Here is a 122,620-nt window from a genome sequence, read left to right on the forward strand (position 1 = left end):
CTCAGCTACTGTTCCAGTGCCATGTCTACCTTCCCTGTTCCCTGCCATAATGATCATGGACTAAACTGTAATCAAGCTCCCAATTTAATGTTGTCTTTTATAAGTTGCTTTGGTCATGTTTCATCACCGCAGTAGACAGTAACTAAGACAACAGCGCTTGAGGAAGGACACCTGAGGTTGTTTTGTGGCCTCCACATGTATACACATACATACCACACATACACACCCACATGACACACACACACACATACACCACACACAAACACACAGGCACACACACCCCACACACACATACACACACACACACGAGCTTGTACTCATGAGCACAAATAATGCTGGGAGAAAGGCCTAGAAGGACATTGTCAGGCATGGGGAGTTGTGAGAAAACACTTCAGGATGGGCCTGCAGGAAGTAGGTAGGAGTTGACTGTAGAGAAGGGCACATAGAATGGAGCTGATGAGTGCCTCTGCTTTCTGACAAGGTCACAGATTTAGCTGAATTCATTTCATCTCATGTTTCAGCTCTCTGCTTGGATTTATCACCCTTCTGTATGAACTCTTTCTAGAATGGACTTTGGGGAAAGCTGGTCTGAATTAACCTACCTCCCCTGGCTCTTAGCTAGGAGCCCTTTGTTGGGAAGAGGAGTGTGGATCTTATTTTCTCAAAGAAGCCTCTCTGGGCTGAGTATTAAGGTTTGGGTTTGCCAAGGTCTTCTGAAACCAGGACTAGCCAGGAAGTAGGAACGGGCCAAAGAGGAGACTTAGAAATAGTCAATAAAGAATATTAAAAATGAATCAGTCAGCTGGACAGTGGTGGCGCACGCCTTTAATCCCAGCACTGGGGAGGCAGAGGCAGGTGGATTTCTGTGAGTTCAAGGCCAGTCTGGTCTACAGAGCAAGTTCCAAGACTGGCTCCATAGCTACTGAGAAACCCTGTCTTGAAACACCAAAACCAAATAAACAAACAAACAAAAACAACAATAACAACAACAAAAAGCATCAGCAAATAAACTACCCTCAGCAGGCATGGTTACCAAGAAGTACCTGCAATTTTCCTTCACTTTACCACCTGCTCTTTAGCTGCGCCTGGGAGTGGGGCCATGTCTCCTTCCTGGAGTAGGTGATGCTCTCATACAAGCTTTTCTTTAAAAAAATGTTTTTTATTTATGTGCTCGTATCTCTTTGAGCATATGCTACATGTATGTTGGTGCCCAGAGAAGCCAGAAGAGCGTGTAACTCCCTGGAACTGGAATGCCAGGAGATTACGAGCCTCCTTAGCTGAGTGCAGGAAACCGAATTTCATTCTTCTGGAAGAGCAAAAGTTGCTCTTAAGTCTTAACTGCTGAGCCAGCTCTCTTTTCTGCAGAAGCTGTTCTTATTCAATTCAGTCTTTTGCCCCAGGGAATTCTTTGTGGGTGCCAGTCAGACCCTGCTAAAACTGAGACCAGCTCTTCTTTGTCCAGTGAGCTTGGCTGTCTCATACCCAGCTGCCTTTTGTGTTTCCAGCCAGGGTTTCTCTGTGTAGCCCAGCTTGTCCTGCAACTCATTTTTGTAGGCCAGGCTGGCCTTCAAACTCAGATCCAGCTGCCTCTGCCTCCTGAGTGCTGTGATTAAGGGCATGCACCACCATGTCCAGCTTGCAAGCTCCTATTTACCTTCTTCAATGTTCCTGTCCTCAGCATTCTAACACTAACATTTAACATTTATTTTAACTGACACACTGTTTTTAATCATGTTGGAACAAGGAATTTGGGGTAACCTAGGTCTGTGTTTCCTGGCTCTAGTTCCTTATATTTGGCTAGAATAAACCCTCTTATTCTCTTTAAGATAATAGCTGTAGTGTGTGTGTGTGTGCGTGTGCGTGTGTGTGTGCGTGTGTGTTTCACGGCAGGTATTCTTTTTTTTTAATTGATATTTATTGAGCTCTACATTTTTCTCTGCTCCCCTCCCCATGGCAGGTATTCTTACCTTAGTTTTTAAGACTGTGTCTCTCATTGAACCAGGGACTGTGCAAATGGGGGTAGGTATCCAAGCAGCTCAGGTTGTCCATTGCTCAGGTTATAGATGCTTGCCCTCATACCTGGCTCTCTATGTGGGTGTCAGGTATTGAATTTAGGTCCTTATGCTTTTGAAACAAGCACCTAACCTACTGTGCCATCCCCCCAGCCCAAGAGCTGTGTTTTCTGAACTGGCACTATGCAAGTTTACATTTACTAAAAACTTAAAACTGTACATTTACATCGACTACTTTTAAAGATCTATTTATTTTATACATATAAGTGTTTTGTCTGCATTTAGGTGTGTATACCACATTGGTACCTGGTACCCAGGGAGGCCAGAAGAGGGTGCTGGATCCCCTAAACCTGGAGTTACAGATGGTTGTAAGCCATCATGTGGGTGCTGGAAACCGAACCTGTGTCCTTTGTAAAAACAACAATGCTCTTAACCTCTGAGCAACATGGAGTACCTTTTATATTTAAAGTATATTTCAGTAAAGCTATTAAAAAACAAAAATCAAGAGCCGGGCGATGGTGGCGCACGCCTTTAATCCCAGCACTCGGGAGGCAGAGGCAGGTGGATCTCTGTGAGTTCGAGACCAGCCTGGTCTACAAGAGCTAGTTCCAGGACAGGCTCCAAAGCCACAGAGAAACCCTGTCTCAAAAAAACCAAAAACAAAACAAAACAAAAAAAAAAAACAAAAATCAAGTTAGCGTGGTGGTGCATGCCTGTAGTCCCTGCACTTGGGAGGCAGAGGCAAGAAAAGAGGATCAGGAATTCAAACCCAGCCTCAGCTACATAGAGAGTTTGAGGATTTATAGGACTGTCTCTAAGAAACAAACCAAACCAAACCAACGTTTGGGGAATAAGTAAAATACCTGTTGCCGTGGGATTGCAAAGGGGGCCCATTACCCTCCAAATGTAGAAAGCTCATTAGATCCCTAATAGGTGGCAAACAAACACCTCATCCATACAGCTACTCAATGAATGAAGCAGGCGCGGGGGGGGGGGGGGGGGTCTTCCGGGTCGCAGCTAGGCCTGCTCAGCAGCACGTCATCGAAAGATTAAGACAGTGATTGGCCAGCTAGTGGCAGCTGTGCAGAGAGGGGTCGGGTCCGTAGGCGAACGACGCGAAAATCCGAGCTAGGGGTGGGGCCACGCGGGGCCTCGGGGCGGGGCCTGGCGGGGCGGGCTTCGGGAGCGCCGGCTACGCGCATGCGCCCTGGTGTTGCCGCTGTCGCCGCGGTGAGGGAAGTGGACGCGATGGCTGGGTCCGCGTGGGTGTCCAAGGTGAGCACCACAGGGCATCAGGCTCGCGGGCGGCCCGGGGGGGGGGGGGGGGCAGACTGTGATCTCTCCTCATGCCTGGTGGAGGCGAGCGCGCGGGGGCCGGTGGAGGCGGCGCACGGCCCGCGGGGAGAGTTTCGGGGAGTGTGGCCAGCACGCCGAGCGTGGCTAGCCCTGAGCCGGGACAGCCGCGCCCTCGGCGGGGACGGCCTCAAGGTCAAGGCGGCCGGCTCTGCTCCGGGTGTCCCTACCAGGCTCCTCCGGTACTGGAGCCCAGGCCTCGCGCGGAGCCCCGGAAGGTCACGGAACGGCCGCCCAGGCCCCGCGGCCCTGTTACCTGCCGGTTTCGGGGCACCCAGCGGCACGGCCCAGGTCGCCCCTCCCAAGTCCCTCTGAGCCTTTGAGCCGCTAAACTATGGGAGTGAGAGGTTTTCCCAGGTGAGGGAATCCCGGGGCGGTCCTGCCGGTCAGATTTTTCTCCCTCTTGGAACTCTTCTAGCCTGATGCCTCGGTAGCTATTTCCCCTTCAGAGGACACAGGGCATCATGCTCCTTGGAATTACACTCTGAACACTCAGAGAGGAAGACCACAGCATCATCCCGTTGTTGGGAACCCTGCTCTAGCTCTCTTTGATATGATGGCCCAGGTACAAGCTGGAAGGCACTTGAGGTTACATATGCAATCTTTTGGTTTCCCCGTGGGGCTAACCTGTCCCCAAAGACAGCCTTACTCAAGGTCATACCGGATGTCTTTGTCATCTGGGAGAGGAACCCAAGTATTTTGATTTTTCAGTGTCCTTCTGCTTGTCCAGTGGCCAAGGTCACTTAGCCAGTTATGGATATAGTACTGACCAGGCCTTAGGTCATCTGATGCTAGAGCGAGTGGTCACTGAAATCTGCTCTAAGCAATGCGGTTTTTAACATAAAATTTAGTGTTTCCCCCTCCCCCCTTTCTAAGTTTAAAGAGAGTTTTGGAGATGCACTATCATGTACTGCTAATTCAATGTAGGGGGTCTTAGTTTTAAATCCTGATGATGCCATCAACCAACCTGTGTGCCCTGAGTAAATTACTTAATGTCTGTAGCCCACCTGTAAGATGGGCTGTGTCAGAGTTGTTTGTGCTTGAAAGCAAGCACCTAGCCCATGCAGGACAGGAAAGCCTGAAGCTTTCTTAGTTATCAATATATCTATTTTGGCAATTGCCAAAGCAGACAGCAGTTCTTGGGCCTTAGTAACTAGGCTTTTTCACTCATTAGTTTGCCACGTTCTTCAGACCCACACATCAGGTCACATTCACTGTTAAAGGTGTAACAAGTTTGTCTTTTAATGTCTGGGCTTATGCCCCCTGCCTGATCCACCCTTAGTAGGTATAGTCAGCCTTCAGGGCTACACTGGGGAAGAGTGTGCTGGGAAGTTGGTTTTGCCTTTAGCTCTGTAAGAAAATCCCAAAAGTTCAGAAATTATCGGCTGTAGGGTAGGAAGATGTCCCCTAGGACATGATTCCCTGTGTGACCTTTGGCAGGGTGGCCCAGCCTTGGGGTCAGTCTCTCTAGGGATTAGGGCTCAGGAGAGGCTCCTGGGGCTAACTCATCAGGTGAAGTGCTAAATGGCATTTGGGGTTTCCTTCAGGAAGGCTATTTCTGGCTTTCCATTTAAGGGTTTTGCTTTGGTCTCAAGTATAGCTAAGGCTGTAGCTCAGGCTGACCTTGAACTCCTGGTCCTTTTTCTACTTCCCAACTGTTGGCAAGATTATAGGTGTGAGCCATCACACCCAGTTTCCATTTAAGGTTTTATTTGTTTCTTTAAAAAAAAAAAGTCATTTGTAGATCAAAGATTTCCCACTGAGAAAAAGTGGGTTTTAAAGGCTTTTCCGGCTCCAAGGACTATGAGAGCCAGCTCCAGCCCCTCCTTTCCATAGTACCTCTTGTTTTTAGGTGGAATATGAAAGTAAAAGGAAGTGAAGAGCTGCAGGGTTCAGGTGTTCTGGGGCCTGAAATCAAGTTCAGGAAGCTAGGTTTTATAGAGGAAATATTATTTTATTTTAGTCCAAGATCATAGAGGAGAAATGGAAAAACGGGAAATATCGGCAGTTAGAGCAAAGTCAGTACAGGCATGGAAGCTGGGATGGGAGCCCTCAGCTGCACATAGTATTTTTCTGAGTGGCCTGGGTTGTTGTAGAAGGGTTTGTTGAGCATCAAGCACGAGGCAGGAGGTGTCCCAGGCACTGTAAATATAGTAACAGACAAAGCATAAGAATGGCTTGCGTGTCTTGGGATATTGGTTATTGCTGTGGCGCTGGAGACTGAGCCTGGTGCCAGGAAGCACTGTCCCACTGAGCTGCGCCCTCAGCAATGTTCTTTCCCTCCAGTTTTAAAGTCAGGTCTCAGTAAACCACTCATGCTGACCTTAAACTCACTCTGTAGCCTAGCACAGACTGGCAGGCATTGAACTTTCAATCCTCCTGAGGGCCTGGGAAAAATAAGACAGGGTGTAACAATGTCTCTCTGCTCATGTATCTAACATGAAAAAGTTACATTAAAAATTTTTTTAGCAGATTTGAATGACTTTGGTCTGTATTCAATTATTTGCTTTGATTTTATTGTAATAAGACTGTACCATTTCTGAAGGAGTCAGCTATTATTATATTTGAAAGCTTTTTTTCTTGAGACAGGGTCTCACTGTAGCCTAGCACTCACTGTTTAGACCAGGCTAGCCTTCAAACTCAGAGAAATCCACCTACTTCTGCTTCCCAAGTGCTAGGTTTAAAGGTGTACGCTAGAGTTTGAAATACCTTTTTAAACGTGTACATATGCTATTGGTTATCAGGAAAAAAATGTATTAATACTAATGTCTTAGAGTGGTAGACTTGTTTTGTTTGTGTTTTTGTTTTTATTTTTTGAGACAGGGTTTCTCTGTAGCTTTGGAGCCTGTCTCAGAACTAGCTCTTGTTGACCAGGCTGGCCTCGAACTCACAGAGATCCACCTCCCTCTGCCTCCTGAGTGCTGGGATTAAAGGCGAGCACCACCACCACCCGGCTGAGTGTTAGGTTTGTTGAGTGACTTTTATTTTCCTTTTTTATATCTTTCTGTAGTCTCCAAATTAACAAATAACAATAATAACTATTTCCTGTACTCCTAGAAGAACTAAACAATTAAAATATTCTGTGTGGCATTGGCATCAAATAGTGCTAAGTAAACTAGTTTAGGTTTACTATAAACTGTTAATAATATTTTCAAAAGAATTGGCCTATGACGGACACAGAAGACCTGGTTGTGTTTTCCCCTTTGGTGGTGTCGGGGCTGGCATATGCTAGGCAGGTAGCCCTCCTTAGTTTTTGAGATGGGGTCTTGCTGAGTTGTCTTTTTTTTTTTAATTTTTTTTGAAGTTTTTTTTTTTTTTCTTTTTGAGACAGGGTTTCTCCGTAGCTTTTTTGGTTCCTGTCCTGGAACTAGCTCTTGTAGACCAGGCTGGCCTCGAACTCACAGAGATCCGCCTGCCTCTGCCTCCCGAGTGCTGGGATTAAAGGTGTGCACCACCACCGCCCAGGTGCAAATCCCGGTCTTTGACCTTCTATCCACAGAATTAGTTCAGAGAGCAGCCGTGCTCTGGCTCCTTAAGGACCCCGCTGGCTTTAAATCTGGTGATAATTTTCTTAGAGCATATGGCTTTCTCTGGTGGTCAGGAGGATTGACAAAACTAACCAGAACATTAGAGAAAACTAAGATTTGAGGCAAAAAAGAGTAGTTCCATTTTGTCTTCAAAAGTTTTTGACAGTTTACACTTATAAACTCAGACTTCAAAAAACAGTTCAGTGCTGAGCTTGGCAGAGGGGTGGGGGGCAGGGGGGAAGGGGAGGGGTTTGGCTCAGTCTGTAAAGCGCCCACCCTGCAAGCACGATGACCTGAGTTCAGATTTCCTGCACCTACATTAAAAAGGCTGGGCAGAGACCTGCCCTTTCCTAAACAGAAATGGAGGGGGACTGGTTGGGAGGGGGAGTAAGAGTGGGGGAGTTGGGGGAGAGGAGGGAGGGGAAACTGTGGTCAGGATGTAAAATACATAAATTTATTTAAAAACAAAAAAGGCTGGATGGCGGCACATGACTAATTCCAGCGTTAAGGAGGCTGAGACAGGAGGGTCCCCTGGAGCTCACTGCCAGCTCTTCCTAAATTGGTGAGCTGTGGGTTCAGTGCGCTCACCCTTCTCAAAAACCAAGATAGGAGGACACCTGGTGTGGCCTCTGGCTTTCACACGCATGTACACACGTGCATATATACACTAATATACCACACATGCATACATAAACCCCAAAGAAAGAAAAAGTACAGAACTGTAGTTCTACCGTTTCAACTCAGTAACATTGAGCTAGTAATATTTGAGAAAATTATTCCTGAAAAGTCTCTAAGTTAAAAAAAAGAAAAAGACTTGAGTTCTTCCAAGGAAACCTATCAAAAATGACTTCTCCTCCAGTATTTGTGTTTAATTCTGTGCATGGCATTTCTGTTGTGTTGACGTAGGTCTCTCGGCTGCTGGGTGCGTTCCACAATACAAAACAGGTGACAAGAGGTTTGGCCGGTGGTGTGAGTATAATTATGTCTTTACTTCTCCTTTTAGAAGTTTCTCAAGAAAGATGCTCAAATACATTTATTATTTAGCATTCCGTCTTCATTTATTTAATGCTAAAGGGAATTGGCCATACTTCTAATGTATGTTAAAATTATTGGCTGACAATTAATTACACAGATCTCATGTCGTTTTCCTATTGAAGAGAAGTCTGTTACATCCTGCTATGTAAGCCTGTCCCAGTGATATCTTCAAGGAGCCAGGACAAAAATAGAAGTTACCCTGAAGCTGGTACTTTATTTTGTAATCTCATTAGTGTCTTAAGACACTTAGGGTTTATGATTTTTTTAGAAACATACAAATTGAGAGAAAATTGTTGAGAAGCTTCAAAAACTTTTGCTTTGCATTTTTGTTTTCTGAGCTTCCCTAAAAGCAGTAGATTGGTTATCATCTATGATTGTCTTGTGTTTCTCTGGGCCCTGCAGACCTACACTCTCTGTATGCAGTCTGTAGATCCAGTATTAGTGGATCACCTAGTGCCCATTAAATCTGCTGTTTTTGGAACTCCTAGCTTTAGAGTTCTGTGCTTGAAAAGCTGATGGCACATTTTTGGAGCATTCCAAGACTGTGTCAGTGACTTCCTATTTATTATTTTTTCCCTTTTTATAGAACCTGATTTGATTTTGTAATTCCTTCATTCTTATACTCCCACAGCACATTTCATGCCATGAGGAATTGATGAGACCATAGTACATTTCTTCCTCTGTTTGCTGGATGTACTGGAGAAGAAAAGTAGCTTCTTAGATGGCATTACCTGTGGGAGACCAGGAAGAAGGAGCCTCTGACCCTGCTTATGTCAAAAATGCAGAAATGAGCTCACAGCAGCTGAATGCATGCACAAGACCAGTGCAAGCCCAAAGCAGACCAGATTCCAGCATGGGAGGGGTGTGGGGCACACAATCCTACCTCTAGCTATGGAGTGATTGGTGGTTATTCTGCTGGGAGAGAGAGTCAGTTTTCTCTGATTAGATTATAGGCCTCGGACAGATGACCATGCTCCGTTTGAAGTCCACAAATCCTAGAATATTTGAGCATTACAAATTGGTCTTGATGGGTCAAAAGAAGAAAAAGGACACAAAGTTGGATGGGTGGGGAAGGCAGGGAGAGATGGGGAAGGGAGGTGAATATGAGCAAAACACATTGTATGGAATTCTCAAAAAACTGATAAAAGTTTTTAAAAATAAAGAATAAGACTTTGATTTCAAGCTCAAGAATAACCAAGTCAGTATTTCAAAGCCATTCTGAAGCGGGACTTGATAGTATAGGTCTGTGATCCTAGCTGCTCAGGAGGGTCAGGAAAAAATACAGGGCCTGTGTTCCAGAGAGAGTTGAAAGCCAGCTTGGGAAACTTAAACCTGTCTCAAAATACAAAGGGAAAAGGGCTAAAGTTCTGTGGCAGAGCACTTGCCTGCATGCACATGGCCGTGAGTTCCATCCTCAACACCAAAGCGAACAGAAGGAAAAACCCAGCACACTTGGAAATGGGCAAGACGATCATGGTTCTCTACTGTTATTTAATCTCTAGGATATATTAGCCTGGTTGGTCGATGAGGTTATTTTTAATCGATCAAGAGGATCGATTTTAAAAATGATTTTAAAAATGATTGATTCAGCTCTATGTAAAACTTGAAATAATTAGTCAACCTGTCCAGATGTCATTGTAAGGGAAAGCTGAAATAGTGATTTTAAACAAATTTATGATATATATATATATATATATATATATATATATATATATATATATAATGTTTTCATTAATTCTTTGAGGATGTCATACATGTGTACAGTGTATTTTATATTTGTCTCATTCTTCTTCCTTAATTAGTGATTTTTTTAAAACTATGTAGTTGAAAAACTAGACCTGTAGGAAGCAGTGTAGAATGTAGTTCCCAATGAAGAGGGGTCTGAACAAGTCTCAGATCCTCCCATCTTTCCTTCTGACACATTTCACTCATGGTTAGATGCTCGCTTGCTGTTGTCCAGAGCCTTTGGAGTTGACATAACTGATGTCACACCACACACACTCATGTTGTTCTAGCTGGGCCTTAGGGTCTGATGACGGTATGGGTTCCTATGACATCCCATGCTCACTGAGACCATACGAAGGAGCCAGTGTTATAGAGGAGCAAGGAAAGTAGAAGCTTCTAGAGATGAAGTCTGATTTTCTCGGGGGGTTCAAACAGACCTCTGGAGTTCTGGAAACACGTTGTAGTTTTATGAGCCTGACTGTTTCCTGAGAACTTACCAGCATTCCGCAGACTGAAGCTGGGCTTTCGTGAGGAGCAGCGAGTTGGCAATGCTGAAATGGTTGCTCTCTTGGGATTTACAGACCTGAATTAGTCAGTCATTGGAGCTTGTCTGAAAAGAAGTACAAGTCAGGAAGTATGCTTGGTAGTTTATTTTTGTTTTATTTTTTTTAATATATTTATTTATTTATTATGTATACAATATTCTGTCTGTGTGTATGCCTGCAGGCCAGAAGAGGGCACCAGACCTCATTACAGATGGTTGTGAGCCACCATGTGGTTGCTGGGAATTGAACTCAGGACCTTTGGAAGAGCAGGCAATGCTCTTAACCTCTGAGCCATCTCACCAGCCCTATTTTTGTTTTATTGAAGAGCATAATTTGCATTACTATTTAAACTTCCAAACTCATTTGAGAGCAGAGACATGGAGTATCATAGAGTTGGTTTCTCCTCCACTGTCGTGATCGCAGTGGGAGGTTTTGTCTGTTTCTTTAAAGCATTTAGGTCTTTCCAACATACCTGGGAAAGTGAGTTTCTCTGTGAGTGATACTCTTTCTTAAAAATTTAAAAACCAATCCTTACTATTTTCTCAATGATTTTTCCTATTCAGGTTCAGACAGTAACTTTAATTCCAGGAGATGGAATTGGCCCAGAAATCTCAGCCTCAGTTATGAAGATTTTTGATGCTGCCAAAGTAAGTGCTTTTAAAATTCTCTTAAAGGTACACCACAGAGGCTCTCTTAGCCAAGATAAATTGTTTTAGGTTTCTATATAGATTGTGGGGTCTGTTGTTAAATAGTCTTCACAAATTTTCTACTAAAAAAAAAAAAAAATTAGGACTATGAGATGACTCAGTGAGTAAAGGCACTCACAGCCCAGCCTGGTGACCTGAGCCCAGTCGCCAGCTCCCGCATGGGGGAAGAGAAAACCTACTCTCGATAGTTGTCCTCTGACCTCCACCCATACTGTGGCATGCACAAACTCCCCACATGAACATACATAAGTGTACCCGAGTAAATAAATGAATAAAATTATTTTAAAGCTGAATGTGGTTGTCCAGGCCTTAATACCAACATTTAGGAAGCAGAGAAAGGCAAATTTCTGCATTTAAGGCCAGCTTTGGCTATGTAGCAAGTTCCAGACCAGCCAGGGCTACCTAGTGAGACCTTCTCCAAAAAGGTTGTCTTAATTATTTACCTTTTTTAAAGATTTAGTTTGTTTTGTACATAAGAGTGTTTAACCTGTAAGTATGTATGTATACCACATGCTTGCCTGGTTTCTGTGGAAGCCAGAAGAAATTGTTGGATCCCTAGAACTGAAGTTGTGCATGGATGGTTGTGAGCCATCATGTGAATATGGGAAGTTAAACCCTGGGTCCTCTGCAAGAGCAACAGATGATCTGAGCTGCTGAACTGTTTCTCCAGCTCCTGTTTACTTTTGAGACAGTCCCGCTTTCAAGCCTAGACTAGTTTAGAGCTCACTGTGCAGCCTAGGCTGACCTTGAATTTGTAGTGTTCAAGCCTCAGCCTCCTGAGAGCTGGATGATTGTCCCTTTAATCATGCCTGTCTCGGTGCTGCCACTGTCATGGATAGTTGTAATCGGATAGCACTGCAGTATTCGTGACTCTTTAAACCCTGCTTGGGACTAAGGTGTTTAAATCTTGCCCACTCACTTGCCTGCCTTACTGCATCTAACAGAAAATGCTTTAGAAGTTATATAGGCGATTTTCGAAAGAAGCTTTTTCATGTATTATAGTTTTGGTGTGTTGGAGATTAAACTTGGCTTTGCACATGCTAAACAGGAATCCTTGTTGTTAGTATTCAGGCATCTGTACTGGCCCGTCCTTGGGGTCCTTACAGGATGTGTCCTCAGCTGTAGCCACTAAGAGCACCTCCTGTTCACGTTTGCTACATTCCCTTTTAAAAGGGGCCTTGTCGACTTCTTGTCTCTTTCTTTCTCTCTCTCTCTCTTTCTCTTCTGTTACTCTTATCCCAGGGACCAGTCACTGCCCCCCTCTCTGTCCCCTTCTCTATCCTTCTTTCTGTCTTCTCTCTCCTTTTCCAACTAACCTCTTATGTGAGTCCTGTTGCATGGTGTGACTTCTCTTCATGGGGTTTTTAAATAAATTACAACATTGGTTCCCTGACCAGGAAAGACTTTCCTGTGCTTCCTCCTGCCCACCGGCAGCCTGAGGCATGCTGGGACTCTGGAACCCTCTCCTCATAGGACAGCCTTATTTCTCCAACTAATGCATCACTGGGTTCCTCCATCCAATACTGGCATGATTGGTGGGCCCCCTTTTCTCCACCTCTGGCCATTTCCCACAAGTTAGGACTCATCTCCTTAGCCTTTTGTTAAACCCTGGTACCAGGCAACCACAGCTCTCTTGGGCTTAGAGCCCTTGGCCCCTGCTCTGTGTTTGATGAATTACTGAGCAGCCTGTGACTTCTCAAAATCAACCCCCTCTGAATTCCTAGGAAGATAGGAATTACAGACCCTTGGGTCTCACTTATCTGCCCCATTCATGGGAACTTTGGCACCGCCTATACCTCCAACTTTTGCACTTAGTGCCCGATTTAAGGGCACTAAACTCATCTGCCTTTGTGGTCAGATCTCGTCCAAATACCCCTTAGATACTGCTTTCTGTTCTTGTCTTTTCCACCTCCAACAAATTTGCTTTCTGATTTGCTCTCTTTCACCTACAACAAATCTCGTTCACTGGCAGCTTTGCCTTCTATTCACTATTGGCAGTTGGGTCTCTGGTGGGGCTACCTGCCTCTGACCATTCCCCTGGATGTGAGGTTTCATTTGTCAAGCACAGTCCTCACCTCGCCTTCTGGCTTTTCTCAAAGTCCTGGTACCAGGTGACTGTGTCTCTCTTGGGCTCAGAGCCCTTGGCCCCTTTTCTTGTGTGACAACACATGGGACAGCCTGAGCCTCTCTGAATTCCTGGGATGCTAGGAATTGCAGACCCTTGGGTCTGACTTCTCTACCTCACTCAAGGGAACTGTGTCATACTTTCTCATTCCCATTGAGATGTCCTTTGGAGACCTACTGACCATTCCTTTCAGATCATCTGGCCTCAGTATTTCTCGAACCAGACAGTAGGGAAATCGAGAAAGAATTCTTCACTTTCTTTTTCTTTGTTCTAAGACCTGCTAGTGTCTGTCTGGTCTCCCTTTCCAAATGTCCCGTCTGTTTGCTGCATCGTGCAGGTCAGATGGAGAAGCCAGCTTCCTCTTGCTCGGCACACACCGGCTTTCCCTTTCTTTTTATTTACTCAACTCCTGGTCCCATTTGGCCCTGGTGATTTTTCCCCATCATTTTTACGTGCCTTCTCAGGAGACAGCCTTACAAGTTGGGCACAAATTTGTTCTGCTTCACTTTTTACTCTTGCTGTCCTCAGTAGTCAACCACTGTGTCTTATGATAAATGAGATAGAAAGAGGGTGTCAAGGTGATGCTGTGGTGATGGGAAAGGATCAGCTGTTGAAGGAGCTGTGGGCTGTGTTCATGCCACCCCAGCTCCCGGTCGCATGGCTAGCTTATGCCCCAAAATAATGACACACAAACTGTATTCTTTTAAACACTGCTTGGCCCATTTCTATTCATGTGTGTAGCACCCCAAGGAGCGCTTACCGGGAAGATTCTAACCTACGTCCATCCTGGGTCGGAGCTTTATCGCGTCTGCCGGGGAGAGGGGAGCATGGCGTCTGCTCCAGAGAGCAGAGCTGTCGAGTCTGAGCTCACTTCCTCTTCCTCCCAGCATTCTATTCTGTTTACTCCACCTATCTAAATTCTGCCCTATCAGATGGGCCAGGGCAGTTTCTTTATTAGCCAATGGCCTTCCTCCATCAATCAGCTGCTTTCAGTTCTTGTGAGCTCCAGGGAGTCCACTTGGATCCACCTCGAAAAGTATTTTACCAAGTCCAAGAGGCACCAAACGGCCCCACAGGGCATGGACAGTGAAATGAAATAGCCATCTACCCTAGGATATGACGAACCCCAGATTTCTCAGGTCCCCCAAATATGGTCTACACTCCTTAGGTCAACAGGAAGCAGTCTCGAGAACACGGTGACCTCATCCCCGTCTCACCTGCTACCCCTTTCTAACTCCTCACCTTTTTGAGTTAAGAGGGAGGAATGTAAGCTGGGTGGTGGTGGTGCACGCCTTTAATCCCAGCACTTTGGAGGCAGACGCAGGCGGATCTCTGTGAGTTCGAGACCAGCCTGGTCTACAAGAGCTAGTTCCAGGACAGGCTCCAAAACCACAGAGAAACCCTGTCTCGAAAAACCAAAAAAAAAAAAAAAAAAAAAATGTTTGTTAGTATTCAGGCATCTGCACTGGCCCGCCCTTGGGATCCTTACAGGAAACAACCTCAGCTGCAGCCGCTAAGAGCACCTCTTGTGCATATCCACTAAGTTCCCCTTTAAAAGGTGGGCCTTGCCCATTACCCATTTCTCTCTCTCTCTCTCTTTCTCTCCCCCTCCCCTTCTCTTCTGCCACCCTTGTCCCCGGGAACCAGTCTCTGCTCCCCCTCACCCCCATCTCCTTCTCTGTCCCCTTTTCTGCCCCTTCTCTCTCTCTCTCTCTCTCTCATATTAAACCTCCTATGTGAGCCCTGTTACATGGTATGACTTCTCTTCACTGCATTTTTAAATAAATTATAACACTTACCACTGAATTATGCCTTTTTTTCTGTTCTGGTATTGCCGTCAAGCATGGAATATTATTCCTACAGCCCAACTTTCAGTTCTGGTAGATATCTTTTTTTTTTTTTTTTGTGGGGGGCGTTTCGAGATAGGGTTTCTCTGGCTTTGGAGCCTGTCCTGGAACTAGCTCAGTAGACCAGGCTGGTCTCGAACTCACAGAGATCCGCCTACCTCTGCCTCCCGAGTGCTGGGATTAAAGGCGTGCGCCACCATCGCCCGGCTTTCTGGTAGATATCTTAAGAAATTTTTGTTTGGGGTGAAAGACCCTGGTAGGGACCTTCCCTCAGGTGGAGACCCTCGGACCCAAAGACCAGGCCGAGACCACGGGTCGGATGCAAACTGCAAGAGATTTATTAGGTAGACACAGGTACCTGCGGGCGGCAAAGTCTTTCGGAGGACTTGCGCACCTGCAGACTGGGAGGAGGTCTTTTTATAGGAAAGAGGGCAGCAAAAGCAAGTTTTACAGAAGCAGAAGCGAGGTTATCGGAATGAGGCGGGGGGCATGAATGGTTTTCCTCTCCCAGCATGGATGCCTGGCAGCAGACATCCTGCTCTTATCTTATAGATATCCTACTTTACAGTCATCCTGCTTTGTAGATGTCCTATCTTATAGATATCCTGTTTTCCTCTCTCAAGAACAGGCTAGCTGCTGATCCTGAGAATCTTTCAAGCAAACAGGACGTTCTCCCGGGAGCCTGCTATCTGCAGGTTCTGAGGAGGGGGTCTGTAGGGTCTTTCAGGGGGACTTAAGACTGTAACTTGGCTTTTTATTGTTGTTAGAACTGTGTAGTGTAAAAAAAATAGCCATGAGTTGAAGAATGAAATTTATTGAAATTATATGAACTCTCTTTTTTCAAATGTGAGTTTCTAATGGAAATTCCTGCAAATGAGATAATGCTTATAAGCTCCTTCTGAACAAGGTCCACATCTTTTTCTATATTTCTCTGTTTGGCTGTGTGCAGACAGTGTGCCGGCTGGCAGATGTCAGCTCTCATATGACAGGTGGAGGGAGAAAGAAGGGAACATGAGTTTTTGTGCTTTAAACCAGGACTTTCATAGGTAGTTCCTGTTCTTTGGACAGTTTTATTAAGATATAATTCACATAAAATTCACATCACTCATTAAAATGGTACAGTGCAGGGCTGGGGAGTTGGCTCTGGATAAAGTGCTGTGCAAGCGTGAGGGCCTGAGTTCAGCTGGATGCTGTAGCATGTGTCTGCAGTCCCAGCCGTTCTGTTGTGAGGTGAGAGGACTGGCTAGCATGGCTTAAGCAGCAGTGAGCAGCAACAGACCCTGTCTCTAATACGGTGGAAGGTGAGAACCAACACCAGAGCTGATATCTGACCTTTCTATATTCACTGCAACAGTAAAAAAGCATCCACAAATAACTGTACCATCCACTCCAATGATTTTTAGTATATTTAGAGTTGTGCAGCCACACACAAAAGCCATCTAATTTAGAACAATTTTATCACCAAAAAAGATAACCCATAATGTGTAGCAGTCACTCTAGGTCTGCCTCAGCTCCAGGTAATCATTTGCTTTCTCTCTATAGATTTGATAACCTATTCATATCAATAGACTCATACATAGTCTTTTCTGGTGGACTTTTAGCTCTTAGCATTGTGGTTTCAAGGCTCATCCATCTGAAAGTGCTATGAATCATTTCTGTGAACCTTATACCCCCTTCTTATGTTAATCTAATTATAGTTACCTTAAGAGTCCTTGTGAAGAAAATAAGTGAGCAGGTGGCAGCTTAATGTGATGGCTGGGCCAGAGTAAAGCAGAGAATCCCTGGGGCACACTAGTGAATATCACACTAAGGGACTTTCAGGACCTTATGGTCCATGTGTTTACTAGTTGCATCCAGTCTTGATGCACCATCATTGTAGGCTGAATGCCAGAGTTGTTCAAGTGTGTTCAGTTCACTGTGCTATTCTGTGACTTGTAGGCCCCTATTCAATGGGAGGAGCGGAATGTCACTGCCATTCAAGGACCAGGAGGAAAGTGGATGATTCCTCCAGAAGCCAAAGAGTCCATGGATAAGAACAAGATGGGCTTGAAAGGTACAGTGGAGAGGAGGCTTTGGTTGTTCCCAGGCATTCTGTTTTGAGAGTACATGCATGTCAGCCAAGTACAGCCTGACAGTCTATCAAAAGTAAAGAGCTTCTTTTTGAAGTGTCTAAGGTACCTTATTTATTTATTGAATGTTTTATGTTTGTGAGACTGGGTCTCATGGTATAGCCCAGCTGACCTAGCACTTGTTTTATGTGCAAGGTTAGCTTTAAACTTGAGATTCTTCATATTTTAGCCTTCTGAGTGCTGGAATCACAGTTATGCATCTCTAGATTTTTTTTTTTTCTCTACCATGGAAGTATATTCTTGGCCTGAGATGATTATTTCTTATTTGGGACATTTGTTTTTCTTTTTGTTTTTGTTTGTTTGTTTGTTTGTTTTGTTTTTTCCAGACAGGGTTTCTCTGTGGTTTTGGAGCCTGTCCTGGAACTAGCTCTTGTAGACCAGGCTGGTCTGGAACTCACAGAGATCCGCCTGCCTCTGCCTCCCAAGTGCTGGGATTAAGGGACATTTGTTGTTGTTTGTTTGATTGATTTTTTGAGACAGGGTTTCTTTGTGTAGCTTTGGAGCCTGTCCTTGGAACTCCCTCTTTAGACTAGGCTGGCCTTGAACTCACAGAGATCTATCCGCCTCTGCCTCCCTAGTGCTGGGATTAAAGGTGTACACCATCACCACCTGGCAAAAGTTCATTCTCTCTCTCTCTCTCTCTCTCTCTCTCTCTCTCTCTCTCTCTCTCTTAAGATTTATTTATTTATTATGTATACAGTGTTCTGTCTCCTCCATATATGCCTATTAGCCAGAAGAGGGCACCAGATCTCATTACAGATGGTTGAGAGCCACCATGTGGTTGCTGGGAATTGAACTCAGAACCTCTGGAAGAGCAACCGGTGTTCTTTTTTTTTTTTTTTTTTTTTATATTTATTTATTTATTATGTATACAATATTCTGTCTTGTGTGTCTGCCTGAAGGCCAGAAGAAGGCATCAGATCTCATTTCAGATGGTTGTGAGCCACCATGTGGTTGCTGGGAATTGAACTCAGGACCTTTGGAAGAGCAGGCAGTGCTCTTAACCGCTGAGCCATCTCTCCAGCCCCCGCAACCGGTGTTCTTAATCTCTGAGCCATCTCTTCAGCCCTGGGACATTTAAGACTCTAGTAACAACATTAAAGTATTGCTGCCCAATACCAACTTTACTGTGTCTGTTATTTTTAACTCCATTTACCTCTAGTCAGACTTTTAATGCTTTTATTATCTTTATACATGCTTAAGGCCATGATTCAGAATAATTAGCACATGACAGTTTGAAATTTGACACAGGCTTTAAACCATGTTCAGGTCCATCTTTTGTGGGCCACTGGCTGGTAAGCTTAGACCAAGTTATTTCTCTGGGGTTGTTTGGGTTTTTTTCTTTTAATTGTAAGCATCCCTCCCTTTTGAGCACTGAGGCTCAGCAGATGCTAGGCTTCTGATGCAGTGATTGGTCCTCAGATGTTCTCAGAACAGGAAATGCAGGCCATATCTTAGAAACCTCCCTAGAGGATTTGTTCCTCCTCTTGAATCTTTTTCTTTCTTTGTTTGCTCTCCCATGGAACTGTTTTCTTGACCTGAGATGGTCTAAGGGAGGGGCGAAGTTGAAGACAGAACACATTTTACAAAAGCCAGGTGAGTTAGTGGGTTCCCTATGAGACCAAGTATATCCTATTGTCATGTGACTGTTCTTCCTTACAGGCCCACTAAAGACCCCAATAGCAGCTGGCCATCCATCTATGAATCTATTGCTCCGTAAGACATTTGACCTTTATGCCAATGTCCGGCCGTGTGTCTCCATTGAAGGTTATAAAACCCCTTATACGGATGTAAACATTGTCACCATCCGAGAGAACACAGAAGGAGAGTACAGTGGAATTGAGCATGTGGTACGTTCATCTCTTCATCTCAGAGTTTTGTTTTTGTTTGTTTGTTTTAGTTTATTTTTTGGGGGAGAAGGTTTTTTTTTTCCTCAGAGATGCTTTGCGTGTGTGTGTTTGTGTTTTGACACAGGGTCTCTTCATAGTCCAGGTTGTCCTGGACCTCACTGTGTAGACCAGGCTAGCCTCAAACTCACAGAGATCTACCTGCCTCTTTCTCCCTGTTGCTGGGATTAAAGGTGTGAGCCACTGCACCTGGCTCAGAGAGGTTTTTATTCCCTATGGGGTTTCCTTCTGTGCAATTGAGGCAGATCAAATGTTCAAATTCTCAGTTGAAAATATTTCTGAAAGACATTGCCTCTGGGAGGAGCAGAAGTTGGTGGGTGTTTTGGTGCTGTGGATCTCTGGCTGACTACTCAAACAAATGAGAGAGAGAACCTGACCTGGTTTGTAGTATAGACTTGTGAATCCCACTCCATGGCTCCATCATGTTGTCACTGTCCAGTAAGGCTTGTGATGCCTGTCCTGTGGGCTGGAGATAACATTGACTGCACAGCCTGCCACGATAATGTGGTCTGTACTTTGAAACTGGCGGTACCAAAGCGATGCCACAGCCCATCCAGTGAAGCATGGCTTCCTCTCTTTCAGATTGTTGATGGTGTCGTGCAGAGCATCAAGCTCATCACAGAAGAGGCGAGCAAGCGCATTGCAGAGTTTGCCTTTGAGTATGCTCGGAACAACCACCGGAGCAACGTCACAGCAGTGCACAAAGCCAACATCATGTGAGTCGTGGAGGGGCTGAACTTGCTTTGCTGTGGGGGTGGAGCTTACAGGACTTGATCCCCAGCTTGTTCTCTTTCTGTGCCCCAGAGTTTAGAAAAGAACATTGTACCAGTCAGAGTGGCGTTTTCTCCTTGGTCCCTCCTGGGAAAATGGGAGGAACAAATGAAGCGGGCCAGGAATTCATGTCCTGGAAGTTAAATGTGGCTGAGGTATCAAAAGGAAGCTGGAGAAGATGTTAAGTTAGCAGAGGCCATGCAGTTCATGTTTCCCAAGTGGGGGAGCAGGGGTGTTTCTGAAGTGCCATGTGCTCTGGGCTTAAAATAGGGCAGATCCTGTCAGAGGATTTCTCTGGCAGGTGAGGTCTCAAGCCCTGTCTGTTAAAGGCTCCTCTGACTGGACAAGGACTTGACTCCTAAGAAAGGACTGAACCTGCACAGCAGGAAACCGTTTAACCAACAGTTACCCTCCTAGAGCATTTTTCATACGAGCCAGGGCATGTTCCATGTGTACCTGTACTCTCAGCAGTGGGTATTTGAGGCCAGCCTTAGCTACATACCAAGTTCAAGGCTATCCTTAGCTGCTTGGGACCCTGTCTTTGATTTAAAAAAAAAAAAAAAAAAAAGGCAGGTAGTGGTGCATGCCTTTAATCCCCAGTACTCCTTTTTTTTTTTTTTGGGAGGCAGAGGTAGGTGGATCTCTGTGAGTTCGAGGCCAGCCTGGTCTACAAAGCAGTTCCAGGACAGGCTCCAAAGCTACAGAGATACCCTGTCTTGAAAAACAAACAAACAACAACAAAAAAAACCAACAAAAATAAGGGCCCTGCCAAATAAAAATAAAATTTGATTATTCTTGTTTTTACACTTTTGTGAACCCATATGGATCTGAAAACTTTCCAACTCACAACTTAATAACTGCCCAAGAAATAATTATACTGTAATTGAAATCAGATAATTTGAATTCTGGAACTTATTTGTTTGTTTATTTTGTTTTGTTTTTGAGTCAGGGTCTCATTGTGTAGCCCTGTCTGGCTTGGAACTCACAGATATCCACCACCTCTGCCCCCTAGTGCTGCAATTGAAGGCATGTGCTACCACACTGGGCTTTCTTTCCTGAGTGTGTGTGTATGGTGAACAACCACGGTGTCATCCTTAGGAGCAGTGTCTGCCTTCTGTGGGGCAGTGTATGTCACTGACCTGGAGCTCACTGCTTGGCTCTTGTTGTCTGCATCCCTAGCACTGGTATGACAGCTTTTCTGCGGGTGCATTTCAGTGACTGAGCCATCTTCCAGCCTCTTGGAACTTAACTTTCTTGAACTTTTCTTTGATTTGATTCGATTCTTTGCTTGCTACAAGTCTTCATTTTAAACAACTTATTATGTATTTTATTAAATACAGGCGGATGTCAGATGGGCTTTTTCTGCAGAAATGCAGGGAAGTTGCAGAGAACTGTAAAGATATTAAATTCAATGAGATGTATCTTGATACCGTATGTTTAAATGTAAGTACCTTTATACTGTATGTTTACATCTAAGTATACATCGATGCTTACTGGTTGCTTTTTATGGTGCATACTGTGTATTCATGGTGTGCAGATTATGATTGCTAAATGTACAACTTATTCTTTGTAGATGGTACAAGACCCATCCCAATTTGATGTTCTTGTCATGCCAAACTTATATGGAGACATCCTTAGGTAAGTCTGACTGCCCTTTTTATTTTTGACCTATAGTTTTTATATGAACATCCTAAAGTGAATCATGGTTTTCTGTTTTCAGTAATGTATTAAAAGCCATTTAATACGTTTCAGTGTATTTTGTTACTTGCACAGCTAGCTAGATTGGTGGTCATTATCACAAAGTCCCCTCTCTTTTTTCCGCTCCCTTGTGCTAAGCTATCATGGAGCTTCTCCTCCAGCCCCAGTCACTGTTGACATAATCTCAGACTGACGAAATCTTACTGTAATGGTAGAAGGAAGCTCCCTGTACTGAGTACTTAGATCTTTCAAGCTCTTTCTCTAGCATACCTTTCTTCTTTGGATTCTTCCCTCCTCCCCTTGGGATGCTGGGAGATGTTGACTTTTGAAGCCCATTCTTCTACACTTCTTATGAGGTGTTCTGTTGAGAGGCTACAGCTTGTCTTCTCTGAGTCTGCATATAGGCCGTCACCTCTGGAGCTTTGCATATGATCAGGAAATTATACTGTATTTCAAATTTTATTGTTTTAATTTTGAGGCGGGGTCTGAGCTGTGTAGCTAATTGTCTACATCAGCATGTGTACTCCTGGTTTCTCTTTTAGTCACTGGTGAGTTCCTCACTCGCTTAGGTTGTCTTGACTGTGCTCGGTGCCTCCTGTGCATGGATCCTGTGTCCTGGGCTGGGCCTGCCCTTTGAGCCTTGCCTTACCGGGGCACAGGAAGCTGCTCCAGGCTCATATGCATTTCTGACCTTGATGCCTGGAATGAGCCACCTCTCCAAGGACCTCTGCTTTCCTCTAGTGGATTATCATATCTAAACACTAAAATCTGGGTGCTAGGTGAATTGCTTTCTATTTCACAATGTCCTCTTCTGTCCCCAGTGATCTGTGTGCAGGTCTGATTGGAGGTCTTGGTGTGACTCCAAGTGGCAACATTGGAGCCAATGGTGTCGCCATCTTTGAATCGGTAAGGACCCTAGCACCTACACAGAATTCTTGTCTCATTTATAGCCCAGGCTGGCATCAAACTCATGAAAGTCCTAGCTGTCCTGGAACTAGCTCTTGTAGACCAGGCTGGCCTCGAACTCAAAGGGATTCACTTGCCTCTGGCTTGTGAGTGCTGGGATTAAAGGCGTGCGCCACCACTGCCCGGTCAAGCTTTCAGTTTTTCAAGACTTCCATCTCAGGCCACTGCTTCCTGTCAGTCTAATTTGTCTCTCTAGAGTCCTTATTGCTAGAGTTCATATCTAACTCGAACCTTCATCCACCTGATCCTGCCCCTTGTTCACTGTTCTGCACGTCCTTTCTTTCCTTAGCTAGCTTTTATCCTGCTCTGGGAAGCCCTTGGCTTCGCGGAGCACTCTGCCCATACATGCACCTGTGCAGCTGAGAATAGCGTTTGGCCCATTGTTGGGTTCATTGTAGTCTATACACAGGCTCTTAACTGCAGTTTTGCATGTTGTCTTAGAAATTAGACTTTGTTTTTTATTGTATTTGTCTTAAGTTTTGTGACAGGGTCTCAAAATATGCCTGGCATAGCATTTGCTATGTGGACTAGGCTGACTTCAAATTCAGAGCGCCACCTACCTGTTACCCTGAGTGCTGCCATTAAAGTCATGTGTCACCATGCCCAGTTTTTAATTTATCTATATGTACATCTATCTATAAATGATTATTTGTTGTTGTTTTTTCTTTCTTTTTTCCTTTTCTGTGTGTTGTTGTTGTGTCTGTGGGAGGGTGTCTGATCTCATGGAACTGGAGCTACAGACAGTTGTGAGCTGCCATGTAGATGCTGGGAATTGAACTCGGGTCTTCTGGATGAGCAGCCAGTGTTCTTAACCACTGAGCCATCTCTGCAATCCCACAGCTTTTATTTTTTATATAACACTGGTTTGTTTCTTTTTCTCCATATATTTCTGCTTATTTATGTATTTTGAGGGGTTTTGTTACTCAGACTAACCTCACACTGGAGACAGGAGGCTACCTCATGTCTGGCCAGACACTTTTTATGTGCCTCCTTCACTTTCAGATGTTACCAGAATCTACTAGAAAATATTATTGACCCACAATTTTTTTATATGTATGTGTATATAGTATGTGTGTGACAGAGAGAGAAACGGACTCTGTAGGCATGTGTGTGCTGCCATGCTTGTGTGTGTGGAGGTCAGAGTGTTGGTTCTTCCCACCTTGTTTGAGGCAGTATCTGTTTTTCTGCTGCGAACAGCAGGCTAGCTAGCCCACATGCGAACAGCAGGCTAGCTAGTCCACTGCTCCCCACGATTCCACCGTCTCCACCGCAGTCTCCCCCTGCTGCTCCACATCCTGCTTCTCTGTGGGCTTTGGAGATGTGAAATTGTTAGCAAGTGTTGGCGCCCATATTTTTGCCCTCAAAAATTAGCTCTTTGTTTCTTCATAGCTTTATTTTACTTCTAAGATGTGTCCGTGAATTGTCCACACCGTTTTTCACATGTGTCCGTGAATTGTCCACACCGTTTTTCACATGTGTCCGTGAATTGTCCACACCGTTTTTCACTTCTTCAAGAGTCTGCGCTGTCATTTCTTTTTTGTTGGTGCTGGGGATTGAGCTCAGAACTTGGTGCATGTTGGGTGCCTGCTCCGTCTCCCTCCTGCTGATGCTGTCTTCTCACACGGCCATAGGTTCATGGAACAGCCCCGGACATTGCAGGCAAGGACATGGCCAACCCCACCGCCCTTCTGCTGAGTGCCGTGATGATGCTGCGCCACATGGGACTCTTTGACCACGCGGCCAAAATCGAGGCTGCGTGTTTTGCTACTATTAAGGATGGAAAGGTATCTGTAATCTAGACCACTATAAACTGGGTAAATGGTGTTTCTTCCGTAGAAAGGAAATAGAGCCTTGAAAGATTTGATGTTAAACAGGGATTCTTAATGTGGACTCCCAGATTGAGCTTAAGTTAGGTATGTGTTCATGTATGCATTTTTCTGGGGGAGGATCTAAATATTTCCTCTGAAAGAGTAAAGAGGCACTGATGGGCAGCAGTCTGCAGTGGAAAACTTGAGAGCCGATAAAGGCACAAGCGCATCCCGCTGGCCTGGTGTGTTAGTGTGCAATCTGGTTTACTATGATCCTAACATGGTGCCTCAAAGCTGGCCCCCTCTGAAAGTTAGAGCTAGGAATTACTTCTTATGGCCAACACATAAGGAGTGCAAACATATTTTTAATAGCCTGACATCGTTTGGCGGATATGAGACCTTGTTCTTTTTACCAAGCCTGTGTTAGAGCCGAGCAGAAAGAGGCCTGATTACACAGGGTGTTCTGCAGCATGAAGCTAGGCCACGGGAGGGAACTCGACATGTTTGCAGCGAAGAGGAAATGAGTTGGTAGAAAACAGATTGGCTACAGTAGAGACTTCTCCTAAACTTAGGAGTTAGCTGTGTAAATGTTTTCATGCTATTTGCCTCCAAATACCAAAATAGATCAGAATGTGTCTTACAAATTTTTTTGAGCTTTAAAATTTCCCCTCAGATGTTTTGCTTAGATTTGCTTTCCTTTGACTTTCATAACCAACCAGTATTTTTCCAGTAATAGTTTGAGCAAAGGGTAAATTCTGGAATACTCCCTGCTCCTCAGAAAGGCCTTATCCTTGAGAGGTATCTGTTAGCTCTCAGGCAATATGCAGAAACGAACTCACACTGGACTACAATAGAACTTCTGGTGGTTAGATAAAAATCCAGTATTTCTTGGGAACTAGTGAAACTTCTTCTCTCTCCAGAAAGAGTCATTTCTCTTGCCTCTGGCAGGAAGGACATATGGCTCTCCATTGTGACATGCTTCTGTGGTTACATATCAGTCCATGCTGTACATTACAAAGCCCTCACAGTAGCGTCTGGGCCCTTCTCACCTCCCTATCGCATTCCGTCTCACGCTGCTCGCTGTTCTGTCTCTTGCTGTTCCTGCTGTTCTCTCCTGCTCTCCCATGTCTCTCAAAGATAGCCCTGGACATGTCCAGTATGTGTCTTTTTTTCTCTGCTCTGGAATCTTCCAGATACTTCTGGATCCTTTCCTCTTTGTTATTCACAATGAAAACATTCCCCTTAATGGAGCGGCCGTTTCTGTAGTTTCTTTGCTGCACCTTCTCAAATACAGTGCTGAGTTGTTTTGAGACACGGTCTTGCTGTCTAGTCCTGGATGGCCTGGAACTCGATGTATAGACTAGGCTGGCTTTGAACTTGCAAGAGTCTTCCTGCCTCAGCCTCTCAGTGCTGGGATTATAGCGGTGCACCATCATGCCTGACTTGGCAGTGTTTTGGGGTACACATCTCACAGGTTTTCCCCAGGCCTCCTATGGTAGGTAGTATGTAATGGGACCTCTCTTGGACATCAGTAGGCAGGTATCTTGCTCAGTTCCTATTTCACTGAGTGCTTTAAGTGAAATTATCTTTGCTTAATTTAGTGTGGTGGTGATGGATGTTTAATTTTGCTTTTTCCTTTTCCTCAGAGCTTAACAAAAGACCTGGGAGGCAACGCTAAGTGCTCTGACTTTACAGAAGAAATCTGTCGCCGAGTAAAGGACTTAGATTAGCACCTCTGCAGGTAGATTTACTGCTGTCAATCACTCCAGAAGGATACCCTGGAATCCTCCTCGAGAACGCCCGCCATTGGTTTGCTTGCTTTTTGACAGAGTACATTTTCAAATCCGGCCTTTTCTTAACAAAACCCTTGGAACAGATGCACATGAAGGCTCCGGCCTGCATTCAAAGGGTTTTCCCAAGTGCTTGTTGTATTTATTGTCTATCTGGTAAACCTTTTTTTGTAAACTGTAAGTGAACTGTATCATTTACCATTGTTACCCATTTTACACTTCAGGCAAAATAGTTTTTCCTCAACTGTAAATATTATGATACAGAATTAATAAGAGAAAATATTTAACTTTTTAACAAAAGCCCTGTACTGAGAATTAAACAGGGTTTTAACAATCGCACAAGATAACATTATTCTAGAACTAAATGGGCTCAAAAGGAATTTCTTGGGAAAGTTCACAGCAAAAATGGTATATTTCTTAGCAATATGGAAAATAAAAATATTTGTCCTGTACATGAATTATTAATAAAAATGTAAGCTCCAAGAAATATATAATGAACGATGTAATTTTGTTAATAACGTATAGGTAATCCTTGAGCCAAAGCCCCAGATGCCCTGTGTATTAGATTATTTTGTTACCTTGAAATTCACTATTTTTTTGGGAGAACTCTTAATTAAGGGAGATCATTCCTCTTCAGAAGACACATTGTAAGAAAGCATTTGAACCCCTGAACTCACCCCTCAGTTGGGGAGCCAGCCAATGCAAATGACTCCTGTGTGGCCCTGGAAGGAAGCCACACTTAGCTGGTGCTGCAGGTGACACTGGAAAGGCTTGGCCACCTCTCGCAGCTGTAGTCGAGGACCCTGGGATGCTGGCTATGATTTATATTTCATAGCTGCCCCTTCACTTCCCCCAGAACACCCAATCACTGCCATCTGCCCCAGTAGCACACACAAAAGACCCCACTGCAGAGGCGGAGCTGACTCAGCCCAGACTGGGGCTTGTGTTACCAGCTTCTGACCCTCAGGTTCCTATCCCCACCCTCCTCTCTGCACCACAGCATGAAGCTACTCTTTGGCCCACACCAAAGTTAAGCTGTCTTCCCTTAGCCCTTGTACCAGCTTGCAAACCCATGGCTTTGCATAATGTACCCAGGGCACAAGGGGATTTCCTAACAACAGATCTCCCCATCTGGGTCATTTTTAAAGCTTTTATTCAGATTTAAAATCTGTATTTTACTTTCAACTGCTGCTTTCTGTCTTACTGGATTGTTCTAGTTACCAGTGGCTTTGGGTTCACAGTAATAAAGAATTTAAAAACTGCTGAGATGTTTGCATTCTCTGCCTCTTTCCTGGTCAGGTAAGTGCCTTAAGGCATTTTGGCTTAGCTTGCTGTAATAGGTGGTAATAGAGTTGGCTGCTTTAACTGGAACGTTCCACCTGACCCCATCTTGCACCTTTGTGTATTGTAGGCCACTAATGATATACTAATGGTTAACTCTCACTTCCGTGGGTTAACTGTTCACGCTCTGTCCCACCTGCCCAGTCGACAAAAAACACCAGGTACTTGTTGCAGGTCTGTTAAAATGTTTAATACTCAAAATTACACATTAAATACAGCCACATAGGCAGGAGCAGTTTGTTAACCATCAAGCCTATTGTGTTTAAAGTGGAGGAGAGCCTGGTACTAGGGTCCAAGAAGATGCCAGAGTTAAGTGAGGCCATTAGGCAAGCTGCGACTGCTGTCTCTGCGGCACACATTAGTAATGGGGCTGTCACCTTTTCCCTTTCCAGCAGCCAGCCCTGGTAGACCTGTTCCGAGGACTAGAACCTTCTAAGTCTGCCTGGACTGAGGCTAAAATAACAGTCTTCTCTTCCAGAAGGAGAGCGATCTCTGACACCTGAGCAGGAGCAGTGGTTAAGGTATTGGAGATGTCAGTGCTGTGCCCTGAACTAGGGGTGAAACCCGCTTGTCAGAGGCTCCTGTGTCCAGGCAGGGAGACACCAGGCCATCCTCCCTCCAGCAGATTGCAAGAGCATGGCCCCCGACTACTGCTTTTGCTCTTGATAAAAGGAATCGATGATATCTTTGTACTTCTCCAGAACTGTGAGCCGTTTCAGTTTCATGGTGGGGCCTAAAACAAAAATTGAAAGAAACGAGTAAAGCCTATGATGACTTGAGAAGATATGGTTTGAATACTTAGTTCCCAGTTGGTGAACTGTTGGGGAAGGGTTAGGAGATCTTGGAGGAGGTGTGTCATGGGGTAGGCTCGAGGTTTCAAAGATTTGTGCTACCTTCAAGTTATCTCTCAGCTGTTTTTGCTGCCAGGCCTTTGCTCTGCTGTTGTGGACTCTTTTTTTTTTTTTTTTTTTTTTGGTTTTTCGAGACAGGGTTTCTCTGTGGTTTTGGAGCCTGTCCTGGAACTAGCTCTTGTAGACCAGGCTGGTCTCGAACTCACAGAGATCCGCCTGCCTCTGCCTCCCAAGTGCTGGGATTAAAGGCGTGCGCCACCACCGCCCGGCCTCTGTTGTGGACTCTTAACCCTCTAAAACTGTAAGCCCATTTAATGCTTTTCTATGTTACCTCGTCATGGTGTTTTATCACAGCAGTATAAAAGTGAGATCTCACAGGAGACCCAGGAGATAGGAAGTAAGTCAGAGAAGCAGGGTGTGGGGTCCAGCCAGCTTCTGAAGCAAGAGTCCCTCAGCATTATCCCCTGAGCCTTCCTGTGTCACAGTGAACTTGGGCTGGTCTGCAGCCAATAGGATACAGAGGAGGTGACAGAGTGCCACTTTCAGGAGCAGAAGTGACTTTTGTTCTTTTTTCCCCCCCATTACATAATGAAGTAGTGTCCCCAACATGATCCTCAACTGATTCTCCCTTGCATGAACATACCAATCTCTTAGACTATGGGTGAGTCCAGAAACCTTTTTCAGATACCTAAGCTAGAATATGCTCAAATCCTTTCTTTTGCACAAAGCCCATGCAAATGCATACACTCCAAGCCATCTCTAGACTGCTCAGAATACCAAATGCAGTATGAATGGCATATAAATAAACTAGTATTTATATAATGGGAAAAAATGTCTGCCTAGTCAGGCCTTTGTGACCTGTAATCCAAGCTACTCAGGAGGCTGAGACAGGATGATCACAAGTTCAAGGCCTGCCTGAGCTACAGTGAGTTCAGGACCTCCAGCAATTTAGTAAGACTTTGTCTCAAAATTGAAAAAGAACCAGGGAGACAGCTCAGCGGTAGGCTTTTGCCTGGCCTGTTGTAGGTCCTATCCCAGTACTGGGGGAAAGAATCAGGGAGGGGGTCTACATAGTAACATAATTTTTCTTAAAGTTTTTGATCTGATTAGATCCATAGATGGGGGACCTGTGCATGCAGAGCACCAGCTGCAAATGATGGTGCAATCACATGGCCTCTGTCTCAGGCACCCTCTCAGGTCATTCCTGGGTAAGCCAGCGGCTGTTCTAGGACATGCACGCAGCTTGTGCGGAGGTCTGCTGACCGAGAACTGAAGTCTTTCTTGCCCGCTGAGCTGGTTTGAGTGATCAGTTAATACAAGTGGGCAACAGGTACATCCTGAGCTCCAGTGTCCACTACTCAGCCCACTAGTATGGCGGAAAACTCCCAGACTGGCCACTCGGATCAGTCGCTCCCGATTCTTGGCCCACCAAAATGAAGACGGCTGTGGCACAATGATCTTGTACCCTGTAGAGATTTATCAGTTGCATTGCTTTAACAAAATGCTGGCCGGGCGGTGGTGGCGCACGCCTTTAATCCCAGCACTCGGGAGGCAGAGGCAGGTGAATCTCTGTGAGTTCGAGACCAGCCTGGTCTACAAGAGCTAGTTCCAGGACAGGCTCCAAAACCACAGAGAAACCCTGTCTCGAAAAACCAAAAAAAATAAATAAATAAATAAAATAAATAAAAAATAACAAAATGCTGATTGGCCAGTAGCCAAGTGGGAAGTATAGGCAGGGAGATCAGGCAGGAAGTAGAGGTGGGGTGACCAAAACAGAAGAATTCTGGGAAGAGGAAAGGCTCAGTCTGCAGTTGTCATCCAGACACAGAGGAAGCAAGATGAGATTGCCTCACTGATAAAAGGTACCAAGCCATGTGGCTAACATAGAAAAGAATTATGGGCTAATTTTAAGTTATAAGAGTTAATAGGAAGCCTGAGCTAATAGGCCAACCAGTTTATAATTAATGTAGACCTCTGTGTATTTCTTTGGGACTGAATGGCTGAAACCTCTGTCAACAGGAGATAATGTTTATCGTTTGCATATTTAATTATTTCAAATCAGTTTTCAACTTAAGGCATAACTCAACCCTCAACTAGAAACATCAAGGTTAGGGTTTTTATGAGCTGCCTGGAGAAGATACCTTCCATTCAGTTGCCCATGCATTTAGTGTGAACAAATCTGGTTCTATATTCCCAGCATCTCTGATACAGCAGAGCATTGCTGCAGACAGTGTGACTACTTTTAGTGTGTGTGAATTTGAGTCTCACCAAGGAGCCGTGCTCAGTGTCCTGTGCCATGAGCACCCCAAGATAGCTAGGAGAGACTCCTCTGGCCACGTGGGGCTGCACCATAGGCTCTTATGGGCTTGGGCTGTGACCCAGATAGTTCTATCCTTTTAGCAGCCATGTGGCTGATGTCACAGACTATAGTGGTCTCACTGCAGCCCTGGCGCCCATGGGGCTATGGTATGTACCCGATGGCTGCACTATCACTCAACAGAATAGAGTCTCATGGTTAAGGCAAAGCTAAGCATTTCCTGTTCATACTGATAAGTTCTGCCACATGTGTAATACACTCATCCTGTGCTCACAGGTTTTGGGAGTTCCCTACCCCAACACCAGAGTCCAGTGTTCTGGCCCCATGTGTGAAATGACAGGTATCTGCACAGGACCAACCTGTCTTCCTTTATGCTTCTAAGCTGTCTTTAGATGACTTTTGATACCTAAGACACCATAAGTATTTTGTGAGGATTATTATTTAAGGGATTAAAAAACTGCATATGTTCAGGGCAGATACATTTTTTCCTCTTGGTATTTCTAATCTAAGGTGGTTGCATCCAGTGGATTTGAAAGTGACATTTTCAGACGAACACAATCAGAGGCACCCAGCTCAGATGCTGTCCAAAGCCCTGTCTGACACCTTCTGCTGGCACGGCTACTTCCTAACAGGCTTCCCACTGCCACTGCCATGGGCGTTGCCCTCCCGCACAGCCTCAGGAACAGTGAAAAGAAAACTTTACCCAGTTCTCCACCAGAAATGGAGAAGTCACGTTTGAGAATGGCCCACTTCTGGATGTGGTAGGGCCGGGCTGCCGCATTCGCGTTCACCCTCTGGATCCCTTCCTGGATGGCCTGATACACAGCCTCATCTCTCTGCCCCACAATCTCGGATACGGTGCTGGCCCTGCTGCCCACCCTCTGGCAGAACTCCACAGCTTGCTCCGTCAGGTTGTCTGTTGGCTCAGATGTCTCTGGGTCCAGCGTGCACTGAAAAGAACACAGATGAGGGTCTCTCCCTCTCCACAGAACCACACTTTGGTTTGGGAGGATGTCACAGGAACAAGGTGGGAATTCCTGTGGACTCGGTTTTAGAGTGATGTGTCTAGGGTGGGCAAGGTGCTGTGCTTGTCCCGAGGAGTGGCAGAAAGAACCTTGGCTGGTGATGTCAGCACCTGTTCAGCAGGAGCCAGTCTTCCTCCCTGGCTGTGATGCTGAGGCCCTGAGCGTGTGGGTGGGCAGTCAGATCTTTGAAAACTAGAATGAGTAACTGGCGAGTGGAAGAATCGTCTCAGAGGTCCATGGGGCAGAGGAATCTCCACCCACCCTCATGGTGCACAGCAGTGGCTGAGTGACGCCAGGATAAAACTGAATGCCAGGAGCACCTTGGACTACACTGCAGATCACCCTCCTGCTACATACACCCCAGAGCGAGGGCCCTTGACACACCTTCAGAGTCAGCAGCATGGATAGGAACTTCCTCTGGTCCCCTATCAGCATGGCACTACTGATGATGGGCAGCTCCGTCTTCACGGCCTCCTCAATGGGCACCGGGGGCACATTCTCCCCACCCGCAGTGATGATTAATTCTGCAGAGGCAAGTCAGGTCCAGACTGAACCACACTCCCAGGTCACAGCTGGAGAGGCCTGAGCAGCGAGCGCAGTGCTGGAGATGCTCTTGTCGGAGCCATGAAGCAGGCCCCGACCCTCCAGCAGCCCTTAAGGACAAATGCTTACTATGTCACCCATTCCTCAGTTTATTGCCCAAGTCCCTCTCTGCTGGGCCAGCTTATCCCATGGTGCTTCTTAACCTCTTTCTCCACCCCTGCTCAGCCAGCGACATTTCCCCTCCCAGCCTCTGTTCGCTAACTGCCAGTCGATTATAAGACAGTCGTGCCCAGGTGCATGGTTTGGGGTACCCAGGCCGGAGCTTTACCCAGGGCACTTTATTCCGTTCCCACAGTCGGCCTCTAATGAGGGGCTCTCTCATTGCCGTCTGCAGAGAGGAAGCCGAGGCCAGAAGTAACTTGTCCATTGCCGCATGGTGCTGAGTAACAAACCTCAGGTTTACACCCAGTTTGGTTCTGAGACCCAGCACTTCGACATTCTCCCTCCCCCGCTGCTTGTCACCTTCCCTCCTGACAGACCTCTCCTTTCCGCACAGCCAGCTTCTACCTGCTGTTCTCCTACCTGTTGCTCAGCAGGCAGCCTTCATCAACAGGTTACCCCTCCCCTGCCCCCGCCTCCCGTCCCCGCCTCCCGTCCCGGTCTGCCCCGCCCCTTTCTCACTGCTCCCTTCTCTGAGCAGTCCTGCATCTCTCTCTCTCTCTACCTACCCCGGGCATGTGTTTCATTCATTATGTGTTTCATTCATTATTTATCGTGTCTATGGGAAAGGCCAAGATCACAGCCCACCATTCAAGGTTACGATCTTCTGTTCTGAGCCATGACAGATTTCCACGCTAGACAGCAATAAACTCAACAGAACCAAACACTGGAAATCTTCCCAGTGAACCCCATGCTGGGTGTGAGAGCAGCCAGAAACCCTAACTACCAGGGGAAGAACCATCTCCCAGGACAAGATTCTGACACCTTTTCTTTCCTTATACTCCCACACTCCCTGCATTTCTAGAAACTGAAGCAGCGCTGTGGGCAAGGCTGAGAGGAGCCTAAAAGTTCCTCTTTCCCTAGGTTCAGGGGAACAAACCCACTGCCTTTTAGAAAAAAAAAAAAGGATAAAATTATATAAAACAAATGCATGAAACACTTTGACTGGTGTGTGGGATTGTCTCCTGTCCTCCTATGTTATCTAATTCAAAAGCGGTCACTGGCCACAGTCTGTTCACAGGCCCAGCCTGACATTAGGCGCAGATCAGAACAAGACAGGGCCTGGCTGGGAGGAGATCACAGTTCACTGGAGCTAAAGGTCCCACAGATGAGACTCATGGAGAGAGGCTTGACAAGCAGAGCCCATAGAAGCACGTAGCCTTTAGGGACGGAGGCGGTGAGTCAACCAGGGCGAAGAGGGCTCAGGACCAATGGCCGCAAGGCCTCCCTGCAGACAGCAAGCACTGAGAACTCTCGGGCAATGTTTTTAGAATATTCCAGTGATGGAGGCCATGGGAGTTGTTGAGGGGATGAACTGGTCAGAGAGGAATCCACACGAGTTCAAATGATCAGCGTTTGCTGGAGCAGCAGGAGGCAGAGCAAAACAAACTCTGGAAACCTGGTGGACAGTTCTAGACTCGCTCATAGCTACTCCTGTGAGCCTCATTCCCGCCTTTCTCTGTCACTCCCACCCTCCCCACTCCTGCCGGCATTTTCACTAAGTGACTAAAACCCTCTAGAAAACTAACACGGAGTGGAATTTCCTAAATCTAGTGAAGAATATCTTCAACAGCTCTGTAGCAAACATACTGAGCACTAAGCTATAGAGGACAGGCCCTGGGGTAGGCATGGCAGGTGAAAGTACTAGCTGAGCAAGCCTGATGACCCAAGTTCGATTTCCCTGAACCCCTGAAAAATCAGGTAGTGTACATTTGTAATCCCAATGCTCCTACAGTAAGGTGGGAGGTGGCGATAAGAGAATTATCCCAGAAGTTCGTGGGCAGCTAGCCTAGAGTATGCAGGGCAGCAAAAATAAGAGAGGTCCCGCTTCAATATGGTGGAAGGGAAAAACTGATGGCTGAAAGTTGACCTCAGCCCTCCACACGTGAGCCATGGCATGTGTGCACCTGTGTGCACATGCAAAGAAAACATTAGAATTAGAAAACATCTTTTAAATGTTGAAGCTCTTCTGCTGACATCAGGAACAAATCAAGAATTGCCTCTATCACACAATATTCTTCTGTTCTTTTTATGGCTGGTGATCAGGGTCTAACCCAGCCCAACTACTGTCCTTTCTGTCCAACACTGTGATAGAAAAGGTTTTCCTAGCCTGGGTGAGAATGCAATAATAATAAAATAATAATAATAATAATAGTAATAGTGATGATGATGATGAGTGAAAAGGAAGAAATAAAATTGTCACTATGCACAGATGACATGATTTCGTCCATAGGAAATTCAAAAGGGCACACATGCCAGACCTGGCTTGAGGGTTGGAGAGGCCACTCGGTGGTGAGAGAGCTCTTGCCGGCTGCGGGCAATGTCCTGGTTTCATTCCCCAGAACTTCAAAAGAATAAATAGTGGTTATGCATGTGACATAAAATCCCTGCCCTCAGGAGGCTGAGGCAGAAGGATTGCTGTGAGTGCTAGGCCAGCTTGGACTACCTAGCAAAACCCTGTTTAATAAATGAGCCAACAAACGAGCAAATGGCAACAAAGCAAGCACAAGACTCCAGGACAACTACTCTGTGAACTCCTTAAGGTCATTTGAAGCAGGCCCGGCAACATTCGCAATCTCAGCCACTTGGCAAGCTTAAGGCACAAGGATTAAAAGTTCGAGGCCAGCCTAGGCATTAGCATGACCCTGTTCTCAGGCAAAAAAGTAAGAGTCTGGGTGGTAGGTAGGTCAATAGCAGGGTTCTTGCCTAGCCTGCTCAAGTACCTGTATTTAATCCCTAGAATAAGGAAAAGATCGTTTGATCCAAGACCAATATATAAAAAACAGGTAATTGCATTCTGTATCTCAGCAACAAACAAATTGAGACACAAAAAATGTTAAATGCCATTACTGACAATAGCATACAAATAAAATTCTCCAAGTGGATATTAGTAAAGGGATGAAAAACTCTGTACTGAACTCTAGAATATAATGTTGAGAGAAAGTCAAAAGACATTAGTAACTAGAGAGGGGAGAGACAGCAAGCATTTAGGGACCGGCAGACTCAACTCCGAAAGACGTACAACCTTACAAAACTAATCTACAACCCCAACGAGATGAAAGTCATCTTTTAAGCCAATCTACTGATACACTTGAGCAGTGAAATCAAAGGCAAATGTCCAGAGTCACCGTGGAGAGGAAGATCACAGCTGCAGAACCACAGAAGCAGACACCAGCCCTCGCCCCTAAAGCTACTCAAGGGAGATTGTGCCGAGAAACAGAACTGTCCCGACGCTGACTCATGGACTTGGCAGATGAGAAAGGTGACACTGAGGGACAGTAAGGGAAGGGCGGTTTTGATGGACAGTACTGGCCTAATTGTATGTTTTTGGAGAAAAGTTATCTGTATTCTTATCGAAAACCATGTTCACCACACTGTCTAAAATCATGGCTGTTCCTCCCAGGGCTGGAATGCGGGTTTCCTCATTTATCATTACAAAAGTGAACACTAGGTGGCAGAAGTGAGCACAGTCCCCATTGCAGCTACCTGCTGTTCCAGGGCCAGGGTTTTATCGCTGAGGCTCACTGGCCAGTACAGCTCAACCCGTGCCACCTCCAGCATCCACAAAGGACCAGAGCCTCCTTGGAACCCAGGTTGAGCTGCACCTCTGCCCGTGTAAGCTCCGGAAAGAGTGGGCTTGCCACCTGGGGGCTATGGCACTACACAAACGTCTTTCCATGGAGGAGTTTCTATAACTTCCCTTTCTCTGCCTTTGAAGTTTCACCTTTTATTTCAAATTTTGTATCCATTCTACCCTACTCTCTGTCATGTTCTGTGTTTCTACATAAAAATGCATAATCCTTATGCTTTGGAGTCTCCTGGAGGCTTGTCTTGTTTCCTCTGGGGAAGTGAACCCCAGGACCCCCTTCACTCTAGGTGATCCTGAAGTAGCTACATAACTTCTCTGGATGTTCTTATTCATTGTGAAAGTACTCGCCCCAGAGCTGACACTGGTAGAGGCACGTAACACTCATGGAGGGTTCAGGGCTGGCAATGGCAACAAAGGGAGTTGGGGTAGACTTATTTCTGCCCTTGTTGTACCCCAGAGCAGGGCTGCTCACCTTTGAGGCGCCCAGTGATGTAGAGGAAGCCATCAGAATCCAGACGGCCCATGTCACCCGTGTGTAGCCAGCCTTCCGAGTCAATGGCCTCACACGTTTTGTCTTCCATGTTCAGATAGCCCATGAAGATGGTGCGGCCCCACAGGCAGATCTCACCAATGCCATCGGCATCCTGATTCACGAGCTTCACCCGGCAGCCAGGGATCAGCTTCCCAGAACTGGTGATGAGAGAGACAAGGGTGGAGAAAGGTCTGGGTCAGCCCCTGCTGGGGCTCTTGGGATCTACAACTTCTTGGTCTTCTCTGGTGGCAGGGGTCCCCTCTCAGGATTGCTTTTTAAAACTTAAGAGTAATTGTGTGTGAGTGGGTGTGTGTGTGTGTCTGTAAGCCAGAGGTCAATGTTGGATATATTCCTCTATCACAGTTGACTTGAATTTTTTAAATTTATTAATTATGTATATCATATTCTGCCTGCATGTATGCTGCAGGCCAGAAGAGGGCACCAGATCTCATTACAGATAGTTGTGAGTCACCATGTGGTTACTGGGAATTGAACTCAGAACCTCTGGAAGAACAGTCAGTGCTCTTAACCTCTGAGCCATCTCTCCAGCCCTTGATTTTTATTTTATTTTATTTTATTTTATTTTATTTATTTTTTTTTTTTACATGACTGTTGGTTGAAACTGGGACTCAGCAATTTGAGAGGGGCCAGCCAGGGGACTTTAGAGTCTTTCTGTCTCCATATCCCAGGCATTAGGATTAGGCATGCGCCATGACACTAAAGACAGGTTCTCACTATGTATTTCTGCCTTAACGGAAACTTATTACACAGACCAGGTTGGTCTTGAACTCACGGTGGACCACTTGCTTCTGCCTCCCACCTGGCTTTCTACAAGGATGTAGGGGATATGAACTCGGATTCTCATTGTGTGAGTTACCTATTGAGCCATCTTAAAAGCAGAGGAGTTTTGTATTTTAATTAGTACCTTAGGGTTTTCATCAAATAAATGAGTGAATGAATGAATGAATGAATGGCCAAAACGCTAATCGTAGAAACTGGAGCACTATCATACCAGATGCAGAGGGAGTTGCCAACGACAACAGACCACTCTTAAATCCCTCCCCAGAGCTGACTGCCCTCCCTGCCTGTCAGAAGCCTGCCCTGACTCCCAGTCCCACCCTAGCGGGAGCCCCATCAGCTCTCCTGGGACAGTCTAGCATTCCCTACCCTACTGGGAGAAATGGAAGGAGGTTTCTTCACGTGGGACTCCTGGTCTCAGAAGCTAAGGTGTCTTCAGCCACAGGACACACATCACAGTGACAAAGACTGCCCATCTAGATGAAGGAGGGCAAACAAGGGACTTGGCCCAAGATGGCCCTGTTGGCACTTGAGGCCAAGGCTCCAGTGTGGAAGGGGGAGTAAGAGGGACAGTCCCCAAGGCACCAAAGGGTGTCAGCAAGGACACCTGAGCTCTCAATGTGTCCCACGTTCAGACCTTACCTGTACAGTCGGTAGTTGTAGGGGCTGGACATGAAGTGGGGGCCTGTGCTCTCACTGAGGCCATAGCCTGCATACAGGCGGATGTTAAGGCCCAGAAAGAAGCGCTGTGTCTCTGCAGTCATGGGGGCTGCTCCGTAGAAGTTCTTCTGACACTTGGCAAAGCCCAGAGCCTGACGGACCTTGGCTAATACTAGGTAATCCGCCAGTCTGCTTGTGAAGGGCTTCAGGTCACTGTGAGGGGGTGGAGGAAAGAACGGTCCACAGAAAGAAACACAAAGACCCTCATGGTAGCACACTCCAGCATGGCCACTGAAGCTGTGTGTTGTGATGAACTGCGAACAGTTTGGATACTGGCCTGCTACGCAACATGAATTTGTGTGTGACTATAAGCGTGACTCCTCCAGGTAGCATGCAAACATGTCATGGAGTCAAACAAGCTGAGCCGTCTCTCCAGCCCCTTCTTTTTGATTTGATTTTCTTTTGAGACAGTCTCATGGATTTACACAGGCCTTGAACTTACGCTGTGGCCAAGGCATACCTTAACTGCCCATTCTCCAGCCTTAGTCTCCTGAGTGCCGGGATCACAGACCTGCCCGTCCATCCTTCCCCCAGGCCTGGCTGCACAGCCACCATTTGTGAGTGTGAATGACGCTGTAGGTAAACAGGTGTGTCTGCATCTCTGCCACAAAGCTGATGCTGCTTCAGAAGACATACTTACAATGGAAGCTCCCTATGCCCCTCCCCTCCGTCTTTCAGGTCAAAGGACCTGAGCCCAGAGCTTTGTGCTTGCTTGATCAGCACTCTAACTAGCTGGACACTCAATCTGAAAAGCATTTTTATGTTGAAACAAGGCCATATGTCTACTGTGTGGGAATCTAAAAAGAAATCATGAGGCAGATGTGATGGTCTCCATCTATAACCCCAACACCTGGAAGGCCTAGGAAGGAGAAGGCTGAACTTTAGGCTAGCCCCGGCTACATATTAAGACTGCCTCCCTGGGCAGTGGTGGTGCACGCCTTTAATCCCAGCACTAGGGAGGCAGAGGCAGGCGGATCTCTGTAAATTCAAGGCCAGCCTGGTCTACAAGAGCTAGTTCCAGTACAGGCTCCAAAGTTACAGAGAGACCCTGTCTCAAAAACAAACAACAAACAAAAAACAAAAAACCAACCAAAAAAAAGACTTTGCCTCAGTAAACAAAAAATTATAATAATAAGCAAGCGGAAGGGATTTGGGAACGAGTTGAGTAGTCAAATGGACTGCTGGGAAAACTGGAGTGGTTAGGCCTATATAACGGAGCCAGCTACTGAGGGTGAGCAGTTGGCAAGAGCTAGCTCTCCCTAAGAGGGTGAGTTCTTAAGAAAAAAAGTCAAGCCAGTCTTCCAAGCTAACGCCCCCATCAGGTTTGCAATGGTATCAGAGTACAAGCCCAGATACAGAGACTACTACAATGTTTTCCCAAGTTGAAGGCCTCTGGAACCAGGACAGATTATTAGATTCTTGCTTGTTACTGTGTATGCTCTGGCCCTGCACCTCCCCAGGCCTCCTGCCCCCAACTTACTCGCTAGGGCAAGTGAGGTTCTGTTCCAAGGTCACGGACATGGCCCAAAGCAGCATCTTGCGCCGGATGAAGCCAGACTGCGCTGCCACCTCCTGGATCCCTTCCATGATCTTCTCCCACACACGAGGCACCCCCATGTGGGATGTGGGCTCCACCTCCCGCAGTGTGTTCACCAGGCTCCCCTGCTCAAGGCCAGAGAGAAGCAGAGGTGGTACCAGGCCTGCAGACACAAGCCTCACAGTATAAATGCTCCAAGCGGGCGCACCTGTGGATGCGCATGCGCTTGCACCCAGTTTGTGCGCATGCGGAGGCTGTAGTTCAACAGCTGCATCTCCTTGTCTGCTGCAGAACTTTGGTGTCCCTTGCAGATCACTGTATCCAGATGCCCGAGCAGCACCTGGATCCCTTAGATCTTTCTGCGTCTAATTCAAGCACGATAACCTCACTTTGTCACATACTGTGGCGAATATTTGTAATCCCAGCACTTAGGCTGAAGCAGGACTATGAGTTCGAGGCCCAGGCTGGGCACATAGCAAGTTAAAGCCAGCCTGAGCTACCTAATAAGAGCCTATCTCAAGACAAACAGACATATAAAACAAAACATAAGCAAATAGACAAAAACAAGGGCCAGCGGGGTGGTTCAGTGGATCAAGGGGTCTGTGGCTGAACCTAACTACATGGCTTCATTCTCAGAACCCACATGGTGGAAGGATGCAACTGGTCCCGAAAGTTGTCCTCTGATGTATACACACTGTACACTATAGACACATAAGACCCTGCAGTACTCTCTACAAATACAATAAATAAAAAATAAATAAATTTAAATAAATAAATGAAAATAGGATAGTGGCACTCGCCTTTAATCCCAGCACTCGGGAGGCAGAGGCAGCTGGATATCTGTGAGTTCAGGCCAACTTGATCTACATAGTGAGTTCCAGGACAGGCAGAGCTTCTCTCTCTCTCTCTCTCTCTCTCTCTCTCTCTCTCTCTCTCTCTCTCCCTCCCTCCCTCCCTCCCTCTCTCTCTCTCTCTCTCTCTCTCTCTCTCTCTCTCTCTCTCTCTCTCTCCCTCTCCATATGTGTGTGTATGTGTATCCCTGTCTCAAAGATAAATAAGCATAAGTTCAAAATTAATTAAAAACCAAACAAAGGAGCTAGGACAATGGCTCAGCTGTGAAAGCATGAGAACCTTGATTTAGGGCTCATCTAAAAAAGATGGCCACTGCACATGTGCCTGAAACCTCACGCTGGGAGAGTGGATCCCGGGGACTCTGCAATTGAAAGTTCTCGCCCAGATGGGGAACTCCAGGCTCAGTGAGAGGTCTTGTCTCACATCAGTGTCCGACATTGGATAATGAAAATGTGGTGTACAGATACATTATTATTCAGTCGTGAAGGAAAATAAAATCATCAACTTTGAAGGTAAATGGATGGAACTAGGAAAGATCATATCCAGTGAGGTAAGCCAGACTCAGAAAGACAGATGTTCTCTCCCATTGGAGGCACCTTGCTTCAGATGAGCACACAGCCTATAGTAACTGTAGAAGCCAGGAAAGTAACACAGGACCATTGCCAGGACAGAGGGACTGAGAGCGAGAGAGAGGTGAACAGCAGGGTACAAGTTACCGAATGGGGGAATGGGAAGGGATGGGCTCTCTAGGGGATATAGAAGATGAGGAACATGGCAACACGGATGCCTGGAAAATCCACAAGGAATCTTGCTGTGAACTGGTCATCCAAAATGCAATACACAGTTCCATGGATAAATAAACATATATAGTTTTAATAAACTTTTCTCATTTGGACTGACAATGTTCCCTCCAAGAGACAAAGACCATCCAACAAAAAACCCAAATACCAGACACAAGAAGCATTCTTTACAGTTGTTGGCCAGGGCTGTCCAAGAGACTCCCAAAATACAACCTATTGTAATTGCCCTCGGTTACCTACTCAGAGATGGAAAGTAAATCCCTGAACTGGAACTGACCTGAATGCCCCCTCCTGAGGACTGGCTTTCATGGTATCAAAAGGTGTCATGCAAGCTACTGAAGGAGGAAGGCAACCAACAATCCTACCCAGCTATGATGCCTATGGACCACATCAGCGACCAGCATGGCCTCATAACCCTAAAGGTACAGTAGCAGCGTGCATATTTTGATAGTAACCAACAGCAGCTCTTTAACTGTACTTAATAAGAGAGATGCCATGCCTGGTATCCCCGTTAACTGGAAGCCTTGTTATGGTTATTTGAGGAGATTCTGCAAGCCCTAATTCACTAAACCAGCATAATCCCTAACAACAATCTATAAGTATTTGTCCTTATACCCACAGAGAAGTCTTGCCTTCACTCCTTATCAAGGAAACTTCTCTTTGCAATAGACAGAACCACTTCAGAAAATCACAGCCCCAGTAGATACGTCTACAAAGCACGTTCACAGTCAAGGCTTAGGAAACATTGCAGAAGAGGGGGCGGACAGACTGTAGAGCTGGAGGGTCAGAGAGTTTTCTGTGAGACTGTGTCTCCTAGATGTGCCAGAAGCTCCATCCGTAAAGTCTCCCCAACAGGACCGCCCACATGAGAGCAGACCAAGGGGAACACCAACAGATACACTGTAGTGTACAGGAGAAAGCCCACAAGCCCACAATCCTACACAAGAAACTACAGACAACTGAGGAAAGCTGGGGAAGTAGTCTTCCCCAGGGAAGGACACACCAATTGTTTGCCAGGGCCAAATGTTCAGCCCCGAAAACACACACACAAAAGTAATATTATATGGACTGAGCAGGTTATATCTAGGAATACATTTATGTGCAAGCAATAACAATTAGTGGAAAAGAGGCCATGAATTTGAAAGAGAGCAGGGAGGGGTACAGAGAAGAATTTGGAGGGAAGGAAAGAAGAATGTTATAATTATACTATCGTCTCAAAATTAAAAAATAAGCCAGGTGTAGTGGCGCACGCTTTTAACCCCAGATCTTAGGAGGCAGAGACAGGCAGATCTCTGTGAATTTGAAGTCAGCCTGGTCTACACAGTTCCAGAACAACCAGAGGTATACAGTGAGACCCTGTCTCAAAATAGATAGATAGATAGATAGATAGATAGATAGATAGATAGATAGATGATAGATAGATAAATGTAAAAATAAAACTTATTTAAAAATACTAGTTGTACGGTCTGGCAAGGTGGCTCTGTGGTTCAGAGCCTTTGTCACTCTTGCAAAGGAGCTGGGTCCAGTTTTCAGCACCCACGTGATGCCTCACAAGCATCCACGACTCCAGTTCCAGCAGATTCAACGTCCTCTTCTGTCTTCTCACCTCTGAGGGTACCAGGGACACACACATGCATGCAGGCAAGGCATTCATACACATAAAGTAAGATAAATATTTTAAAAATATATCAAATATATAGGTTAAAATTCTGCATCTGTAGGGTTGAATTCAGCATTATTAAAACAATTTCACTTTCACTACACTGAGGGGGCAAGCCTGTCTCAAAAGAAAAAAAATAAGGTAGATGTGGTGGAAGAGATAGCTCAGCAGCTAAGAGTGCTTGGTGCGCTTCCAGAGGACCAGAGTTCAGTTCCCAGCACCCACATGAGGTAGCTCACAACTGCCTGAACCTCCAGCTCCATGGCTCTCTGCCTTCTTCTGGTCTCCATGGATGTGACACAATGCATACATTAAACAATTTTCAAAAATCTTAAATTTTATAATTTTAAAGATGGAGAATTAAAGAAGAAACCAGTCCATGTTGACTAGCCTTCAGAGGCATGTGCACAGATGAGAACAAGAGCATATCACGCACACATACACACGCACGCACGCACGTACGCACACACACACACACACCACCACCACCACCAACAACAACAGCAAGCATAGCCAAACAAGGACACACTGGTTGCTCCCCCCGCAGTGTTTGTTTTAGGACTAACCATGTGACCCTGTTGACGACACTAGGTCAGGGAAGCTGGCTAGGGGGTTTCTGGGAATGTTTCTTCATGGTTCAAATAAAGACGCAAAGACTAGGTCTATTTTATGAGACTGGGGTTCATCTCATGGTCATACTCTAGGAAACTGTGACTTCATGGAGTTTGAGACCGAAGGTGGTAGTTTATATGACTTAATATAATGTCATCAGCTTCCCTATTCATTTGGTTATTTGAGTCAGGCTGGACAAACAGTTGCTGAAAGAACTCTGAGTGCTATTTGCACCGGGAATCGGCAAGTACACAGGGCTTCTAGATTCAAGCACACACCTGGGTAGGCCCTGACTCACACACTGGACACACATGGGGCCGGAAGTCAGGAAGACAGACTGACCTTTAGGGCATCGGGATCTGCAAAGCAGACCTGGGCTCCCCATTGGATGCCGGTCCACAGGTCGTAGATCTGGGCAGCAATGTGGCTGAGGGGCAAGTAGCTGACGACTACCTCCTGCTGGACTTCTGCAGGCTGGATGTCTCCAGCCTGACTGCCGAACCGCGCTGTCCATGTGATCTGAGGGGAGGAAGCCACAGGGGCTTGGGCTACTTCCATAGAGATTCCCAGAGGATGGAGATGCCCTCTCGGCTATTCCTACAGGCTCCAGAGACCTCTAGGGACAGGCCTCCTCCCTGCTCCCTTCCCTCTCCCCTCTGCAGGGCTCTGTCTACACCACAAATGGGTGGGCATTCCTACATCTAGCTCCTTAGGCTGAGCAGTCCGAGAGGCTTCCCCAGAGGCTGTTGAGGCAGGACCGCAGCCCAGAGTCATCCCACCCACCCATCTGGGCAACTGTCCTACATTGTCTTGACTCAACATCACGCCCTTGGGGTTTCCGGTGGTGCCGGATGTGTAGACCAGCACGCAACACTGGTTGGGCTGCTGGGTGTCAATGATGGTGTCTAGGGCCTCCTCGGGCACTTCTTGTCCCAATTCTATGAGTTCTTCCATCTGTGGCAACACAGGGCAGAGGAGTTGGTCTGGGTCAACCGTGTAGGCACAGACAGGCCCACCAGTCACCCAGGGCTCGCTACTCATACCGTGTACACGCTGGCCATCTTCTTCGGAAGGGGTTCTTGGTATATCACTACTGCTTTTAGATGTGGCAAGTCTTTCCAGATCTGCATCGACAGGGAAACAAATTGGGTTTCAGCAAGAAAATGGCCACGTTGTAGAAACAGCCTCATCTGCATGTGTTGGGCTGTAGCAAAAGTCTCCTATTTTTGATCCTCGATGCCAGTGGGACACCTTTGTCCACAGCTCCCCATTGTGGAAACTTGGGTGCCGTGACAGTGGGGACCCAGGGCCCGATTGAACAAGTCACACAACAGAGTGTTAGGTTAGTGCAGATGACGGAGACAGAGGTGCAAAGGGAGTGTAAACTTCAATACGGAGTGTCTCCTAATTACGCGGTGGAAGGATGTGTGTCTAGAGCATGGCTTCATGGCCTGAGGAAGGAATGCGGTGTGAACATACGTGAATAACGGGCATGCATACAAGCAAGCATTTGTTTATGTTTGTCACAGGGGCTCTGGAAGCTTAGAACTCATTACCCTGACTTTCTACAGGCAGAGAGTGGGGGCAAGCACAAGACAAAAGGGGGAGGGAAAAAGTCTTTAAGTATAACAAATAATTTTGACTTTGGAATCATGTAAATATCATAATCATTTAACAAATACGTTTATATGTAAAAGATAAAAAATGATTCTCCAGTCTTGAGAGCAATCTGAAGGAAATAAACCCAGCAGTCAAGTGTGACAGTGTGTGCCTGTCATCTTAGCACTGGGGAGGCTGAGGCAGGAGGATCACAGGCTAACCTGAGCTATGTAGTAAGACTGTTTCAGACAAACAAATAAAAAAAAAAAACCAAAATACTTCAAGCCAATACAAATGAAGACTACACGTCAACCTGGTTAAACACACACACACACACACACACACAAATAAATACACATCACATAGACACAACGGCATCAAAAGTTTTTTGTTTTATTACTTGCTTGTATATTTTGATTTTTCCTAATGATAAGGTCTTATTATATAGCCCTGGATGTCCTGGAACTCAATCTGTAGACCAGGCTGGCCTTGAACTCACAGAGATCCACCTGCCTCCCCCCATCCCCCACCCCCACCCCCCCCACCCCCCGTGCTGGAATTCATGGTGTGTGGTGCTGGCCTCATCAAAGAATTTTATACCTGTATTTTGATTCTTTGTTCTTGGGAAAGAGTTAAAAGAAATTTCAAACTTCATCCAGCAGCCTGTCTGTCTTCCTTCCTTTCTTTTTTTTTTCCAACCTGCGTGTGTTGTATTCATGTGTATATACTTTGCCATGCCCAGGTTTTTATAAGGTCTGGGAGCACTTGGGTCCTCATGATTGTACACCAGGCAGTTCACTGGACGAGTCATTTTCCTAGCTCTCTCTCACTTTATTTTGCCTTTAAATGTTTTTATTTATTATTATTGTGTGTATATGATGGGTATAGTCATGCACATGTCACGGTATGCATGTGTGAAGGTCAGACAACCCTGTGGAGTTAACACCACATTCATGTGAGATCTAGGGATCAAACCTAGGTCATCAGACGTATACGAGTGCTTTATCTGCTGGTTCATCTAGTTAGCCCACTCCCCCTGTCTCTGTGTGTGTGTGTGTGTGTGTATGTGTACACGCTTGCATGTGTATTCGGGCATGCTTCTTGAGACAGAGTCTCATATAACTCAGGCTGGCTTCAAACTTGTAGCCTTGGCTAACTTTCTCCCCCCATTTCCTAAGTGTCAATGTCAGGATTACATGTATGTGCCACCATGTCTGGATTCATAGGTCTAATTCTTTTTTTTTTTTTCCCTTTAAGATAGGGTTTTTTTGTAGCTTTGGAGTCTGTCTTGGAACTTGCTTTGTAGACCAGGCTGGCCTTGAACTAACAGAGATACACCTGTCTCTGCCTCCTGAGAGCTGGGATTAAAGATATGTGCCACCACCACCCAGTCATAGTTCTTATTCTGGCAATAAACTGTTATTTTGAAATTATTTGATATGTGTTATAGGATTAGGTCAATGTTATTATCTGCTACTATTTTTAAGGCTAGATAAGAGAAATTCAAGAATAAAATCAAAATTTAATCCCCATCATGAAATGTTTGAATCAGAGCTATCTATCACTGTGAATTATGATTTAAAAGACATACAAGCACAAGTGTACACACACACACACACACACACACACACACTCCTGAGATTGAGATGAGCTTCTACGAACCCAGTGTTCTGTCTGAAGATGTGAGGGGAGAGGGAAAAAGAGCAGGGGGAAAGGTGAGGGAGGTATGAGGAGCTTGAGAAAAAGGGAGGGAGGTGAGGGCGACGGAGGGACAGCAGGAAGAGGAAGGATGGGGAGGAGAGGGAGGGGGGGCATGTCTGATGTCGTGCATATTGAATTGATGTGAGAGAATAATGAGTCAGGAGGGCAAGGTAGTTCAGAAGAACGGGTGGGAGAGCCACAGAAGGGAGAGTTCCAGGCATTTTCCTAGGGTCAGTGACTCACTGGCTGAACAGCCGTGCTGACAGACATCTCATTGATGAGAGCTCATGAAACTGGAGACAAAGTTGCTGTGAGATAATGATCTTGTATATTTGAAAGATTTGTCACTGGTATTGGTTTAATAATATGCTGGTTGGCCAGTAGCCAGGCAGGAAATACAGGTGAGGTGAACCAAGTAGGAAAACGTTGGGAGAAGGAAAGGCAGAGATGCAGTCGCCAGCCAGGCACAGAGGAAACAAGAAGAGAATGCTTTATTGAGAAAGGGCACCGAGCCATGTGCTTAAGCATAGATAAAAATTATGGGTTGCCAGGCAGTGCATACCTTTAATCCCAGCACTTGGGAGGCAGGGGCAGGTGGATCTCAGTGAGTTCAAGGCCAGTCTGGTCTACAAAACAAGTTCCAGGACAGCTGTGCTGTTACACAGAGAAACTCTGTCTCAAAATAAACCAATAAGTAAATAAATAAAAAATTATGGGTTAATTTAAATTGTAAGAGCTAGTTAGTAATAAACCTGAGCAATAGGCCAAACAGTTTATAATTAATAAAAGTCTCTGTGTGCTTATTTGGTACTGAATGGCTACAGGACCAGTCAGGACAGAAACTTCCATCTACAAATGGAACCCAACATTTGGCAACTATATCCACATACAACCTGAGAGAGCTTGGGAAAGGATTCTAGACACAAAAGAACAGAATCACACATGGATTCTTGGTAGCAGTATTTTCTTGGGTGGATTCTGTTTGTTAGATGCAAGCAGAGGTGTGGTTTCTTTAAGAGAGGCTTCCTTACTAGCATTAGTGGCAAAAATCATGTGGCTCTTTTGAAATACCCTGCTGCCAAATACTCAAATGGTGTTTATGAGCAGCTGAAGGTATGTTTCTTGCTGGTGGCATGGATCTAAAAACTCTGAAGAATTGTGGTAACAATCATGGCTCCCACCAGTAACTCCACCATGAAGTGAGACTCTCAGGAAGTCAAGGAATGGGGTGGAGCCAGGTGTCAAAGCCACCACTTTAGTCCTAGCCATTCTGCTTAGCAGGTTAAAGACTCATGTGATCAGAAAAAGACAGAAATATACAGTAAAGACAGATTCATATAAAAAACTCTAAATGGTTTACAGTATGCTAAAAAATATATGTAGGCTTGGAAGAGAAAAGAAAAAGAATAGAGAAAGTCCTGAAAAAATAGAGTAATTTTTAAAAAGCTATGTAAGATGGAAAATGCACAGAGAGTCTGGATACTATATGTTATTGTGTTGTCTTTGAATTATATAATTGTTGAGGAAGGAATAACAGTTGCTAAAAGACATTTGATTATAAATGATGCTGGATTAAACCAACCTATATTTTTAAAAATATCTCAATTTCAAAATTTAAGTCAAAAGATATGTTATTTTGGGGGAAAGGTTCTGATTTTATTTCCACAGGAAGTGAGAGGTTGTAGATTCACTCTGGATTAAGAAAATAGGTTTGATCAAGGAGGGTCCCCTGAAAAATCTCCAATAGGAGAGGATGGTCCAGACGATCCATCTCAGAGTACCTCTGTTGCAATTTCCTCCGAGTTCTATATCCAAAACAGCTTCAAGTGACTGGTGGAGGTGATCCAGATTCACAGAATACTCCAGTCAGGATTTAGCCATAATCCTAAATTTCTCAGGATACCCCAAAGATTATCAGTGCCCCCAATCAATAGGAAGTAGCCTAGAAAACTAAAACCACATTCCCAAAAAACAGATTATGGATGTTTGTCATTGTTGGCTAGAAGTTGTTATAAATAATGGTCAGGAAAAAGGCTAAACAAAGGAGATTAGATTCAGAGTTCTTGTTTTGAAAAGAAAAAAAGGGGAAGTGTGGTGAGATAATCATACACTGTAATGATTTGTCACTTGTAATGGTTTAGTAAAACACTGATTGGCCCATAGCCAGGCAGGAAGTATAGGTGGAGTGACCAGACTAGGAGAATGTTCAGAAGAGGGAAGGCAGAGATGTAGTCACAAGCCAGATATAGAGGACACAAGATGAAAATGCTGCACTGAGAAAAGGCACTAAGCCTAAGATAAGAATTAAGGATTAACTTCAGTTGTAAGAGCTAGTTAGTAATAAGCCTGACAATATGCTAAGCAGTTTTTAATTAATATAAGCCTCTGTGTGTTTATTTGGGACTGAACGGCTGCAGGACTGGGAGGGACAGAAGCTTCTGTCTACAGAGAGCAATGGTTAAGCCAGAGGAAACAGGTCTTACGCAGGTGTCTTGGAGGCCATAAAACATAGACCCAGAAAAGCCATGTCTTAAGGGGGCTTAATTTGAACTTGCCTTCAAAAATAGTTAGAGCAGAAAAAATTGTAGTTGTGGTATAATATAAAGAAATTTAATATATGTATAATTGAAATCCCTATGTTTAAAAAATAAAGTTGGGAAATTGCTGAGTTAAATTAAAACTATAAATCCACCAAATCAAGAATCTCAGTTAATTTAAAGGAAGATACACACACACACACACACACACACACAAATAAATAAATGAATGAAGTGATTAAAAAAGAAACCTCTCCAGATACTACAGCCTGAGGGAAGCTAGGGAACACATCTTGAGACAGGCATGGCAATGCAGGGCCTGGAGTGTGCAGAGGAGTTCAAAGCTAGCCCCAAAGGAGCAAACAAAACAAGTATTGAAAGTGGCCAGAAAAGTTGGGCGGTGGTGAGGCACATCTTAACCCCAGCACTCAGAAGGCAGAGACAGGTGGATCTCTGTGAGTTTGAGGCCAGCCTGGTTTACAGAGTGAATTCCAGGACAGCCAGGCTTATACAGAGAAATCCTGTCTTAAACAAACAAGCAAACAAAAAAAAAAAACCAAAAAACCCAAACAAACAAAACAAAACAAAAAAGCAGCCAGAGAAATATATCATAACGAGGAAGAAAGACATCACAGATTTCTATCAGGAAACACACAGAGAGAAAACATTGGGATGAATCTTTAAGGACAAAGGAAGGAAGGGTCAACCAAGAATGCAAAATCAGACAAAATTAATCTTTCAACAAATGAAGTCAAAAGTAATTTTTTTTTTCAGAAAAAGAGAAACTGAAAGAATGCATTGCTTTAGAAACCTCAAGAATGCTGAGGAATGAGGCAGCAAGAGAATTTCAAGGGTAATGAACACCTGCCACAAAGCCTGGCAATTTGAGTTCAGTTCCCAGGATCTATTTAGTGGAAGGAGTGAACCAATTTCTGAAAGTGGTCCTCTGATTTCCTCAGTTTGATGTTTCAAATATGGGACAAATGGCTGAAGTGTCCATATCAAAGCAGAATCCTCCCTGCATCCCTCAGTTCCCACCGGTTACAGGGTCCTCCTGACTGCCATACCCCACCGCACCCCAAACTTCTCCAGCCCAGGGGCTGAACTGCCCTTCCCCCAGCTTCCCTTCCCTATATAATCTAGCCATTTTGGCTATCTGATCCTTTTTGTCTGTTCTCCTTTGGGCCTCCTGGCTGCTGCACCTGGTTCCCCACCTTCCCCTCCCCCTCTCCTCACATGGTTCAGGGTCATGTCTACTCTGGACTCTCCCAGACATCCCTGCCTCTGATGATGCTCTCCCACGCATCTAGAATAAACTCCCCTCCACCATGCCTAGGAACAGTCGTGTCCTTCCCTCTTTCTTTCTTTCTTTCTTTCTTTCTTTCTTTCTTTCTTTCTTTCTTTCTTTCTTTCTCTCTCTCTCTCTCTCTCTCTCTCTCTCTCTCTCTCTCCCTCCCTCCCTCCCTCCCTCCCTCCCTCCTTCCTTCCTTCCTTCCTTCCTTTTCAGTCACTCACTACACAGTACACATGTGCCCTCCCCTCTGACACACACCCCTATACATGTTCAGCATGACTGCAAAGCCCTCACTATTCTCCTCTGATGTTGGTTGGTTTGCTTCTGTGAAACCCACTGTAGGGTTTGTAGGTCTGTCTGCATGCTCTGTGAGTTCCCGTCACACGTGGAGCTGTGCCCTGTCTGAAGGTGCACTGAGATTTGTTCAAGATGCACACCAGAAAGTCTAGAGCAAACCTTGAGGTGGGAACAGAGGTCGAGATAGACTGGGAAGCCAAACACAACACAAAACCAATGCAGAAGTCAGAAAGGCGCAAATAACAAGTAGCCACATGGTTGATTAGTGACCATTTTGTTTTCCAGACCCCAATAAATGCTAGGAACAGAAGAATCATTTAAAGACACAAAGTTATATTTACTTATGTATATCTGTCTGTTTGTGCATGGTTGCATATGTGTGTGGAAGGTTGTGAGGATGATTTGAGGGAGTTGGCTGTCTCCATTTACCCCGTGGATTCTGGAGATCAAATTCAGATCACCAGGCTTGGCAGCGAGCATCTTTCCTACTGAACCATCTTGCCAGCTGTTTTTCCTTTATCTTTTTCTTTGAGACAGGGTCTCATGTATCCCAGGCCGGCCTCTAACTTTCTATGTAATGAAAGAATAGTTTTGAGCTTCTGGTCTTCCTGTCTCCACCTCCTGAGTGCTAAGACTACAGCGGCGAACCTACACATCCAGTGATGTACGCTACGTTTATGTGGCCCTGGGAGTGGAGCCAAGGCTCTGGGTAAGCATTCTATTAATTGAGCAACACTCCCAGCCCTTGTTACCAGACATTATTTAAGAAAGACTCACACCGCTGATTGGGATGCACAGGGAAGTACTTGGAGAATGAAACAGCATGATGAGGAATATTTGCCTTTTAATTTAGCAAAAAGGCAAAGACGCACGTGAGAGCACCCTGATAAACACGAAACCTGATGATGCAGGGGCCTGTCTCTGTTTGAGAGCTTCCATAACACAGATTCTGTTTTAAACCTAAGGGACTCATTTAACTGAAGTCCTGGATCTGAGAGGCTGCATTTTAAACTATCCAACCCTCCCCAGCCCAGCATGGGAGGGTTCAAAAGAGGGCGTACCATTGGCTACAGGGCCTGTCGAGTTGGTTTTCCTTCTTCTAAGTGAGGGCTCAGTGAAACCACCGAACTAGGCCATTCCATGGGTGGGAAGGAGGTTTACTGTAACTATGAAACTGCCTCCTGGCTATCAGGTGGTAGAGAGCAGCCAGAGGCATCTGGGGAGTCCGAAGCTGCCGTGGCTACCTGGGGTGGGGGTGAGAGACAGATGTAGAGGGGCAGCTGAGGAAGGGAGGAGGTAGAACCTGGTGTGGCCTGAGATTTAGACAGGAGGGGAAGAGGAAGCGTGCAGGCCAGATCACTAGCTTTCACATATGTTACAGGGAGATGTTGATGTTAAGGAGGAGAAAAGAGCCTGGAGGTTAGCTCGGAGCTTTGAAATGCATTATGTGTGTGTGCTAATAGGGAGCTAGATGTACCAATTGCCAGAAGTGGAGAAGCGGCTCTTCCTGGCGGATAGAGGCCTATTTCACAGGTTCCTGAGCAGCGCTGTGGAAGTGTCTATCTTTCTGCCAGCAATCCTTCTGAGACACCCCAAGCTGAGGCCAGATTGTCAGTTCAGACATTGCCAGTGGTACTGTCATTTTGGGGATTGGGACCTAACAGCAGCCCCAACATGTGTGTATGTCCATGAGTGAATGAGTGAGTAAATGTGTGTGTGTGTGTGTGTGTGTGTGTGTGTGTAGGGGGGCACAGACTGACATCAGATGCTTTCCCTCACTCAATCACACTCAACCTTATTTTCTGAGGTCTTTTGGTGAGCCTAGCCATGGGCTTCCTCCACCATCACCTGTGCCGACAGGCACTTGCTATAACGTCTGGCTTTTCGTGTGTTTGCTGCTGATCCAAACTCAGGTTCTCATGCACACCTAGAAGGCACGCTCCTCACAGAGACACGCCTCCTCCAGCTAGACTGGTTCCTTTAAAAAAAACTTCCTTTTTTGAGATTATAATATAATTACATCATTCACCCCTTCCCTTTCCTCCCATCAAACCCTTCTACAGACCCTTCCCTGCTCTCTTTCAAATTCATGGCCTCTTTTTTCATTAATTATCACTACACACACATGCACACAGACACACAGACACACACAGACTCCTAAATACACACACACAGTCTGTTTTGTCCGTATAATGTTACTTTGTGTATATATGTTTTCAGAGCTGACCACTTGGTATTGGATAACCAGTTGGTGAGCTTGACCCTGGGGAGAATTGTTTCCCCTGCTCCCAGCATTCCCTAGTTGTCTGTAGCTCTTTGTACTGGAAAGATTTAAGAGCCACAGGATCAGGGAGTTTGCTGTGAGACTGTGTCTCATAGTAATGTCAGGAGCTATGCCAATAAAATCTCCCCAACATGTCTGCCTAAACACGAGCTGTACAAGGATAACAGACATGTTAACGTGGACGGTGAGGCAAGCTCATGAGGCCTCAACTCTGTTAGATTGGTTCCTAATCCATCAAGGTTTCAGACCTGGGAGAGCCTGGCCCTGTTCTGGGTTAGGCTGTGATGAGTCAGGCTCAGAAAATGACCCAATGACCTGGGTGTGTCTGAGACCATGGGGCTATCTGAGGACTTCTGGGTCATGCTAAGTCCAGGGTGCTTTGAAAAGGCCAGTAACATATATATCCCTGATGACTACTCTGGTAGAGACAAGGGAAGGCATTTTCCATGACCTCTCTGGAAACCCAGGCCCCATGGTTCTTGGAGGTTGACCACTTAGCATATCCCTCAGACCAAGAGTTTGAAGAAGAGAAGAAGGCTGCCTGAAGATAGCTCGGCCCTCCTTGTCTCAGAGTACGGTTGGGGCCACACACTCTGTCCCTATCTGTCTGTTCCCAATCCCACATGTCCATCCAACATAGACAGAGATGGTCAGTGAGATCCTGAAAGCAGGACTCAAAGAAAGGGCCCTGTAAGGAGGCAGGACAGTTCCTCACTAGCCAAGGAGCCACAGGAGAAACCCTTCACAGTAAAACAGAATGGCCGCAAAATAGAGTTTTCATAATCACCCTAAACTGGCCTAAAAGGCTGTGCTCACATGTCCGAGACTAGCGCACACTCCATGGAGTCTGAATCTAGCATAGGGTAGCCAAGCACAAGATACAAGGTACCTTATCCAGCCTCACTGACAAGTTCAGGAGGGTGTGTGTACTCACACCTGCCAGGCCATCTCTGCTGTTTGAGGAATTGTCTCTTAGGATGATGGCTCAGGCCCCTGCTTAGATCTTGTTTGGGGTTTGGGTCCTTCCCATCCCCTCCATCTCACAGCTTTCCTGGGCCCCAGCTCTGCATTTCCTCCTGGCCTGTCTTGGAGAGGAGGGACACTCAGATTGTTGCACTAGTGTTCCCTGAGCAGACCTGGGCTCTGGAGGCTTCTGGGGGGGTGTCTCCTCACTTTGCTGTAAGCTAGTTATTCTCAGTCAGGGCTCGCACAGCCTCACCTGAGGGGACCCTCTCCAGGAGCTGGGTCTGCCCCAAGGAGTATCTCCACAGCCAAGTGAGAACTACAAGTCCCAGTTTGCTTTTTTTTTTTCTTAAGAGACTTATGTAGCAGAGATGAAGGGAGGCAGGCACCTATTGTGTTCTCTGGAGACCCAGGTTGCAGGTTCTGGAAGGTTGACCCTCAGGAGCAGATGAGTGGCTAGAGCCCAAGGAACATCTCCAGAGCACAAACCAAGCCCCAGAGGAGTCCATGTCCACAGCTCTCCCTTTAGGTCAGACCCTGTCTAGAGGGAAGGCCATGACAGACAATGGCCTGGCCAGGAGTATGAGTGAAAGGCGATATTACCCACTCCCCAAGTGTGTGTGTGTGCCTGTGCGTGTGCGCGTGTGCGTGTGCGTGTGTGTCTGTGTATCTGTGTGCCTATTCACGTGTGCGTGTGTGTGTCTGTGTGTGTGCATGTGTGTGCCTGTGCGTGTGTGTGTGCCTGTGTGTGTGTGTCTGTGTGCCTGTGTGCCTGTGTATGTGTGTTGTACATGTGTATTGCATGTGCACATGGGCTGAGGGAGATAAGAACTCTTGATGAGTGAATAAAAGCACCCTTCATACACGAGTAGATGTCCAGCCTCTAACCACAACCCACTGCTCTTCCACCAAACCTTCAGTATCTTCTCCAGCTGCTTCTGTGTGTCAACCACAATGACGTTGGCACGGCAGTCGTGGGCGATGTACTGGCAGGCTTCAAGGGAGCTAGTGGTGTAGATGCCAGTGACAATGCCCCTGTTGGGGGCACAGGAAGATTCACATCGGGTGCAGAGAAACCATCCCCTCCTCACAGCCTCACAGCCTCTGTTCCCAGGGAGCTCCAACAGACAGGGATGGGAAAAGGTGGACCCAGAAGGCCGTGGGGGTGGGGGAGATAAGGGATGCTGCGGAGTGGTAGAGAGCCCGCTAAAGAAATAATAATCCTCTCTGTCCTTTCTGCCCACCACCAGCCCACAGGAGACCTTACCCCTGCCCAGTCACTCACCCTGCGAACACTGTGCCCACCGCAGAGAAGAACCACTCTGGGGAGTTGAAGCCGAGGATCCCCACACTGTGCGCTCGCTCCAGGCCGAGCTCCAGGCCAAAGACAGATAGGCAGGTCAACTACACAGAAAGGACCTCTCCCTCCCCTGCTGCCTCCCAGTAGACTGCAGAAACCCGTCCAGGCCCATCCCCAGTCAGAAAACGTCCTAGGGAATCAGCTTCTGGCAACCCTGTTGACTCTTCCTCTGACTTTCTGGGGAGACCAGTCTACTGGGTTTCCTTCCTTGAAGGTAGCCTGTGGAAAGGCTCCATAAATATAAAATCCTTAGCGTAGGGCCCAGAATATAGTTTTAGCCCAGCGGATGGTATCAGGTTTTACAGTGGTGGTTTCTGGAGACCTCGCCTGCTGGGGAGTTGGGGAGGAGGCCTATGAGCGCTCAAGCTAGAAAGCAGGTCTCGGGAAAGAAAGGGTTTGCAGTGAGGGGCTCCTACCTTCAGGAAGCCCTTGGCGACTTTGCGGGCAATCTCGTAGTATTGGTAGTAAGAGATGCGCTCCCACTTGTTTCTGCGCTTGAAGCCCAGAGCACTGAGGCTCCCGTACTTATCCAGGGCCTCGTAGAACATCCGGTGCACGGTATAGGGAGGCTGCGTGCAGAAGGGTTCCCGGCGCAGGCGCACTCTTCCATCTGCCCGAGCTGTCCAGAGTGTTTCCTCTGCAAGGGGGAAATGACTACAGTGTGGTCAAATCTACCTGGGTTGTCTGTAGGGGATCCAGTTCTAACCTGGGCAGGGCCTCCATGCCTGCTGCTGACAATACCTTCCGGACAGGACCTTGAGAGCGGGCAGGCAAGCCAGGCCTGTGGTGGGCTGGAAGGCGGTTTGGAGAAGGCAAATCTGGCTTGGCCTTGGAAGATGAGCAAAGTTTAGTGTAGAGATATTTCATTTGTATTTTAATAAATAAAGGTTGCCTGAAGATCAGAGAGTAAAACTGTCACACTGACCAGCCTTACAGACCAGGCAGTGGTGACAAACAACTTTAAACCCAGTAACCACACTAGTTTGCCATAGAAACTGGATGGTAGTTGTGTGCCTTTAATCCCGGCACTAGAGAGGAATAAAAGACAGGAGACAGCTCTCAGTCACAGTCTCATTCTGAGATTCCTGGAGGCAGGATCTGCATTTCGGATTAAGGTGTCTGTTTTATTTTTCTGACCTTCAGCTTGAACCCCAGTTTCTATCTCTAGGTTTTTATTAATCTTGCTACAGTTCAGGGAGACAGCAGGGAAGAAGAGAGGAAACGACTGGAGGAAAGTCCCAGAGACGGAGACCTCTGGGCCTTTCTCTGCGTTTACCCTTGCCGGCCAAGGTTGGGGTGGGCAGAGACGAGGCTCAGACCCACTTACAAGAGTAAAAATGTCTCTGGGCACAGAGCTTCTCAGGCTTCTGGAAGCAGGCGAGGCAGATCTAGCTGGACAGAAAGTCAGGGTTTTAGAGCGAAATTGGGGTTGAGGTGGTGGGCTGGAAACCAACAGGCCCGCATCCCTAGCCAGCAGAGCCTGCAGAGCAGAGGACAGACAGCAGAAATCTAGACAGTTATGTCTGGGTCTTCCTATTTCACCCTCATGGAGTAGATCCACACAGCCTTATGATGTCACACATGGGTACTGTGGCCCAGACAGGTTCACTCACTTTCCCCACATCACACAGGAAGAAAGTGGCAGAGTCAAGTCTTGAACTCACATATGCCTGATGTCTCATCCCACAGTTTGGGACACTGTGTGGGTGGGAACAGAGCCCAGAAGCAGGCATCTTCCTCTTGGCTGAACCATTTAACATGTTGGGTTGAGGCAAACCCAACAGCCCGAATCTGCTTCCTCAGAGGGAAGGTGGGGCATTTGTCGTCGAGTGTGGGGATCAGAAAAAAATGGCCAGAAGAAATGACGCATACAAAGGAGACTCAAGTGGTCAATAAAAGCTCATTCTCCTCCATTTTCCTGTTTATAAAGGAAGTTTGCATGGGTTCTCTAAACTCTTTTAGACCTTTTGGGCTTATTTGTTTGTTTGTTTTCAGGGTCTTGAAGGCTAGCCTCAAGTTTACAATCCTCCTGCCTCTGCCTGCTAAGCACCAGGATTATAGGTAGGTGCTGCCATATCTGGCTGGGCCTTCCTTCCCTGGGACAAAGATGATCATTCTAAAATCATGAGCACAATCTGGATAGAGAGTGAGCTGTCCAGGACCCACATGAGGCCTCACTGCTGCCTCCTGGCCAGGCACATCTTTGGAGGAAGCCAACGCCTTCACAGGGCTTGCCTCAAGGCTGGCACCAAAGGGGTATCTTGCCTCTGGTCCTACCTGAACTAGACAGAGAGATCAGATGCCCCTTTCCTCTGTAGATACATTCTTAGGCTGCAAAAAGACTTTGACATTGGCCTAAAGAAGTAAAGCTTGTGGGGCTGAGACAGGAGAACATAGCCAGACCCAGTCAAAAGGAAGGGGGCATGGCAAATACAGGCTGGGCCAAGGGAGGGCACCAGAGAGAAGGTTTTATTGTGACCCATATTGGCAGAAGGCAGAACAAGTTGACTGACTATCTCCCCATCTTTCCCAGACCAAGTCCCTGTTGTAGCCATTGCCGGAACCCATTGCCCCTAGGACGGAGGTGTAAGTCCTGACCCAAAGTCCAGCAGCCCCAGTCCCGTGCCCTACCCTCTGCAGATTCTGTCCACTATCCCATAAGCTGAAGAGGAGTCAGGGTAACTTGGATTCTAAACCTTGACTCTGTCATTCCCTGCTGTGACCCTAATATGTGATCTTCCTCTTAGCTGCACTGCAATCATGGAAGGCAAAGCGGGATTAGTGAGGACAGAGAAGCTGGATGCTCAGGCAGTGCTGGTGGAAATGAAGGCTAGGATATAGCTCTATCAGGAGACAGCTTAGCCATTTCTCAGAGAGTTACTATATCTCTCAGCATTGTGGCTCCTAGGTAGCTCAAGAAAAACAAGCATGTGCCCCCACAAACACTTGCATATGGACGTTCATACCAATATTACTTATCAACCTAAGAAGGGGAAGAACTCAGATGTCCACAGACAGGTGACCAAAGGCACAAGGTGCATGATCTGGTGCGGGGCAATTGTCTATATTCTGTCAATTATGTTATAAATAAACGCTGACTGACTAATAGTCAGGCAGGAAGTATAGGCGGGACAACCAGACAGGAAGGAGAGGCGGGTCAATGAGAACAGGAGAATTCTGGGAAGAGGGAAGCTCCTTCTGCAGTCCTGTCCAGACACCGAAGAAGCAAGATGTGACTACGCCACTAAAAAAGGTACTGAGCCATGTGGCTAACACAGATAAGAATAATGGGCTAGCCCGGCATTGGTGACGCACGCCTTTAATCCCAGCACTCGGGAGGCAGAGGCAGGCGAATCTCTGTGAGTTCAAGTCCAGCCTGGTCTACAAGAGCTAGTTCCAGGACAGGCTCCAAAACCACAGAGAAACCCTGTCTCGAAAAACCAAAAAAAAAAAAAAAAAAAGAATAATGGGCTAATATAAGTTATAAGAGTTAATAAGAAGCCTGAGCTAATGGGCCAATCAGTTTATAACTAATGTAGATCTCTGTGTGATTTTTTGGGGACTTAACGACTGCGGGAACTGGGCAGGACAGAAACCCTGACAACAATGATCCATACGATGGGATCCATTTCTATTCTAAGAAGGAGCCAAGTACCAATTGTAAGTCAAACATGGAAACAGCTCAAACCATGTTCAGTGAAAGAAGCCAGATGTAGAAGACCATGTACCTCGTGATTCCAATTGTAAGACGTATCCAGGAAAAGACTGGTTAGTTGCCTAAGGCTAGGGGTGGGAATGGAAATGACCACAAGAAGAGTACAGGTCATCTTTTGGGATTGATGGAAATATTCTAAAAGTAAATTGTGATGATTACAGAACTCTGTAAGTCTCTAAACTTGTTGAATTGGGCCTGGAAAGATGGCTCAGCAGGTAAAGACACTTGCCTACTTATCTGAGTTCAGTCCCTAGGACCTGTACGCTGGAAGGAAAGATTGACCTCCTGTCTGTTACCTGCACAGTATCGTACCTTCATATCCCCAACCTACATACCTATAATAAATAAGTAAATTGAAAAAACTTTGTATCGTACACTTACCATAGGTGGATTAAATGGTATATGAACTATACCTTAGTGAAATTGCTTCTAAAATAATGAGAGGAGGAAAATGAAAGGAAGAAGGGCTGAGGATGTAGCAAAGAGGTCAGTAAGCTTATTTAGCATGCAAAAAGCCCTGCATTCACTCTCCGGCACTACAGAAACCAAGTGTGGTAGTACACGCCTACAAAACCAGCACTTAAGAAGTGGAGACAGCAGGATCAGAAGTTGAAGATCATTGTTAGCTGCACAGCAAGTTTGAAGGCAGTTTGTGCTGCATGAGACCCTGTCTCAAAAAAAATGTTGATCTTCCAAACAGAGCAAGGACCCAGAAGTTGGTGTGTTTAGTGTATGTGAAGCTGGGTACCCAGTTGCTGTCTTCCTGTTAGTCCTTTTCCCTCCCCAGGGGAACAGAAACTTCTGTCTGCTTGGAGCAGAAAAAGCGTCTTCCTCCTATGGTCTAGTCCAGAAGCCCACGCCCCCCTGCACCTGTTCCCCTAGCTGCCAAGAGGAGCAGAGGTAAGCCTCAGTCTTATGATCATTGCTAAAGCCTCCCTCAAGCCAAGAACTGTCTTTCTTCTTTTTCTACATGGACTGGAGGTTGCAGCCAGGGCTCTGTGCATGCTAGGGCAGGTGCACTACTGCCGTACTGCATCCCTAGTCCAGACCAAGAGGCTTAACGTTAAGCAGTTATAATCTCTTGTTTCAATGACAAAAATGGAATGCATTCTCTAGGAAATACGAAACGGCTCAGAGGCCTGTGCTGCGCAGAAGTGGGTGGCCTCCTTATTCAGACATCAAAAAGGTTTCTTTCTGGCTGCTGCTGCAGTTGGGCTGGCTTTGGTTTGGTGTAGCTGCCGGGGCTCTGCCCTATGTGCTAGCCTACCACTGAGCTACAAACAGCCCAGCAGTGTAGCTGGGGTGGGGGAAGGAAAGATCATGCCATTGGAGTAATAACCGAGGAGGGGAAGCTCAAATGCCCATGAGACTTTGGGGCTCATGTGTCAGCATCATAATAAATAATGCATAGCAATAAATAATGCAGGAGTGAGCGCCCCAGCAATGAGGACTTGCCAGTGCAGTCCACAGGGCGGTCTTCGTTTGCACACAGAAAGAAACCCTCTTGCTTTTGTTGAGACTCGGGGCCTCCACTCACACCTTCAGTTTCCTGGCTTTGATGGAGGCCCTGAACAATGTGGTATGTCTCTAGTCTGAGGGAAGCCACAACGTTTGAGAAAGCACAATTAATAACAACATGTATTTTTGAAAATGAATCAGTAGATTCTGTGTTCTCAGCACAAAAAAATTTAGTCTGTGATGGAGTACATATGCTAACAGTCTCAATTTAGCCACCCCATACTATCTACGTGTTTTAAAACAGCCCACCATGAATATATGGTTTTTAATTTGCCGATTTAAAATTTTAAGGGGGGGAATCTATAATGCAAGGACAATAGTTGTGCCCCCAAGCCTCTATGTCAGAGAAGAAACAGGGATTGGTAAGGACTCCTAAGGAAATGGGAGAGGAAGTGTCACATTAACAGAGAGCCCTGCTCCTCAGTGGTGGGATTCGGTGCCAGGTACGAGTGGTGTCATGGTTTGAGTGAGATTGGTCCCCTTAGGCTCATAGGTTTGAATCCTTGACCCCCAGTTGGTGGAACTGTGTGGGAAGGAGTAGGGGCGTGGCCTTGTTGGAGGAGGCGTGCCACTGGGGTGGGGTTGGAGGTTTCACAAAGCCCTCACCATTTCCAGTTAGCGTTCTCTCTTCCTTGTGCTTGTGGATTGAGATGTGAGCTCTCAGCTGCTGCTCCAGCACCCTGCCTGCCTCGTGCACACACCCTGCTGATGGAGGAAGGTCATTGGCTAATAAAGAAACTGCCTTGGCCCATTTGATTGGCCAGCCTTTAGGTGGGTAGAGTAAACAGAATAGAATGCTGGGAGGAAGAGGAAGTGAGCTCAGATGCATGGCAGCTCCTCTCAGAGCCAGAAGCGATGAAGCAAGCCGCCAGGTCAGACATGCTGAATCTTTCCTGGTAAGACTGATGCTACACAGATTATTAGAGATGGGTTGATCGGGATATGAGAATTAGCCAGTAAGGGCTAGAGCTAATGGGCCAAGCAGTGTTTAAAAGAATACAGTTTGTGTGTCGTTATTTTTGGGCATAAGCTAGCCAGGCAGCCATGAGCCGGGCTGTGGGAAGAGGCCCGCAGCTCCCCACTACACCCTGCCATGATGATCACAGATTCTAACCCTCTGGAACCATGAGCCCCAAATTAAACACTCTCTTTTATAAATTACTTTGGTCATGGTGTCTTATCCCAGCAGCATAAAAGTAACTAAGACAAATGAAGACCAAGAGTTACAAGAAATCTTTGTGTGTGTGTGTGCACTCTTATTTGAACATTTAAATATTTAAAAAATTATGTAGGTCAGAACAAACAGTCATTAACTGTTAATCATTTATCCCAGGTCCTCTAGAGGATAGATATCTAGAGGTAGGATAAAAGGATCAGGGAAAAAAAAGTGTTTTTAAAATTTTGTTTGGGTACCTGGGAATTTGATGTTTGGGATGGAATACAGCACATTCTAAGCACAACACTCCTGCCCCTGGTCCCCAGTCCCAGTCCCAGCTACGTTCTCCTGCCCCTGGTCTTCAGCCCTAGCCCCAGCCCCAGCCCCAGCCTTGTTCTCCTGCCCCTGGTCTCCAGCCCCAGCCATGTTCTCCTGTTCCTGGTCTCCAGCCCCAGCCATGTTTATATTTTTGGTGCACATCTCTGGACAGAGTTATTCATCTAATTTCTTTTGTCTTGTTCCTGCTTTACATCCTGGAGCCAACGCTTTTGAGTGCTCAGCTTGCCCACGGCTTGAAAGGAAGAAAGAACAGGAAGAGAGGAGAAGCTGGCTGGTCTGTACTTCCGCTCCCTCTTAGTCCAGCTGTTTCATGAAACAGGACAGAGCCCTAGCCTTGGGGTCCATGCCACAAAGAGCAGGGTTTCCTAGCTAGCAGAATGAATCTTGCAGGCTCTCTTTGTTCACAGGCCCAGTTAGGCCAGTACACCCTTTAGACTAGCCAAAAGAGAAACCTGGGGGGGGGGGGAAGGGCCTGCCCCTCCCCTCCCTGAGGCCCAGTCATCCTTTTCCCAGGAAGAAGTCACCATGGTCACATGAATTGAGCGCTGTCTCATATGTCCACAATCTTCTGTCACCTAGCTAAAGCTTAGGTCTCAGGGAGCTAAGTGGTCGCAAAGCTGGGAGGCAGAACTGTGGCTCAGAGTCGCTCTGCCTGATGCTTTCACTGCCCTTCTCTGGTGTGCTGTCCCTCGAGTGGCCTTCACTACAAACCCTGTTTCCGTATCTCCTCTGGGAAAAAGATAGTGACTTGTCTTGTAACCTTGCACTTGTGGCTGATAAGTTGTCCTGCATTCCTCCGACTTCCAAAGTGTCCTTTCTAAACCCAGACCAGATCTGCTCAAAAGTCTTCCTTTGAGCTCATGGGCCACAGGGTGCTGGCCACCCCTCTTCTCCAGCAGGCCCTCTCTCACAGATGGCTATCCCTACATCCTGAGATGTGTCCAAGCCCCCTTGCCTCCTTTCTCGGTATCTTTGTGCATGTTGTGACTCTGGCTGGAAGACCCTTCACCCTGCGACAGGGACACATTCTGTGTCACTTCAGCATGTTGTGACTCTGGCTGGAAGACCCTTCACGATGTGTCCAAGCCCCCTGGCCTCCTTTCTCGGTATCTTTGTGCATGTTGTGACTCTAGCTGGAAGACCCTTCACCCTGCGACAGGAACATATTCCATGTCTAAGACTCTGGGCCCTAAAAGGAGGACGCCTGTGTGGATGCAGGAGAGGCAGGCGCAGCAATGGCTCAGCACCCAGTCAGCTTGACTGTGCTGATTTTCAGTATCTATAGAAGAACAACTTGGCCTCCTTCTCATCCTAGTAGAGGACTGGTCGGAGCGAGTGTGTGTCAAAGAGACTTCATCTTTCTACTTCACCTGGTCCCAGAGTACGGTATGATGGCAGGGCAGGGCATGATGCTCTCCAGATGCAGGTGGGGGGGGCGCAGACCCACGTCCAAAATTATAGGATCTGGTGGAATTTACAATGGCTAATATCCCTCTGGCTTGAGTCTACCACAGGTCTCTGGCCCCTGGGTTTCTGATGCCAGCTAAGAAGCCTGCCCTTGGACTTGGGAATGGAAAGAAGGCTAAACAGAGGTGTGGGGCACCTCCTCCCTTGATTCCTCCTACCTGTATTTCCTACTCCCAAGCCTGTCCTGACACTGCCTTCCTCCAACCTCCATCCCCATAGCCAAGGGAACACGTCCCGACAACAAGTTAAAAGGTCTGAGTCTGGGTTTAGTTACTGGTATGTGCTAAATGCAGGGCAGAGCAGTGAGAAGGGCCCCTGCCCATGGAGGCCGGGCCTTGGGCAGTAAATAGTCCAGCTACCTAGGCCACATGAGTGACAAAGGGCTTCAAGCTTGGCCATGTGCCCACGTATCAGTGTGCAGGCAGGCAGTCCAGTCGGACTATTCCAAGTAGGGGATGCCTGACACAACCAGAGTTCTTCGCCCCTTCCTCTCCCTTCCAGAAGTGACTGACTGAGATCAGGCAGGCGAGCTGAGATGGTGAGGCATTCGGAGCCACTCCATAGAAAGCGAAATACATAGAAGCAAAGAGCGGATAGAAGTAGCTGGAGTCTTTTCACGGGGGACCACAGGAGTCCATTCCCTCTCACTTCCTGCCAGCCTCTTCTTATGCCTCTTCTCTTCCCTGATCCTCTAGATAAACAGCATGTCATCTCCTGAAGCACCTCACCCACCTGCCACCTCCCACTTTTGACTCTCCTAGAAGGAAAGAACCCAAGCAGCATGGCCGCAGTCAGGCTCCATGGTCGGGAAAGGCGCCAGCCAATGTGGGACGCAAACAGATGATTTTCTGGAGGGTGGCTGACAATGCTGCCTTGCAGGAGGAGTGTTCCTGGAGTCAGCAGGGTTGCTCTTGAGAAACTGCTCAAGTGAAGCAGTGAGACAAATGACAAGCCAATGGCAATGGGCAACCTTGTGTTCTGTGGGACACAGACTCAGTGTCAAACAGGGATGCGTGAGATGCATCGTGGGAATCAGGGATTCCCAGACAGTCAAGAAAACAAGATATCAGAATACTTAGTGACACAAAGAAATGCTCACGGTTATAGCATCAAGCTGAAAAGGAAGCAAATGGGGGTGGGTGGGAAGATGCCATCTAAGCGTGAGGGTCTGAGTTCAAATTCCCACCACCCAAGTGAAAAAGCCAGACATGGTGGGAGGTATCTATAGCTCTGGTGCTGTGGGGCGGAGTCAGGTAGCTTTCCCAAGCTTACTAATAGCAGTGTATCTAATCTATGTACTCTGAGTTCAGTTAGAGACATCGTCTCAGAAAAAGTAAGGTAGAGAGCAGCAGAGAAAGACACTCAGTGTGGACTCTGGCTTCCATACACATGTACTCGCGTGCACACCTGTATACACATTACACATATACAGCAATACACACTTTTTTAATTTACAGGAGGAGAGAGAGAGAGAGAGAGAGAGAGAGAGAGAGAGAGAGAGAGAGAGAGAGAGAGAGAGAATTTGCTTCTGCAAGTCAAAGGCAGGGTTGGAACCCTATCTCCATTGGTCCTGGCATTGTCCTGTGTCCAGAAGCTAGAAAGATTGCCCAGTGGATGGAAGTAGGTAGGTCTGAGTTCACAGGCTGTGGTGCTGCTCAGAGCCATGCAGTAGGGAAAGGTCATACTTGCTGTGAGTGACTGTCTCCCCATCTGGGGTGTGCTGTAGGAAGTATTACAGCTTGTAATTACCCACCTACTGGGACGTGGCCTCTTATACTATAGACGCAAAAGCTGAACGCGCGTCTGTCCCTTTTTCTCCTTCCCCTTGCTCATTTTCCAATGGCTGCTCTTTTGGGTCATGTGATTCAACCGGTTAAGCAGAGGATTCTGATTTGTGAGTTTATCCCTAAATAAATAATTATTTCTCAATTGTGAGCTAGTGTGGGATTTCTTTTAAGCGTCCGTCCACCGTTTCAGGGGTGGCCTGCTAGGGACTGGAAAGACTTAGGGGATCAGGCGGGACTGCCAATACTCCTCAAAATTTAACAGGGGTACAACCTGCGGTTCTCTGCTATGCTTACATCAGTGCCGGGTCAATAGCCGCGATCCATGACTAGAAGCCCATTGAAATCTCCATCACCGAGCAAGGCGCCCGGATCCCCACTGGAAAAGATTCCCAGCAGCACCTCCCACGGCTTGATCTGCCATGCCAACCGTAGCCCAGTAGCCAGCGGGGCACTGCCTACGCCAGAGCCAGGCCTCGGGGCGCGTGGGGGGGGCTTTGTCCCCTCACACTGTCTGCAGCTCCCCTTTGACTCCTGTACCTTTCATGTTGCTCTCATCTTGGCCTGAGCCTGGCAGGGTGCTTTACAAGCCGCCCATTGTGCTAAAGGGTGCTGGGCAGGCAGGGAGGTGTGTGCTCTGGGGCTTTGGAACAAAGGCTTCTAAACAGCAGAGAAAAATCACTACATGTTCTGGGAAGGAGAAGAACTCCAGCATGGGGTGGAAGGTGAGGGGTGGAGAAGAGGGGACAGGGGGTGAGGGATGGGGGTGTTCCCTGTAGCCTGTGGGAATAGGCTCAGAAGCCAAGCGTATTTGCAGGGATGGGGTGGGGGTGACATACACTGGGCCTGAGGACAAGGGCAGAGCTCTCTGCAAGACCGCATGGATGGAATCAGAACAACTTCACAGCACTGCACAGCACCCACAGCCCCTCCCCCAATGACCTTGGAGACCCAACCCCAGGAGGTCTTCTCACACAGGGATTCCAGGATGAGAGCTTCTCAGTGGGTGCAGAGGTCACACTGGCCTTGAGACATGAGGAGGGATAAGGACGCGGCCCTTAGGTCTGAGAGGTCTGTGAAGACCGTGGTGGTGTGGTCTAGACTATTCTGCTGAATGTCCAATGACTTTGTTTCTCTGGACTTGGTGGGAGAGGCCCTGAAGCTGGGGGCTCTGGCTAGGTTTCCCTATGACTGATCAAGAGCAGAGTGACCCTAGGCAGACATCTGCCATCCCTGAGCCTTGGTTTCCTTGTCTGGATGATAACAAGGGAAAACATCCACCAGCTGTGAGTCCCTCCCAGTTATTGCTCTCGGGGTCTCAGTCAGCCTGGAAGGCACACGGGGACTGTGGACTGAGACCACTTCTGTAGAGGAATGAAGGCTGGAATTCTCCTACCTGCCCTGAAAGGAAAGTCTCCAGGAAAGGGGAGAGGGGCGGGACATCAAGCAGTGTCTGAAGAATGTCTAGGAGAAGCCATGCACCCTGACCCCTGGAAAGGTCTCCCCAGGGGCACCTCAGATGTGTCTTTGACTAACAGGCCTGGGATTACCTCCTGTTTCCATTTCATAGATGAGAAAACACCTCCACGGTTTCTCCAGATCTCGGGGAAGCCCTTCTCAGAGAGGCTAAAGTGAGAGCTGGACCCCTCCCTGGTCCCCAGCTTCAGGCTATGAGCTCCTAGACATAGGGTAGAACCCTGTTCCTTTCTGTCTCTTCTTTCTCTTGGCGCTCCACTCTAGGCCCGCACACGTGTCCCTGGGATGAGAGTAAGGGACAATGAAATGGTATAAATCCCTTGGGCCTAAGGTCCTCTTTGCCCTAGGGACCAAGTAGGGCTGCGTACCCCACCTTCCAATCCTCAGCTTAGAGCTCCCGGGTGGGACTGGCAATTTCCTGGGGGTGGGGGTGGAAAACTAGCCCCAGTCAGCACCTCTATCAACTTTGTCCCTGGCAGCTGCTCTTCCTGGGTCACCCCCCCTTCTTCAGCAGGGGTTCATAGTCAATCTAGAAAGGGCTAGAAAGAAATGTATCTCGGGCCCTGGCACAAGGCTGCCTTTGTGTGGAGGTCAGATTCCAGCATGACTCTCCCTGGGAGTCCAGCCTGGAGACTGGAGTATAGGACCCTCAAACCTCTTGGGAACTCAAGAAGAGCAAGGTGCCTCTGAGGGGCCCATGCTGAACCATGACTCCTGCAGGCAGGAATCCAGGAGCTCTGTGGCTAGGTGGTGGGGAGGCTGGGAGAGACGGGGCTGGTCTGACTCCTGTGTGCAACTGAGTCGAGGATCCAAAGAGACCAAACGGGCCGTTGGGAGGGCTACCTATAGACAGCTGTTGGATCAGAGAAAATCACTTCTGGCCGTGGAGACCCACATCGTTCACCCTAGCACTCAGGAGGCTGAGGCAGGAGAATAGCAAGTTCAAGGACTGCTGGGCTACAGAGTGAGTCAAGAAAGAGACAGAGAGACCCAGAGAGAAACAAAGAGAGACAGGCAGACAGGCACATACAGAGAGAGACAGGCAGAGAGAAGAAAATTAGGAAATCCCTAACCTTTTCTTCCCTTCCCTTCTTCCCCACCCCCCCCGCCCCTTTTTTTCTCAGCTAGAAGCAGGGTATGTGTCACCCTCTCCGCAGCCTCCCCCCCTCTCTGCGGCCGGGATGAAGAAAATGATAACGTATCTTCCTTCTGAGCCTGGCCACAGTAACTGCTCAACAAGGAGCAGCTGTATGGACGTGTTGCTAGCGAGGATTAGGGATTTTCTGTCCTGTTTGAATCCCATAAATGCCCACTTTCAATCTTCTGAAAAACATCATGCCACAGGGTGGATTCACAACCCACACACTCAACCTGCCACCCTTTCCTTCCCCTTCCTTCAATGGCCACCATAGCCCAGCCTCCCCACAACCCCCACCCCACCCCACAAGCTTCCTTGACTAGGGAGACAAAGGATGCCAGGCCGAAGCTCAAGGCCTAGCATGCTGATAGTAGACACTTAAGCCAGTAACACCTGGAGCTCCAGGCTGTTCTGCCAACATCCTCCCGACACCAGGGACATGACTTGTGTAAGTGGGGCCCGGAGGATCCATGCACCCTCTATTCTGGGTGTCTGCTGACAGCCATGGGGATAAGAGACTCCTCCGCCCACCCGCACCCCCCACCCCCACTCTGTCAGAGTAGGAGGGTGGGAGAACAGCACAAGATTCGCCACAACTAGAATATCCACAGTAGTCCCCGCCCTCCAGGAGCAGGCCTGCCTTTTTCTGTCCATGCTGTGCCTCAGAGTTTGTCTGCATCCGGGCTGGGAGTTTATGGAGGGCAGGAAGCAAGCTCATCAACTTCACCATCTCCAGAGCCCAGAACACAAGGCAAGGTCGAGAGTCTACACAGGGCCAGTTGGCCTACGTCTGACAGATGCCCACAGTCCCAGCACCCTGTAACCCCACCCTACATTAACTGCAGTGTTCTCTCTGCATCCCGCCTGTCCCCAGCTGCTCAGGTAGCACTGTAGATGTCACCTTCCTGGGATTCCATACCCAGCTTGTTCAGACCTGCTTTTTCCTGTGCCTGCAGCTGCTAAAGCAGCTGAGAGGCCCACAGGCTAGCGTCATTCACACCTCTCAAAGAAGCCAGGTGTCCCTCTGAGCTCACTCATATCAGCTCCCTTCCTCTCTTTCAGCTGCCAGGAATGCCAATGCGACCACCCACTCCCAGGACCTCTGAACCCTCGGGCTTCCCTGGCCTAAGCCACTGGGTCTGGCATCTGCCCTTCAATTGCCTCAGGAAGCAATTAAACATCTGCACAAGCAAGCTGGGTTCATGCAGGGAGAGGATACTGTGCCGGGGGAAGTGGGAGTAGGACACTGCCCTGGGAACCCGACAGATCAGTGAGGTGCCTGGGCTCTTAGGAGCATGGCAGTGAAGCCTGCCTGGGCCTCGTGTTGGCTCTGCTTATGCCTCTCTGGAGCCTAGCAAACTACTCTCTGAAACCAGGGACTGGCCTGGCTCCTTCTTTACCTCTGACGGGAGGGTATGTTAAAGACCCACAGAAGACACTCTCAGCCCTGAGGTGACACTCTTGCCAAGGCCACCAGGGGCAGCCTGTCAAGTGGCAGCAGCAAGCCAGTGATGGGACTGGAATGTCCAGAATTCTGGTTCAGGGCCTCTCTGCATTATACTTCTTTGATTGTTGTTTTTGGATATTTTATATTTATTAGAGAGACATGGCTGGCTGGGATTAGACAGACAACAATTACCCAGGTTCATCCTAAGTGTTGAGACCACAGGCATGTGTTATTATGCCTAAAAGAAATACTTTCTGCCTCAGTTTCCCTGCTGAAAATGGGTAGTGAATTCTCTCTAGCCTGGGACAATACTGTGGCACAGCAGAGAAGCCTGGAGCTTGTTGTTGTCTTTTAGCCACTCTGGGACCCCAGCAATATGTAATTGAGGAGAGAGGATTTGGGACAGAGGTCACAGGCCTCCTCCTCTTTCTCTAGTCCCCGGTTCTACCATCACTCTGTGGCTCAGGGACTTAGAAATGGCCCCTTCTTCCCCACCTTGCCTCATTGCACACACTGCCAGCCACACTCCCAGACTTGTAGACAATTTAACCACAAGGAAAACTTAGGCATACCCAAAGGGAAGGCCATACAACAAAATACACCGCCGCTTCAGACACAGCCACTGATAGCAACTCGCCTTCGACGCCAGCCATCTCCCACTTGGATGACCACCAGACTGTCTGCCTGCCTACTGGAGGAGCCTACAGCTAGCAGACTTCCTCCTGGGAAGACCAGCAACCCAATGCTCAGTCCTGAAAGGTGACCCAGGCCAGGGACAGTTAAAACTCAAGGACAACATAGCGAGTGGGAAGCTGGGAACCCCTGAGTGGGGTGCCTCTTGTTTCTCTTTTTATTTTGAAAAGCTGCTTCTGTTACAATCTTGTTCTGTGCATAAAAGTGAACAAGTGTTGTAATGATACAATTATCATCCAGATAAGTTTTCAGGGTGAATGATAACTGCCTTCCTTGAGGCCTGCTTATCTGAGGGGAAGGTCACCGAGGGAGCATGTGACGACCCAGCTTCCAAAACAAACTGTGCTAGCTTGCACCCGTCTGCTTGCCCCATGCTCCAGTTAACTAAGTACAAACTCCCAAAGGTGTTGTTTATCTGGCTGGCCCCCTTCCTGTCCATTGGCAGCCTAAGCCTGCAGGCCCTACCTGCTAGGGTCTTCCCATTGTTGCCCCTTCTTCCCAACCTTAGGGAGAAGGAATCAGCCCCCTGTGATCTTCCATCATGCCTGGCCCTGATGGCCATGTGGCAACCGTGAGTTAAGAGTTAGATGGGGTCCCCGAAATGTGGACATAACAAGATTTCCATGGATTCTCCCCGAGTTCTGCTCTGTGGCTCCCAGCAGTCCCCACGACTCCCTCCAGGAACACCCCATTACACGAGCTCACCTGCGGCATCTGACGGTGAGGCCTTCTCTGGAGCTGAGAACTCAAGGCCATGAGTTGAGGACTCTTTGGGGAGCGTTCGCCCATCAATTAAGGAGCTGGGGAGTGGGGGAGATGGGTAACATAGGTTAGAACATTTTGTGTCCTACCTCACTTCCTCCAGTCCCTTCCCTTTCCCTCTGTAGGAGAAATCAAGTCTTGCTATCTCCTGATTCGTTGTGTGTCACCGTGCAAGATCATATCTCCCCATGAGTCTCAGTGTCTCCATCCAGACAGGAAAAGGGTTGGACTCTGAGCCTTCATTCTAAGAGAGTATAGGCTTGAAGGTTTGGGGGAAGCCTCTGCCCCATCTCTCTTCGCTCCTACTAGTCCTGGGGCTCGCTGAGAGGCTCGGAGTGGAGCTGGGGATGTTCCTAGAACTCTTGGAATCCTAAGGGGCTCCCTCTTACATGGTGTCTGCCTGCAATCTTGACAGCCCCATGGAGAGGACAGGGGCCAGGGAGAGCTGGGGCTGTGCCTGTCCTAGCTCTTCCTGGCCTTCCAGGCTACGTGGCCCTGAGCAAGGGTCTCTTCTATCGGTCGGGACAGGCTGGCTCCTGGATTTCTGTTATCACCTCAGCCTCGCTGTCCCTCAGCACCAGTCCTTCCCAGAGTTTACCTGGTTACACTTCCCCTTCCTGGGTGGACAAGCAGAGGGATTTCAATACACACCCCTCAGGACTATACAGGGCTGCAAGACTGTACAACAGCAGGAATACAACACCGTCATAGCTATGTAAACAGAACCTACTGGAATTGTATAGTGGGTAACCAGTATGGCTGGTCACAGATGCCTTAAGGGTATGACCCTGGCTCCAGGGAGTCCCATTTGTTTGTCAGGGTGGGGTTACCCCCATCCCTGCCCAGTTCCCAGGAAGCCAGGTCAATTACCTGCTTTGTACATTCGGCCTTATTCCTTGCTGGTACTGCAGGTTCAAACTAAGTTTTCGAACACACCCAGGCCCACCTGGTAGCAGTCTGCTTAAGAACCTGAGATATGTGTTAAAGCAAAAGACACAGAAAGTTATGAAAGGAGAAGGATTAGAAGGGGAAGGAGAGGACTGAGATGGTCTTTTATATGTGCACACTGTGACTAAGGCATGGTCCACAGGACTGGAGCATCCCTTCTGTTGCTATGACGACCTGGCACAGAAGGGGAGGGCTGAGTGGGTCCTTTATATGAGCACATTATGAGTAAGGCATGGTCCACAGGGCTGGATCATCCCTTCTGTTGCTATGATGACCTGGCACAGAAGGGGAGGACTGAATTGGCTCCTTCTTGGGAACACTGTGAGAAAGGCATGGTCCATAGGGCTGGGGCATCTTCCCTGTTGCTATGGTGACCTGCTCCGGAGAGGACGGAAAGGATGACAAAGCCGAGCTTTCTGAGCATTCTGGATTTACTGACTTTGGGGCAGCTGTTACAGCACTGTTTTCTAGGGCTGCTGGGTGGAAGCTGCCTCATTTGGGGATGAAGACAGTAATGTTACCAAACAAGCCTGTGAGTTCCCTTAGTGAGGTGGGGCCTGGACAACAAGGCCAAACCCTTTAAAATCACTGACTGGAAAGCCACTACAAAATCAGCCTGTAATCGCCCACCATCTAGCTCAGCAGCCTCCTCTAAACAGGTCTGTTTGTAAGTCCCCACCATCAAAGGTACGGTGCTCTTCCACTCCTAATTAAATTTGGGCGAACTGGTTCTGGCTTCCCCAAAGCTAAACACAGGAAATAAAAAGACAGCCACCCGGCTAAGTTACTTATTCTGACGAGAGCCTTCTGGTTAGAGAGTGCGGGAAGCCGGTCTTCCCTGAACAGGCCTTTCCTGAGCTCCAGCACCCGGAGTGGGGGAGGGGGAGAAGACGTCTCTGTGATCCTAGTCTTCTTCCCGCCCTTCAGGTGGGCCCTGTTCTTCCACCAGGACCTGGTGGAAGGGGACACCTCACTTACCCTTGCAGTTGGCCCACAGAGGGTCAAATTCAACCCTCATGTCCTGGGCTTACAGAATTTGGGGTACCTAGGTTAAGAAAAAAAGTCAAAAAGGAGTTGTCCTTACAAACAGAGCTGATCTCCCCTTGCAAGGGCCTTGGAGGGACTGTCTATCAACTGAGGTCGAATGTGTTTAACGTCCTTCCTGCTCACTCAGGGCTCTAGCTAGTGGCAGAAGAGGGTTCAACTGCATGTGGGCCAGAGTCACCCACACAAATGACCAGCACGGGACCACCTCACACAGCTTGCCTGTTTTTAACCCTTTCCTGCACCCATTTTTGCCACTGTCAATGTTGGCGCCTAGCAAGGCATCATTTTTATAGCAGGATAGGAAAGAAGAGGTCTGAGTGAACCCACACTATAGGTTTTTGTCAGGAGAGAGACCTCGGGACGAAATGGCTCATGTTCCTCTCCAAAAGCCCTGGGAAGCCCTGGGTGGTGGAACACTCACCTAGTGAGCGTGAGGCCCCACGTTCGATCCCCAGCGCTAAGGGGGAAATATGGCAGCTCTCTGTTCTTCCCAGAAGGACAGGGGACCAGTGAGTGATCCCGGCAGGTGAGGACAACACAGCTAGTAACACGCCTGTTGACGGCGATCAGTGTTTTATACCTGTCATTCTGGAAAATTAGACTCCTCTTGAATGAGTGCTCTGGAAGCTGGCAGGTTTCCAGGAGGAAATCACCTCAAGTAATAAAATGACAGGGAGGTGGGAGGAGGGCCTGAGCTGACTTGCTTCTGTCTGTGTTTTGAATTCTGAGGAGGAGGAATTCCAAGATGGCGGGAGGCTGGTTCCCTTTCGCCTAGAGTTCTTCTCATATAAGCCTGCTGTTTGCTTCTCACAGACGCAAGCCAACGAAACTCGGTGTTTTCTGCCACCTCCCCAGGTATGCAGGGAACAAGAAGACCAAGGTATTGTTTGAGCAACTCCACGAGATGCGGACAGAGGCGTGCAGCAGGGCCTGCTCACTGGCTCTCTCCTAACCATCATTCCCCCTCATCTAGTCACCCAGGCTTGCCAGCAGACTGCAGAGCCTCCCTAGCCGCCTTAACTCTTCCTCCAGGAAGCCCTCCTAGATTCCCGCAATACCCTCCAGCTTGGTCTTTGAGGATCACACACAGGAAGTTCCTGGAAAGTAAGGGTTATCCCCATTTCAACTCTGTTCTCCAGCCATGAGTAATCATTGTCGAAGCCCGGCAAATGTTGGTTGGATATACCTATCATATCATCACGGCGTGACACATAAATTAAGGTGAGCCCCTGCTTCCCGTGTGACTCCCTCACAACGATCCATTTCCTATATATTCTTATCATCCAATCTTCCCAGTTAGCCCTGAGCAGTAACGCAATTGCTGTCAAATCAATGTTCTCTTGAAACAGCCTAGCATGGAGTCTGCCCCTCTGTTAGGGTTCAACTAACGTCTCAAGCGATATGCTCTGGTCAAATCACCGTGTGTCTCTGAGCTGTTTTCTAACCCATATCCTATGCTACTGTGGGAAGATGATGTAGAAAAAGCGCTCAGTGCAGAATCATCTGCCTCCACCTCTGGGGACAGCAAGCGGGGGGAATGAACAGGGTGACAAGTCTTAAACCCAGGTCCAGGACTCAGGTACTGTGCTAAGTACTCCCCCATGGGAGATGGTGACAGGCAGGAGGCAGGAGGATGGTGGGACCCTGGTTCCTTACACAGTCCTCAGGATGGAGCTGGCAGACCTGAGAAGCAGCACCTCTGGCATGGTCCCTGTGGGGTGGCTGCACCCCTCGAGCTCACCAGGGAGAGAGCGAGAACCTCAGAGGGCGTGTCACAGCGTCCCCTGGGGAAAGCCACCGCAGCCCCAGAGAGGCCCAGCTCGACCGCCCTGCAACAGAGACACAGTGTGAGTCACTGCCCAGGCCTAGCAGGGCAGGGGCAGTTGTCCTTCTTTGAGGCATGACTCACCACTCCTGGGGCTGGGCACCTGACTGTAGTTTACTGCCTTCTAAACCCACACATCCCTTCAGTCTGGGAACAACACAAGCTCACAGTTGGTGGCTTCCTTGAGGCTCTGGGCTCAATATTCCCTAGAGCCAATTGCTCACCTGCAAGAGCCAATCTATCAGATTTCCAGGACTCCTACTTTGCAAAGACTCTGCCCACTGCCCAAGTTTCTGGCACTTGAAATGTTCGTCTCTGCTCAGAGACAAGGGGAAAACCAACTTCCAGACATCCTGAGAAAGTTCTCAATGGACCTGTTACCTCAGCACCACCCTGCACCTTAAAAACCCCAAAGACATGTTGGGGCTCCCTAAAGAAGGCCAAGTCCACACTTTGCCACCCTGTACACCAGACCTCACGTCCCAGCTTCCCTTTGGTCTATATGGACTGCCTTGTTTCAAAGATGAAACCTCTGACAGTTCTCTCCAGTCCTTACTCCCACCTTCCCAAGACCCCCACAGAATAGTCACAGCAGAGGACTTGCCTAGCAAGCTCGGCCCCAAACTCCCCGCTCACCTTCCTTTTCTTTGTGGCAGCAGGCTCAGGGCTAAACACCCCCTGCTCCTGCAGCTATGGCATGATGAATCTGAGAACTGACTGCCGCAGTGGCCCAGGTTCCGGGTGATGAGCCACAAGGGCTGGGCATGAGTGGGGACCCGCCCCAGCCCGCCTTGGGGCTCCTGGCAAGGTGTGGCCCCAGGTACCTCTGACCTACATGGCATAGGACCCAGGTTATGGCTCTTACATAAGCGGGGTGGGAAGCAGGACAGGGACTTGCCAGTGCAGTACTAGAGACGGCTTGTTGACTGCGATCCCTAACAGCCTTGGAGAAATTACTCCTACTACCGGGCCATGGCAGAGCCCACCCTGGGGGCCTCTGGGGCTGGGCCAGAAGATTGACTTGTTTGTTCAGTTTGGTTTTGTGGGGGTCCATTTTTATGGTTTCTAAGTACACATACCTTGTCAGATGGGCTGGGCTGGGCTGGGCTTCCTGTATCCACTGTCCCACCTTGTAATGTCAATGTTATTAATATCCCCATTTTCCAGATGAGCGAATGGGGGCCCAGAGAGTGCTAGACTTGCTCCACATTACACAGCCAGCAAGAGGCAGAGCCAGCGTGTTTAAACTGGCTCTCCACATCTGGCTCTGTAGCCAGGATGCCAGGACACAGGTTTATCTGGCATTGCAACACAAATTCAACCATTCCATCCAACCTATCTCAGACAACCCTCATCCACGGACCTTGCCTCGGGTTTCTAAAGCCACCCTCCACCCCACTCCCCACAACACTAGTGAGTTTGCAGCTGCCATGGCTTCTTTAGTACCCTCTAAAACTAGGAGAACCTCTGCCCACCTCTCCTTCCGGGTTCTTAGATTTCTCTGTTTCTTGTCCCTTTTGAGAAATTCACCCATATCTTCATCTTTAATTATCCCCTGGGAGCTAAACTCCAAACCCCAAACTGTTCCCAGGCCGAGACGAGAGGCTAGAGGCACCCCAGCCAGCATGAGGGGAGATTTCAAATCCTAGTTTAACTCACATGCAGGGCACAGAGACAGCAATGGGGACAGGGGCTTGTTGGGAGGTCCTCTACTGACTTGGGTGACAGAGAGCTACCAGCACCCCATCTTCTCCTGAGCAGCTTCTTTCCCAAGTGGCCCCTGCCCACTGCTCCACCCTGGGACACCCAGGCCATTTCACCCTTCACTCTGAAACCTGGTGATGAGCCATTTTGAGAGTCTTCTAGCCGGGCAGAGGTGGCGCACGCCATTAATCCCAGCACTTGGGGGGCAGAGGCAGGTGGATCTCTGTGACTGCGAGGCCAGCCTGGTCTACAAGAGCTAGTTTCAGAAGAGGCCTCAAAGCTACAGAGAAACCCTGTCTCGAAAAAAGAACCTTCTAGAAATCCACTGCTCATTCCATCTATTGGCTTCTGCAATCAGAAGCACTCTTCCTATTTGAGAAGCTGTGTGACCCCAGAAATCCAGGCCCAGTCATATGAAAGGCTTTCAGACTTTCCTCCCACCAGGAGAGGTGATGAGAGAGTTCCCCTCTTCTCCCCAGTGCTGGCTGAGTAGCGGCTTCATGCTTGGGATCGGCACTGGGAAGGGAAGAGGTGGTCGTACTGGCGGAGGGGGAGGGGTGGTAACATCTACACTTGAAGGCAAAGGTAGCCTCACCCCTAAGTATCCAGCCTCTCTGGATGGCTGGATATAGTTTCCAAATTGATGAGGTTCAGGGACTTGGGAAATATGTAAGCCCCTTTCCAATTCTTTGAAAAACCCATCAGCAGGCCTCCTCCTCCTGAGCCCTGCTCCTCCAAGAACTCCGAGAGGGACCCCCTCCTGTCACACTTCTTCCTGGAGCTGGCTAGCTAGTCCAGGCATTCAGTTAGCATTTGAGGGTTAGCAATCGCTAGGAAACTGAAATGTGAACTCAGTCCTTACTCCCAGAGTTGGAAATAATCTCTCCCTGTCCCAGTGATTGATAGCTTCTGCGGGGGGGTGGGGGAGGGTGTCCTTCTTCCTACCCCAGAGTTGATTTGATGCCTTCTGTGTCAGGTGGCACATGGGGTGGGCATGCATGTATTCAAGGCTACTGGTTGGTGAGGGGCATCATCAGTGCCGAGACCGTTGAGGAGGGCAAAGGTAAGATTATTTCATGTGAAGCCATGGGGATAGGGCAGGGGAAGCTACTATGGGTAATAGATATAGACTGTGGACCATCTGGTCTTAGCTCCCAGTTCATGGGTGGGGCCTTGGGCCAAAGTAAAGATCTGCCGGGTATATGAAGTCTCTAGAAAAGCATTAGGGTAAGGTATTCATGATCTAGCATATGCTCAGAGCCCCCAGAAGGAACAGATTGGAGCAGAGATCGTGGGGCCCTTGACTGACTGAATCCCAACAGGAGTGTGTTGTTTACTGAGGGACCTCACCCACAACAATTCCTCCTCCCTAAGTCTTGGCTCCCATCTTGATGGGTGGGGCAGCCATCTAGCCAGTTTACTCTTAACCCAGCTGGCAGTACCTAGACTGAGTGTTCAACCTTGGCAAACCAAATCCCATTGTCCGCATAAGGAAATAAATATACCAATCATCAAGTTCTATGACAGTCTCTCAAAGGAGTTGGCTAGCAAATTGGTCAAGCCCAAGGCAGAGTTCTCTGGACACTAATCTTTGAATTTTTGCCTTGAATGTGTGACTTCAGAAAACTCCTGGCTCTTCTCTGGTACTCCATATTCTGAGATGTCACAGATAAAGGACCTCCCAGTTTCAAGACTGTGTTTGACAATCAAGGGCCTGCGCTAGAAGTCTGCCATTCTAAAGAGATAAGGCTACGCGTTTGCATGTTGCCAGGATCCCATGCCTGAGAGTGCAGGGGAAAATATACAGGAATAAGAATGGTACATGCTCTTGACTTTCCTGTACAGGTACATACTGGATGTGGTGCAATGCTTTCCATGTTTCCCGTCTGTGTGGAAACGTCCATCCTCACAACAGCTCAGCGAAATACTGCTGCTGTCGGAATCTTACAGATGAAGAAACACACTCAGACATAGACTTCAGAGAGGTGGGCTCAGAGCACATGTCCTTAGTCAGCCAGATATCCTGGAAGTGCTGGGCCCTCCAGGTGATTGGAGTGGGACAGGGTAGGGACAAGAAGGCCAGTAGGGAATGGGACATCTCAGCATATTCTGTCCCCATCCCAACTGTGCATCAAATATCAGGGCTTTGACAAGTGTTGTGGACGATAAGAAAGGTCAGAATTCAAGTTCTGAAATCCTAATGAAGCCACCTTCTTTTTTCCTCAACTCCCAATTTTATTTATTTGTTTATTTATTTATTTATTTGTGTGTAGAGGTCAGAAAACAGGCTGAACGGGTTGTTTGAACATTTGCAGGGGTTGGTTCTCTTGTTCTACTATGTGGACTCAAGGGATCAAACTTAGGTTTTCAGGCATGGCTGCAAATGCCTCAGCCCTGAACCACCTCTTACGTGGCATCAAGGATACAACTGGTAGGTCTGATGATCACAGGGGAGGCAGTGTGAAGCTCAAAGTTGACAGAGTTCTAGCCCAAAAATGGCTTGAAAACCACTGACTGCCATTTTTATTTGAAGTGCTGCAGGCATGTTTCTGACTGTGTTCTTTTTCCCCTTGGGGCCTTGGCTGCCCCAGCTACAGAATAGGACTGGAGTAGATAGGTAGGTTGTAAATCCCAGCTCTGGTCAAAGAGGAGTCTCTGCTTCTCTCCCAGGGATATGAGAGGAGAGAAACACACTGCTTGGTCCTTCAGCCCTAGATCCTCACTGTGCAGAGAAGACTTCCACCAGGCCACCCAGGTGTGTGCCAATGACAGTGCTGCTCTGGGGACACACCGGCCAAAGAAGAGAGACGTGACACACGACCACAGTCTGTACTTCTTGGGCCTTGGCTGGCAAGGGGCTCTGCTGTGGGGTGGTTGGAGTGTCACAGCAGCAGAAGGGAATCTGGAAGATGCCAGATAATGTTCCAGCTACTTTACAGGACTTGCTCATTTTGCTGTCTTGACCGAATGTGGCCCCATCTTATGAGGAAATGGAAGTACAATAAGAGGAAGTGATGGAGGAAGGTCATTGGCTAATAAAGAAACTGCCTTGGCCCATTTGATAGGTCAGTCTTTAGGTGGGTGGAGTAAACAGAACAGAATGCTGGGAGGAAGAGGAAGTGAGCTTAGATGCCATGCAGCTGCTTCCCAGGGCAGATGCGATGAAGCTCCGACCCAGGATGGACGTAGGCTAGAATCTTCCCAGTAAGCGCACCTTGGGGTGCTACACACATTAATAGAAATGGGTAATCAAGATGTAAGAATTAGCCATTGAGAAACTGGAGCTAATGGGCCAGGCAGTGTTTAAATGAATACAATTTGTGTGTTGTTATTTCGGGGCATAAGCTAGCCAGGCAGCCGGGAGCCAGGCGGCAGGAATGCAGCCTGCTGCTCCTACTACAAGGAAGTAAATCCCTGAGAGTCATGCAGCTAGTGATGGGGTCATCTGGGACCCAGTTGAGCTGACTCCAGAGTTCACGTTTTTGTTTTTATTTTTATTTTGTTTTCTGGTGTTGGGAATAGAATAAAGCTGAATAATTCACTTGTGCATGCTGGGTAATCTCTGCCCTGAGCTATATACCCTGGCATCAACTCCACGAAGCCTCCAGTTCCATTCTATGTCTTAGTAACATGGGATTTCCTAGAAACAACTGACCCAGAACAGCAGACAGGGTGGCTAAGGAACGGGCTTATTGTGTTTGCATTTGTAGAGTCTTCAAGCTAACATAGTCTTAATCCTTCTAACATCATAAAATTGACCATTCAGCCAAGAAAGACTAGACATCTGAAAATATGCACAATCAAGGGGGAAGGACAGGGACAGAAACAACCCCTGGTCTGACACAGATATAGAAGTGAAGATACCAGGGCTTTGTAGCAGTTATTAAGACAAGCTGGAGAATTAAAGAGGGAAAAAAGTAGTCACCATTTATTGTGTGCATTTCTGTCTGTCTGTCTTTCTGTCTGTCCGTCAGTCAGTCTGTCTGGATATATGTATGATGTGTATACATTTTGTGCTGATCGCTGGGTGTCTGTATGTATGTGCTGGGATATTTGTGGGTACATGCTTGTGTGGGCCCATGTAGAGGGGTCTCCCCTTGTGCTGGTGCCTCACTGTTTTGTGGACACATTGACAAGTGTAGGGGAGTAAAACTCAGAAACGAGTTCCAGTTTCTTGTAAGTCCGCAGCGAACCAAGTTCTTTCCAGTAAGCTGAGGTGGCTGAGGAAGATGGAGGCAAAGCTCTTCCCCTGCCAGCCACAAAACAGAAGTTCAAAAGGAAGCAAACTAATATACATTATTTGACCTAATTCAATGTGAATTCAATTACTTAATGAAAAGCTAAGTCTGTAAAAACACTGGAAGAAGTAAATCTTATAACTGTGACATAGGCAAAGATTTCTCACACACGGCACTGAAGATATAAACAATGAAAGAAAAGGTAAGTTGGTTGTGAGCAAAATTAGAACTATATCTGAACTTCAGGGGACACAATCAAGAACCTGAAAAGTTAACCCAGAAAGTTAGAGGAACTACTTCTAAATCAGATGGTGGTAAAGAGAGTTGTGTTTAGAATATGTAAACGAACACTTATCACTCAATAATGGACAATATTGACAAAGGGGAATTGAAAAGACATCTCTCTGAAGAAGACAATAGGTTCTTTAGCGGTTACTCAACATCTCAGTCATCGGGACACACAAATAAAAACCATATGAAGTAACAGCTTACACCTGCCAGGGTTGTGGCAATCCCCAAAGTTAAGGAAGTTGGCAATGGTATGGAAACGCTGGAGCCCTTGCAACTGCTCAGAGGATAGTTTCTTCTAGCTTCTCGAAGATTATCTGTTGAGCTGGGTATGGGGTGCACTCCTTTAACCCCCAAATCTGGAAGACTGAGGCAGGCAGATCTCTGAATTTGAGAATAGCTTAGTCTACATAGAAAGTTCTAGGCTAGCCAAGGGTACATAATGACACCCTGTCTCAAACAGGAAAATAAAATTTTAAAAGGTTATGAAATGATTTCATATGACCTAACAACTCCCTCATAGGCATATACCCAGGAGAAATGAAAATAGATGTTGACACCAAAATTGAACATGGATATTCACAGCCTGACGAATATAACACCCACGTGCCCATCAATGGATGAGGGGTAAGCAAGTTGTGACATATAAAGAATTATTAATTAGGCATAAAAGAAATGAAAAGCTACCACACCTTTAATCTGACACTTGGGAGGCTGTGGTTAGAGAATTGCTTTGAGCTCAAAGCCAGCCTGGGTGGCACAGTGAGACCCTGTCTCAGCCCCCCTCACGCACAAACACACAGACAGAAGGAGACAATAATACACGCTACATGATGAGCGAGCCAGGAAAACACAACTGCTAAGAGATCTCTCACAATAGGCTGTACGTCAGGTTGTTTCAACAGGATGTCTCAGCAGACAAACCAGCGGTTTCCTCAGATTAAAGGCATCGGAATGCTGATGGGTGCAGGCAAAGACAATATTTTAAAAGAAATGGAGGGTTGAGGAGGAGGACGCACTAACAAAAGGAAGAAGGCAGAAGTGACTGGCCACTTGCCATGGAAGCCATAAAGATCAGAGATAGATGTCAGTATGGCTATAGCAAATCCTTGGATGCAAGCCAGAATTTTCTTCACCTTTAAAAGGAAGGTAAAATAATGGCATTTTTTTCTGCAAATGAAAGATGGAAGTATTTCTTACAAAAACTGCTGTAATAGGTTGAAATCATGTTTGCAAATTCTTTTTCGAGATTGGGTCTCCCTGTGTAGCCCAGCCTGGCTTGAACTCACAATCCTCACGCCTCATCCTCCTGAGTGCTGGAAGTATGAGCACGTGTCACCATGCTTGGCCATCCTGCACATTCTCAACACCGCTTCCATCAGCTGGTGAAGTCTGATTAATCCCACCCACACCCCTTAATAAGTGCTAGCCCAATGCCTGGCTCCTAACATTGTAGGGAAGTGCCTAGCTTCCAAGGCTGGGTCAGAAAAAGCAAAGTCTCCACCTGACTCTCAAAGTAGGTGATTGTGGATCCCTGACCCATCATGTCAGAAATCTACCTACCTCGAAGGCATGTTGATGACATCATTCAGGGAAGACACACAGAAATAGATATATCCTGTAGAGTCCTAGAACACTTGGCATACTGAGTGTCCCCAGTACAGGCTCCAGACATGTGAGCCATGACTCTCAAACATCCCTAGTAGCCCTGCTGACCCACCACCACGTTGTGAGGACACTCAAGTAGCTCACAGAGAGGGCCATTGGCAAAGACCTAAGGTCTCCAGCCAATGCCATATAATAACACACATCCTTATCACTGGAAATTTGTGAATATGGCTTTACTTTTACTTTACTTTTGGTAGGTGGGGTATGGATATGATTAAGGAGATCAGGACAGAGAGAATATCTTGCGTTACCAAGAGAACTCGAAATACAATCACATATGTTCTGAAGGAGGTTACAGCAGTTCAAGATATTGTTGATGGTAGTGTGACATACATCAAATAAAACAAGAACCCAAATGACCCTAGGCAGAATGGAGAATAAACACATTGTGGTAGCCACACAAGGAAGCAGAGATGTGCTTGACAATCTAAGAATAAACAATGTACTACAGAAACACTTAATGACATGGAAGGCCTCTCAGGCACAAAATGTGACAAGAGCCAGGCACAGAAGGGCACAATCTGTGTGAAGGGACTTACACACATGATGTTCAAGAATGGCTAGAGAAACGGGTGGACGTGAAGGATTTACTGGAATGATGAGTATTTTCCATATTCCAGTTGGGTTGTTGATCGTAAGGTGTGCACACTGAAGTCATCACCTATAGGTCAGTATGTTTCATGGTAGGAAACATTTGCCTCCATTAATAAAACCCCATCCACCTACTCAACTCTTCAGACGGACATTCTGCAAGTGGAAGCTTGGAGAGCCAGGCCTAGATGTCTCTCCTGTGATCGTGGCCTTTAGAGTTTCCCAGCTCTCTGTAAGCATCTTCCACACAAGCCTCTGTAGGAGCCACAACAAGGAATCCAGGAGACTATTCTTCTCTTTTAATTAACTACTTTAATTTGTTAATTTTTAAAATGAATTTATTCCTTGGTGATTTCATATATATAATACATTCTGGCCACAGTCACCACCTACCCTAGCTTATCCCCATTCCTTGCCCCAAGTCTCTCTTCTCATCAGGTGCTCCCCCCCCCCACTATCATTCTTTAGAGGTTTATGTTTATTACTTTTAATCAAGTGAGCATTGGAGTGGATCACACACGTACCAGTGCCGTGGAGGCCAGAAACTGCAGTTACGCTGTGGACAGGGAACTGAGCTAGAACCTCTGCAGGAACAGATGAGCTCTTAACCACTGAGCCATCACTCCAGCCCCGCACTGTCATGAATTTGGTTTTGTGGTCCACGGAGTTTAGGCAGGGCTGCATGCACGGACACGGACATGTCGCCACTAAAGACAGTGGAGGACCACTAAGGACAGTGACTCCCACTCCTGCAACAACAGTCAGCTGCCAATCACGCCTGGAGGAGGGGCCAGACCCCCCCATGGGCTCCTTTCTCATCATCAGGGCCATTAATACCTGGAGGAGGGGCCAGACCCCATGGGCCCCGCCCTCATCATCAGCTGCCAATAACACCTGGAGGAGGGGCCAGACCCCATAGGTACCGCCCTCATCATCAACTGCCAATAACACCTGGAGGAGGGGCCAGACCCCATGGGCCCCGCCCTCAGCCATGACTGCATGTTGATGGGTTCAGTCCTGTGCAGGTCCTCCCAGTTCATGAGCGTGGCAAGCACTCAATACCTAGAGGATAGCGTTCCACAGTCCCACAGCCTCACTGTCTGGTCCTTCCATCCTTTCTGCAACACGGGGGTCTCTTGAAGGATTGGGTGTGTAACAGAACTCTCTCTTTCCACCGCTGTCCTTTACAGAGGTGATGAAATTAAGTAACAAATCCTCCTTCCCCAGAGGGATTCAAGTTAGAGTAGACTGAAGTAAATTGATTCTGTGTTGGTGTAGTAACCGAATGGGTAAGACTATGACCTGAAAGAACACATCGGCCTGGGAGGGCATATGTCATTTAAAAGGGTTTACCTGGGGACACAGCAATTAACTTGGGTTCCAATCCTTGGCTCTGAGCCAGCTTGGCCTCTGCTGCTCCTGGCTAACAATCGACAGCACTGCAAGGACCCAGAGCTGACGTGGGCTAGTCTGGAGATACCCAGATTGGATTTCATATATCTGGGACCAGGCCCAGTTGGCCTCAGGGACTCTGAGTTTCCAGATAGGTCCTGCCCTTTGGATACTCTGACACCAACACCTTGACTTCCTGTGGCCATTATAGTCCCAACTCTGCCCTGTGCCCACTGGCCTTGAACACCAAGGTCCTTCCCATCCTTTCCTCTTTCCCCAATGAAATTCTGCTTACCTTTCAGGTCTCAGATTTTTGTTTGTTTGTTTGTTTGTTTGTTTGGTGTTTTTAGACAGGGTTTCTCTGTAGCTTTGGAGCTGTCCTAGAACTAGCTCTTGTAGATCAGGATGGCCTCGAACTTACAGAGAGCTGCCTGCCTCTGCCTCCCTAGTGCTGGGATTAAAGGCATGTGCCACCACCGCCAAGCTCAGGTCTCAGGTTTAAAGACTCCTTTAGTCCCCACGACAAAGTCAGATCTCTATTATATTACCTCTATTTCTTTTTTAATTACCAATTTTAAAAAACATTTTATTATGATAAAATAAATATAGCCTAACAGTTAACATTTTTACCATTTGAAGTGTATAATTCTCTGGCCCTGGATATATTTTCCTTTCTTTTCTTTCACTACATTAAAAAAAATATTTGTGTGTTTGGGGGGGTGTACATGTGCGGGTCAGAGGGTAACTTGCAGTAGTTGGTCTCTTGGGTTCTGGGGATTGAACTCAAATTGTTAGATTTGGTGGCAGGCAGCTCTTCTGGCTAAGCCATCTCACCAGCCCCCCTCCCCGCCACACACACACACACAGAGGCACACACACATGCACACACATATGCGCACACACATGCACATACACACACGTACACAAACAGATGCACACATGTACACACACATGCCCACGCACACATACAAACACATGCACACACATGCATGTACACAAACACACACATGTACACACACATGCACACATAAGCACACACATGCACGTATACACATGCACACATGCACATATGCACGTACATGCACACACACACACACTAGCATTTTTCTTCACACATTTTAAAATTCCTTTTTGATACCTATCATTAAACTGTAAGTTTAATGACTCATGGCATAATTATTTATTAATGTTTGCCTTCTTGGCTGGTGTGTAAACTCCTTAAGGCAGAGGCTTGCTTTGTAGTCTATGGCATTCTCTTGTGTTAAGTGCAATTCCTGGAGATCTGACAATAAGTAATGTTGAGTTATGAATGGACATATTATAGAACAGAGGAAAACAATTGAAATATCAAAGCACGAGGAAAAGAAAGAGCAGCCACACTTCTGTACTATGCGAAGTGGGCAGTGGGAGTCGGGAGAATCTCCAGAACTGGAAGGCTCTGTATGTTCCCAATGCCAAGGACACTTATGCCTTTGGTAACATTTCCCTGTGGTTGTTCCTCTTAGGCCATCATGCTACTGAGATAGATTGACCCCTCCCTGCCACCATTGGCAAGCTTTATCTGTGAGGACAGCATCTCTTGCCTAGCTTGCTGCAGTATCCTGGACTGTCTTCCATCATGGGCTCTCGGGGGTGGGAGGTGTTCCTCTCCATACCTGGCTTCTGTCAGGCAGAGCTAAGACAGTAGCAGGCCGCTCAGGGTGGGTGTGGGCAGTTCAGAGCCAGCAATCCTACGACCAATTTTCTGCTTCACTTCCCCTGGCTACCTCACATTTAGTCCCTTTGTGGCCACCACCAGAGCCATTCCTTACTTGCCATAGACTGCCAACCGCCACCAGTGGCTTTGGCTTGGAAGGATGAAGGGATGCAGCCACCTGTCTCCTCCTCCTCTCTGGTTGCCCTAGGCCTGCTCATCACAAGTAGAACACATCAGACTCTTTAAGACCATGAGTTAGCCTGGCCCCAGCCTGGTGGTCTGATGACCACTTCTGCACAAACACACTGCCTCTGCTACCACCCTGGGGCCATAGCCTTTCAAACCTGAGGCCAGTTGTCCCCTTCTCAAGGACTTCCTTCCATTGGGGTGTTTCTCCCAGACCTGGGACTTGATATGACTGAGACCTAATGGCTCAGGGCATGCTCAGTAAAGCCTCCGGTAGATGGCATACTCTACAGCCTCAGTCTCGAGAGGTACACCAGTTCTAGGCACCCCTTGGCTGCCTGATACCTGTTTCTCTACTGCCAGCCAACCCTTCTGCAGTATGAGGGAGGAAAGAGGAAGCAAGGGTCTCTCAACTTATGGGAGGTTTCTGGAACCACCCTTACCACAGGAGCAGCTGTCCCTGGCCACAGATATGGAGCTTTGGTGACTCCAGTAAGGAACCAATGATCTTTCCTCGTAGCTACACTGCAAGGCTGCTGGGGTACCTTGGCCTGCCCTGCCAGACAGATGGGAAAACTGAGGCTCAGAGAGGGTATGTCTTGCCTTGAGTCATAGAGTAAGTCAGGAGTAGAGCCTGACCAGAGCCCAAGCCATGAGTTTTGCAGCCTGCTGCTGAGATGCCCTGGCCACTGCCCTGGGGTTTGTGTGTCTGTGGTGTGTGAGCCTGCAGCCCTGAAGACGTTGTCAAACATGATCAAGGTCAAGGGAAGTCAGGCCGTTCATCTTCAGTTGCACAGAGGGAAACACTAAAAATCAGAGAAGTTCAACAACTTATCCCAAGTTGCTCAGTGAGAAAGCGGTGGAGTCCTTGTCTGTCCTGCAAGCCCTGAGCCTGTGCTCGCTCCCATAACAGAGTCCTTCCCTGCCAAGGCTGGAGACGGCCCCCAGGTTTGACCACCTCAGTATCATCAGTGGAGCAGACCCAAGGCCTATCAGCTCAGGTGCCCAACTTTCCCCCTGATGGCCAAGTCCCTGTCAATATGGACCTGACATACGGACTTCAGCAAAAACTGGGCTTACTGACCCTACTCACCCTTCATTTAGTGGGACAGGGGACTTTGAAAACCAGAAGACACTGTTCTTCATTTTTCAAGGTCTGAGCTTCCCAGGCATCTATGAGCATCACTTGGGATGCTGTGCTAGCTCCTGCTCTCTCGTACCCAGAGCCTCCAGGGCCCAGGCCTTTCTGTGCCAACAGCCCATGTCCAAGGCTACAACTGTTCCCCTATACTTGCATCCCCTACAGGGGGGAGGGTACTGCTTGTGGGTGATGAATTTGTTCCAAGTACCTTAAGGGACAGATTAACACATCCTCCCATCCACCCTACCTTTCTTTCTGCACAGCCCTTATGAGGACAGTGGCCATGTTCTTGGAACTCATATCCTTGCAGGATCTGCACTTACTACCAAGGGCTCAGACCTTGGCACTTAGCCTTGAGCTACCCTGTATACAATCCAGCCACTTAGCACACTGCTGGGCCTGAGCCCTTGTCTTCCTCTATTCTGTGTTCTGCCTATTTCTTTCCTTCATGGGGCATAGATGCAGTTCCTCCAAATCAGTGGCTTTGGACAACTTCAGCCACTGGTCATGTACTGACAAAGAGGGCCAGAGACTTGCCAAGGTCATTCAGCAGGCTGGGGCTGGGATCATGAGCACTTCCCTGAACTTATTGGTCATTGACCCCCATATGCTATGTGCCACTTCACCCACCAACCCGGAGAGACAGAGGGACATGCCTGTTGACTGAAACTGTTTTTAATGGCAGTGTAACTAGTTCCTCAATCAAGCCTCTATGGCTACCAGAAAAACAGACACATTAAATGGCATTCCAAAGGACAAGCGTCCCTAACTCGTTCCTTTTCCATCACAGAGATCTGGTAAAGAAACCAAGGCTCAGAAAGATAAATCGCTTGCCCGGGCCCTGTAACAGAATGAACTCGGCTGGGCCTCAAGCTCCATGTGCTGAGACCTGACTTGGACTCACCTGGTTTGGGAGTTGTTTTGGGTGGTCCCCACGGCACCTTGCTGCTGGGCATCTCTGCTGTCGGGCATGTTGGAGTCCCTGGTCAGGCAGCAGTATCCTGCTTCAGGACCGCGTGGCATCCGCTGTGGGCATTCACCAAAGACAGCGCTGTTCAGCGCCGGTCTCCCACAGTGAGAGGTTGGCCTTGAGTGGGGCAGTGGGGGCGGGCATGGGGCAGGGGTAGGCGGTGCCTGGATTGACCCAGAGGGCCCCATTTCCTCTCTTTTCTCAGAAGCTCAGGATGTCCCTAGACAGTGAAGTTGCTCAGGACGAAAACTTTCCTTTTCTTCCTGGTTTCGCTGTACTCAAGATGAGGAGAATTTCAATGAAGCCAGACTCCATTTTTATGCAAATCGACCCCGGTTCTTCCAGAAGGTCTAGCCAATGGGCTTAGGACTTCTAGGCCCCCAGAAAACCTCCTCACTGTCTTTAAAGGGACACTTTGGAGCAAATGAGTGTTCCCAGCACAAATCCAGACCCTGAACCGGAGATGACTGCTAGTCCCAATGCCCGTTCTGAAGCCTCAGCCTCAAGAGATGAATGTAACCCAAGTGGGTTTGCCGGGAGTCCCCTGGCTCCAGATCCGTACTGGACGCTGCAGGAAAGCCCTCCTGCTCTCAAGGAGTACAGTATTGGGGGAGGGTAATGGGGGGGGGGACTACTTCATAGCGCACAGAAGTATCTGCACTAAAGCAGGCATGAGTGGGAACCCCAAAATGGGGCCATTCAGGGACACCTAAACACAAGCAAGGATTTGCCCCTTTCGTTAAAGGAGGAAAAGCTAGTTGGCAGGCAGCCACAAGCAGGCATTTCTCCTAATACCAGAAAGCTTCCTATAAGGTGAACTGTATTGTTTATTACTACAGCTGCTATAACAAAAACCCTGTAATCCAGATGGCTTAGAGCAGCAGAAATGCATTCTCTCCTAGTTCAGGAAGTTGGGGCCTGAAATGCAGATGTGAAGGGACCACACCCCCTCCAAAGCTCACAGGAACACTGCTGGCTTCTGTGCTAGTTTCTGCAGCTCTCCGCTCCTGCTCATCTTCCTCGGCTTTGAGACGCAGCATCTGTAACCCCTCTACTTTCCCCGGGCTGTCTTGCCCTGTCTATCTATACCTCATTCCATATAAGAGCACCAAACAGCAGGCCAGGGCCCATCACAATCCTATCCGAGTTCATCTTAGCCGATTACACCTGCTTACACCCCATTTCCAAAGAAGCCTCCTCTTTGAAGCTCTGGCTGGACATTAATTTGGCAAACATAAAGTTTAACTCAGTGCAGATTGTATACAGGAGGTGTTGGCAGGCGTTCCTATTGTTACTGGGAGAAATCAGGGCTCCCTTTGTGGGTCTGTAGTTTGATAAGAGAATTTAGGAACAGACACAGAAAAAAAAGCTTGAGAACAATTTTCTTAAAATTTGAGAGAAAAACAACCTGGCAGGTGGTACACGGAACCTCTTTCAGAAGAATAGGCGATCCGGCTGAGGCTCGGCTCTACAGATAATAAAGGTTACAAGGTTATCAACATATCCACTCCCAGCCTTCGGGATGGAAAATAGGCATACACATCCCTCTTTTTGAAGAGAAAAGCCTGTGTGTTTAACAGTTCTGGATTCTTTATTGCTATCTGTGAGCCCATGGAGCTGGTGCCTTCTACAGGGTACCAGATTCCAGGCCCTTGTGTCCTGAGACAAAAGATTGCACCAGGGACATGTGGCTAGAAATAGCTATAGAAACCAATTACTAAGAAGAAAAAACTAAGTGGCACACGCCTTTAATCCCAGCACCCGGGAGGCAGAGACAGGCAGATCTCTGTGAATTCAAGGTCAACCTGGTCTACAGAGTGAGTTCCAGGACAGCAAGGCTACGCAGAGAAATCCTGTCTCAAAAAGTCAAAGAAGAAGGAAGAGGATAAGGAGAAGAAGAGAAAGAGGAGGAAGAGGAAGAAAAGGAGAAGGAAGAGGAGGAGGAGGAAGAGGAGGAGGAGGAGGAGGAGGAGGAGGAGGAGGAGGAGGAGGAGGAGGAGGAGGGAAATTGTCTCAAGAATAAGAGTGGACTAGTGAGCTGAAAGGAGAAGCTCCAAAAGCATTGGACCAGAAGGAATAGCCTTCATAATATGTTTATATAGCACCCAACTTTTTTGTGTTTGTGTATCATGGGTTTTTCTGGTGTGTGATGTGTGCATGTTTTATTAGATGAAGCCCAGGTATTTCCCTGTCAACTAGTTTTTTCCATATTGTAACCTTGGTGTAGCTTTTTGTGATCTTTACTCTGCTGTCACACTAAGAAATGTCCCTAAGAAGATCACTGAGTCTGCTAGTCATAGGTGGTGCTATCCTAACTGAGGAAGTCAGGTGACTAAGAAACACTGGACTGTCCCCCCAAACAATTCAGGGCATGGACCACATTCACCCAAAGCTGCTTCCATAGTAAAGTTGAGGGTAAAGTTGAGGGAGGGTATGTTGGGCAGGAGGCCCAAGTCTTTTTTTTATTATGTATTTATTTTTTTTATTTTTGAGACAGAGTTTCTCCGTAGCTTTTTTGGTTTCTGTCCTGGAACTAGCTTTTGTAGACCAGGTTGGCCTCGAACTCACAGAGATCCGCCTGCCTCTGCCTCCTGAGTGCTGGGATTAAAGGCGTGTGCCACCACCGCCCGGCGAGGCCCAAGTCTTTAACTCTGACCTGGTCCCTATATCTCCCTGGGCCTCAGTTTGAACTATTTAGATCATGAGGTGATAGTCTGGAGGCTGGCCATCAAAGACTGCCAGCTCCAAATGGGGAGAGCTTTGCCAGGGGCCTGATTGGCTGTGCTGAGGGGAGGGGTGGCGTCATAGTCAGTAATATCATTGTGCCCCCATTATGAGGGAACTGAACCAGAAGGGAGAAGAAGATAAGAAATTGTTGTTCAAGATGAAAGTTGGGAAAGGCTAGACATGAGTGACCTGGGGAAGGGGTAGCGGACCTGGGTGGATCTGGAAAAGAAACCTAAGGGTGGAAGGACCCTGGGAAGTGACACGGCCCTAAAATGCCTATCAAAGGCCACAGAGGAACACCAGGGGCAACAGGACCAGGCAGTCCTGTGTCCCAGAGAAGGCAGTGGCTTGTATCTTAGCCCCTGTGAAGGGAGGGTTGGTGGCCTGCCAACAGAAGCTGATAACTGGCTCTCAAAAGGGTAGATGTCTCCACACAAAGTCCATGCTGGGACACAGAGACGAGAACACCAGGGAGTGGGAGAGGCTGCTCTAGCCGCACTGGAAAATGGCAATTTAGTTTCCTCTTGCAAAATAAGTACAGCCCCCATGGTGGTTATTCTGTCTGGTCCCTCTGTCCACTTTCCTGGCTGCTGCCCAAGAGGAGGAGGGCTCATCCTGGGAGTCTCCACCAATGTCCTCTGGTCTCTAGGTAAACTCGGCCAATTCGGGGTGGCAACAGCAGAAGGGACAGTGGTCGGAAGAGTGTGTGTTATCAGTGGAGTATGAAGCTGTGCCTGTGGGGGGGTGTGCAGGAGTGGAGGGGTTTGAGAGGGTCAGGGGGTGTCTGGTATCTTCTATTTCTTTCTGCCGTATTCCTCTAAAGTTCACTGATGCAGCTAGGCTGGCTGGCCAGCAAGTCCCAGCCACCCTCTCCTTTCTGCTCTGCCCCCACATTACTGGGGTTACAGGATAGGCTTTTTCATCAGGTCTCGGGATTTGAACTCAGGACCTCATGCTTGTGCAGCAAGCACCCTTGCCCACTTAGTTGTTTCCTCAAGCCTGCCTTTGGAATTTTGATATCTCTCCCTCCTTCTCTCTCTCTCTCTTTCCTTCCTTCCCTCCCTCCCTCCCTCCCTCCCTCCCTCCCTCCCTCCCTCCCTCCCTCCCTCTCTCCCTCCCTGTGGCTACTCTTTTGGCTGCAGAGAAGTCCTTGTCCTTGTAGCTAGATACAACTCTCACTGTGTGTGAAGCTCCTCCCTGGCTCCGGGTAGGAGAGAGGTCCCCCAACCATAGGCCTTCACAGAGATCCGCATCTGAACCACAGGGACAGTTTGATGCTACCCAAACCTGAGCTCAACTCCTGGTTCTTCTACTTAGGAACTGACTGATCCTGACCAAGGTGTTCCATCACTCCTAGTCTAAGCAGCCGCTACGAAGGTGGGCTAGTACCACTATGTTGTGAATCTCTAGGTGAGGAATGAGTTGAGTGGTTGGGAAGACATCAGTGGGAAAGATGCTCTGAGGTTCTGTGTGCTGTAATTCATTTAAAAATGCCCCCGAAGGGAAGCCATGCCATGCAAAAAAGGCTCACATGGGAGGTTTGTTGGGAGAGAAGAGAGAAGGGGCAGAGAGGGGGGCAGAGACTGGTCCCTGGGGATTAGAGTGGCAGAAGAAAAAGAGGGGTAGGGGAAGAGACAGGAGGTGGGCAAGGCCCACCTTTTAAAAGGGAATGGAGCAAATGTGCACAGGGGTTACTCTTAAGGCTGCAGATGAGGACATATTCTGTAAGGACCCCAAGGGCAGGCCAGTACAAATGCCTGAATACTAACACCGTGACACACATAAAATAGAATAAATATTAAACTACACCAAAAAACTAAAAAAATATCTTTACTAAGCTGAGTTCTTATTTTTGGTTTAAAATCTTGCTTGACTAAATTCATCAGTTGTCATTCTAAAGTCAGCAGCGAGTGGATAACAGCCCGTGGACCCCGTCTGCTTTTAAAATATTTATTTTTATTTTATGTGTATGAGTGTTTGTCTGCATGTTAGAAGTATATGGATCTCCTGAATGCAGTGTCTGGCTACAGTCCATTGGGTGTACGAGTTAACCCCAAAAGCTTCTAAGTAAAAAAAAAAATCAAAGCAAAGGCTTCCTTCTAAAGTCCAGTTTCTGTAAATGAGTTCTCTGTGGTTCTCACCACCTACTTTTTGGTCCTTTACCCTCCATACTGGACCACACGTCGGGTTATTTTACCTGTGAAGTGTTTTCTAAATGTTGCCATGATTGTGTGTCTTGAATTCCTACTCAGTGTGTTTATGATTTAAGATCACAAGGCAACTGATCAATTTTACAAGTATTCATTTTACAAAGTACATGAAGATGGTCACTTAATCAACACCATCACCTGGCTATTGTTATAGAAGAAAGTACTGTAAAAAATTTTTGGTCTTTGTAAACATCTTTAAATGCACGTTAAAAATTGAGCATAATTCATCCTTTTGGAAACTTAGAATGTAAGTAATGGATACCCAGAGTGCATTTTTAATTCTTTTATTTGTGTGTGTGTGTGTGTGTATTTGAGTGCACACACACACATTGTGGTTTGAATGAGAATGGCCCCCATAGGCTTATATCTTTGAATGTCTGTTTTCTAGTTGGTGGACTGAATGCCTACGAGGTGTGGGCTTGGAGGAGGTGTGTCACTGGAGCGGGGAGACTTTGAGTTTCAAAAGCCCATGCCAGACATCTTAAATGGAATCACCAAAATTCCAAAAGCCCCAACAAAACTAGACATCTCTCACCACCAAACGAAACCTCCAGTGCCAGGAATGAGTTACCTCTAACTGACCTGTTGGCCGAAGGGGCCCCACGGAACCCCTAAACAGCCCTGGCTACTGCCGAGGCTACTGGTTACTCTCTACAAACTGTTGGCAAGTCCCTATTGCTGAAGACCTAACTCACTGAACATGGAGACGTCAAGCTGAAGCTTGCCTACCCCTACTGACGAGCATTTGTGATACTAGAAGGTCCTGTACACTACCAGAGGAGAAAGGGAAACACAAACCCTGTGAACTACAGTGGTGGCCAGTCTGCAAGACTTACTGGTGTAATAGTGGTGCAGTCGCTGTGAGAGCAACCACTGTCGGGTTGGCATTAAGGTTCACTCCATGAGAGGGAATCTACGCTTGACGCTGCTCTGGTGGCTGAAACTATTTAGACCTGAGACTAATTAGGGAAAACAAATACTGAAATTTGAAAAATGAATTGGAAGTTACGCCCTGGCAGTGCTGAAGCATGCATGGGCAGCTCGTATATGGCGGTTCTGTTGATCTGTCCATGTTGGGTCTCATGGTCTAAGTTGATGAGGACAACTGACTAGGTCTCTTCCTCAAGAGGGCACCAGATCTCATGACAGATGGTTGTGAGCCACCATGTAGTTGCTGGGAATTGAACTTAGAACCTCTGGAAGAGCAGGTGGTGCTCTTAACCACTGAGCCAAGGGATGTAGCAACAAAATGGCTCCTAATGACTTTCTGCTGTACTCATGGTTCTGTGTCTTGCTCAGCCACCGTCATGGAAGTTTTCTTCTGCACAGATGCGAAGTTACACAAATACCCACAACTGGACAGTGTACAGAGAGTGAGAGACCTGGAACACCACTCGGTCCTGAATAGGACGCCTCCATCAAAACCCTCCCATCAGGGCTCAGAGAACTCTGGAGAAGAGGAAGTAGAAAGACTGTTAAGAGCCTGTGGGGATGGACTTCGCCAAGGAAATGAGGCCTTCTAGACCCAACAGGACTGAAGCACACATGAACTCAGAAACCGGCAGCACACACGGGACCCCACAGGTCTCAGTAGGATTTTTTGGAGGGGTTTGTTTATTTGTTTGTTTCATAAAGCTTTGTCAGGGCTTTTTCTTTAACCTTACAGACCTTTTGTTTATATATTATGATTTCCAGGTTTGATTTTATAGGTTTTCTGTGTGTGCAAATGTGTGTGTATCTGAGTCTGTGTTTTCTGTATTTTTTTCTTTAGCTCATTTTCCCCCTCTGCTTTGCTCTATTCTGGTTTATTTTTATTTGCTCTTCTTTTACTTACTTATTTATTTATTTATTAGATTCCTGTTTGTTTTCTAATGAGAGAGAAAGAAAAGGTGTGGATTTGGGTGGATGGGGAAGTGAAGAAGGAGTTGGGGGAGGGGAACCATAATCAAAATATATTGTATGAAAAAGATTATTTCAACTAAGTGCTTTCTTTTGGAAGCTGCCTTGGTCAAGGTATCTCGTCGTGGCAACAGAACAGTTAGTGACACACACAGTGTGTGCGTGGAGACCAGAGGACAGCTTTTCAGGAATAGGCCCTCTCCGGCTAGCGTCTCCACATCCTAGGGAGTCTGACTCAGGTTGTCTGGCTTGGCAGCAAGCTTGTTTATCTGCTGAGCCGTCTTGCCTGCCCATAGAATACACTTAGAAATTAGGCTTTTCTTTCTCAACCACCTATTATCTATTTCGTAAACAGTGGAGAGTGGTGTGGAGGCAGAGAAGATAACTCTGCGGGTGCTTGGCTTGCTGCTGTTAGGGTTGGCTCCTTGAGAAATAATAGCTGTGTACTTTAAACTCCTGTTGGAGAACTGGGAACAATGAAAGGCAGTCTGTGTCTGGGAACAGCTGCCTGGAGTGTTCAGACCTTTTGAAACAAATATATCATGTAATGGACACTACTGGGTCTTTCTGTCCTTATTTGAAGAGTTTGGTCTGTCTAGACCACAGATTTAAACTAAGACAGAGAAGGGTACAACAGAGAAACTGATATCTTTCCCTTATCAAAAACAAACAGTAAAACTCCACAGTGTGACAGTTGATGAAATAAGATTCATATATTTAGAGAAATATCTGTGTCTAATGCAAAGGTACCAATGTTCAGCTAGAACCTAATTCTTGGGTCTAAAGAAATAAAATTTTCTTAAGAAAAATGGCTTTTTTTAAAAAAAAAATTTATTGTTGTTATGGGAGGATGGATCGGGCATGTGAAGGTCAGAGGACCTTTGTAGAGTTGGTTCTTCTTGTCCACCTTACTCAGATTGCCAGGTTTGCACGACAAGAACCTTTACTCAAGGGTCTCTCTCAAGCCCAGTGGTTCTCAGCCTTCGTAACACTGCGGCCCTCTAACACAGCTCCTCGTGACATGGTGACCTCCAACTGTAAAATTATTTTTGTTGCTACACCATAATTGTAATATTTTGTTGTTGTTGTTTCTTTGAGACAGGGTTTCTCTGTATCTTTGGAACCTGTCTTGGAATTAGCTCTTGTAGACCAGGCTGGCCTCGAACTCACAGAGATCTGCCAGCCTCTGCCTCCCGAGTGCTGGGATTAAAGGCATGCGCCATCACCACCCGGCAGAAAATGTTTTTTTAAATACAATATTCAGTACATATAAAATAGCTACTGAATTTTTTTGACATTTCTGCTAATTTTAATTAGTACCATTCAGATTCTTTTTAAAAAATCTGCCATTTTGGCCAATCCTGCTATTTGAAAGCCTGAGTGTGTCTATTTGCCTCAAGTATTTTGTTATTGTGGGATATGCACTTTGCCATCAGAAAATGAGTGTGTTTCTAGTTCCTAGCACAGTTCCCTAAATTTGTCAGGTCTAAACTGTTTATTTTTGTCATGCAGCCCAATTATCTTAGTGAGCCAAAAGCGCTACATTTTGTTGAGTAGGAGAATCGGAGTTGGTGATCAGAGAACTTGCTTTGTGTCTTTCTGTGCGGCGTTGACTGGTTGTTGCTGGGTACCGCAGAAGCTGTCAAAGAAGCAAAGCTCAGGATGACACTGTCACCGGTACCCTAAAAACCCTTCTTCTGGTTTGTGTTATTTTTAGTTGTATCCTGGGTATTTTCTTTCAGCAATAATAATTAAATACGCCCTAATACTATGCACTCCAAGCCATGCCTCCTAATAGTTAAAAGAGACATTGGTCACCAAAGACATACATCTGTAACCAAGTATTTAACCTTCAAACTCATTTTAAAAAAATGTTTGCTTTTGGTTGTGTTTTGTACAGCTTTATAAATGTTGTCTTTTAATACTCTAGGAGAAGTATTTGTTCTTGATACTTGTATTTGTGTGTGGGTGTATGTGGGTGTGTGTATATTGTAAGTAGATATGTGTTGATACAGGTGTGTGTGGTCAGAGGTTAACATCTGAAGCCTTTCTCTCTCATTGCTCTCCACCTTATTTTTCAAGACAGGGTCTCTCGTTGAACCTGGAACTCACCAATCTGACCAGGCTGAGTAAGCAATGAGCTCCAGGGTTCTGCCTGTCTTTGTTCCACTCAGCGCTGGGATTGCAGACGTGTTTCCCTGTACCTGGCTTTTGTGTGGGTGCTGGGAATATGACCTTGGATCCTCAAGCCTGGGCAGCAAGGGTTTTACAGACTAAACTATCTTCCCTAGCCAGGAATTGTGTTCTCATAAAGTTTTACAACTACATATTGTCTATTCACATTCTATAGGAGAATTTTTTTTTACAATAAAAAATTATTACATTTGTGTGTGTGTGTCTCTGTGTGTGTGTGTCTGTCTTTGTCTGTGTTTAAAGGTTAGAGGACAATTTGTGAGGGTTGGTTCCCTCCGTCCACCAGAGAGAGAACTCAAATTATCAGTCTTGTCAGAAAGATCCTTCACCCACTGAGCCTTCTCACTGGTCCCTAATTTGTCTCTTGACTTGACCTCTTGAGGCCATCTGGCTGAGTTTACCCTGTTAGGGCTCCCAGGGTCCAGACTCGGACCCTAACAACTCCCGTGACAGTTCAAAACAAAGCAGAAGCCATGATGCCCAGAAAGCACTGGCTAAACTGGGGTGGCGAAAATGAGCCGGCAAACCTGTCCCTCTCTCAGGTAACAAGGCCTGGGAGATGTGGGAGGCAGAAGGGAGGAAGAAGGAGCCACACAGATGACTGGGATGGAGAGGACTGGAGTAGGCACTGAGGGTAGAGGGCCTGCCTGCCCTCAGCTGTGGACAGCTGGCCTTGGTCATCCCGAGCCTCTGCAAACTTTCCACAGGCTGGAGTCATGACCCCTGTGTGGCAGGAAGGACCTGTTAGAACTCAGGTCTGACAATACACTGTTCCTTTGCCAGAAGCTTCCAGAAGCTTACCTTCTCACAATAAAAGTGAAAGTTCTTCCTTGGGACAGCCTTCTGTTCTCTGAACTTGGCTTCTACAGTTCAGTGCTTCTGGCAACATCCACACTGGCCTTTTGTTGCTATGCAAAAGTTACAGGCACACTCCTTCCTCTGGGCTTTTCCACCCCTCTGCCTGGAACAGTTTCCCTCTGTGCTTATCAGCTCACGTGCTCACCTGCTCTAATCCCTGCTCAGGGTTGCTGGCCTTTCTTGACCATCCAGTCTGAAACCCATGCCACCAGCAGCTCCTATTTCGTTGATTTTCCTCCTTCGCCCTGGACAACAGCTTTGTGACATACTTTCATAAGCTCCTTGGATGCAGGTGTTTCTGTGATTTCTACTCTAGCCTCAGTAGCTGGACCTTATCCTAGATTTCCCTGTCCATCGTTTCAGTTAGCCACAGTCAAGCACAGCCCAAACACAGGAAATGGAAAACTCTAGAACAAAAGGATTCATACATTTTGATGCGTCTTCTTTTCTGAGGGCAACTTGAATGTAAGTGCTCCAATGTGATCTTGATCTGATACTGAGACAGGGCTAAACTAAATCATTGGGCCGGACATGGGCATGGTGCTCATCTGGGTCAGAAGGGGGATGGATGGCACTGGGATTCTAACACACTTCCTCAGGATTAATGGAGGACGACAGTAATTAACCCCCCTTCACCACACAGGCTCCACATCACCTCAGATCTGCCCAAAAGCCATGCAGAATCGTGAGGTAGCTTGAGAACATTAGACTGTTCGTGTATACCATGAGGTTATACCATGAGGATATACTAGCATAATTAGTCTACTCTGTTATGATTAGTTATTCATCTTTTACTGTACCTAATTCATGAATTAGATTCAATTATGGGGACCAATACGTAGGGTATCTATAAGCCGACTACTTGGGGCCCGCCCTGGCTAGTTTCATGTCAATTTGGCATAAGCTAGAGATTTTTGGAGAAGGGACTCTCTATTGAGAAAATGCCCTGACTAGGTTGGTCTGTGGTACATTTTCTTGATTGATGATTCATGTGGGAGGGTTCAGTTCACTGTGAGCAACCAACCCCTGGACTGATTATCCTGGGTCTTGTATGATGGTCCTGGGTTCTATAGGAAAACAAGCTGAGCAAGCCATGAGAACAAGCCAGGAAGCAGCACCCCTCCACAGCCTCTGCATCAGCTCCTGCCTCCAGGTTCCTGTTTGAGCTCCTGCCTTAGCTTCCGTCAATGGACTTGACTCAGGATACGGAAGCCAAGCAAACCCTTTCCTCCCTGAGTTGTTTTGGTCATGGTCCTTTATCACAGCAATGGAAACATGCACGAAGGCCGGGCCGAGGTTTATCCAGTGAGTAAGTGAGGCAGGTTGCCGCACTTTGAACGAGTGCCTGGTGTAGAAAAGGTGCCCCATCAACATTTGCCAAATGAAGGAACTGTGCCCTGGGAGTGCCAAAGTGATGCGCTGTGGACCCTTGCTTACTGAGTTGTTCTGGGTAAAGGGGGAGGCCTGCATCAAAAGTGGAAAGACTGAGACGAAGCCTCAGCCGGAGGCATGGTCACAGATGAGGAAAACAAGATGATTGGAATTTTCAAGAAAAACCACTGGAAGGCAATGGAGTTCGCCTGTCTTCAGTATCAGGCACACTGTTGCTTGGGTAGCCCCGGATGTCCAATGCTGGACTCTGCTACCTCCTTGATTTTTCCTCTGCCACTGTATGTCACTGAAAAATTTTTCATGTGTGTATGTATACTTGTGTGGCATGAATGCACGTGAGTGTGTGCACACTCCCGTGTGTGTGCATGTGTGTGCAGTTGAATGTGCATGCATGTGGAAGCTAGAGGTTCAGTTTGGATATCTTCCTTGTTTGCTTTCTACCCCTGTACTGTGGTAGAGTCTCTCGCAGAACCCAAAGTTCACTGATCTGACGAGTCTTGCTAGGCAGTTTGCTCCAGAGATCCCTCATCTGTTCCTGAGTGCTGGGTTCACAGGCCCATCGCTATGCCTCTCGGGAAGTTACATAGGTTTAAGCCATCTTCCCTCCAAGCCATTCTCCCCCCATCATCTAATATTTTTATCCACCTAAACTCATTTTTAAAACTTGAAAATGGGCTTTAGTTTCACCCTAAGGAATTATACCTGTGAAAACACAACCCAAAGGATGTATATCTATGTGCACACACATATATTTTCTAATATACTGAAGTTAACATTAAACACATTTCCAAATGTGTGTTTACCTAGTGTGTAGCTTATTATAGAGTGCTTTCGGGATTTTCTGTGGGAAAAGTTGGGGAAATATTTTTTCAAGGATTTTAAAAGTTTATTCTTTCACAATTTCGTACCTGTATAGATCTCTACACACACACACACACACACACACACAACATTTTTTAATGATCCATGGAGTTCTATTAGTGATGCCCACATGCAGGTGGTGTGGGAACATCAACTGAGCATAGGCACCCTACCAGTGGCCAACCCCCAATGAAAAATTACTCCCCCACCCCGCAGCCATCAACTCCCAGTAGCTCCTCAGCTAGGGTTGGGGACTCATGAGTCCCTCCGCATCCATGCTGGACTGCTGTCCAGCTGGATCTTGTACAGGTGAGCACAGTGGCCCACGGTCAGTGAGTGAAGTGACCACTCCATGCCCAGGGACCGCATTTAATGGCTCTCTCCTCGCCCTCTCATCCTTGCATTCTTTCTACGCCCTTTTCCCGGCTCCGGGAAAACTTCCTCCCTGTTTAATGAAGGAGTGTGTTATTTCACCAATGGCAAAATAAAGGAATGGTTGAGGGGAGGAGGAGGTGGAGGACAGAGGGGATGCCCAGGTCCTCATTGTGCAAAAGCGCTGTTCAGAAATGGGGTCAAATGCCAGTGGGAAAATAGCACATTAAATTATTAAGTACTACACGGAGGTGGGAAGGAGCCGAACATAAATGATCTAGGTCATGGGGCAAGTGTCCTAGTAGGTGACGAAGCAAATAAGCCCAGGCTAAGGATGACCCTGAATTCTAGATTCCCCTGCTTCTGTCCTGTATTAGGATCATAAGCCTGTGCCATTAGCTCCGTTAATTTGGTGTTGGAAACCAAACCCAGGGAACCCAGGACCTCAAGGACTCTATCAGCAGAACTCCATCCCCAGTCTTTTGTCAGTACTTTAAAAACAGGCCTCTAGGTCTTGGGTAGGAAGGCCATCATTGCAGTGTGCCAGCCATACCCTCATGCACTCCGCTCTCTACCCGGTTCTCTCTCCCTCTCCTTCCCATTCCCCTCTCCTTCCTCCCTCTCTCTCCTCTTTCCCCTCTCCCCCCTCTCCTTTTTTTATTTTCAAATACTTCACATGGGGCCCCTGACCTGAAACCTTCTTGGCTTTGTCACGCAGAAGCAAGGGCATTTTGGGTCTCTACTGACCTCTGCTGGCTACAGCCCCTCCGTGCTCCAGCGATGGAGCAGCAAAACGGCTCCAGCAGTACCGGCCTTCAACTACCTGCAGGGATGCCTCTGCCTGCAGTATGCAGGGTCTCAGCTGGCCTTCAACTGCCTGCATGGACAGACGCCTCTGCCTGCAGTATGCAGGGTCTCAGCTCTACTCCAGAGCTGCGCATCCCTGGGCCGCATTCGTGTTCTCTGGGCCTGATCGACACGGACTGAGTGGAGCGGGTTCCAGCCAAAAACTCCGTCTGGAGTTTGTGGAGGCCCAAGGCCCTGGGGGTGTGGGGATGGCAAGTGTCTCCATCTGAGCTGGGCCCAAAAACTGTACAGCGGGGATTCGGGCTGCAAAGGCCGATCTGAACCACTGAAGTACGCTTTGGAGGAAGAAACTGGGACAGAAGAGGAAGGAAGAAAACACAGATACCTGCCTGACCTTGGCAGAAGGAAGAGGCAACTGCTTTCCTCACCTGGAAGGGCCTGGATGGAGGACCACACACGTTGTCCTCAGGAATATGGATGCCTGGCTTTGGCACATGACCAAGGCCAAGACACCTGCCTTCCCGCCGCTTTGTCTTTGACTGTGAAATGGGGACTCATGGTTGCGAGGTGCAGAAATCCTGTCGGAAACCAGCTTAAGCAGAAAGGACAGCGTGGCCCATAGATTCCAAACAGTGTGAACCATTAAGCAGGGTGGAGATATTTTGTCTGCTGCCCAACCCCCTTCACTCGGACCGCTTTTCTTCCCATCGCCTGTCCTGCACTTCAACACAGGAAATGGGGAGAAAACCCAGGAAATTCATATTTGATTATATTCTCTGCCCACCCAGCCACTCCCTTCTTTCAAAAGGATCGTCCAAGGTGCAGGTCCAGGACCTGTCTAGACGTCTCACTTGGCAGAGAGCTTTCTGTGTTTTTTTGGGGCAATGCCAGGGAGCTCCAAGCACGACTCACTGCCACCTATGATGCCCTGTGTTTCCCTCCCCACTTCCTTTCTTCTTCACTGGCCCACACCTTCTCCCGCTGTCTCTGGTCATGAGCTTTGTTTTCTAGGAAACCTAAGCCAGCTGTGTGAGATGGAGTCATAACTTATGAGGTCACACAAGCTAAATACACAGGAAACACTGAGAGCAGCCCGATATTTTTTCAACAAAAGTGAGCATTGCTGGGCCCAGAGGTATACCCTAGCCGCTCCTGAGGCTAAGATGGGAGGGTAGCTCGAGCCCAGGAGTTCCAGGTCAGCCTGGGCAATATAGAGAGAACTTGTTAAAATAAACGAACGAACGAACGAACGAATGAATGAATGAATGAATGAATGAATAACCAAAAGGGATGTAAGAAAACTGGCTGCTCTTGAAGAGAGCCTGGGTTCAGTTCCCAGCACCTACATGGCTGACAACTGTCTACAACTCCAGTTCCAGAGGATCTGGTCTTCTCTGGCACCAGACCTGCAAGTGGTACACAGACATACACATAGGCAAAACAGACATTTTAAAAGGTCAAATAAAAATAAATTTATATTTTTTAAAAAGAGTGTTTACTGTTCTTATAAAAGACATGGGTTCATTTCCCAGCACACACATGGCAGCTCACAACCATCTCTAGCTCCAGTGCAAGGGGATCTGGCCTCTCTTTTTAGCCTCCAAAGGCCCATGTACGTATGTGGCACATAGATATTTATGCAGGATCACAGGCACATATGTAAAAATAAAAAGCAACAGAGTTAGTATTTGTTCTAGCACTCTGTGGCTTGAGCTGGGGTTGAAACTGGTCATCAAGAGGAGCCTGGAGGTAGGGGAGACCTTCTTCAGAACCTGGCTCTCATAGTCAGGGTGCTCCCATAGGCTGTGTCCCACTAGGCTGGGGCTCAGGGTGCTCCCATAGGCTGTGTCCCACTAGGCTGGGGCTCAGGGTGCTCCCATAGGCTGTGTCCCACTAGGCTGGGGCTCAGGGTGCTCCCATAGGCTGTATCCCACTAGGCTGGGGCTCAGGGTGCTCCCATAGGCTGTATCCCACTAGGCTGGGGCTCAGGGTGCTCCCATAGGCTGTATCCCACTAGGCTAGTTGTGTCTGAAACTAAGAGAGTGTCCCGAGGCTGAGGAAGGAGCCTACCCACAGAGGCAGGGACTGGGGTCCAGCCATGATCCTGGGAGAGACTGCCACATCTCAAAACTGTTTCCTCCTCGGCCAAGTGGCTACACAGACTGAACAGAAGCCCAGTAGTCACTTACCTGTGGGCTCTGAGAGTGCCAGGCCTGGAAAGATTTGAAGAGAGTTCTTCCAACCCCGTGCATTCAAAACAGATGAGGAAACAGGGAGAGAGGAGAGAGGGGGCAGAATGGAGGTGGGAGGAAGAAGGGGAGAAGGATAGAGAAAGGGAGAGAGAACAGCACCTGTGATGCAGGCTCCCCAGATCTGGGAAGGGCATGTCCACCCTAAATCTGTGCCCTCTCTAGTCTCTGCCTAGGCTGTGGCTAAGAACGAGAGAAGGGGTGTACAGCAAGACCCAAGAGTCCTGGCAAGTGGCCTGGGAACCAGGGACCAGCCAAGGCTGGCAGAACAACGTTGCTCACCAAGGGCCTAGACACCTAAGCATGGAGAATTTACTTCCTCACTCAAGTCTCATGTCCCACTTAATGACAAACTTCTGAGACAGGCAAGAGGAGGCAGAGTGAGGGCCAGGGCCCCAGGTGTGCTACTTCACATGGAGGGGGAAAGAGATCAGTTAATACTCCACCCCGTCAGGACTGGCTGCTCCTTCTTGGTCTTCCCAAAGGAGGTAGCAAAGGACATTGATCACACTGGGGCCGACATGCCCAGACCCACACCAGACACTCACAGCCAAGGAAGGCTTCACGTGTGCCTTTGGCAACACTGGCAGAAAGCCTTAGAGGGGTTCAGCTTATGCTGGAGCTCCATGCAAGCCAGGCCTCGCTCTCTGAGACCAAGGCCTCTGTGTTGAGTGGTGGCGGTGAATAACTCTGCAGTCAGCTGTGGGTAAGCAGTTGCGGTGTTGACAGCAGCCCAGGCATGGAGCCTTAAGAAGTCCAGTGGAGCTTACGGAACAGTCACACATGAATGACTTGTTCTTTTCTCTAATGTTACTCAAGAGTCTAAAGGTCATTTTCTTTTCTTTTTTCCCCAAGTAGAATAGGATCCTTTATGAAGATGCTTTCTTTATGGGGACTCTCCAAGGCAAAATCCAGACAGACTCTGCCTGCTCGCTAAAAGGACAGAGCATCTGCTGTGGCTGGGTCAGGTGGAACCAGCCTTCATCGGCCTATTTGAGGAACTCTGGGACACAGAAAAGTCAATTCATCCCTAGGGACCTTCCCAACAAGTAGGAGTGACTTTACCACCATTTATACAGAAAGCCCACATTTGAGTCTGTTGAAGGAGGTGATACAGAAGGTCGGGGTCGGGGGAGCCTGGGAGCTGTCATCTTTAAGGAATGACAATACCTCGAGGTGTCTACTGCAGCATCTCACACTTACCTCCTCTAACAAGTCTTTCTGGAAGCCCCTACTTTGCTGGCCCCCTCATATGACCCCTAAAATACTTCCTTTTTTTTTTTTTTTTTTTTTTTTTTGGTTTTTCGAGACAGGGTTTCTCTGTGGTTTTGGAGCCTGTCCTGGAACTAGCTCTTGTAGACCAGGCTGGTCTCGAACTCACAGAAATTCACCTGCCTCTGCCTCCCGAGTGCTGGGATTAAAGGCGTGCGCCACCACCGCCCGGCTTAAAATACTTCCTTTTGCTACTGTCAGACAAATGGACATTTCTGATACTGCTTGACCTGGGGCATAAGAGACAGGCCTTGTTGCTGGTTCCATGAAGTGCCATCAGATGTGACAATGCCCGTGTGCCCTCATTAAAAACCAATGGTCACCTGTGATTACACCGTGATTCCTCCTCCTCGGAGGTCCAGGCGTGAGTGGCATCTCCCACTTGCAAAAGTTATGTATCAGCTGGGGCGCCTGTAAGGACCAGATCTGAGTGAGTGAAGTCCCGCGTGGATGTGTGTTCCTGACACGAAGGAAGTCACATCAAGGTCCCGGCCCCACAGGAGTGGCAACACCTTATAAATTTGGGGAACCAGAAATAACACAGTAGCTGCATTTCTGACGAGTCTATGTCATATTTGTGCAGATTAAGTCTTGTTAGAGGAGAGCATCCTGGACTTATGTCCTTTTGGTCCAGCGGCTTGGTCACATCCTTCAATACCTGTTTATACTAATAACTCCCTCCTTTGTGGGGAGGTGGGACAGTGTTCTCATCACCTGGAGTCCCATGGGCACTGTTCAAGCAGTCAGGGCAGGCTATAGCCTTTTGACTTAGACAAGACTTAATTGTCATACAAATTACCAACACACATGTATGGTGGCACCTCCTGAGAATTAGAACACATATAATTGGGAATTAATTGGGGTTGGCCTCTTTGGCATTTGGACCCAAAATAATAATGCCAAGAATGTGGCCCAATTATGTCAACACATTCCAGAATTTATAATCAGACTGTTTCTCTGCTAATGTTGCAAAAATGATCCTCAATGAGCTCCGAGGCTTTAACCCTTTACCCTGTTAGAACGTCCTTTTGTTTTCCTTGGGCATAGCAGCTGCTTTGTTCTTTCCTTGTCTCATGATTACAGTCTGGTGTGGAGCATTGCAGAGAGCCATCCCTAGACTAAGCATGAAGATTCATCCCGAGCATCTAGAAATAAGAAATAAGAAAGTGGGCATTGTAGGGAATGGAGGAAGCCCTGCCAGGGTTTATCTCCTAAAGGGACAGGACAGAACATTACATTCCCATCTCTTTTATATAATAAAAAGGCGGGAGGTTAGGCACCACAGGTTAAAGGAATTGGGGCAACGGATTCTCAAGACTGCTTCCTGCTTATTTGTAGGTGTTGTCTTTTTGGGGGGAACCTGAGAAAGCTGGGTGCTGGTCACATCCTGGAGTAGCTGGTCTCTTTGTTCCCGTCCGGTGTTTGTGGTATGGAAAAGTCTGGTGTCTCTTACACCATTTAAGGTATTGGCAGAACAGAGGACAAAGTTAAGGAGAAAAAAAATAGGACCAGGGAATTGAGGGGGATGTAGCTGACCTGTTAAAGGCGGATCCTTCAATTCTGCTCCCTGGAACTCACAAGAATTTTTGGGTTTGTGAAAACAGAAATTTTATACATATACATTGTAAAAATGGTAGCATATTTATGTCACAATGACTGTGACAGATATTTTTGCACAATGAAAAGTATCTTTAAGACTATGAAAGGCAGCATGAGAGAGAATATCTTACTGAAATTTGTTTGGTGAGGTTGTCCTTTTAAACTGACAAAACCTCTCAGCTGTTAAACTGCATCAGAGATCTTTGAGGAGGATAAAATTTTACTTGAATTATTGATTAAAAACGACAGAGAACTTACTTAGTTGGCACCTAGAGCTACTCCTCAGGATCCTCCATGGTCACTGAAGGTCATATTTGCCTTTTTCTGTTTAGCTCAGGGCCTGCCAGGCTCCAGATCTTGTGGGCTAAGAAATCTGTAGGAAGACAAGCCTACCTTGACCTGAGCAGCTAGGCTGTCAATTCTAGTGATCCTGTCCACATCTGGAGATCTTCAGTTTAGATGAAAGGAAGTTTTGCCCAGTGGTCAGCGCTTGGCAATTGAAGTGAATTGCAGATGAATGTTGTTCTGTGCCCATTTGTCTTCTGTCTTCTTTGGAGGAAGTAGAGTGCTGCTTCTAGGAGCCAACCTATCTCTTTGTGTTATGAAAAGTTTTTAATAATTAAATATTTAAATGCCATATTCCCCAGATCTCGGAACAGTTGAGGGCTGTTTATCAAGTACAGCTACAGTATAGAATCTGCCTGGAGAGCTGGGTCCAAGCTTGACTGTACTGGCTCTCAACTTAACAGGTAAAGCAGGGTTGGATTAAATATAAAGTATTTTTGTAAGAGACTTAAAAGTACATACCAGTTTAAAACACGAGACTTATTGCTTTGTAGTCTGGAATGAGATATAATGAACAGACAATTATAACATTTAACAGTAAACATAGGTGCATTTAAGTTACATGTATGAACACACATATACAGAGTGAACAGGAATTGGGTGAAGTAGATGCTCTTGGTGGGCCCTACCAAAGGCATGCTACTGCACAAAACACACATGCAACAGAGTCAGCAAGAGGAATTTAGAGACAAAAACATAAGTAAATCGGGGGACCAGACAGGGTATACCTCAGTAAAGATGGCAGAACTTGGCCACCTGACCTGGCTCTCAGTTAAGATGGTGGTAAGGTCACCTGACCTCAAACAGGGTTAACACTGGGGAACCAGGCAGGGAATACCTCAGTAAAGATGGTAGAACTTGGTCACCTGATCTGGCTCTCAGCCAAGATGACAGTAAAGTCACCTGACTTCAGTTAAGATGGTAGTAAGGTCACCTGGCAATGGTCACATGTTGTATGGAAAAGTCATAATTTTTGAGCGGGGATGGGGAGGTGGGGGAGGGGAGAAGTGGGGAGAGGCAGAAGTTGTCTTTTCTAGAGGGAGACAAAAAAGGAAGGAACTCAGGCTGCAAGCAGGAAGGAAGATCTGCCTGCCTCAGCAGACAGGGGAGGGGAGTGGGCAGGGCTTGTCTCTTAAGGGGACAGGACAGATCATTACAGAAAGAAATTCTAAAAACAAGGTATAAAAGTGCAAGGGTGGCCAAGAAGACATGTGCTGGTTGGGGGAAGGCAACATGAGTATGGAATGACAAGAGCAAGGGACAGACTCATGAATGTCTTAGTTACTTTTCTATCACTGTGAGAAAATACCATGACCAAAACAACTCATAAAGGAAGAGTTCTGTGCTTACAGTTGCAGAGGGACAGGAGTCCCTCACTATCATGGCAGGGAACACAGCAGCAACTGAGAGCTGGCATCCTGACCCACAAATGGGAAGAGAGAGGGCACTGGGGATGGCGGCAGACTTTTAAAAACTTAAACTTTGCTTGAAAGACAGTCCTCCTCCAACAATGCTATACTTCCTAATCCTTCCCAAAAGCCACCAGCTAGAGACCAAATATTCAAATGCCTGAGACTTAGGAGGGACAGATATGTCAGTCAAACCACTGTGATAAGTCTGAAGTTTTTCAGTCAGTCTAATGCTTCCAGATGGTGGTAGATGTATGTGATGTAGTCTGTAAAGATGTCCCAGAGTGTGGGAACATATTAGTCTGCTTCTCAAAGTAGATTTTGCATGTAGTATTAAGGATTTTAATCACAGTGACATTGCAAGGCCGAGGCAGGCGGGTCAGAATGAGAGGTGACAATGAGGACAGACTTGGGATTTGAGACTTAAAGATATGACTCTGCCAGTTCTGCATCTGGAGGAGGGGCCATGAGTCAAGGCATGCAAATGCAGGAGGCTTCTAGTAGCTGAAAACGATAAAGATACAGTTTCCATAATCCTTGTACCCTCCAGAAGGGCACAGGCTGTGAACATCTTGATTCGGACCTGGTGAGATTCAGTTTGGGTTTCTTTTGCTTTTTTTTTTCAATAACATCTGTTTATTCAGTCTCCACCCCAACCTCGACCCTGTGTGTGTGTGTGTGTGTGTGTGTGTGTGTGTGTGTGTGTGTGTTTGGGGAGGCATGCACAGAATTCACATGAAGGTCAAAGAACAACAACAGGCGTTGGTTCTCTCCTACCAAGTAGGTCTTGGGGATTAAACTCAGCTCATAAGGCTTGGGAAGCACCTTTACCCACTGAGCTATCTCACCAACCTTTCTTTAGGCTTCAGACATCCAGAACAGTGTGACTGTCAAGGTGCAGCCTCAATGGGTTTGGACATTCCAGGGTGGGGCGTGTGTATTAGAAATATTAGCAGACAAAACAGAGATACAGAAGAAATACACGGCCGGGAAGTGGTGGTGCATGCCTTTAATCCCAGCACTTGGGAGGCAGAGGCAGGCGGATCTCTGTGAGTTCGAGACCAGCCTGGTCTACAAGAGCTAGTTCTAGGACAGACTCCAAAACCACAGAGAAACCCTGTCTCGAAAAACCAAAAAAAAAAAAAAAAAAGAAGAAGAAGAAATACAAGAGACACAGACTAGAGTTGGGAGGGCAACCGAGTGAATACTGAATTTACCCATATTTATTTTCCATATCTTATCTACCCCAATACAAAAGGGGGAAGAAGGCAAAAGACTGCTTTAACATGGTACAAAGGACAATTAGAACAGTTATTTGCTTCAATACTTTGAGACATCAACCATTAGCATTCTGTTGTTTAGGTAGTGAACCCACCCTAGACCAAGTATCCTGAAGGCAGCCACTCCCAAGGTCAAACCTCCTATTTCAAAAGTACGCTTGACTATCCTGACCATTGGACAGAGTGGACCTATAAGGGACATCTTAATGTCAAAAAGACCAAGTAACTACACCATAGGTCAGGTTGTGTAGCCACACTTGTCAACAACTTTGAACAAGCTAAAATTCTCTGACCTTCAGACAAGGTGGAAACAGACTCACAGTTTTGGGCTTCCACAAGGTGTGTGTGACTGTTTGTTACAATAGCCACAAGAAACTGATACATGTAGGCACTGGGGCTTCAAGCAGCATTCTCCAATTGGCATTTCAGAATGCTAGGTTTACTCTATAGATATTTACCAAGCACCTTTTATATATCAGGCTACAGGCTAGGCCGGGGGAATATGTGGCAAGAAAAAATGCAGTTCCTCCTTTGGGAGGGACCACGGTGTCTTTGTGGGCACGCCAGCTGCCACAGAGGACTAGGGTTGTAAGCTGGGAGACTAGCAGTGACTAGCAGCCTGGACAGAGCCTGGGCCCTCCCAGCAGCACAGGGCCTTATGTTGTCAGAAGGGGGCTTATCTGACACGAACAGAGGAAAGCACTTTACAGATGTGCCAGCGTCTGTTAGCAGCCATTTACTGCGACAAATTTGTGTCCTGGCTGTCCTCTGCCCTCTCTCAACTGGACAGCCTGAGAGCTTCTGGACAACATAGGGCAGGGAGCTGGGGATTTATTTCCTCAAGGCTGCAAGCAGGGGGCTTCACTGCTAAGGGGAAGTATACTGGAGAGAACAAGAAGAGCATCGAAGTGTCATCCCCAAACCATCCAGCAATTTCAGTCCTGGGGCAGGCATCCAGGAAAAGACATATAAGCATTGGCTGTTCTTTCAGAGGATCCAGGTTCAATTTCCAGCACCCATATGGCAGCTCGTAACCATTTGTAACTCTAGTCCTAGGGAATCTGATGCCCTCCAGGCACTGGGCATGCATGTAGTGCACAGACATACATGTAGGCAAAACACTCGGGCACATAAAATAAAATTAAAATGTCACATACACAGAAAAGAGTCAGCATCCAAGTCCCTTGGGATGAGTCGAGAGAACAGTGGTCAGTCAGGAGGAGCACAGGAGATCTGTGGCGCTGGCAATGTCCTCTTCCCATTTCCTGGTGGAGTTAAATAGGAGCAGTCATTCCTTGATGGTTTGCTACAATGTATGCATACAATCTGTGTGTTTCCTTTGTGTACAGTGTATCATGTACATCTACTGAGAACATTTTCTCTTTCTGCAGGGGGAGAGATTGAACCTAGGGCTTGTACTTGCTTAGTAAGCGCTCTACTACTACCAGGATCCCCGAGTCCCCACAAAGTGCTAATGAAGGTACTTAGGCATTTTTAGGGGCCTGTGTGATATGAGTGACATTGTCTTGGAGCTAGAAAGCCCAGGTTCGTTGTGTTAATCTGTCTAGGCTAAGATGCTGGGTGATACCAGGCAAACTCTCTTTCCCCTTTAGACCCCAGTTTCTTGTGCATAGTGAGAATGAACATTCGCTAAAGAGGCTGTGTCTGTGGGCCTGGGGTGTAGTTTAGTGGTAGAATGCTTACCTCGCATTCACACATGCACAAAGTCCTGGGTTTGACCCCAGTGGTAAAGGTAAGCAGAGAGGAACTTCATTTGCATCAAAGATTCTCAAGCTGCTGGCCCTTGACTGACTAGGACATCATGGTTACAAAGAGAGGACAGGCTCTAGAGCCAGAACAAAAATTATCTTGGGCCGTTTAACAGCTATTAACTTAATTTTTGTGTCTGATTAAGGCCATGACTACTAGGTAAATGTCCCAAAATGCATCACAAAAGCAGATCTCTGGTCTCTACCTACCTAAAGCAGCATGGTAGCGTCTGACACCGGGGAAGACATTTGCCCACTTTGCTGTATCTGCCCCACATTCCTCCTCACCCCCATCACCAATGTAGATGATAGGTGGATTGATCTGTTTTTGTTCTGTTGCTATGGAAATTCATGTGACCACTCCCACAGCGGATATGCTACTCAGGATAACCTGAATGTGCTTGCAGGCCATGATTACTCATATTTGGCCAAGAGCAAACTGACTTTAAAATTTTCTTTAAAAGCAGAATGAGAGGCTGGTGAGGCTGCCACCAAGCCAGACGATCTGTTTGCTGGGACCCAACTCCCGCAGGCTACCCTCTGACTTCCCTGAGCAGTATCATCGGTGTACCTAGGTAAGCACGCGCGCACACACACACACACACCATGAAATTATTTTTTAAAATAAAACAATACCATCATTCTACGCTGTATGTGGATTGTAGGACTTTTTCAGAAGTTCAACAAAATGCTGGTGCTATAGCTAACTTGACTAAAGAAAAGGAAGGCGGGGAAGAAGGGATGGAGGGAGAGCGCTGTTGGAGCAGGAACTGCTTTCCTGCTTCCCTGTTAAAGGGGTCACAGGGCAAATTGTCTCCATTACTGTTGGCTGGACGCCTGGCCTTTGGCCATGGAGACAGGTGTGTGGTGAAGTGGAAAGAACAAGGTGGGCTTTAGGATCCTTTTGTCTGGGTTAGAAGTCTGGTGGGGTCTCATTTCAACCGTGTGAAACTTCTGTCTCCTCATAACTCAACTGTCGTGACCATGGCCACGGTACTGGCAGGCACGCTAGTCATCAGAAAAGTGTCCAGTCACCTTCATGGTGAGGCCTCTGAGCTACGTAGCTTCCCTGCTGGGAGAGGGGCAATGAATACATTTGATCTCTGTCCAAACTAAACAAAGATGCTGCCTACTGCCTCCTCTGAGGCTGGAGGACCTCCAGAGAGCAGATGTCTCCTTTATAGTCACCAAGACTTTGCTCCAGCGGTCCAGTCCCACCCTGCTGTGGGAGACTCTGTCCCACCCTACTGTGGGAGCCTGCCACTGCTGCCAGTCTCTGGAGGGCAGGAACAGAGGCCTCAAAGGGTGAAAAGCTGCTCTGAAAACCAGGAAGGGCCTGGGCAGTGCTCTGGGAGCCTGTCTTCCAGTCCAATGTCTGCTGACACACAGCTGGATAGTCTGAGTGGGAGCAGGGCAGCTCAGAGGAGACTCAAGAGTCCTGGGACACTGCTTTTCACAAATCAAAATTGATTGAGTTTCTTGGCCTTTTATATAGCAACTAGTGTTTCTCTGATCCTGACTCTCAAAATATCCAAAGCTGTTGTAATTTGTGTAGTACAAAATGTTGTGTATACTAATTGTGTTATATATATATGTATATATATGCATATATATGCAAAAAACTGAAGCCCATGAAAAAGCAGAATCAGAATATTCAATACATCATTCCTCTAATGTTGCTGTGTGTCCTTCAGATCCACAGGCGTTGGTCACCATGCAGATTCGGTCCTTCCGGTCTTGACTGAAGGCACAATAAACTGGTTCTAGCTAACTATCACTTAAGGCATAATTAGCTGCTCTATTGGGAAAATCCTCAGATGATAACAGTTTTGTGCCACGCAAATGTATTTCGTGTTCATGTGATGCTCATAACAGTCACCACTGCTGGGAAGCGAGGTGAGCTGTGGTTTGTAGGTCCCCCCCAAAAAGTTCACGCGATGGAAACTGAATACCCCAATCCCCATGTTAGTAGTTTGTGGAGGTGGGGCTTTGGGACATACTTAGTATTAGATAAAGTTATAAGAGTAGGCCCCCAAGATGACATTAACTCCAGCCCCACCCTCCTGATTGCCAGGAAAAGGTCTAAAGGCAAGTTCATTGCCAATGATGGAATCAATACTGCCCACTTATCAAAGCCTCCATGAGACCCAAGAACAAGATTCTGAGTGTTCCTGGAGAGCCAAGCCTGTGAAGGACCTGGAAGGTGATACTCCCAGAGGGCACATCAGCTTGTTGCCCTTCCCCAGATGTCGAGCCCAGCAAGTCTCTTCCATCTATGGATTTAGCTGTGTCCTTTGCACTGCCCATCTTACTGAATTGCATGAGCAGCTCTCACCAACTCATCCAACCCAAGGAAGGTATCCTCTGCTTACAGCCAGTGGGTCAGAGGTACTGCTCACAAACCCACGCCTGGCACCTCAAGTGAAGGGTAGTCTCACGGGACTGAGTCCCTTCCCTGTAGGGTCTTAGCTGTCTCCAAGTGGACAGGGTCAGGGCATGAAACAGGGTACCCAGCAGCACAACTGCTTGCTAGGCTGTTGGTAGGGAGAACGCCCCTCCATCCACATGCACATGCCACCGTCACAGTTGTACGCACTCAGCCGATGAACCATTAAGTTCACAGGCAGGTGGGGGACCTAATCACCCAGGCCTGTAATCACAGTTACTCCAGAGGCTGAGGCTGGAGGATCAAAATGTCAAGGCTAAGTTGGGCAATGTAGTGAGACCTTATCTAAAAGAAAAAAAAGTGTTTAGTGGTAGAGTGTTTGCCTAGCAGACATGAGACATATTAGGGTTTGATCCCTAACATCAAGGGGGAAAATGTCAAAAATGTATGATGAGCAAAAGCTGGCCAACTAAAATAGTATTGCATTTAAATGGAGGTCTGAGCGATGGAATTCAGAATGAGCAAACACACAGGGCAAGAGAACCTGTTCTATACCAGACTCAGGTGACCACATGGCTATGTATATACATGTGCAAAAAAAACGTTTTGTGTATCTTATGCTGTAATCAAGTGCTGAGAAATTTAAAAGTTAAAAAAGTATGCTCCCTGGTCAGAGGAGCTACACCAAGTCCTTGGGCAATGTTCACTTCCATGTCAGTCACTAGCTTTTAGGGATGCGGTAATTTCCTCCTCCTTGCTGGATACTGGACCCATGGTGCCTGTTGTCCAGCGTGATCAAGCCCTAAAGACTTCCTCCTTGAGAACTGTGGTGGGCAGGCATTCTCTCTACTGCACAGGAGCTGACTGACCCAGTCTCTCATTATTCCTTACTGACAACCAAAACTCAAAAACCAAACAAAAGCCCCTGCATCTCATCACTTAGCGTGTATTTCTCTAGTGATGAACCTTTTCAATTTCTTTGTTCAGAGTTTGACATTCTCTAGGGCTGTGCCAGCTAATCAGGGGGGAGAATGTGACTTTTGTCATTGCTATGGCAAGAGGTTACTTCACAAGGAGAGCTTATTTGGCTTATAATTTGAAGGCACAATCCAGCAGGGGCGGGAAGGCATGTCAACAGGAACACAAGGCAGCTAGATGCTCAACTGGATCTTTGCCTCTCTTATTCAGCCCAGGATCCCAGTTCACTCAGGGTGAGCCTTCCCTCTCTGGAAGCACCCTCAGAGACCTGTGCAGAGGTGTCTCAAGTGACTGACAAGATGACATTTCCCATCCTAGGACAACAGGAGAATGGAGGTGATAAGAAGCTGATTCCCCTGGAGAAGGGAGTGGTTTTCCAAACTTCTGTCCTATTTGGCTTTGTGTAAGTGTACATGTATGTGTATGCACACACATTCCTGTGGGTAAATGTGGGTGTGCACATGTCACAACATGTGTGTGGGGTTGTCTTGGTTCTTACTTTCTCCCTTTTTTGTTTCGAGACAGGGTTTCTCTGTGTAATCCTGGCTGTCCTGGAACTTACCTCTCTCTGTACACAAGGCTGGCCTCAATCTCAGAGATCCACCTGCCTCTGCCTCTGACTACTGCAACTAAAGGCATGAGCCACCATGTCAAGCCTTACCTTCCCCATCTTTGTTGTTCCTTTCTTCCACCAGGCTGGCTAGTCTTTGAGCTTCCAGCGACAGACTCCTGTGTTTGCGTCTCATCGTCCCAGACATTACACATGCTCTTGCCACACCTCTGGCTTTTAGGAGAATCCTCGGGACTTAGTGCAGCAAACACTTTTACCTACTGAACTACCTATTACTCCCACCCCCACCCCACCCCACCCCACCCCCATATGGCTTTTTTACATCTAGGTCCAGTGCTTTGTAGCGAGTAACAATGGCCGGCATGGACTGGCTTTATTATCTACCAGCATTCCTTACAACCCTGTGAGGCAGATACTTTTTCACAGATCAAAACAAAACAACCTAAGCAATGAAGTAACTTGGTTACCCAGCCAGGAGCTGACAGAGTCAACATAGCACCCCAAGTACCAAGGGGTTTATTCTTCAAAGACTAAAACAGGGTGTGGCTCCAGTTCAGCTCCAAGCTCGGGCAGGCTATCTTGAAACCACACAGGAGGAGATTTTGGAAGCCGTGACTATGTTCACTATCTCAATTAAGGGGATGGTTTAATGGGGGTATTTAAGGATATCTAAATGTATTAAGTGGTGTATTTTATGTGCAATTTGTTGTGTGCCAATTATTCCTCAATAAAGGCATTAAAAAAATCAATCACAAGTGTATAGCAGAAGAAAATATTTGTAGTTTTTCTATAGTGACTGTCATTTTTCATATATGATTTCATTACAATGCAAGTCTGATGCATAGAATTCATGGTCATTTTGAATCTAACATTTTCTTGACAATTGAGAATCTAGCTACGCTTCAGAAGAACAAACTGTCTCCAAATTAAAATCTAAAAGACACAATAACTCAAAAAATGTTTTATAGCTGGGCAGTGGTGGTGCAGCCTTGCTGTAGGACAATGGTCTTGTACCCTATAGAGATTTCTCACTTGTACTGGTTTAATAAAACACTGATTGGCAAGTAGCCAGGCAGGAAGTATAGGTGGGGCAACCAGAACAGGAGTGTTGAGTCCCTAGAGGACAGGCCTTCACACCCCCACTTGATCTGTTTTGCACTCTTATGGTTGGTTGAAAACAGGAACAAAACCAGGAACAATCTGTTGTTTTCAGCAATGTTTCTAAGGATGTTTACCCCTAAGCCATTGAGTTATGGTGATGAGCTTCCTGCTTTTGCTGGCTTGGCCTCCCCTGCTGAGGGCTATATATACTGTGTGAGAAAGTGGAATAAAGGCTTGTCTGTGAACCTGAAGTTGCCTTGTGTGTTAATCTCGACGTCCCTTGCTCAGAAGAATGACAGTTGCTGTGTTGGCGTGGCACAGGAGAACTCTGGGAAGAGGAAAGGCTCAGTCTGCAGTCGTCACCCAGACACAGAGAGTGCAAGATGAGAAGGCCTCGCTGATAAAAGGTACCAAGCCACGTGGCTAACACAGACAAGAATTATGGGCTAGTTTAAGATATAAGAGTTAGTTAAGGGGCTGGAGAGATGGCTCAGAGGTTAAGAGCATTGCCTGCTCTTCCAAAGGTCCTGAGTTCAATTCCCAGCAACCACATGGTGGCTCACAACCATCTGTAATGAGATCTGGTGCCCTCTTCTGGCATACACACAGACAGAATATTGTATACATAATAAATAAATAAATAAATATTTTAAAAAAAGAGTTAGTTAATAAGAAAGACTAAGCTAATAGGCCAACCAGTTTATAATTAATGTAGACCTCTGTGTATTTCTTTGGGACTGAATGGCTGTGGGACCAAGTGAGACAGAAACCTCTGCCAACAGAATGGTGCCAACATGGACAACTACATCCACATAAAACCTGAAAGAGCTTGGAAAGTAATTCTAGACACAAAAGAACAGAGTTAAGCACGGCTTTTTGGTAGCAGCAAAGAGCAGGTAGACTCTTTTTGCTAGAGGCAAGTGTGTCTTACTTAAGGGAGACTTCCTGACTCAGCTTTAGCTGCAAAAACCTTGCAGCTGTTTTAGGAGGCCCCACCACCAAACACTTAAATGGTGTTTATAAATAAGGCACACTGTCAAGGCTACACACAGAAATCCTGTTTTGGGGGGAAAACAACAAAAAACAACAACAACAAAAAAAAACAATAAAATGTTTTATAACTTCTCATTACGAAAATTAGAAGAATGAAAAGATGGATGTTTATGACAACATGGTGAGTTTCCTGAAGTTAAAATTTAACCTAGAAGTAAAAAGTGGCTCACATCTTTTAATACCAGTACTTCAGAGACAGAGGTAGGTGGATGGCTGAGGCCAGTCTGGTCGACATAGTGAGTTCCAGACAAAGATACATAATGAAAACCTTTCTCTAAAAAAAAATAAAGTAGTAAATTTTATAAATTAAATATGAAACAATCACATCCTTAAAGCCATTTAGAGGCATCTCAGTCCCCCAAAACACACAACCCCTCAACAAAGGCCCATATCCCCACTTCCTCTGTTCCAGACGCAATGGTCTGTTTCTGTTTCTTTAAAGTCAAGGTCTTCCCACCTAGGGCCTTCACTCTTCTTTGGCACTTCCCTCCCCAGCCCTGCAGGACCCACTACAAAGCCCACCAACACCAGGACACCTCTTGACCCCCAGAGTCCTAGAGAAAATGCTTCCTTCCCTACCCTTACCACAGCACACAGTAGGAGCTCTATTTCTGACTTATTCTTGCCCAATGTGAGGGTGAGAACGGTACCTGATTCCCACTGTGTCCTATACCTCCTTTAGCTAGGACACAAAATGTGTCACAAACACTTGGGTGTCACATCTCTTCAATAATCTGTATCCCCAAATAAAGATGAAATCAACTCTGGGTGAAGGTCACCTTCCAGAAAGAAGTATCTATCCTCTCAGAGACCAGGCTCTATAACACACAGAAACACCAGAGGACTCTTGGGCTACGCCTGTTCAAGCAAGATGACAGTGGGTGACGAGCTCTTTCAATGAGTTTAAATTCCTATGGTGTGAACACTCCACGGGTCACCCAGATACTCAGGCATTGTGAGCCTGTGAGCAACTCAAGGACTCAGGTGTCACCACAGAGCAGGAACACACAACCATGGCATGATCACCTGCTCCACCTACGGTGTATGCTGAGCCCTTTATACATTCTCCATTCAATTTACAACAGCCATGGAGACAGCTGCCTCTGGCCTTCCCCTCTACCCTTTCAGTGTTGCCTCTTCCTCCCCTTTCTCTTCTTTCTCCTTCCTCTTCTATTCCTTCCCCCATTCTTCCTTCCCTTCCTTCCATAGTTAATGCTGAGGATTGAACCTGGGGCATCACAAATGCTAGCCACTTTGCCACCCTTGCAGCTCTTTTTATGCTTGTTGGAGGTGGGACATAAAGGGTCTTCCTCAATCGCTCTCCATCTTATTGAGACAAGGCATCTTTTGAACCTGGAAGCTCACTGATTAGTGTTTAGCCAGCGTGCCCCAGGGATCCTCCCATCTGTATCTCCCTCGTGCTAGGATTACTGGCTGGTGTTGCCATGCCCGCTTTCATGTGGGTGCTGGAAGTCAAACTCGGGTCTTCATGCTTGCATAGAAGGATGCTGTAGTCCAAGCCCTCTTCTTACTTTTGGAGACAGAGATGCACAAAGTTGTCCAGGTTGGCCTTGGATGTAATCTGTAGAGCAGTAGGCAGGATTCTCAGCCCCTGGAGTAGGAGTCTGCCATCAGGCCTGGGTGAACGAGGTGCTCATGAACTAGGGGCTCTTCTTATTTTGTAAAGGAGAGAAAGGAGTGGCCCAGGCAGAGATTTAATTGCTTGCCCAGAGTCAAATGCTAACACAATAAGTTCCTTGTGATAGTGAAACAATGGTGTGGCTGGCAACTACTGTGTAAGTCGATAAATTAACACCCCCGTCATTGGAAAGGCCCGGGTCTTTCCCTGCCAAGTACCAGCCCTGCCACCCTAGGTTCTGGAGGAACGAGTGGTCCTCTCTGCCCTTCTCGCTGCGCCTCAGCTGCTTTCCATTTTCTGGGGGGTGTGTGTGTGCCTCACTAATGGCTATTCATCCTCTTTCCATCTCCTCCAGGGAAGTGCTCCCCAAGGCCTTTCCTTGACCCTCCTTTTCTCTCCCCACACTTTCTTTGAGCCAGCCACTCAAACCTGTTTGCCAAGCTCAGCCTTCTCCAGGAGGGGGCACACCCAGCTCTCATGGCCACTGTTTGTTGTTACTCCACCCAGAATGTAACCCTTGTTCCCCAGGGCCCATCAGAGGAGAAGCAGTGAGCTCCCTAAGACACCAGGGATCTGTTTTCTCTGAGCTCTGGGCCGCCATTGTAAACATGGCTCCTTCCTTCCCACCTCTCTTCCTACTCCTTGGTGTCTGACCTTTGCCTCTTCGCCACCAAGTCCTTCTTGTCCCTTTCCCTACCAGACATGGCTCTTCCTTGTCAGTCTGTAGATTCCCTGGACGAGAGCTACCATGCTTGACTCCCCTCCTGCTGGGTCAGATAGCCCGGCATCAGGAGTGGGGAACAAGGCTCATCCTGTGCCTTCCGCTTGGATCTGTTGTTTAAAAATTACCCCATTTGGAAGAGAAGGTAGTGGAACTGGGCCCACATTTCCCAAATGGCACTGCTTTATGTACCACCAGGTTCATTTTATTCTTGCAAGTCAGCACTATCATCCTTATTATCGCTAAGGAAACTGCATTCTTCCCTGAGACTGTGAAACCAATGCCATCTGCAATAGTTTTTTGGGGAGGTAGCAACCATGAAGATAAATATGTAATTGATAAAAGTTTGCGTCTATAGCCTCAAATCCTCATAGGTGGAATTCTAGGACAGTTCAGATCATCAAAGTCTTTGTCAAAGACAGAAGCAGAGGCAGAAGGATCAGGGTGTTCAATGCCATTTCTGGTATTACATTCAGTTTCAGCTGGACTCCATGAGACCTCGTCTCAAAAGACAAAGGCCAAAACCAAGATAAACAAAGCTAACACTCAAAAAAGTGTTAAGAACTGATTTTGGTCAGTAATAATTTTTGCAAGAATCCTGTGGGAATAGATTTCAACTTCTATTTGCATGAAAGTACCTGGACTTTTACAGGAAGGACGAGGGTGGGGAAGAGGGATGAGAAGGCTTCTACGGGGCCAGGGAGTAAGAGATTTTAAAGGGTTGGGTGGTGTAAAGGAGCCTGGGTGGCTGTGTGCACAGGGACCAGTCAGGGGTCCACCCTCTGATGGAGACTGGGAGTCCCTAATCACAGATGTGGGCTAATGCTTCTCTGCCAGCCTGAGTTTTTCAGGCAGGAATTTTAAGGGAGGCTGGCGTCATTTTAGAGACACAGCCTTTTCAGATCTAGGCTCAGAGGAAAGTCTAGAGGTTCATAAAGAACATTTTTATCTGCATTTAGCTTAGATTAAAAAAAAAGTCCAAGTTTTAAACAGAATTTGAGAGGAAAAAGTGAGTTCAAGACCAGCCTGGTCTATATGATGAGTTCTGGGATAGTCAGGGATACAGAGTGAAAAACCTTGTCAAAAAAAAAAAAAAAAAAAGATCATCAGCACGTAATGGCTAAAGCAGGTGGGTGATAAGCTCATAAAGACTCACCTGCCTAAGAACACAGTTGGGAAGGTGCTGGGCAGCCGTAATCTCAACACTTGGAAGCTTAAGACCACAAGTTTGAGGCCAGTCTGGGCTATAAACTAAGACCCTGTCTTAAAAAAGACAAAAAGAAAGCAATGCTGGATTTGTAACCAGGCATCCCTGCTACCCAAATTCGCAGTCCAGTTCCGTGCCCAAGTTCTGCTCAATGAGACACCTTCCACCCATGCCCATTCTACCAACACCATTCGTCCACACAAGGATGTGAGGCTGTCAGTTCCCAGCTCTGACTTCAACCCTGGGCCGCCATCTGACAGGGCACCTGCACTCTGCCTGGAAGTGCTGCAATGTTTGGGATGTAGGTTAGAGTTCTACAAGTTTTCAGATGAGCTAACATAATGCCTCATGCCTATAATCCCAGCACTGGAGACTGAGGTTGGAGGATCCCGAGTTTAAGGGTGGTCTAGGCTATGTTGTAAGACCCTGTCTCAAAAGCAACAGCAGTAACAAAAAATAGGAAAAAAAGAAAAATACAGGAGGAAAAGTTTCCAAGTGATCCCTATGAGCAAGGCAGGTTCTGGCTAGCTCTATAGACGTCATCCTCTTTGATCCTTGTAGGTGTCCTTGAGGGATTTGAGTACTCGACAAAGAAAAGTCCCAGTAGTGGAGAACTAAGCCCTGAGGCAGAGGTTCGTGTAGGAGAGAAGATATGGGTCTGGGTCCCCACATTCCTGACCTCCAGCTCTGAAACTGGCCAAAGGCGGCTACTACTCTCCAGGAGCAAGATCGAGAGGGAGAAAAGCCATGTTCCTGGGAACATAAACTAGTGGCCTGGCTTAATTTCTCATGAGTATTAAGTCGTTTGTATCCCTATGGCACGCATGTGAGAGGAGCTTCAGCCTCCAGATCAAAACCTAGGTCAGAGGATTCCAGGGAGCTGGCAGGGCGGCTTCCTCTCCTAGGTAGTGTAGCACCAACAGAACCCTAGGTAGCTTAGGCCAGAAGGGCCTGCAGTCTTCTGATAGCGCTGCAACGGCCGGTCCACGCCCACAAATTTCAGTAGTCTCGGTCACGACACCCGTTGAGTGCAGCCTAGAGAAGCTGAAGATGGGACCGCCTGGTCTTCCTTGTCCGCTTTGGCACCCGTTAGATCCCGACTACTGGACCCACTAAGTGTGGTTCTACCTCGGTCGTTTCGTGCACTGATATGTTGG

General features: G+C 47.2%; 2 protein-coding genes across 2 annotated transcripts; one reads left to right on the plus strand and one right to left on the minus strand.

The window, feature by feature from the left end:
* Positions 1 to 3,196: 3,196 nt before the first annotated feature.
* On the plus strand, positions 3,197 to 27,211 carry Idh3a (isocitrate dehydrogenase (NAD(+)) 3 catalytic subunit alpha). The gene is made up of 11 exons (XM_057768849.1): positions 3,197 to 3,287; positions 7,799 to 7,861; positions 10,761 to 10,844; positions 16,815 to 16,929; positions 18,668 to 18,855; positions 19,495 to 19,628; positions 21,024 to 21,126; positions 21,257 to 21,321; positions 22,203 to 22,287; positions 23,979 to 24,131; positions 25,802 to 27,211. Exons 1-11 carry the CDS (start codon positions 3,213 to 3,215, stop codon positions 25,883 to 25,885), a joined length of 1,149 nt encoding a protein of 382 aa, XP_057624832.1. The 5' UTR covers positions 3,197 to 3,212; the 3' UTR covers positions 25,886 to 27,211.
* A 249-nt stretch (positions 27,212 to 27,460) lies between these two features.
* Acsbg1 (acyl-CoA synthetase bubblegum family member 1) lies at positions 27,461 to 88,755 on the minus strand. The gene is made up of 14 exons (XM_057767602.1): positions 88,500 to 88,755; positions 70,815 to 70,909; positions 55,793 to 56,013; positions 55,302 to 55,390; positions 54,931 to 55,051; positions 44,385 to 44,465; positions 44,146 to 44,295; positions 43,684 to 43,860; positions 39,361 to 39,542; positions 37,803 to 38,033; positions 36,303 to 36,520; positions 31,864 to 32,003; positions 31,158 to 31,404; positions 27,461 to 28,019 (listed from the first exon to the last, which is right to left on the minus strand). The coding sequence occupies exons 1-14, from the start codon at positions 88,751 to 88,753 to the stop codon at positions 27,934 to 27,936; spliced, it is 2,292 nt and encodes a 763-aa protein (XP_057623585.1). The 5' UTR covers positions 88,754 to 88,755; the 3' UTR covers positions 27,461 to 27,933.
* Between the last annotated feature and the right edge of the window lie 33,865 nt (positions 88,756 to 122,620).

This window comes from Chionomys nivalis, chromosome 4, assembly GCF_950005125.1.
Source record: "Chionomys nivalis chromosome 4, mChiNiv1.1, whole genome shotgun sequence".
Classification (NCBI taxonomy): Eukaryota; Metazoa; Chordata; class Mammalia; order Rodentia; family Cricetidae; genus Chionomys; species Chionomys nivalis.

Bases quoted from the DNA above. Each gene is read 5' to 3' on its own strand.
- Idh3a (XM_057768849.1), top strand. From the start codon at position 3,213: ATGCGCCCTGGTGTTGCCGCTGTCGCCGCGGTGAGGGAAGTGGACGCG. The intron at 7,862-10,760 runs GTGAGTATAATT...TTTCCTATTCAG, and splicing joins CAAGAGGTTTGGCCGGTGGT to GTTCAGACAGTAACTTTAAT. The intron at 18,856-19,494 runs GTACGTTCATCT...CCTCTCTTTCAG, and splicing joins ACAGTGGAATTGAGCATGTG to ATTGTTGATGGTGTCGTGCA.
- Acsbg1 (XM_057767602.1), bottom strand. From the start codon at position 88,753: ATGGGGCCCTCTGGGTCAATCCAGGCACCGCCTACCCCTGCCCCATGC. The intron at 44,296-44,384 runs GTATGAGTAGCG...GTGTTGCCACAG, and splicing joins AGATGGCCAGCGTGTACACG to ATGGAAGAACTCATAGAATT. The intron at 28,020-31,157 runs GTAAAGTTTTCT...TTTTTGTTTTAG, and splicing joins CATTTCTGGTGGAGAACTGG to GCCCCACCATGAAACTGAAA.